At 39.4% G+C, this 111,067-nt stretch overlaps 3 protein-coding genes and 2 long non-coding RNA genes across 8 annotated transcripts in view; 2 read left to right on the top strand and 3 right to left on the bottom strand.

The window, feature by feature from the left end:
• Nucleotides 1–13,713: 13,713 nt before the first annotated feature.
• On the top strand, nucleotides 13,714–74,561 carry LOC146491485 (prolactin receptor-like). 3 transcript variants are annotated; one of them, XM_085152473.1, is made up of 10 exons: nucleotides 35,613–41,321; nucleotides 41,567–43,241; nucleotides 43,319–43,428; nucleotides 59,762–59,903; nucleotides 61,285–61,454; nucleotides 64,898–65,076; nucleotides 65,726–65,879; nucleotides 67,531–67,618; nucleotides 68,888–68,957; nucleotides 69,405–74,561. In XM_085152473.1, exons 3-10 carry the CDS (start codon nucleotides 43,338–43,340, stop codon nucleotides 70,080–70,082), a joined length of 1,572 nt encoding a protein of 523 aa, XP_085008599.1. In that variant the 5' UTR covers nucleotides 35,613–41,321; nucleotides 41,567–43,241; nucleotides 43,319–43,337; the 3' UTR covers nucleotides 70,083–74,561. The 3 variants fall into 3 exon arrangements, with proteins under 3 accessions (XP_085008597.1, XP_085008599.1, XP_085008598.1); XM_085152471.1 differs by lacking the exons at nucleotides 35,613–41,321; nucleotides 41,567–43,241 and adding an exon at nucleotides 13,714–14,060; XM_085152472.1 differs by having other exon boundaries at nucleotides 35,613–43,241.
• LOC146491486 (uncharacterized) lies at nucleotides 30,338–34,769 on the bottom strand. Its single transcript, XR_014872468.1, has 2 exons — nucleotides 34,379–34,769; nucleotides 30,338–32,093 (listed from the first exon to the last, which is right to left on the bottom strand). It is a non-coding gene; the product is annotated as an uncharacterized LOC146491486 (long non-coding RNA).
• Nucleotides 74,562–76,553: 1,992 nt separating the features above from the next.
• LOC146491484 (uncharacterized) lies at nucleotides 76,554–82,010 on the bottom strand. Of its 2 annotated transcripts, XM_085152477.1 has the most exons (6): nucleotides 81,761–82,010; nucleotides 80,809–80,868; nucleotides 80,645–80,693; nucleotides 79,132–79,287; nucleotides 78,836–78,928; nucleotides 76,554–77,556 (listed from the first exon to the last, which is right to left on the bottom strand). In XM_085152477.1, exons 4-6 carry the CDS (start codon nucleotides 79,201–79,203, stop codon nucleotides 77,242–77,244), a joined length of 480 nt encoding a protein of 159 aa, XP_085008603.1. In that variant the 5' UTR covers nucleotides 79,204–79,287; nucleotides 80,645–80,693; nucleotides 80,809–80,868; nucleotides 81,761–82,010; the 3' UTR covers nucleotides 76,554–77,241. The 2 variants fall into 2 exon arrangements, with proteins under 2 accessions (XP_085008603.1, XP_085008602.1); XM_085152476.1 differs by having other exon boundaries at nucleotides 79,132–80,693.
• A 608-nt stretch (nucleotides 82,011–82,618) lies between these two features.
• Nucleotides 82,619–105,338, top strand: styxl2 (serine/threonine/tyrosine interacting like 2). Its single transcript, XM_085152460.1, has 6 exons — nucleotides 82,619–82,700; nucleotides 84,870–85,040; nucleotides 87,949–88,067; nucleotides 91,316–91,547; nucleotides 92,350–92,567; nucleotides 102,173–105,338. Exons 2-6 carry the CDS (start codon nucleotides 84,919–84,921, stop codon nucleotides 104,881–104,883), a joined length of 3,402 nt encoding a protein of 1,133 aa, XP_085008586.1. The 5' UTR covers nucleotides 82,619–82,700; nucleotides 84,870–84,918; the 3' UTR covers nucleotides 104,884–105,338.
• A 5,628-nt stretch (nucleotides 105,339–110,966) lies between these two features.
• LOC146491482 (uncharacterized) overlaps nucleotides 110,967–111,067 on the bottom strand; it is a 2,682-nt gene continuing 2,581 nt past the window's right edge. Inside the window, exon 2 of the long non-coding RNA XR_014872528.1 lies at nucleotides 110,967–111,067. This exon is cut by the window's right edge and continues 957 nt beyond it. This is a non-coding gene — a long non-coding RNA (uncharacterized LOC146491482).

The following is a 111,067-nucleotide window of genomic DNA, read 5'->3' as shown; positions in this document are numbered from 1 at the left end:
AAGAAGTCCTATTCGGCCTTTTTTAAGGGCCAAACATGACCAAAGATGCAAAAGCTCAGACTTTAAACTGCTTTAAATACTCAGTTGCACCTACTTATTTTCTACTCTTGAGTCTGTTACATGTCAATGCAAGTGGATATCCTTAAATGTTCATTTTAAGCACACAGAACTGCCACCCACCTGCAGGTCAAATCGGAATGAAGTTGAGGGCTCGGAGCTAATAAGCTTATTTGATTATTTATGTTTAATAAATAACAAAGAATTTCCAGAAACACTTGCCCAATTTTAGGATCCCTTTGCTTTAACCATTTTGAGACACAACCTAGTGGTCCCTGAAATCAAGTTAAGGCGCACAAGGGACAACTGGAAACCTTCTTGAATAGAACATGATCATTTTTAAAGTCTGGTTTATGGTCATAGCACTGGTCTTAATGTGGAGGGGTGTGTGTGTGCGTGTGTGTGCGTGTGTGTGTGGGGGGGTGGGGGTGTGAAGCCTGACATTCAGATAAGAAATGACACTCTTACCAACATGAGCTGTGAGGATGGGTATTCTGATAGCAGCAGTCGAGTCCAAGGTATGTTGACACTCGAGGGGTAGATGACTGTTTAGGAGGAACTAGGTACTTGATGGCGACATTGTAAATTTTTGTCAGAGGAAGTGGCAGTTTTCTAAACATGAAGTAAAACAGAAGGTGAATTTCCACACGCTTCCTATTTCAAACTAGACTGCAGCAAGGGAAACACATGAACCGAACATTAACTTTGATTTACACTCGAAGAGTACAACAGAAGAGAAAAAGCCAAACATATTAGCACTTTTGAATCAAACACAGAGCAAAGGAAAGATGCTTTATTTGACACTAATAACTGGAGCTTTTTGTGTTTTTTAAAATTAGAAAGAAGCTTAGCTGCAGTGTGTGATTCTGAGTGAAAGAAAAAAAGCAGTGAGTTATTATCTTTTCCACTGATGACAATGAAAAGATCTAGGGGTCCTTAAGGATTGTAACGAACTACACGAGGGTTGCAGAGTTTCTTAGATAAGTCAAGAGTCTTTTGATGGAGGCTCAAATAGTTTTTTTTTTATGAGGTAGAGTTAAGGATTAACTCTGGGGACACATCACAGAATGGGTATACTTGTTTCTTTTTTGAGAGTTTCCTCATGAGTCACTCTAAAGCTTTTTCCTTGCTAAAAAGTGGTTGCAGAGAACTTAGAGAGGTTACAGAGGCTTTGAGACAAGTCATGGAGTCCCAAAGGTCCAGCAGGTGGTTCCAGGGGTATATGAGTTAGAGTTCATCGAAGGATTTCTGTTGCATTCAGTGTTCATTAGTAAGTTTCATGGGCTTTTTTATGTCAAAGTTTTGTCTTATCTGGGGTTCTTGGTAAGGTTTGGTATGTTTAAGGGGATTTTGATGGTCATACCATCCTTAAGTTGATTTCAGTGGGCTAGAGGGGTCTTGATAGGGTTAAAGGCATACAAATAATTAGATTGAGATTTAGAGGTCTTGATGTTCAATTTGGGGGCTCATGGGACTCATCACTTGACATTTTTCCACTGAGTTTTGTGGTGGCGCTAAATGGCCTCTTGTTGCTTAGGAACATTTTAAGGACTTTTGGAAGTATCTGTGGCACCTTGGGACTCAGGAGTTGATGGGATTCCAAACTCAAATAGTATTGAAAGTGTTCCTGGGGGTTCCTGGAATATCTGACCTTCTAGAAAATGCCTATAATGTAATTTTTTTAGTAGTCTCCATTATGTGGATGGTACCTAAAGCTAAGGGTTATTTGATGGAACTGTTCACTTGGATATATTTGATAGGAACATCTTGATAATCCCTGCATTAGAAGACATGTTTTTGTTTGTCTTTTATCCCTTTTTAGTGAAACTAAAACCAGCTCTCTTTCCTTGAAAAATAAACTTTCCAAGAACAATAACATGTTCTGGATAAAAACCTGTGGGAAGGATAAAATAAAATCAAAAGCATTTAAAAATGATATCAAGGTCATAGTTTTTAAGTTTTATCTGGATTTAAGACCTCCATCACTTTAAGCTGGTGCTTTTAGCACAATTGCATGGATGGAAATCCAACTTTCACTTGGGATTATTGTCAATCAGATCACTGCTGATTGTGTTGAGGGATTTAACATTGCCGATTACATCACACCAATAGTAGTTAAGCCTTAAAATGGCGTCCCTCGTGTATGCTGGAAATGAGTGTAAAGTTCCCCTTGAGTGTCATCTTTTCCTTGTTAAATATCTGACTGTTGCTCAGTAAATGCCAGGGCTTACAAATCTGTAGTTCCATGAAACATGATTTAAACAGCGCACAGGTTTGTGTGCATGCAATAAATCACCAACATGCAAATGCAGAAACAATGTTGGCGCTTTACTGCCACCTACCAGGAAATACTACACAGTGTAAAACATGACTGATAACAGACAGTGAATACATGAATGTAGAAGGTAGAAAAAATACCACATGTATAATATTGACTATTCATAGTAATTAAAATCTTAAACTTTATGTAGCAGTTTAATTCTTTTATTCTTTTATCATAAAATAGACTAAAAAGCATACTATCATTGTACTATAAATGCCAGAAACTTCTTTAAACAAGAAAACTGTCAGTGCATTCCTGCTATTATAAACTTGCTGCAAAAACCCCCAACTTGCTGCATTCTTCTCAGGTCACCGACGCGTAATCTAGACAAAAGATGTTTAAATTTAGCTAAAAAGTGAAAGGACTTCCTCTCCAACATCTCTAATGAGTCCTCAGCTGACCAGATGATTTAAAACCCAGACCCTTCTTAGGGGTTCTGAAGAGGCATTGTTTGCCACAGCATCACCATTCATAATGGCTGTATCCCAATTCAGGGTCTGCAGCCTGCTTAAAGTACGCAGCCTTAACGGTCCTCAAGGGCCGCGTATTCAAAGACCGCTAAGGCCGGAAGTGTGAGGCTTCTGAAATGGGACGGTCTAGCCTCCGTCACGCTGCCCAGGTTGCCTAGCAACCACGATACTAACAGCTGGAAACGTTTCATTTAGCTTTGTTTGACAGAAATGAAGGAGAAAATATTTTGTTCATTTGTTTGTTTGTTTTCACATGAGCTTTGTTTGATTTGTTGAGTATCTGAGGCTGAGACCACGGGACTGTAAAACATGATTGTTGGGCTTCATTTCTGTACTGAAGAGTCATTTTAAGATTAGCTAGCTATCTGTATGTTAACAGACCGTCAGATATCGTAGTTAAATATGCTTCTTTAAAATGATATCAACATTTTGGAGCATGATTTGGTATTTAATTGTTTTGTATGACCATAAAAACTGTGTTATCATCTTTACTAGAAATTCACTAATAATAATGGGAATTCCATTTCTCTTCACTTCTTTATCATTGGCAGGAACATACAGGAACAAAAACAAAGTGTTAAAGCCCTCAAAACTGAACTGTATTCACAAAAAAAATGGTTCCCAGAAGAATATTGTGGGTATGCAGTCACCTACAAAAACATGCAACAGGCAACAGATGTGTTCAGCCTTGGATGGCTTATTTATTACTAGAAATTGTCTACATTTTGCAGTAAATGAAGATTTTTTTTTTAAGCTGTTGAATTGCTAGAGTGTAGTCTGGTATTACTGCATACATTTTTTTAATGATATTTTTATTCCATGTAGACCAGTCAGTCTTCTGTAAGAGCTGTCATTTCCAGTGATGGGAATAACAAGTAACGGCGTTACAAACGGCGTTAACTTTTTCAGTAACGAGTAATCTAACTAATTACTACTTCTATTGTTACAACGCCGTTACCGTTACTAACAAGAAAATGCCATGTGGTTGCGTTACTATTTTTCAACAACCAGATGGTTGAAGCTGTCTTCAGCTTACCGCACCTTACCGCATCAGTTGTACAGAAGTAGCTGTCTATGTAAGTAATCTGGGCGCTACAGCTTTAAGCAGCTGCGCGCGCTCCCGCGGACAGCAATCACTTTCTAGCAGACAATCACTTTTTGGCACTTTTTTGCAGCTAGGGGGGCAAAACAATTGCATGAGTGCTGCTGTTTGACTGAGGAAGAATAAAGTAGTCGTGGTAAGCCAATCACATGACTCCTTCAAGATGACAAAGCAACAAGGTGATATTTACCAGTTTTTAAATTGTGTTGATAGGCCACATAAAACCAGAGTCATGATAAACAATATATATGCGGCGTTTTGTCCTGATTAGTTTCGTCACGTTTACTGTCTAAGGACAACGCTAGCAAGCACTCTCTGCTTATGACCAAAAAAATACCCCAAAACAACCCCCCCCCCCCCCCAAAAAAAAAAAAAAAACCCACCCCTTTCGTGTTGGTGGAAAAATGCACCATGTTAACCAATCAAAAAATATATGACAACATGACATTTGGATGTTTAGGAAGAGGGGGGAGTTTTAGGAGTGAGAGAGAGAGAGAGAGCAGAAAGAGAGAGAGAGAGACAGCAGAAAAAGAGAGAGAGCGAGTTTTGAGATGTGAGAGATTTGTGATGTTTAGCGTGTTTGGAGTGTGTAATTAATGTGTTGTCTTGTGTAGTTAGTGTGTAGTGTTGTGGATAGTTTTGTGCGGTGTGTCAAAACAATGAGGCGACTGCTGTCTCCAGGTAAAAAACAGAAGTGATGCACCTGCTGCTGTCAGAGCTGCAGGTATCAGGCTGTGATGTTCTCCTTTATAGTGGACAGAAATATTTGGAGTGGCACAAATACTTTGTGTGGCATCTTATTGAATGCAGAACAGCTGATTGTTATGCAAATAGTTTAAAATGGTTATTTAAATAAAAGGTCAAAGGTAAATGGATGCAAATAACTTTGTTTGCAAAATAAAATTGACAATTTATATTTGCATTTAAAGTTATGAACATGATTCATTAAACATGTTTGTGGTTGTTACAGTAAAAAAAAATATCCATTTTCTACTCTGATTTTACGTTTTTTTTTGTCTGATTATAGATCAATTGTGTTAATACAGTATGTCAAAATGAAAACATAACTGTAAATTCAGACATGTGAGGTTGTGCTGAAAAGAATGATACCAAACAAGGCAAAGTGAATAGTTTTTAAAGGTGAAATATAGAGGAAACATCAAAAGTAGTTAAAAATGGCCAATAATACCCTGGAAAAAATGTTAAACTTTTTTTTTTAAAGTAACGCAATAGTTACTTTTCAAGTAATTAATTACTTTTAGAATCTTGTAACTCAGTTACTAACTCAGTTACTTTTTTGAAGAAGTAACTAGTAACTATAATGAATTACCTTTTCAAAGTAACTTGCCCAGCACTGGTCATTTCTATCTTCAGCTGTAATGTGCCATTATTTAGAGACTGAAATAGATCAGACCACTGAGATAATTTAAACACATCCGTGTGTCCATGTTGCATGCTGGTTTGCATTTGTGCACTGGAATAACGTGTGTGTGCGTGTTTTGTTAGGTTTTGTATGTCAGTTTTGAGTGTCGAACAAGCAGACAGATGGTTGTTGAAGAGAATGGGGGATATGTATTATTCAGATCGAATGAGACTGAAGTTTAATGGCAGAGTGACACACATTAGATGTGACAGAATGAGTCCAATACCACACACATGCACAGACACAAACACAGAGTGCAGGTGTATCTTCTTTTTATTGCTGAAACATGTTGGAGTTGTTTGACACAGTTGTGAAGATCACATCGAGCTGTCTGTCACAGCCAAACTTTCATGAGTCGATCAAGACCAGCTGAGGATCATTTGGCTCAATTTTGCAAAATGTAAACACTTCTGTCCAGTACTGATGAAAATATTTGTAATAGATTAAAGCTATGTGCTGAGCCCAAAACTTCAGATTACAAGGTAGAGTCTAAATATTGATGCTGGTCCCCTGGTACTCCAGTACAGGTGTCCATCTCAACGCTAACGTTAAAGTGGTGTGACAGGGCCATGTGAGATTATATAGTTTTACTGGCTCACAATGAAGCAAATTTAATTAATTCATATACTACTGGTTAAATACTGTAGACATACACTGGACCCCCTTTTACCACCAAAGCAGCTGCACATCCAAAATGAATATCTCATTACATCACATGCCAAGGGTGCTCTATTGGCTTAAGATCTGGTGACTGTGGAGGCCATTTGAGTACAGCGAACTCATTGTCATGTTCAAGAAACCTTTTTGAGATGACTGTGACACAGTGTGTTATCCTGCTGGAAGCAGCCATCAGAAGACAAGAACAATGTGGAGATAAAGGGATGGACATGAGGCCCAGTATAATACTAACGTGACCAGAGGGTGTCAAAAAATATCATTTACACCATTACACCACCAACAGCCTGAAGAACTGATAAAAGGCAGGACTGAGCCATGCTTTCATGTTGTTTACTCCAAATTCTGACCCTATCATGTCAGTGTCGAAGAAGAAATCAAGACTCATCAGACCACACAAGCTTTCTCCTATGTTATCCAATTTTAGTGGGCCCATGTAAACGTGGCACTAAATGTGGTCTTCTGCTGTATTCAGAGATGCTTTTCTGCATACTTTGGTTGTAACAAGTTAGTTATTAGTTAGTGGTTTATTTGCTGTTGTCCATTTCAACAAGGCATTTCGCCCAGAGAACTCTCTTTTTCAGACCATTCTGTAAACTCTTGCAAGGAAAATGTAGTAAAAAATTGATAGCTAAATGACAAGAAATGCCATGCCTCCTTTAGACTTATATGCTTATGAAGGAGATTTGCCCAGCTGCGTTAGCACCTCTCTTGGCCAATCCAAGAATACAGATGAAAACATTAGTTTTGGAGAGTCCATCAACAGGAGTTTTTGTCAATGGACCTTACTTGACTTTATTACAACAAACTGGCAAAAATAGAGGCTAATAAGAGGCTTGATGTCATGTACCAGGAAAACATTATTCCTATCTGAAAGTATCATTCTTTCACCATCTTCGTAAAACACACATTCTGGAGAGGTTGCTAGCACGTTAAGAAAACCTCTGCTGCTGTGCCATGTACACCTTTGTGATTATTTTCATTTACCACATATTTGATGTAAACCCTCAGCTCTCCACATTATAGGTGCTTTATTTTATTTATTTGTTTTTTCCTTGGGATAAAATCCAGCTTGTGTTTGTCACTTTGCCTCCTGTGCCAAACAATCCAAATGAATTATGCAAGTTCTCCAAGTGCACAAAGTCATCCAGTCAAACCTACAGTAATTGTTGTCTCTATTACACTACTATTAGTTAACTATCAGTTAGCCTGTTGGTTTTAGTTAGGGTTTGGTGTCGTTTACACCCTAAACAGTCTTTGGATATCTTCCAATTAAGAAGCTCAGCCTGGTTAAAATGACTTGTCCACGTTGGTGCAGTTCCTCACTTCTCGCAATGCCTCAGTTAAGCATAATGAATAATTATGATTCTCCATCTGAAATGTGCTTGGTTTGAAGGGAGAATGTTTATGGCTGAAATCCTGCGAAATGAATAATTTATTCACTCGTCATTCCGCAGCTTCGCACTGTATTTCTATGTCAGCCGTGAGCAGTATAGCCTACAAAAGAGGTCAAAAGTTAGTCCAGGGTGGAGCGTCACAGCATATGGTAAACCTGCTATAGAAGATGGAGGTTAAACAAATGCTCACATGGTGTGTAATTTAGACAAAAGACCTTCTAGTGATTTTTCTTTCTAATCTGGGGAAAGGGGATTAGATTAAATCTGTTGCATGCCGACTGTGACATCACCGCTGGCCCATTTCACAATCACAAAGAGCTGCAGGCACTGCAGCTGAGACCTTTGAGCTGCCAAACCAGAACCAGGGCTCGAACGTTTGTCGACCAGGATTCACATTCACCACTAAAAACGCATAAAGGCTTCTCTCAAGGCCTTAGAAAAGAGGGTGAGGGGAGGGGGTTCCTAATGGAGTTTGTTTCCATTAGGGCTGCCCACTGAGACTCAGTCCTCTGTTTTCAGTGCCCTGACCTTCATGAAATGCACTGTGGACCACATGACATAAAAATGAACTATTGTACTCACAGTGCCAACATGAAGTGATACAAGCAGAGGTAGACCGCACACACACAACCACTGTCATGGACAACTAGTGCTTGTATTTTTTATCCTCACCTGAAAATTTTCACCCTGTGTTCTTTTCTCTCTGGAAGCAAAATGAAGCCAGCATGGAAAACTGCAGTTCCTCTAATGTCCACTTGAGGCTGGCCCCCAAACTAAGCCGATTCTTATAGATTCCCATATTAAAATGTCCAGTATTGTAGCAGAATTAAAAAGGTTTACAGCCTGTTTTCCAATAACTCAGCTAGGAAGGCTTAAAGTACTTTGACAGATGGATGCTGACAGAGGGAGCTGACTAACAGGGTTGCTGCCTTTGTAAACATTTTCAATAGAATCACCAGGTAAATATCATGGCTCGCTGTTTTTATAGCAGTTAAAAAATGAATTTAAACACAACCAAAAACAAAGCAGTTCAGTTGATTATTATACAGCTCAATAACAAAGTGAAATCTAATGTGAAATCGAAAATAATCCCACTAAAGTAAAATAAGCATACATTCAAATGCTTGCATAAGAAGGTTAAATTTCTCAAATTTAAGATGCCAACATAAAACAGAATTAAAAATAGCTGTGTATAGTAAAAAAGAATATGGTAAAAAAAACAAAACAGATTAAATCACAGTCTATCGGACAATGCACTGCAGTATTAAGTATTGTGACAGTGCATCCTTGATATATTAACATGACAATATTGAATATCTCACAACCATTTTCAAATATTTCAGTTTTATTGTGTTTGATCTCATCTATAATAATTGGCGCCCAATATGCCTAATTAATATTTTATGCATTTACAAATCCCCATCGGGAGGTTGGAGGGGTTCAGCACTCACACTGACTCAAGGTCTTACACAGCAGAGACACTTTTCATTGGAAACAACATAGTGAAGTTAATGAAATATAAACTGCTTGACTAAGCTAGGAAATATAGTTTGGGTTATATATAATGGCTTCAGCTTTTTGTTGTTGTTGCCATGGTAACTATTCACTTCTAAAGAGTCTGGAAAACAAAAATACTACCTGCAGCTATTACAGTTTATGGATGTAGCTGGTAATAAAAACTAACAATACATACGCCAGCTCAGTCAGGCTGCTGAGTGGTGGAATTTGTTTCTTAAAGGCCTTTTTAAGGTGTAGGTAGGTGCTTAGGATGTTGAGAAAAAGCTAACTAAATGTTTTCACTCATCACACTTTATTAGTGTAGAAAATAGAAAAGGAAAAGAAAAAAGCGGTATGACGGCTGCAAACATCCAAACTATGGATATTCATGTGAAGTCCTACATCCAAAATTGAGAGATCTCAGTTTCAAAGGAACTTCATGAGTGCAAGGTTAAGCTGCTTCAGCCGTGTTAGCATCTGAGAGAGAAAATGGAATCAAGCTGTAATGACGAGCAGAGATGGGCAGTAACGCGTTACTTGTAACGTGTTACTGTAATCCGATTACTTTTTTTAAGTAACGGGTAAAGTAAGGGATTACTATTGCAAAAACGGTAATTAGATTACCGTTACTTTCCCGTAGGAACGCTGCGTTACTGTGTTACTAAAACCGTGATTTTTTTTGCGAGAATGTCTCATGACAGTGACGTAAGCGAGTGCCACGTTCGTGACAACAGCTGTGTGCAGATCAACAATGGATAATATATCAAGTGCGGGAGTGAGTATGAGCGTGCAACGTTTAAAGCATGTAAGTACTGACCTTACTTTAAGTTTGATTCCATAAAAAGTGACAAAAACATTAGCATCCGTTGTGCGTGGAAAGAAAACTTCTTTTTACAGCGAAAAAAACTCCCTAAACTTCCAAGCAAGCTCCGAGTGTGCTACGACGTAATGGGAAATTCACAGAGAAACTCACGGATTCTTCCACTGACCGCTGCGGCACACCTGCACCAGGGTAAACCTCCGCCTACCCAACTCCTGCTTTACAGGTGAAAATAGAGCAAAAGGACCGCTGAGTCTTTGACTTTATTTATTTTCTGCTGTGTTTTACTTGCATCTATTTGAAAGACTGAGTGTAAACACACACAAAAAAAAAATATTATGTGCTGGAATGTGCAGAAAATAGTTTTAAATATTAAACAAATTTCTTCCAGTCAGAGAATGTTGCATATAATTTACAGTAATTTTTGCTTGATGCATAAAGTTAAAAGATTAAAACTAATAAAACAAGTTTTAAAAAGGGACTTTTCCATTTGATTACATTTCGTATGATGGATTATGTAGAAAAAGTAGAATTGGGCTGAAAGATCTATCACTTTATCACCTATTCAGGTTGTAAATTGGGTTTTTAAAAAGTAACTAAGTAACTAATTACTTTTGAAAATAAGTAATCAGTAAAGTATCAGGATTACTTTTTGGGGGAAGTAATCAGTAATTAGTTACTGATTACTTTTTTCAAGTAACTTGACCAACACTGATGACAAGTCAAGAAAAGGGGGATGAAGTAATTTCCCTCAAAATGAAGAAAAAAGCAAAAAAGCAAGCACTTGTGAAAACCTCATAGCCCACCAAAACATCGTCCGAGATTTAAAGCGTCTACTTCAAAATTGTCGCAGTCATGGGCTGGAGACTGAAGAGTACGCTGAGGAGTTATTTTGGCTACAACAACAGGTGAAGGAAATGCAGGAAAATGCCACCTGCAGAGTGAGTCCGGAGGCTGCTCAAAACAAGGCCTTAACTTTCCAGCTGAAGGAGACTCTAAAAGTTGTTAGTTGAGTTGTTAATTCAAAATTAAAAACATCCCGCAATTAAATCAAAGGTACTCAAAACTTAAAACAAGCCTGAACGCAGCAGGTTCCTTTGGTGCTGCAAGCACTTCAAGCAATGTTTCAGTTCAGGTACAGTTGACAGCGGGTACAGTTTAGCTTCACAGTGAAACACAATGACTCAGTTGTCCATCTTCAAAAAAGGTGTCCAAAGGTAATTTCTCTTTCCTTATTGCTAGTGTCCTTGTCACTACTGGCAGAATCAGATGGTGCCTGCAACTCATTCAAGTTAATAGGTAGACCAATTCCAAGAATGGACGGTCATGTTTGCTGCAACAGGAATCTTTGCTAGGTCTCCCAGCACAGAATGTAGAGGTGACACAAGGGAATGGATATGCAAAAGAAGAGCTGGACAAAATTGTAGAAGGGCATCAACTCCACGGCAGGGCTAATTATAGACACTAAAAGCTGCTTGGAAGAATTCCAGTCAGTAAAAATCTACAAGTTTGTGCTGCAGTTGAGAATCTGTCCCTGTAAAAACAGTAATCTTTGGAATTGAAAACTGAAAGCACTATTCAAACCTCAACCTAAATTAAATAACAGATTTATAAAACAAAGTTTATGTTGGCTAATGTCTTCAGCTCTATCATATGTGACATATCCGTGTCCCATCTGGTAGAAAAATATTCCACTACCACAACCCCACCTCACATCAGCTTTCATTTATCCAGGCAGTCGCCTCAGTCACTGTGTCTCTGGATCTGGGATCTCTTTGATGAATCATTCAAAGGACGATGCACTCTAACTAATTTGAGTCATGCCTCCTGGCTTTGGGGAGCAGTCATGCTCTTCTCATTGGTTAAACATCGGCAGCGACACAGTGAACAAACAGAGCAACATACAGTGGAGGCCTTGCAGCACAAGGGCCCTGAATCAAACAAGCTGCTCCTGAGAATAATCTGATTATTTTTGTCTCCGTGGGGCAGAGCTAATACTGATCCAGGATGACTGCTCTTTCACACGTTGTGTGGTACTGTCAGCGCTGCTGCAGGATCAAGATTTTTTTCCCCAAAAGCTGTCAGTGTTATTTTATGCTTCTCCCTCGCCACATTTTAAAGTGAATAATTGTACTTTTTACTGCAAAACGTGTATCTGACAGACGCAGTTATGTCTCCAATTAATATTTTATATACTAAAAAACAGATGACGTCTTTAGAAATTGTGCACTAGTATGATTAAACAAGTGGTTTCCAACCATTTGGTTTGTAGACTCATTCCTTAACCTTTGTAGGTAGCTTTATCTAAACCTCTTTTTTAAAATCAAGATGAAGAAAAGTCTATAAAATTCACATATTTGTGAACATATATATATATATATATATATATCGCTCAGATGTATAATGTGGCCCCACTAAAGTCTGGAAATCTGAAATAAATGAAATAGTGACTTTTATTTTGATGGTATTTCCTTTTATTTTGTAATGTTGTGGGATTAGTATTTTTATTCTTTCATCATTTGGGCGAGGCTTGTAACAAACATCCCAAGACATCATTGCTTTGGTTGTGTCAGATGAGCCTGGTTCTGCTGGAAGTTTCTTCCTGTTAAAAGGGAGTTCTTCCTTCCCACTGTCACCTAATGCTTGCTCACAGAGGGGCTGTCTGATTTTAGGTGTCTTCTCCTTAATTCTACAGCGTGTAGCTGGGATTTGGTGTTATACAAATAAACTAGAATTGAATTAAATTTGTAATGTCATTTGACTTTTTATTAATTATTAATAATAGAGATTTTATTTATTTTCATTTATTTGTTTCATTGTAATTCATGGATTTCTTTTTAATGCACCAGAAGTCATCTGGAACCAAGTAGTGGGAAGACCTTTACCTTTTTCTTCAGTTTCACAACTCAGTTGTTTCTGACCATAATCACTTAAATCACAACAATCTGCTTGTCCCGTGAACATTATGTTCATAAATGCTGATAAAATAACACAAATAAACAAAAAAAAACCAACACATTTTGTTTTGCTTTTTTATCAATACAGTATCAAAAATTTAACATAGTTTACATCCTTCAGTTTTTCGTTCATTTTCTCCTGCTAATTAATCCAGGTTTACCATATAAGAATTTACGACAGGACATCCTCACTTATTGGTGCCCATTTCCAAACAGGATGTTACATTTGAGTACTTTGTTAAACCTATGAGGTAGCCTGACATGCAGCTTCCCAGAAAGATATGTACACATTGTGGTAACATAGACAGTAATATGAGGTATAACCAGAATATACTGATTAATAGGGAGATCCAAAAGTCCAAAGAGAGACCATAGAAAGTGAAAGACATTCTGAAAGTACTGCGAAATAAGCACCAGCAATGGGAAGTGGGTGGGAACCAAGAGAAACGTGTCCCTGCTTCCAGGAGAGCCACTGAAGTGACTGCCAGTGAAATTGAAGAATGGAGCTGACTGAGCTGGTAGTAAATACATTAGAGCGGTGGTGACTATATATATATATACATATATATATATATATATATATATATATATATATATATATATATATATATATACACAGTGGCATGAATCAATTTTATTGGAATTTCACATGAAATGAATGAGAGACCATACAATACAATACAATACAAAGTGGTGTACACATGAGAGGTGGAATGAAAGTCATACATGATTCCAAACATTTTTTACAAATAAATAACTGCAAAGTGGAGTTAGTGCAAAAAACAAAACAAAAACCCCCAACACTATTTAGTCATTTATAAATTTCCTTTCTCTTAAAACTGGGACTTCTTCATATGAACAAACTGGCTCTAATTTAGAATTTATTTAAGAATGTTACCTTTTTTTGTTTCTGTTTAAATTGCTTCATTTAGCGCACACGTTGTATTTCTATTTTGGCACTAACTGTCTTCCACACATTGCTCCTCGGAGCAGAGCGCAATGGAGACGAGGAGGTGGTTCAGTAAAGATGGGTGGGGGAGTCCAGAGCTCCAGCTGGTGTTTGGCTAATGACGCGGGATCAGGTGGAGGAAAAGCTCCTTATAGAGGGGAGGGGGACAGAAATATTGTGACAGAGTGGTGAAAGGCGCATTCGCTCCGCGGACAGCGCATCAGCACCGAGCAACAGCAGCAGCAGCTGTTAGGACAGCTCCCGACTCTTCGTACGGACTTCATCCCCACTATCTGCTCAATCGACGGGCCACCGGCCGGTTCCTGCTCCCCGCGTGGGTTTGTGTTTGAGGAATCGCGCCACAGGAGGCGTTAAAGAGGCTTACTCCAGGTAAGACGGATTCCTGCTTTTTAATCTGCAGGTTAAGTGCGCCAGTTTCTAAGGTTAACAAGAAGATCCCAGTTTACAAACTTCATGTAAAGCGGAAAGAAAATGCGTGAACTGTCTGAAGAATCACACAACTGTTTATTACTGCTTATTTATTTTATGCAAAACCCCAATAGGAGAGCTTTTACCATAGTTTGCTTACTGACCCCCCCCCCCCCCCCCCCACACACACACACACACACAAACACACACACACACACCTTGAATCCATCGAAAATATAGTAACTATTGTAAATTACCTTTAAAACTGATGCTATTCTGTGTGTTGGAGTGAACATGTTTATCTACTGACATTTGATATAAATATGTTTCTTTTTAAAATTTCTTTACACCTGACAGTGAAACTGCTGCCTGAGGAGCACATGTACACCTTTCAGTATGTCTGTACACCTGCTCCTGTGTGTTTTGTAAGTCCCTTTTTGAGAAGACAAATGGTCAAATTTAAGTTTTTCCCCAAAAAATAATCGATGCAGAAGCAGATGTAGGACAAGAAAAGAAAAGAAAAAGATTCGTGAAGTTTCTTAAGCACTTATCGAGTTCAGGATATTGAGGATGGCATTCAGTTTACTTTAGTTATTATTGTAATTCACTTTTAATACAGGTTACTTTAATTAAGTGCTCTGACTTAAAATTGTTGTTTTCTGCCCATTTTAAATATCTCTCAGTATGGTTTGAAGTTTGACCTTTTGTGATACCACACAGTTCAAATATCATGTCTGCTTCTTGATCAAAAAACCATCCAAAAATATGAGAGATATCAATGAAAACCATTGTCAATGTACAGCAGGAGTGTCAAACCTGTGTCCAATCTGGGTCACTGGGTAACCTCACAAAGTGTGAAAATTGCAGTGGAGTCATTAATTACAGACATTATCGATACGACACAACACCTGCTGTGGTGATGCAGCGGTGCTTCATCACAGTGAAAACATCTGGAAAGTTAAAATTATTTCTAGGATGATGTAAGTTGCTTCAAATAAAAGATGTGAAATACTTCTGTTTAGTTTCAACAAAGCAATGGCTGTGTATCTTTCCTCTTTGATCTGTAATCGTGTGGTGCATGTAATGACAGCTGTGTCACTGAATGTGGAAAGACGTTGACACATCATTGAAAAACGCACTTATTTTTTTTAAAGATGTCAGGATGTTCCACCGTTTTATGAATAATTTAATGAGAAATCTAACCTTCTTGTGATCAAATTGGGCCCTATGTGACCTAGGAAGTGCCCATGTTTATGTGCTATTGAAGAGTAAGGTTTCAGGCAGAGGTAAAGGAAAATAAGCAGCGCTGTAATAAAATTAAATCTGTAAGCATTTAATTCAAGTTGGGGTTCATTTACTCAAGATTTATAGACATTTTGTACACAAATACTTCAGGAATAATAGGAAAACCCCCAAATATTTCTGTTAAATAAAATAAGACAAACTCATTGCCTTCAGTAGATGCCGGTCAGCTGTGCTGGTGCAACACGTTCTCACTCCCAAAGCGTAACATTTTACGTTAGGTGACAAATCGTCAACATATTACGTTTTGGGCTACCCACCACGTTCCTGAATGACGACCTCGGAAAAATGAGGAAATATGAGAACCGTATGGACTCAATCTACACATGTTCGCTCTTTTTCTTCAAATCGCTTAGAAACACGCTATTTAACATCATTAAAGTCTTGGTTAAGGTCAGGAAAAAGGTTATGGTTAGGGCTAGGGATAAGGTTCGGTTTAGGGCTGGAATACAGGGCTGGAACGTCTATTACCGCGGGAGCGTCATTGCACTGGATTTCAGCCATAACCCGCCGCGTACCATAAGAACGCCGAAGGCCTCCTTTCGCGTTCCTCAGGAACGCCGCGGGACGTGACAAAACGTCGGCATGTTACGCCTCGGGAGTGAGAACGGGCTGGCTGGTGTCACCAACAAGCAGCTATTCAGGGCTCAGGAAAATCCCTGAATTTTAGCTGAAAGAGTCGATTAATGTAACCTAAAATCATCTGATCATCATTCCAGATTTTAAAATGTGGCACTTTGTTGCTTTACTGTTTGTTTGTTTGTTTGTTTTAGTCTAATGAACTGAACATTTGGCTTTCTTAGTGTATTAATGCTGTATTAATTCTTAGATAACCATTAACTGTGACTTGGACCTTGGAAAGATGTAAAAGTTAAAGTCAGATCCTGGAGCAGGATAGAAAACAAGAGTGACATTTCAGAACGTGAAATCGATGCTTTTTAAGATTTTTCTGCAGACACCCAGCTCTGTGTGAGCTCATCTCTGCCCAGTAAACCCCTCCGCCCTCATGACCCCATGTGTTATAACAGATAAGAATGGCAGCAAGCATACATTCAGCCACTTCCGCAACAATGAGCCATAAACAAGATGTTTTCTGAGGCTTGTTCAAGATCAGTTCAGTTCCTTACATTAAGAGACGACTGTGCACAGGGATTTGCAAGGACGAAATTCTGGGTGCAGTTTTGTGAACACTTCTGTTCTTTTCTTCTTTGTCGTCGTTGCAAATGTTTAATCACATTGCCACCTTCTTCTTCTCTGAAAACTTTTGTCTGCATGAACTGGGCTTTTAAAGTCAGGAGAAAGTAGATCTTGTCATCTTCTCTAACTGAAACTTCTAAATGCAGCTCAAGTATGGGAACAGAGGGCATTTACAGCATTTATAAAGTCAGTAAAACACACAGATTGAGCATTTCTATTTTTGTTTAATCCTTACATTGTTGCCTTTCAGACGTGTCTGCACTCTAACTAACTGATTTGTAGTCACTGGGTACCATCTGCACATACCTGGAAATGCTTTCTAATGATATTGTGAACAAGAAACATAACATGAAAGATATCGAAGCTACTACAAAAAACTGTGGAGCTCCATAGCTAATATTGAGGAAGACTTTATAAGAACAGTTTGGAATCTGTTAGATTAATATGATTCAGACCAGAGCATCCAAGTTATTTTCTGTGAGCCCAGCTGAAGTCAGAGAGAGGGTGACAATCATTAACCCTATTTAATGATTATTTCCTCTGTTTCTCTATCTTCCGTTTGCTCATCACTTCAGAAACACTGAGCATATAAAACCACTAATAAAAAAAACACAAGTTGAGCATTTCATGTTGCATTTGAGGTTGACATTGCTGCAGACCTAACTGTAAATTGAAGACTGTAGATGCTTTTCTTTTCATTTTCTTTCATTTACTGTATTTTTAGTCACAACAGCAGTTGTCTCAGTCTGACACAGTAAGATAAGATGCTACAATGCTGGAGAGAGAACCATAACAATCAGATCATCACATTTGAGCAGGACTGTGTTTTGGAAGTCCCCCAGCAGCTTGAGCCTATAGCAGTTTAACTAAAGGATGTCTCACGGTCACCTGATCCAGCCCTAACTGTAATCTTTATCAAGAAGGAAAGTTGTAAGTCTAATCTTCAATGCAGAAATAGTGTCACTCTCCCAAATCCAAACTTGAAGTCTGAGAGCCAAGTGCTCTGTTGGGATAATAGACCACTTGGTCTCAAAGAAGCAAAATAGATTAACTAGTTTTTCAACATCACTCTGAGACAGGATGTTTAACAATACTGCACTAATGGAAAGAGCAAGGTCTACAGATTTGGTTAATTTGTGAGTTAAAGACACGTCTTGGTCAGAAGTGACTCCAAGTTGTTGCTGAATCCCAATCTGCTGCGGACAGCAAAGGCAATGATGGAATAGATTTTCAGGTTTTCAAAGTTTTGGGAGATCTAATCAAGTGTGCAGCTTTTTTCCCGTAGTTTTTGCGCCATCTACATTTGGGTCAGTGTTGTCCTGTACCTGTTTTTATTCAGAAATTGCTTTTCTCCACAGTGAAATCCTCCATTTGATTTCCATGCTTGAATGCTTTCAAGAGAATGAAAAGGTCACGGCGACACCAATACATGAATGTATTAAAATGGACACCAGATAAAAATCAGTATCGATTTAAGCAGAGCTGAACTCTGACAAAATAACGGAAACATCCCATAGTGTCTGACCAAGTTATCTTGTTGATCCCAGGTGGAATGATTTGCTAGGCTGCTATCTGCATAATCAAACTCAATGACTTTCCTCTGCTGTGATAGGTGAAAATACATGATCCACTAACTGGACTTTGGGCCGTGCTGCTGATATTTTATCCATCCATCCATTTCTTTCCACTTCCTCTGGTTTTTATGCACTAGGTGACCTGAAACCTGTTAGGGGCAGAGTTAGAGTTAGCACCTTAAACTATTTGGCAAATCGGCTAAAATTCACTTAGGATACAAGAATGGCATCCACCTACCTTAATATTAATTTGTTTAAATTATAATCATGAAGGCATTTTAGTTTTGTGCAGGAAAATGTTAGGAGGTCAGGCACAGCAAGTGACCCATGCCTATTAATGACTATTCATGAGACCTGCCACCACACAAGCTTTGACTGAAATTCATAAATACCACTGTAGTCACTATAATTGTTGTTACTGACATCAAAACAGCTACATATAATAAAATGCACTTTACTACACCATAAGGAAATGATAGTCTAGAATTGCAAGGACACTGAATTGGGGTGCTGGATGGTGGTAATGTTTCTGTTTATAAAAATAGAGTTTCCGTTTATCTGAAAATAAATTGAATGTAAAAGAAAAAAATGACAAAATAAAACTAGCGAAAGAAAGTTTCAGAAGATATTATGAGCTGTTCCAAAACCAGGTCTACTTGAAATAAAGTGTGTGGTGTAAGTAAACAATGTTAATAATCACATATAATGATGACAAATGTGCTGGGTAATGTAGCTTCAAAATGATGTCACAATATTACGAGGAAGTTTGCAATAGTGATACTTCTGATGGTAGTGAAAAACGATACCAGCATTAATTAGCGGAAACAAAATGAGGGGCTTTTTATTTTCCAAAATAAAGTAACTTAACCGTGTTACCTTGCATGCAAGCACTAATTAAAGCTCTGCTTTTCCACCATGTGACCATGTCAGTAATTTCCATCCAGTATTTACTCTCATGGTCATATAGAGTACAGCTAGCGAGTGCTCTGGCGCAACTCTCCTTAGTAATTCGTTTACATTTGGGTAGCAGATCACCAGCTGCTAGCGTCTCGTTTTTTGTGGCCTGGTTCTGCTCGTTGATGGCTATTTGCTTGTGAAGTGGTGAAACAGGTTTGTTGTTTCCACCTTTAGTGGGAGCAGTTTTCTGCTCAAGTATTGAGTTTTATTCGAGATTGTTTTAATAGTTCCCTTTTTTTCCTACTGAACCGTCAATGGTGGCTCACACGTGGCTCTCACTCTTATCCATGACTGAGCTTGTTGTTATGTATGCTAGGGAAGCTACAGACTTGGTGTTGCCATATTACTGATCTTAAAATGTGACACGTTTGTACCATGTAAGAATTTATACTGGTATATAAGAGGATGGTATTATTTGGCAAAGCCCTAATTGTAATGATTACCAGGCTTATGATACTGTGTGGTATATTACCATATTTTTCGGACCATAAGGCGCACTGGATTATAAGGTGCATTAAGTGAAACAAAACAGTCAGATACGTCAAGCTTTAGTCAGCTTATTCTTCTTTCTTCCTCCACTTCCGTACCATTGATTCATTAATGTTGAATTCTCTTGCAGTTGCTCTATTCTCATGTTGTTGTAGTATATTAATGACTAACCTCGTATTGTGGATGGATTATCTTAGTTGTTCTCCTGACTGAAGTTTGGTCCATTTACAGTATCCTGCCATGTGATTGCATTTGTCTCTAACCATCAGGAACCCTCATGTTAATTTTTATCAAGTGGAAAAAGGTTAACGTTCATCCTCCAGCTTCACTGTGTTTATGTTATGCTAACATAGCTGTGTCGCTAGCGATCACATAGCACATCATTATATACCAGCTAGCCCAACTTCAGTAACCCTACAAAATTCACTGCTGTTTGGTTTTGGTTGTCTTCATTTATGCTGGAAGTGATAGCAGAGCTGTAAGTTGTTTTTTTTTTCAGAAATCTCTCAGTCAGAACATGATATATCATGTTTAGGTGGAAACTAGCGAGCTAACTTCCTGCTAACTTCTAAGTTGGTTATGTTTTCATGGATGCTTGAATATTAAACTTCATTGTTACACCTGGTAAAGCAGCAACACTTATCATTTTATTAAAGATGAAAAAATTTAGACAGTTTTTAACTCTCAGTGAGTTCGTTTGACTTTGGGACCTGAAGGGACGGAGTTTTGGACCCAGGTTACTCCGAGTCCGCGAGGCTCCTTACTACGGTAGCCATAATGCTCCGACAATCCATCAAGCGGTGTAACTTACCAAAGTTGTACCAAAATCTTCTTGCAAAATCTGTCAAAAAACATTTTTTGACAGATTTTTGAGCGCTGTGTACCACATAAAATCGGTTAGAGGTCAGTAAGCACAACCAGAATTCATACATACGGCGCTCAGGATTATAAGGCGCACTGTCGATTTTTCTCACAGCACAAAGGGTATATTTTTTAGAAAGTAAATTGATGCATTTTATTTAAAATAATTTTTTTAGCAAGTGGCTAAAAGGCAATGTGGATTTTAAGAGTTTAAGAGCCTTGATCTGTCCTAACAATGACTCCACCAGTTAGCTTTTTTCTTTGATCGTTGCTCTAATCACCTTTTACACTGTTTAATCATCCATACATTAAGATGGACATATAAAGCTGAACCACAGACTTACCTGAACTGCAAGGTTATTCTCCCAACTGGCAACCATAGCCTGACAAAGGGCACCTATTCTGTTCCTTTCCACCTCTAAATATATTATTGATGGACCCTACTGAAGTAGCTATGTGTTATTTGCAGTTTGAAAATGAAATATTGAAAAAAACCAAACTCTTTTCCACAATAGATCCCAACCAGCCTCAAGAAGAAGGGAGAAAGATTTAATTTTGAGCATCTAAAGAACCTGAAAGTATACCAGATCTGTCGTCCAAACTCAGATGCTGTCTTCCGCTCATTCTCTGTCTGAAACAACCTGTTTTAGCTCTTTCCTCTTTGAGGCACTTCTTCTGATTGGCTGACACTATTAAAGTGAAAGTTTGACCAGCAGGCAGTTCTGATATGGCAAAAGATGGCCATCTTTTGCCATATCAGAACTGCCTGCTGGGATACCCACTCTCTGTGACATTAGAAAAAAAGACAAAGAAAGAAACAGCATCCTAAACCCTGAGCATTTGGCTCACGGGGATTAATTGTACAGTCACTGACCTCGTTATTTAAAAGCAACGCAGGTTCACTTTAAAAGTATTTTAGAGGACTGTTCTGCTTCCAGAAAACTGAACTGTGCCCGACTTTCAGTGCCCTGAAATCTATAGTAGAGTCATGAAGTATTCAGATTTGTTGATTTAAGTTGTGTTATTACCTTTTTCAGTTATTAACTTTACCTAAATACGTTTAAGGCCTCTTAAACAACAAAATCACGAGAGCACACACTGTGTTTAAGGCTCTCAGCTCAGATTCAAGCTGTTTCAAGCAGACTCCAATTTTCTGGCTGTGTTCATCAAAGATGGCTGTGGGATTGGGTCAACATGGACATGCAGGATTATATAACGCTGAACACCAAACATAACATGTGAGTTCCTGTGGATCGAACACCCCTGTCCATTCAGATCTATATTTCCTTTGTGCGTTGCCCAAGGCACTGTGATGGTTTGGTGGAAAATGGAAACCACAGAGCAGCATACATCCTCCAGATAAGACTTATCACTACACATGACAGTTAGAACCGTGGTCACAGAGTGACAGAAACATGTTCTTGTACTTTACAGGAATGTGAACACAAGTTAATTCCTGGAAGGATTTTCAGGTCTCGTCTTTGGCTGTTAAAGGGTTGGCATTAGTGCTTGAGCAGCTGTCATTTGCAGGCTGTTCAGCCTCTGGTGTCTGTTCACTCCAGCATGGTCTGCAGATCAGCGAGCAGAAAAGTGACAACATTAAAGCCAGACGTTTTCATTGTGGCCTGTGTGCTTTTCTTTTGAAGAATTTACACTGGATTGTCGGAGCGGGTCAGTGAATTGAGGATTTTCTGTCTCGGTCTGAGTTCAACATAGGGCAGCCAGCTAATCCCATACGCTGCGGAAAAAAAGCTGTTTAGAAAAAAATAAATAAGACAAAGCACTCGCAGGCTGACCTTTGGACTCTTAAGTAAAGCTTGTATCGCTTACACACACAAACACACTCACAACACACACACATACACATGTCAGGCTGGAAAGAAACAAGTCATGCTGCTCTGATTAAGCTGTAAATGAAATGTACATGAATCCAGAACTGAAAAATAAATATATAAGGCAGCAGCTCTCAAAAGGGTGAAAAATATGGAGCGCAATTAAAGTCTTTCTGGAACAAACTCTCAGCGCTTGGCAACCATCTTGGTAACACCTCTTGGCAATTACTTTGAAGCCTCTATATCAGTGGTTCCCAATCTTTTTTTGCTAGCCCCCCTTGATTTACGAGAAAATCTTCATGATGTTGCAATGCTTCAACCTCTGCATTTGTGACGGGAGCCCTGTCAAAAAACCTGTCCATTATGCTAGCAGTGTTGTTAACTTGTACACAACTTTGGTGACAGTGTAGGATCAAGTGAAGAAGGCCCTGGTCACACAGGCCTACAGACTGGTCCAGGATCAACTCATAATCATGGTTGCTAGGTAAAGTGTCATTCCTGGGCCGGTTAGCAAGAAACTCCTTGAGATTTCTGATCAGCTGAAACACAAACTGGAAATACAGACTTCAAAGTAAAAGCTGAGTCTTTTGAAACGTGTTTGATAAAACATTCATTATGGGCGTTCTCTGTTTCCAGTTTCCTACTGCTACTTTTTGAGTTTTACTACTGCTTGATGATTAGTAAGCAGTAAGTAAGTGTTTGCACACAAATTGGCATCTTCCTTGTAAATTACTGGCAAACTCAGCACCTCTTTGCAAGACGATTTTACCTAACGACAGGCAGCAGCCTTCAGCAAACACCCACCGACTGATTGGGAAAGACACATTTTTCCTTCGTCACCATTGGTTGTATAGCACCCAATATGGAAGATTTTTTCCTAAAAGTCTCAGCTTTTTAAGCTGTTGCAGGATTTTCCTCTCTTTAATTAGAGGGATATATCAGAGCTTCTGTGTGGATATATCACTGAAACAGTGAAGAGCAACCTGACTTTGAACTTATTATGCACTTGTTATAAAAATCAAGAGATGCACGATTGGCTGAAAACACACCAAAATGTGGTTTGTGCCAGGGGATGTGATGTCACTTGTGGCGTGAACCACCGACCACGAGGGCAACAGCAGCGGGTAGGACGAAGGCTTTACTTTCTCTGCGGTTTTAACTAAAACCATCACCAACAGGGGGCAGAATTTCACCAGTGTGTGGTCGATAGATGCCCGCCTACTACAGCCCCCCCTACCACCCACCTCCTTTGTTGGGCTTTTGTTGCTCTTTAAAAGTCATCAAGCTTTTGTGCCTTCGTCAGGTTTGATAAACTGGATGGTACAGTGATACATAAACTTGTACTCCCTTCGTTAAAGTCACTACACGTCTGTTCAGCCCGTATTTTCCTGCTTGTGTGTTTGGATGTAATTAGAAACTTAATTTTTAAAGGTCAGCGCCTCGCCTGTGGGGAGCGCAGCGCCGTGACGAAGCAGCAGCAGATGCAGTAGCCCTATTCTTTTAAAGTAGGAGATAAGGTTTATTTTAATGGCTTTTTGAATGTCTGCTGCAGCCCCTGACCACTTTTATAAGCTCACAATCACAGGTTTGCACAGACACAGCAGCATGGAAACATTTAATTGTTTTTTTGTGTTCTTTTGTGTCTCACTGGCTGCATACCTGCATGTCATCAGAATGAAAGGATGAGAAACACATAGCAACTTGCCACGCAAGGAGAGTTATCTTTTTCAGTCTTCATGACAATGCCAGGTCAGGGTCAGGTGACCGTGGAGTCAGCACTCCTTTGATCTTCAAAGCTTTGAGGCGTGTTTGGGCTCATTATCCCATTGCATTTTGAATCCTTCTTCACAGAGATGCAAACCAGAGGAATAACAGAGTCTATTCGACTTTAATCTTCCCACCGGCATGTTTCACTCTGCATTTGATCCCCTTAAGACTGGGTGAGTAATCGGGTCTTTAATTTCACTAACGATTTCCCCTTCTAATGAAACTGAAAGCGAGATAATCAGGATTAAAAAAATATATTCTTTTTTTAACCACAAAGCTCTCAAAATGATCAAAATTAGCCTGCCAAAGACTCCAATCTTTCCCACTGGACAGCTTTGGAAAATGTGACAAAAGACATAAATTTTAGACTTTTAACTGTATTTTGATACAAATTACAGCTTGTTCTGCTCACCCACAGTCATTCATACTACAGTAATAAAAGTAAGAGACAAACAAGCAAGCGACAGGAAAGTTCTGATTTATTATAACAGGGATGTCTAGGCAATGAGCTACAACAAGTCTTTCAATAATTTTTCACATTTATGTCTTACAATTTAAGCCCAAAGAGCCACGCTGACACATTTATTTAATTTACTACAGCAGCTTTTCATGATCAGATCCTAAAACTGAGGCATACTGTTGAAATTGCACTTGTTTTTCAACTGCCAAGATATCTCAGGGATTGCAGTTTAACTACTTTACACTGACAGAAAGGGGAGTTTCACCAGTTAGGATCAAAGTGCGCTGCATATGGTTCCCAATGTAAAATGAGTTTTACATCCCTGATCTACAAGAAAGTTTCTGTATGCAAACCTGTTACATACGGTTCTCCGTGAGTGGAGCATTGCCATAGGTGATGGTTGTCAACTTTTCACGGTGCTCCCTTTGTTTCTCCTGCTGCTACCTGAGTCTCTAGTTTGCTGCCGCTGCAAGCGCCCTACAGTAAAGGCCCCTTCAGAGTCAAAAACACCTGTTAGCCTGACCTTTTTATCCCCATCCACATTCGTTTTTCTTTAATTCATCATTCAAATTATACCTGAATTTCATGCAAATTCCCAGAAAGGATGTGTTTTTAAATGCATCAACCTTATTAAATTAAATAATTATTATGCCAAATTAAATGATAAAAATGTTCAGATAATTATAATTATGATCTTTACGATAAGCCAGCAGACCTGTTGTGTTATTATTCTCTTTCTCTTTATTGCCTCTGACTGGGATTTAGTCAAGTACAGTGAATAATAGTTGAGTGAATTATGTTAAAAGATTTTTTTTTTCTCCATAATTCACTGTGAAATGCCGGTTCGTGACATTTAGCCTTGTTTTCCCTTATGGGAAAACTTTCAGAGAAGCCCCTCGTCCTCGGAATCTGCTAATAGGTGCTCACTTTTTACTATTCACTGTTCTCTCTCTATTTATTTCCATCTTTATTAAGGTATGACAAAAAATAACTAAAGAAAGCAAATGATACCTGACTTCAGTGTGTATACATACACACACATGCGGAGCGTATATCCTTCTACACATCCCTGTAACACGTACAACCAGAGCAACAGATGAAGCAGTTTCATCCTACAAATTGAGCATAAATTCAGAATGTCAACAGAGTGACGCTCAACCTTAATCCTCTTCAGATCAGCTGATCTCAGTGCCTGCCCACATCAGCTGATTTCTCGTCAACACATCCCATTGGTAAATCTCACACAGGGAATATTATTCAAGCTGCTTTTGTCACAGTCCCATGGTTCTGTGCTGTTTGTCACTTTTAAATTCCCTTTTTGTTTTCAGTAGTGCTTTGGACGTTACATTTCAGTTTTTTTGTAGTATTTAGAGAAATTCTGATTCAGTGTTTAATTAATACAATAATAAATAAAAGCTTATTAAATGATCTACAGCTGGGCTCTAACATCTTTGCCTGAGACAAATTGGGTATTAGGAAGAATTCAATGATGAGTGGACCAGCAGCTCCTTTAGTTTTTAGCACCTGCAGCCCGAGGGAATGACTGCTTTCACTGCCTGGGATCTCACCGCTCAATATGTGTGAGTGCAAACAAGCAAAGTTACTTTAGAGGGCTGACTCACAGCTCTGCTCTGAGCTGGTTTCCTGTTTCCTGCATGTGTATCACTGCAGTTGTTTGTGCAGTATGAAGATTGCAGTGTTTGGAAATGGAAATATCAAGTTCGATTTGATAAGAAAGCAAAGACGGAGAGGAAGACATGGCACATGCTCTTCTCTGATTTCCACTTCCTATTTTGCTGCCATGCTGCTGATCACCTGTTTGCATATCGGTGCCTGCTCCACCTGCATTTACACCTGATGGTCTTAAATGACAGACTCTCAAGCTTTGTTCTTTACCTTGAAATGAGGCTTTACTCTGTAGGTATTTAGGGGTAGTTTAGGGGGGAAATGAATGCAGGTTTAGGGTTATAATAGTTAACCTTCAGATTTCAGAAGTCACACTTATCTGCTTATCTTTCTGTGTCTGTAGCCCTGGTCCAGAGGAGAGAATATGTAGAAGTGCATAGAGGTGAACATGAATATGTCTCATTTAAGGTCATCTTTTCCTGTTCTTGTTGGCCGAGCTTCATGAAATTTGGCATAATGTGTCCTTAAAAATGTAGGTGAGTGGAGAACAAAAGAAGAATTATATACAGCAGATGGGCAGTATCTGAAAGTAGGGCCGCTCAATTAATTGAACTGGGCTTTCAACGATCATTAAAAATGACTGAGCCGATTATTAGCAGCTCCCTCATGCTTTACTCTCGCGCTGCTCCGTGTGGCAAATCGAGCGCACATCTCTGCATTTCGAACACGCGTCACAACAATTAAGAGGACCCGAGGGAAGCTCGGAAAGCTAAGCAGAAGTTATTTGGAGAGGAGAGTGACTGCCATTGGTTGAAAAGAGAGGTAAAAAAAAAAACTTCAGTGGTGTGGAAACATTATGGGTTCGCGGAGTCAGACGTGGATCAAGTAGACACAGTGTGTAAACTTTGCTACGGTGTAGTAGCTGCACCACAGAGCAACACTGCAAAGTTCACTAAACATAGATGTTTACATTTTTCATTTATTGCAAACATTTGCACTGTTATCAGTATTTGCACACTATTTTATATTATTTTTTAAAGTCATTATTCAATACATTATTATTGTTAACCCTTTAAAGCCGGTCAGAGCAGCACGCTCGTTTTGTGTAACTATTTTACAGAACCTGAACCATGTAAGCTAGCGCAATAATTTTTTTTGCATATAAAACTTACATCTTATGCCATCAGCTTGTTGTCATTTTCGCGGAAAATGTAGTTTTTTACTTGTAGGCCTTAAAAGCCTATACTGGTGTTTTTATAAGTCATGTTTGACTTTTCTGAATAGTTTCTGGGATGCTTAGAACTCGAATTGCACTGCTGGAAATAGTTTATTTTGATGCACATGCTGTTTTCTTTGCAAACTTTTTTGTATTTAAAGTTTTGAGGGATAAACCTCTTAAATTTCTCCAAGTAGAAATATATGTAAAAAAAACAAAAACGATTTTCAATTTTTTTGTAGTTTATTGCACTTTTTTGCAATTAATGTAATTACTATGGACTTAATGCATACAGTGGGGCAAAAAAGTATTTAGTCAGCCACCGATTGTGCAAGTTCCCCCACTTAAAATGATGACAGAGGTCAGTAATTTGCACCAGAGGTACACTTCAACTGTGAGAGACAGAATGTGAAAAAAAATCCATGAATTCACATGGTAGGATTTGTAAAGAATTTATTCGTAAATCAGGGTGGAAAATAAGTATTTGGTCACCTCAAACAAGGAAAATCCCTGGCTTTCACAGACCTGTAACATCTTCTGTAAGAAGCTTTTCTGTCCCCCACTCGTTACCTGTATGAATGGCACCTGTTTGACCTCATCATCTGTATAAAAGACACCTGTCCACAGCCTCAACCAGTCAGACTCCAAACTCCGCCATGGCCAAGACCAAAGAGCTTTCGAAGGACACCAGGAAAAGAATTGTAGACCTGCACCAGACTGGGAAGAGTGAATCTACAATAGGCAAGCAGCTTGGTGTGAAAAAATCAACTGTGGGAGCAATCATCAGAAAATGGAAGACATACAAGACCACTGATAATCTCCCTCAATCTGGGGCTCCACGCAAGATCTCATCCCGTGGGGTCAAAATGATCATGAGAACGGTGAGCAAAGATCCCAGAACCACACGGGGGGACCTGGTGAATGACCTGCAGAGAGCTGGGACCAAAGTAACAAAGGTCACCATCAGTAACACACTACAACGGCAGGGAATCAAATCCCGCAGTGCCAGACGTGTTCCGCTGCTGAAGCCAGTGCATGTCCAGGCCCGTCTGAAGTTTGCCAGAGAGCACATGGATGATACAGCAGAGGATTGGGAGAATGTCATGTGGTCAGATGAAACCAAAGTAGAACTTTTTGGTATAAACTCAACTCGTCGTGTTTGGAGGAAGAAGAATACTGAGTTGCATCCCAAGAACACCATACCTACTGTGAAGCATGGGGGTGGAAACATCATGCTATGGGGCTGTTTTTCTGCCAAGGGGACAGGACGACTGATCCGTGTTAAGGACAGAATGAATGGGGCCAAGTATCGTGAGATTTTGAGCCAAAACCTCCTTCCATCAGTGAGAACTTTGAAGATGAAACGAGGCTGGGTCTTCCAACATGACAATGATCCAAAACACACCGCCCGGGAAACAAAGGAGTGGCTCCGTAAGAAGCATTTGAAAGTCCTGGAGTGGCCTAGCCAGTCTCCAGACCTCAACCCCATAGAAAATCTGTGGCGGGAGTTGAAAGTCCGTGTTGCTCGGCGACAGCCCCAAAACATCACTGCTCTTGAGAAGATCTGCATGGAGGAATGGGCCAAAATACCAGCTACTGTGTGTGCAAACCTGGTAAAGACCTATAGTAAACGTTTGACCTCTGTTATTGCCAACAAAGGTTATGTTACAAAGTATTGAGTTGTATTTTTGTTATTTTGTTATTGATACTTATTTTCCACCCTGATTTACGAATAAATTCTTTACAAATCCTACCATGTGAATTCATGGATTTTTTTTTCACATTCTGTCTCTCACAGTTGAAGTGTACCTCTGGTGCAAATTACTGACCTCTGTCATCATTTTAAGTGGGGGAACTTGCACAATCGGTGGCTGACTAAATACTTTTTTGCCCCACTGTACATATTATTAAAATATGGGCTATAACAGTTGTATTGATGTATAGCCACTTGAAATGCTCCCACAAATGGCACTACAACATGTAAAAAAATAATATAAGCTCTGGCGGACTTGGTTCTATGGTAGGTCTTAAAGGGTTAAATAAATATCGTCAAATAATTGAGATCTCAATTTCAGTGAAAATAATCGTGATTATCATTTTTGCCATAATCGAGCAGCCCTATCTGAAAGTCATGTCCTCAAAAAACAGGAAAAAATCCAGCAAAGACCTAACGCAGGACCTGAGAGATGCATCTGGGTCTTCAGTTGATCATCTAGTATTCATTGAAGCCTTATCTGAAATGGTCTCAGTGGAAGAGTGGCTGTCAAGAAGACATTCTTAATGAAGGGAGACAGGGAGAAAAGGCTGAGGTATTAAAGTTGAACAAGAACTGCACTGTAAATCAGTGGCAACAGGTCTGATGAAGTGATGAATTCAGATTTGAAGTTTTTTGGCGTAAATCATTGTCAGTATGTAGGGAGAAGTTCAGGAAAGAAGTACAGTGAGTGTCTACAGCCATCAGTAAAACACGGTGGAGGCTCTGTCATGGTTCGTGGTTAAACAAATGATTGAATTAAGAACACAGAGACGTACCATCACATCTTGATTCACCATGAAAAACCATCTGATTAGGAATGGCTTCATTTTTTACCATGACATTGATCCCAAACACTGCCAATGCAGTAAAATCATGCCTGGATAGAAAAAGTCAAACTCTGTTTTGATTTTATATACATTATTTCCATGTATGCATGTATGTTTCGGTAAATCACAGGATCCATTTTTCTTGCTCAAGACTTTTTGCACAGCGTCGTACTATATATATTGACATCACCATGGGAGTCTATAGAACCTAGAGTTTCACAGACTTCCATATTAAAATGTTCCACTTTTCAGGTAAATTGAACATGTTTACAGTCTGTTTTTTGTTTTTCTTGTTTTTACAACAAATGTGAAATTCTTTTCAACAAATTTACAGGTTTTGTACTTTTATAAAAATCAATAGTTTTCTATAACTCGGGGCACTTCAAATAGCAGGTTCAGTGCAGGTTCAGTTCGATAGCCATCCACTGGGTTTTGTCTCTGCTAATTGGCATCACTTAACTTATCTTCTCAACCATGTCTGTGCTGTTGGTTCCTTTTGGACCATGTTAACAATTAATATGGCTTGCTCTGTGCTTGATTGAGGTTAATTATACTAACAGAGAATCCAAGAAGCTTTTGCTCCATTATAGCTGTTGCACGCATTCGAAAGGACTTTACTTTCGAATTGACTTTACTCACCACACATTGTTGACCACAATTTGTTTTGATGCTTCCTTTGAATTACTGCAAAAATATTTCACTTACTGATGTAGAATTTCACTCCTTTATTGTCTAGCACAAATTTCTAGCTGCTGGTGCATTTGGAACAGTCTAAAAGTACAAAGGTTCAGAATTCAAATAGTGTGACCCATGTTATGAAACAAGCATTCCAGCAACAACACCTCCTGTTTGGCACTAACTTGTCGAACCACTATAATCAGGTTTTGCACCACCAGACATCTCTCACTTGCAGCTGCCCAGTTGTGATCTCATCACATCTGTTGAGATGTATGTTAATGTCAGAGGGTGAGCTAACGACTTAACTTCCTAAATTGATAAATAGTGTTTTGGTGTCTATTTTTTACAACAGAACCAAGATAATCTGATTTCAATTCCCCCTGTCCAGAAAACTTTTTAAATGTATAACTGGATCATAACTACCACATGAGTGGTCATTAAACCAATCATGCACAGAGCCTCCTCATGCTCTTTCGCTGAATTCTTCAGAAACATAATTAGATTTCATATTTTATGGTCAACAGCATGTTCTGGGGAAAATACACAATTATTTGTTTCCTTAAATATGATAACAGTGGTCATATTATGCACTCGACTCCACAGTCCATGAGTTTGTCTCGTGTTGCAGAGTCTTTCTCTCAACTTACGAATAGTAAATGAACTATTAGATGTAGAGTGATTTCCTTCTCTCAGAGGCACGTGTTTGTTTGTTTTACTACAATCCACATTCACAGCGTCTTACTCTCTAACTTTTAAGCCCTGTATCTATCATGCAGGGCGACTAACTCTGCCTCGTCTCCGCTAATTGGCATTACTTAACTTATCTTCTCAATCGTGTTTGTGCCATTGGTGCCTTTTGGAGCATTTTAATGCAATTACCCAACAATTAATATTGCCGGAGGAGCTGCAGATCAAACCACAAAGCTCCTGATTAGCCAAGGCCTAGAGATGGGAGCCTTAGCCATGCATTTTACAATTGTGATTTAAAAAAACCCAACAAAAAAACCCAACACATTTAACCACCTGTGGCATTGATTTCCATTAAATAAGGCATACATGAAATACAGACAAAGCAATAATTTTTCATTTTCAGCAATGCTGTACTCTACAACATGCTACATAAAGTTCATAAAAAACTTTATGTAGCATCAAACCTTAGCTGATTTAAATTTGGCCAATCCCCAGGTCAAGGACCTCATCAGGTTACTTCTGCCCAAAGTAACCTGATGCTTATAACCAGGGCCGTGCAGAGAGGTTTAAAGGGGCGGGTGCTCAAGGTTAAAAAGGGGCACATTGAACCAGGCTGAATAACAACAACACACATTCATCAAGAATCTAATATGGGCAACAAGGCAAAGCCAACGTAGCCGATGTTTTACCTGATGGGTACAATGTTGCTGTTGAGGGGTTGCTGTGGATAGTGCTGGAGGGCAGGGCTGTGTTGATCTGAGACTATAGACATTAAAAAGTCCATAGGAGAGATGGTAGCTGATTAAACAAGTGTCATGAGATAATAACAAAATGCAAAGATTGGTGACAGCACTTGGAACCATAAGGCAACAAAAAACTGTGAGAAATAATTTAGGCTCTGCCTGTGAATCACTCTTTGCTTCTCTTCTTCCTTCCATCTAGGGCTGGGCGATATGACCCAAAATTCATATCTCGATATTTTTTACCTGGACGGCGATATAAGATATATATCTTGATTTTTTTATTTTTTTTTTAAAGCCATAAAGTAAGAACAAAAAGAGAGTTCTTAGTCAAAGCTGTGTCCCAGATGTCACACAGGCACTTTTATTAACATAGAGCATAGATGTACATAAAATTTACTCAAAAATAAATTATGAGCATTTATTAAATAATAATGCTCCATAAATAAAAGAAAAGAATGTTGTTTTTGTGCATAACAAAAAGCTCACAATTGTGCAGTCAAAATGTAAACTAACAGACGCTGAGCATAGTAACAAAGACAGATTTCACAGCTGCTCTGTTCCCAACGTCTACTGCGTGACTGACAGCCTGGAGTTTGAAATCCTCTTCGTAACCACGTCTCTTAACAGGTGCCATTTATGGTTCTTATACACAGTAGGGTAATATTACGTTGAAGCACAGTACGTATCACTCCGCGAGGCTCCGCGGTAGCCGTAATGTTCCGACAATCCATCAAGCGGTGCAGCTCCGTAGCTTACCGAAGTCGTACTAAAACATTTTTTGACAGATTGCTGAGCGCTGTGTACCACATAAAATCGGTTCGCGGCCATCAAGCACAACCAGAATTCATACATAAGGCGCACTGTCAACTTTTGAGAAAATGAAAGGATTTTAGGCTGTGCAGCGCCTCTGGGCTGCATGGCGTTAGCTCGTTAGCGTGGTTAGCTAGCTAACACGTTGACGGCGTCCAGCCCCACGCACGGGGCGATGTGCAGTAACTCGTTAACGGAGATTTGCCGTGTCCATCTTGTCGCTTCCTGCAGGTGAAGCGATGGGGGAGGAGGGGGAGTTGTGTTCAGTGAAGGAGAGGCGAGGCCGAGTAACGTTGCATAAAGACAAAAGTGGACGAAACAGAGGCAAACTTGCGGCTCCACAAGTATAGTTATAACGTAACATAGACTATATCGATATAAAGGATATTGTCACATCTTATATCTCGTATAAAAATATATCGATGTTTTTTAAAAACTCGATATATCGCCCAGCTCTACTTCCATCCCATCATTTCATATATCACTCTCCACTTGCTGTCTATCTGAGAACAAGGCACAACTTGCTATTGCAATAAACTATAATTTAAAAATCCACACCTAACAACTCTTGCACTTAATCTATAACAAAATGATGAGAGAAAAATGTTATAGCTGGTACAACTGGTACATGTGCTCTTTGTAATCCAGCTGCTGAGGGATCCACTGCCTTTAGTAGTCTCACACAGCTCCTACTGTTTCCTCCTCATGTCCTTACCAGGCATGTCTGGACAATGTTATATCATGAGTAATATTTTTTTTAAAAAATCCATATACATAAAACACACACATGCACGCACACACAGTGACATTTTAGACCTTCTTCAGAATACTGTATATTCTATGGGCATCACGGTGCTGATCCAGAATCCTTACATTATTATTTATTACTAGAGCTACAATAATAAAGCAATGAGGAGGGGGAAGTAATAAATATGAAATAATGTATTTATGATGATTCCATTTGTTTCATTATCCACTCTGTGCCGGGGCAAAGCTTATTACATTTTTAAACTGTAGAGATACAATAATTTTACTGCTGTAAAATCCAAATTTTGTCTTATTTAAAATATAAATCTAATATAATCTGCTTCTTAATGTATGTTCTTTAAAATACAGCGTGTGTTTTTTAATATATTATAATTATAATAATGCATAATTATGTGGACATGCATATTAGATCATTTTTTAGTGAAATATAATCCCTCCAGAAAGGCAGGAAAAGCCCAGAAACTTACTTTAAAACTAAATATGTTCCCTAAAACGGTGGACAGAACTACAGACCCATGACAGCCTTACACAGGCAGCCAGCAGCTATGACCAGCACTACTTGTGCAGTTAATAAAAGGACAGGTAATGTTTGTCACGCTGTTGCACACGCAGCACGCTCGTTTGTTTCAGTTCGTCAGTTGGAACAAGACAGCTTACCAACGTGTACGTAATAAGCTAATACTCCTGTGTGCTATACACTACAGTGTACGCTGTACACCTACTTACTGGTTTTGTCGCATCAGTCTGTGTCTCTGAGTTAATTTATGTTTCTCCTACAACTCCGGACCGCAAAAAATGCGCGTGCTCTTTGTGAGCTCGTTCCCGGCTCGTAACCAGCGCGTTCTGCCGTCAAGGGCGATCATTGGTTAAATGTGATCATGTGACTGATGCAAGCCAGACCCTTTTATTTAGCAAAATTGTGATTAATAGTTAAATATTATTGTTGAGGGGCACAGACAGGACTCCACACGCACACACACATTAAAAAAAAGAATTAATAATATTTTTTTTAAAAAGTTGCCTCAACAAAAGGGCACTTTGGGCACCCATCAGGAAAGGGGCGGGTGCTCAAGCCCCTCTAGCCCCCCCACCTGCACGTGCCTGCTTATAACAGAGATAGCACCTTTTATAGATGAACTTTAGCTATAACTGATTACGTGTTGCAACTGCAGTCTCCCATCAACAACTTAATTAATGTTTCCTACATAAGGCTGCTGAGTAGAAAATTAATTTTCCACTTATTGATGGTACTGAAAAGAAGAGACAGCGTAGTGACTGACATTGATTTTACCCAACAACAGCAGCTGAGTGACAGCTTTGCCAGGGATACAGCAAGACCACTTGGACAAACCTGCATTAGAGCCAGTGGGGAACTGCCTTAGAACTGTACTGTTGAACTGTATTGTTTCTAACAGCCAGCAAAGGGGGAATTACCTGGTTTCAAAAAGAAGTCATTGTGCAGAAGTTTCTCATAATTTATGCCTTATTTCGGGGGCGATTCTAGGATCAGAGCTTTTGGGGGTGCTGAGCACCCAGAGAGCTGCCCAGCCAGGCAAGATAAACCTGTTTCTGTCAGTCCCTGCATCCTTAAATGTTGTCCTGAGTTCTCTCTGACTGTCACTTTGGTGCATTTAAACCCCGTTCCTCCCTGTCCTCATTGTCTGTTGTCTTCGTCTGCGTTATCAGTCATCATAATTTTACCATCTCCGTGCAAGTCTGCAAATTTCTTTATTAAATCATGAGATTCTTAAATTCATCAAGTCTCTCTGTGCCTGGATCCTCGTCACAAAACATGACATCACTATTTTGTGCATTTTAACACAATTTAATCCCCACATTTGTGAAAGAAAAGCAAAACACTTTTTTGAAAAGTCTGTAACAAAACCATCAAATCTTTTTTTTTTTTTTTTTTTTTTTTTTTTCAAAACCATCAAATAAATAAATAATAATAAATATCTAATAAATGCTGCAAAAGAAGAATGGATTAGAAAAAAATACATATCCTAACCTTCTTAAACGATGATTTGATTTATTAAGGGAGGAAAAAAAGCAATCTTAAAGTATCTGTTTAAGGTCATGCCAAAGTCTCTCAATTGGATTTAAGTCCAGACCCGCTCATGTGTTTTGGGTCATTGTGCTGCTGCATAACCCAACTGCACTGATGGTCAGATGTAAACTCTCCTTCAGGATTTTCTGATAGAAAGCAGAATTCACCGGTCAATCAATTACAGCAAGTCACCCTGAAGCAGCAAAGCAGCCCCAGACCATCACACTACCACCACCATGTTTGACTGTTGCAATGATGTTCTTTTTATGAAATGCTGCTAGCTTTATGCAGATGTAACAGGACTCAAACCTTCCAAAAACTTCAGATTTTGTTTCATCGCTCCACAGAATATTTTCCCAAACGTCTCGGGGATCATCAAGATTTTAGTGGCAAATGTGAGATGAGCCTTTGTGATAATTTACTGACTGATGTTTACTGGGTAGGGTCGTCTCCATATCTTTGAAAAACATCAGGTTTTGCAGTGAATTTAGGTCCCAGATATCCAAGTTCTGTAATAGAGTTGGATATTCTTTCTCTAAGGGCACATTAGCAGTCAATGGCACATTGTAACTTGTAATAATTTATGTTCACTTGAAACTGGTGTCTACTTTGAAGCACAAAGCAGCAGCATCAAAGAGCTTTTCTGTAGTTTGGGAGCATGAATGAAGAGCAGTGGACATTCCTCAGTTTGTGCAGGACCTCTAAGGCTAAACTGCAAACAGTGAGCCAGAAAAAGACCAGTTCAGAGAGTCACATGCATTGAGCTCATTTGGCATGTTTCCCTCAGGCTTTTAGATATTTTCTGCGTGACAGGAAGCTGTAAGTTAGCTAATTGCTCAGCAGTAATATGATGAAGATCGAAAGAAATCTGCTTTAGTCATAAAAAAAAAAGATCCATGTGACTGATTAGCTCACAGTGGACGTGAGGATTCTCTTTGCCGTCACGTTTTTTCATTGAAACTGAAATGATGCTTGTTTTTCAGTTGTAATTATAGTTCACTAGTGTGTAGTGGCAGACAGGGCAGAGATGCTGAGTCAAAAGATGTAATATTTTTTGGAAAGTCTCAGAGCTCATCTAGCAGCTATAAATCGACGCTCAAAAGAAAACCAAGCACCGAACAAAAAGATACAAGATGATCACAGAGAGAAGTGATATAAACTCACCACAACAAGATAAAACAATTTCACAGAAACATAAAAGAACCACAAATAGTTGTTAGAGGACACTAAGAAATGCAAAGAACTAGGCAGGAAATGACCACAAATGAATTGAAAAACACACAAAGAGGCTTCAGAAAAATGTGAAATAAACACAAGTGGACAATGGAAGGAGACCACAGAGACACCAAATTACTCTAGAGGGATACATATCAGGCAAAAGGCGCAAAGGAGCTACAGAGAGACTCCCAGTGATATCAACTGACCACAACATGAGAATAAGATTCAAAAAGACACTGAATAGACATAAAATGATAGCACTGAAATACAAAATGACTATAAAAATGCCAAAGACACAGAGATACAAAAGAAAATTCAGTGATATATAAAACAACCACAATTAAATGGCAAAAGACCACAAAGAGTAAAAATTAAAGCAAACCAGCCACACAAAGTTGCAAAAGAGACACAAAATAACGGCAGAGAGACTTAAAGTGATATAAACTGACACAGCAATGCAAAAAATATTCTAGATTTTTAAAAAAGACACACAAGAGACACAAATAACTGCACAAAAATGCAAAACGATCACAAAACCCATTAAGAAAAATGTTAACTGAAGTTCTAACGAGGTGGTGTTTTTAAACCCTAGCCTGCAAACCAACTGAACTGCCTCAAAATAAAAACACAAAGAGCTTATTTTATCTCAAGCGTTAGCCCTTTAAATCCCTAAATACAGAGCATGGGGTATGATAAACATAAACATAAAATCTGAAGTGCAGAGAAGTGTTTGGCTTGTTTTGTAGGTCAGATGTTTGGTGAGGGATGCCGAGGGATTAGAAACCGAGACTTTTTTGTGCTTTTTGAGGCGGTCGTGTTGCGCCTTGTGGCGTGTCAGGGTGAGCCGAGGCTGCCAGATAAAAACCAACAAGGCCTCGCAGTAATCCTGTGAGATCAAGGCGGGAATTATTTGCTGTGATTGTTGTCTTAGAGCTGGAGGATGGAGCTGAGCTGCTGCTACTGTTGCTGTTTGCATGTCAGTTCTGTCATCTTTGCCTTCATAAGACCAGACTTTAAAGGCCCTAAGCCCCCGTGTGGCTTCATTAATGTCACACAGGCTTCACGCAGTCATGATGAGGGAGGCTGACAGATTTATTTATACTGTTTCCTCCTGTTGTTTCATGTCTCGTGTTGCTAATGGAGGTTCATGCCCATACAGTTGTCAGCAACAGGACGGCCCAGAAATTCAGTCCAAGCTTAAAGCATTAATCAGCTATATGTAAGGGTCAGCTATGAGCAGTAAAAGAAAGGCAGAGGGAGGTGGATAACATGGAAAGAAGGAAGGCAAGCTTGAACGTGACAGGTAAAAGGATTTAAACAAAGTACTAAAAAGAAATAAGGAGATGGGGTGAAAGCAAATGAAGTAAAAGTACATAAGGGCAGATGAACAGGAGAAGTAAACAGTGTAAACAATATAGGTGTAAGAAGGAAGGTAAGAAAAAAAAACACTGAGAAAAGAAATGGATCCAAAAGATCAGAAAAAAATTAGGGACACAAGGAAAAAGCAAAGAACAAACTAAGATTAAAATATGGATATATGGTATGAAGGAAAAGTAGAAAGTAGGCATTAATGAAAAGGAGACATGGAGTGGAAATCTGGAGCGTGTTAGGAAAATGAAGAAGAAAAACATGACAAAGAAAAAAAAACTAAAGACAGAAAAGTTAAAATGGATGAAAGACAAACAAGTGGTGGTAGAAGTAGTAGAGGTGATGGAACCTCAGACTCCTGGGTGAAAGCCTCATGTAGGCCTAATGCCACTGCATCCACCTGCTGAGGGGAACTTCGTGGTTTTTTCTACAATTTGCAAAGAGAAATAAACTTCACAGTCAGTGCAGGTAATCAGAAATGAGGCTTGTAGTTGTTTGACAGGTAACTGTCACTTCTGAAATATTGTCGGCGGCCAGGCCAGAAACCACATTTAGACCCTGCAAAGTTGCCGAGCTCCTGGAAAAATCTGTTTATGGTCACTTTAGCTGATTCTAGGAAGCTGCAGCTGAGTAGTCCTCAATAGTTCCTGAGTGCCAAGAAAATCCAGCATTCAACCAGCTTATTAGTGACTTTAGACTACAAGTCTTTGTTTTTCCTACTGAAGACCCTCATTCTCAATAGAAAGACATAGATATGACAGAAAATGTTTATCTTCTTTTTGCCCCTCGATCACAGGACGTCTTGAGAATGACTTATGTTTTTACCTCTGCAGAGAAAACCACCAAAACATATCAATAAATCCACTCTCCTGATCCTTCAGCAGTGTGTGTAAATGTGCATCTATGACTTCTCGCACATGCTCAGTAGGTTCTGAGGAAACAGTTCAGTGGAGTAAGCTGATTAAAGTAATGCGCTTTGAGCAGACCCTCTAATATCTGATATCGTTGATGTTATCGAACACAGCAACCTAAAGGTCAGTGTCACGGCAACGATATGTTTTGATTAAAAAAATCATGTTTTGTGAGGGGACAAGTCGAAATACTGCAGCACTTTATTTCTAGAAACATCAAAGTCTCTCCAACAGTGTTTTAATCTTTTCATCCAGATGGTTTGACTAGTCTCTGAGGATTCTGGTGACAGTAAGTACTATTAAACCACTTTGTGGGTCATGCAAACATTGCAGGGTAATTCACTTTTCGAAAGATAAATAAGATCTGATGTAAGCTGGAGCGAATGAGCATCAGCAGTTGTTAGAGTTACAGAGGAGAACAAAAGACAGCAACTTGGAAATCATCCAGAATTTGAAAGTGAATTTACACCAAGTTTTTCTTTTTTTAGTGTTCAGAAGATGTGTTTGTAATGCATATTTAACTATTTGGAGTCATATTTAAGCCTAAGTTAAGAAGTCCGCTGACTTTAAGTCATGTAATATCGGCTGTGGGAAAATGAACCCATCAGACTGAGCCGTAAAAGAAGAAATTGTCAGTATCTTACCTTACACATGGGCAAAAATCCCTCAAATTTCAAAACAGTGCCAATATTTTAGACTTAATATCCAAAAACATGTCCAATATCTGTTCTGTCAAGGTTGTTTTGTCAGTTTAGTGGGTAGTCCAGCTTTCAATTGCTAATTTGAAACAACCAATTTTGGATTTTACAGACCAAGGTCTAGTGCCCAGACTTTGACTTTATTTCTCTAAAAAATAAGTACAGCTTCAGCAAGTCTTTCTGGCTTACAAACAAAGTTACTAAGTCACCACTAACTAGTTCAGAGATCTGCAGTTTCTTGCTGGTTTTCACAGACAGCATAGTATCAATCGGCATACATTTTCATTGCTATGCAGACGATACCCATCTTAACACACAAAAATTAGTTATTAAACTACAGGAATGTCTTAAAGACATAAGACTTGGAAGACTTCTAATTTTCTGTTTCTAAATTCAGGCAGATTTGAAGTTTTTATACTCAGCCCTAAAATCTTAGAAATATGGTATCCAACCAGATGCCTACTCTGGCTCCCAGTAACACTGTGAAGAATCTTAGAGTCATTTTTGACCAGAATATGTCCTTCACCTTTCATATTAAACAAATATGCACACTGAAGGATATACTCTTGCTTTCCATGATGCACTGGCCATTTCTTCTTCGCTAAACTCTTTTCATTCTCTACGTTGTGTACACCACTCTGCAACTATTAGTTATTAGTAAACTTTGGGCCTCTCTCCTCTAGTTTGCTTTTCTCCAATCTCTCTTTGCTCACTTTCCTTTCCTCTCACCATATGGCTGCCCTTCTCTGAGCCTGCTTCTGCTGGGGCTTTATTCATTTTAAAAGGCAGTTCTTCTCTCATCGTAGCCAAGTGGTTGGTTGTAGGAGGTTGTGTGATTTGGGGATATATTTCTAGAGTATTTACCTGACAATATAAAGTACTTTGAGGTGAATTGTTGTGAATTGGCACTATAGAAATGAAAATGAATTCAACTGATTTGAATTACCAATTCCTCTTGTTTTCTGCCCTCTGGCTCCATGTACATGTTAGCACTGGGTCTGGGTCTGTCAGAAATGTTGATTCCATAAAAGTTAGTTCACAGCCTCAGATCCTTCGGTAGGTCCTTCAAAATGTCACAATGCAGTCATGGGAAAAAACTACGTGCCATGCTTAAGTAGCTTAGGAGCTTAGAAGTCAAAATAAAATTATAGTAACATAGTAGTACAAGGACTATAATAATAGCTGGCAGATTCCTCTCTGCCAGGTCACACAGGTATAATCCAATTAGAGTTGGTGATAACATATGGCCTGTTAGAGAAGGTGCTTCACTCCTAACCACTATCTGCAGTAAGTGGTGCAGAGGGTGGTCAGGATTATCCACGGCAGATAACAGTTTGGTCAGTGACCTCTCCACCTCAACTTCAAAAGTTTTCAGTCTTCAATCAATCACAGAGCCAGCCATCGTAATCAGTTTATTCAGTCCGTATGTGTCACCAGCTCCAATGCTGCTTCTCCAGCAGATCACAACAAAGTACATTGAGCTCACCACAGCTGAGTGATAGAAAGTCTCCAGCATTTTGCTGCACACATATAAGGATCTCCAGAGGATACGGAGCTTTACAGCCTCATTTTGTATACATTTTGGTCCAACTGTTCAGCCTTATGTTAACATGCATGCCACAGTACTTGCACTCCTCTACCACATTAACATCCTGATCACATTTATAAGCAGATGATTCCTCCTCGACCACTTCATGGTGCTCTCTTTCTCCTGCCCATTACTAATACGTCCAACTAATGCAGAATAGTCAGACTATTTCTGTAGGTAGTATGACCCAGTTATACAAAGTGAACAGGAATGCAGACAGCATCACCTGTACTGCACATGACCAAATCAGAGTGAATTGTTTTCTGTATGACTTTAACAGTATCTCACTTTATTGTTGTCTGTATGTAATTTTTTATGCACAGCTTGCTTAAAGTTGCACCAGAAGAATCAGGTCCGGCTGAAGTATGGACTTTGGTTGAGCTATTACAACACCTCGATTCATTTTTTTTCAGCCATTCTGTTGGAGATTTGCTGCTGTTCTTGGGTTTATTGTCCTGTTCCATGACCAAGTTTTCAAGCTTTAGCTGGTGGTCCTTACAGATGTCCTTACATTTGACTCTAAAATAGTTTGGTATATAGAGGAGTTTATGGTCAGTTCACTGACTGCAAGGTGTCCTGTGTTTGGTTTTCTCCAAAAGCGGTGCTGTGTGAACAAACATCTCCATTTTGGTCTTGTCTCTCCAAAATATATTGCTAAAGAAGTGTTGTGGTTTGTTCAGATGCAACTTTGTGAACCTAAACCATGCTACCCTGTTCCTTTTAGATAGAAGAGGTTTTATCCTGAAAACTCTTCCAAACAAGTGATGCTTGTTTAGTCTTTTTTTAATTGTTCTGTCATCGACTTGAACATTTCCCATCCCAGCTGAGGCCTGTAGAGTCTGAGTTGGGTTTTTGGCTTTTCTCTGTGCATTTCACATTCGGATATTGGGCTTAATGTGCTGGCATGTCTTCTCCTGGGAATCTTGTGGCATTGTGTTACCAAACAGCTAAATGCTACACATTAGCAAATGGCTAAAGCATCTGCTTTTACAGTTAGTCACTGCATAGAATGCTAAAAAGTAAAGAGTAAAGGCAATTACTTGCATTTATAATGATTAAAAAGGGACAATTTCTTTTATAAATTCCATTTAAAAATGTGGATAAAAAGTTAATTCTATGATTACTGAGTATTTTGTGTGCTGTGTTACATCTCATTCAGTTAAATGGTCAAAAAAAATAGATGAGGACATCCTTTTTGGATAATTTAATGAGCAAAACCTGTCTGTTTGCTATTTAGTTTTTTATTACAAGTCCATTTCAGTTAAATAAATTTAATTATTATCACATTCCAGTTTGGGCATTCATGGACTTCCATACCAATGAACAGTGTTTTTCTCTGTTGTTTTATTGTTGTGTAACATGCACCAAGGCAGATTTTGTTTTCTGCTCCTTCTGCAAACGCGTGGAAGACTGTCAACACTGGGAGGTAAACAGATAAATCTAAATGAGTTTTTTCTCCCATACGTTTATTAATTCATTGGAAGAAGTTGTAATTTTAGGAATGCATGAAGTTTTTAATGGGAATCTGGTGAGGCGGCAGTGTTGTTCAGGACTGATTTGATGGGAGAAAGGAGGAAGTGAGGGGGGGTTCATCCCTTGTGATGTGTCTCATGACTGGAGGAGGCAAAGCTGTTGTGTTTGGACTTGAGGAGCTGCAGGGTGAACTCACTGATGCCCCTTAAAATTGAACATGTGACTCTTAGACAAGTGGACTTAGATAGACTTCACTGTTATCAGATGGAAACTAAACTTTCTCGCAGTAAGTGCATTAGGAGCATTAGGTGTTTAGTAGGTCTTTTCCCCAGCTCATATTTGAATGTTTATTTGTGTTGATAGGTTAACAGAGGGCTCTGAGATGTTGTGGCTGCTGCTCTGTCTGCTTCCTCCCATGAGTTACGGCAGGATCGTCGCCCAGAACAACGCTCACACCGAAAGGCACAACCATGGTGAGTCTGAGAGCAAATGATTTACAAATGATTTACAAAATATTTATTTAATGCCCAGGTTTTCTTTTTTTTTTTCAAAACTGTTTGCTCACCTGTGCTGATGTCACACCAGATGGTCCCTCTCCTCTTTAGCCTGGAGGCCACAGGATACATGAGCTTCAAAAAGTGTCTCAGACTCTGATTGGTCAGACCCGCACCACTTGGCCTCAGGCCATCTTAAACAAGCTCAGACGCATTGAAGAAGATGTTTTTGGGTCCATTTTTTTCCTTACACGGTAGAGTTTTAACTTAATGAGCTGTGTTTACTGCTGACAGTTTTGCCTTTAGAGGTGTTCCTGAGTTCATGCAGCAATCTCCACCACAGAATCAGTTTTTAAGGCAGTGCTGCGGGTGGCGCCTGAACTGCACCAACATTTAATGATGGTCTGCTGGCTCGTGTTTTCTTTACAGAGATTTTACAGACTCTCTGAATCTTTTAATTACATTATCCTTCCTTATATTTACTTTTGAAAAGCACTGTCATTATTATGGGAGGCATTTTGTTCTACTGTCTTGTCTGTTAGCAGTCAGAGAGCACAGCTATCCCTAAAGGGCAATGGCTGTACTAAAGCTTTGATCTTTATTATGTTTTTGGTTTTTTTTACAGTATGATGATGCCAGCCTCTTATTGCATCATTGTGACATTGCAGGGAATCATATTGAAAAAATACAAAGTGTGTCGTACAGTTCTCTTTATGTCCTTTCATATGATATATTACTTAATATGGTTTCTTGAAATTTTTTTTCAAGGTCATCTTTGATCTTGAGCGCTAACGATGAAGGACAAGGTGAAATACTTAACCAACCTAGCTTCTCGTGTCGGCAAAGGTCTATTATGCTGTTGTTTGAAGTTTGAAGATGATCGGTAAAAAATTGTGGGTAATATAAACGTTTTACAGATTTTCATGATTGGTGTGACCTTGATCCAGTTTTCACCTAAATGAGATCAGTTCAAGCTGTTATTGGTACCTACCATCACACAATTTGAATATGATATCTTGAAAACTGTGGAGCCTGTGAAAACTGTGGTAGCAAGCAGACAACCACATAGAACCGATAACCTACTCCCTCCCTTTGGCGAGGGAATAACTGTTAACAGAGCAGTCCATCAGCTTTGTTCAAGATTACTGAGTTCATGTCTTTAAACAATTTAAATCGCACAGAGAGTCCCGTAATGGGCACTTTCAATCAGCTTGATAAGTTTCCAGTTAATTTTTTGCGGTAACCTTCACATCGGAGTCAGTGTGAACATTTAAAAATAAACTCAGAACAGCAGCAGCTTTGTCTGACGGGATCAGCCTCAGACGGCTGCCAGCTGAGTTTGACAATTTCTTTCCGCTCAGATGGACATGTCGGCAGCTCATCGATACCTCAGCTGGAGAGGCAGGATGACTCACAAACCTGATGGCTGCTCATGTTTCAGAGCATCACACGGGTTTATCTCTAGGCCTGCACAAACACGCTTTGTCTGTGTCTTTCTGATCTGATTTTTGAGTGATGTTTAGGTGAGAATTCATGATTGTGTTTGAAGATACACACAGCACAATAAGAGATTATCTCATGGCCACAATTTGAGTTACAAAATTGTGCTTCAGCTTTTATAATGTGTTGAATAACTTACTTTTCATTGAGGAAGAAGAGATATCTTTCCAAGGCTACACTGAGTGAATAATTCAACACTGCAATTCAAGTATGTATGCTCTGGTGTATTTATCGAAAACAAAATGCCTTAGGAGACAAAAGACGGCAGCAAACGAAAACTTCAGTTCTGTGGAACAAACCAGCTCTGCTCAAATAATTACATTTCCATCTTTTGGCTTTTTCTTTATTGGCTTTTTGGAGGGAGAAGTGTTCATATATGGATGAGAGGGTGCAGTGTTATCAGCAGCAAAACAGTTTTTAGCCATGCGTGTAACCGGTCTCAGTTACACAAGCCTAGAGACCAGTCAGCGATCCCTCAGGAACCATCAACTGCAGTCTCTCACAGTTTTACAACCAGTTGGTGAGTAGCTTGCAGGTGTTTGCAGACAAATCTGCAACTTTCATGCAAACCACAAGCAACCCTGGCAATCTGCTACCAACCAAAGCAACTACAAAAGCAGTATTTTCTAATTCGCAGGAATGAGAGTTGTTTGTCTACTGCTTCCTCGGTTAGTTAGTTAATGTCTTTCTTTGACTTTGGTGTTTTGATGGGTTAGTTTGCATCTGAACTAATTTGAAGAAATGCCCAAGGCACACACAGTATGGAGGTACAGCTACATGAATAATCAAATTTAGCTTCCCACGATAACCGATAATGATAATTTAATGATCAACTTATTTTGAAAATGCCTGCTTGGCCAAGGGAACAGAAAGCAATAGCAAATCAAGCACTTGCTGAATCACCACCTGATTGCATTTGCCAATCACAGCTGTTTCCAAAGGCACTTGACAGCAGTGATGTACTGCAGATAACGTAACCCATAGGTCATGACGTGTCACTGTTATGCCCTGTGGGTAACCTTTATAGTTGAGGCTTGGGTTTTCATTGACTACTTAGTCTTCAACCCTTGAGTTCTCATTTATCTTCAGCACAAGTTTCTGTGTGTGTTTTTATGACATTAATTATTCTCATTAATTAATCGCATCCTTCAGTTTAAAGTTCATTCTTGTCCCTGTTTAGTTGTTCCCTGACTTCCTGTTTTCTTCGTGGTGTTGTTTTACTTCTCTCCTCTTCTCTGATTGTCCTGATTATGTTCAGCTGCATCTTGTCAACCTTTACCTGATTACCCTGTGTGTCTATAAATAATGCTGGCTTCCCTTTGTCCTCCCTTGTGCTTTTGAAGCTTTTGGATTCTGCTTGCCTCTTCAAGCTATTATAATTTTTGTTTGGATCCATTAAAAGGTCTATTAAAATTGTCAATTTGTTTCATGAGTCTGCATTTGGGTCCTCAGTCTCTGAGTCATGATAGTCAATCAGTTACCTAGGCAACTGGAATGTCCACTAGTGACCAACTGTCTACGAGGGGATGTTTACAGAAGAAACCACACAGCGCTGTCTTCTTCCATGCTTCTCTTTTGATATTGTGTGCATAGATTTAAAAAAAAAAAGCCCTACACTGCACACTTGCTGGATGGACTCCCCGTACCAGCACAGCAAGACACATTATTTGTTAGATAATTCTACTTAAAATGCTCCAAAAAGCACTAATAGCACCAACACAATCCAAAGGTCCAGTTCAATAAATGCAATTACTCCAATTACTCCACTCCCGTCCCACACACACACTGTTTTTATGAATGTGGAAATTATCCATATGGAGAGCAAAGCCTTATATTTTTTATATCGCGCTGTAAACAAGTTCATTTTTGCTGTAAAGCTGGTCAATTTAATGTGCGAGTCTTTGGGGATTGAGTCACTTCTGGAGCCAGCCTCGAGTGACCATTAAGCACAGGTTTCACTTTTCAGTCCTGCACACTGGTGCTTGGTGACAACAGCTAATTTGCAGCCTTTATCTTAAGTCCCCTGCAGAGATTTTCTCTTGCTCCCTCTCAGTGACTGTACCTGCTCTGAACCGCAGACTTGGTCATTTTCAGTAACAGGAGTGGCTTGCTTCAATCAGAATCAAGAAATATGGCAAGTTGCGAACTTTAAGTTTAATTTTGAACTCTTGCTGTATGACTCACATGCTTTCTCTTGTCATTTAGCTCACTGATAACTGACTAATATCCAGACATTTTCCTTCAGAAATCACAGGCTTAATTGACTGACTCCTGGCTCAGAAACAGCAGTATAGGTTCACGCAGGAAGTGTTTATAGACATTTTGTTTTCTGCACAACTAATATCCCAGGAAGCTTACGAGTAAACCTTTTTATATTCTTTCTTATTTATGACATATGGCTGTAATCTCATTCTCCCTTTCAAACTTTAGCTGTGAAGCACTTCTGACCCTGCAGTGTTATCAGCCTTCTGTGATTTGTCTGGCTTTGTTCTACTCGGATGACTGTTTGTGCATTTGACAACGAAAACGGTTTTGACAAATGTCAGAACAAATTAGTTTGATGTCTTCAGTGTGTGTGTGTGTGTGTGTGTGTGTGTGTGTGTAACTGGCATTCAATAAATCAGTGTGGCTGGACATGGTATTTGCTTTATTTCATATCCAGATGTCTGCTTTTGTTTTGACATTTACAGGAGGCTCAGCCAAATGCTAAAAAGCTGCGACTACCTGTGCCAGACTGCAGGACCTGCTTGTGATCAACAGCAGGAGCATCTTTTTATGGTTATGTTTTGCATCATTTCACCAAGAATTACAATCTAGAAAAAATAGATGGTTTTTATATATATCCGTTTCTAAAATTTTAAAAGTCATATGGCACAGAGAGAAAAAACACACACACACACACACACACACACACACACACACATATATATATATATATATATACACACACATATATATTAGGGGTGCAACGATACACAAAATTCACGGTTCGGTTCGGTTCGATACTTTGGTGTCACGGTTCGATATTTTTTCGATACAAAAAAAATGTTCATGCCTTTTTATTAATTTGTCATTTATTAAATTTTCACGCCACATTCTGCACCACATCTCTGTGCGTTCATCATTTGTTTGAAGCCAGCTCACCTCCTGCAACCACTTTTCCGAGAATACGCGCTTCTTTTGTGGTTCGGACTCCTTCTGACATTTCTTTGGAGGTGGAGGAACACCACAGTAATTGCTTAAAGGAGCTTCTTCGACATCTTTAAGAGTTCTAAACAAATGTCTGTCCTCCTCCTGAAAATCTTATGTATGCAAACACGCGTTGCAACTTCTTATCTTGTGCGGGTTTTTATTTTGACAGCGAATGCGCACCTGCGGACCACTTATGTGCAGCCCTGGTTATTTAGCTCGTCATATTGCAGCCACAGAAATTTTTTTGTCCATGAAACCATAAAGCTGCACTTTCTTTTTGCCTTATAGTCTGATTTGTCATAACTTTTCCGTTTTGTCACTTCTTCACCCTGACCTGTCTTATTTGGCTCAGCAGAACTAAAATATATATCCTGCTGCTTTTACACACGCACTAACATAACGCTCAGCGATTCTCTGCGCGATCAACCTCTCACATGTTTAAGCTGCGGGAGATTTCACTTGTCATGTTTGCATAGTAAGCTAACGATTGATAAGACGATGTCAGAGGAATTGGTGCGCAAATTATCATCACTCACCAATCAGTACTGTCGCTCTCTATACACAGTTCACGTTGCAAACTGAAAGCAAAAAACAAGCGCAAATTCAAACGCGATTTCAGTATGTCACATATTGACAGTGGCCGATGCCAATGACATAATTACCCAGCTACATTTCCGAAAGAATGCAAAAGCATTGACATATATTTTTCCTTCCTACGATAGGCCGACGGGCAGGGCAGAGATAGATTTTGGTAGCCCGACTGGAAAAAAGCCCCAGGACGTCGGGCTAGCGATTTTGCGAGCCCTGTATCTGATTGAGGAATCACTCATCTTTGGAAAAGAGAGTTTATTATGGAGAAATGTCTCTTTCCAAAATAAAAGCTATACTATACGCTTCTTCTGGGCTATATTCTCAGCAGCATATTAAACATATCAGGTCCCCATAAGGAGAATCATGTGCTAACGGCTGTCTAAATGACTCGGGTAAAGCTTGTAGCATGCGTGCTTGTTTTTGTCTGCTTCCACTTGTCTTTGCACTAGGATGATGTCGGAGTAAATGTGCAGTCATATTGGTTGTGTTCCCACTAGTGCTGTCAGCGTTAATCTGAAATGACGTTAACGTCACAACACGGCAAATCTCCGTTAACGAGCTACCGCGGATCGCCTCATGAGTGGGGCTGGAAGACGTCAACACATTAACGAGCTAACTGCGCTAACACACTAGTTCCCACCAATTGAGCATTGCTGGCACATCCAACATACTGTTTTACTTTTGTCCATGACACGCTTACCTTCAGGGTCATACGTCACATGAAAACCAAAATAGTTCCAAACGCCAGATCTGAATGAGGGTGGGGGAGGTTCAATTTGCCATGTTGCAACTAGCCTAGCTTCTGTCTGCTAGCTTGCCCTGTGCTCAGTGAATCTGTGTTCGACTACTCCGCCTAGGCTGCACTGTCGAGCGCAGATCCACTGAGCACTCAACACAGACAGCATTGTCAGAAGGAAAGTTGATAAAATAAATTAAAAATGTTGTATTGTTCGATACATATGCGTACCGAACCGAAAGCACTGTATCGAACGGTTCGATATCGATACGAGTATCGTTGCACCCCTAATATATATATATATACACACATATATATACACATATATATATGTATATATATATGTATATGCGGGCAATCCACTGGTTGCCAGTTTGAGTCCCAGTTCAGATGCTGTTGTGTCCTGTAAAAATAAGCACTATGAGCAGTACTGTGCAAAAGCCTTGACCAATAATTTCTTTATAAATTGCTAGGGAAATGGAGTATTTGAGATCATTGTATGAACCATCAGGAAAAGAAAATTCATTGAATAATTTATATTTCTTTCAACCCTCCTACACTCCGTGCACAGATGTCTGAGGGATCTTCTAGAAATGGCCATGCTATTTTTGCAGGGAAGTAATCGGTCAACAGGAGGTGATTTTCTACCTGTTGATCTCTAATCTGGAGCATAACCTCCTCCAGAGCAGATCAGGTCTGCAGCATAAGTTACCATGGAGATGCACCCAGTAAGGTGTGAACTGCCTTTGTAATGCTGAAAACCCAGGATTAACCCTGAAGTTCCCTGGATAAACCCAAATCCTGCTTCGTAGCGCAGACCTCAGGTCATCACGTCTCTGATGCACTTTGCTTCGAATCATTTCAGGAGAGAATTTAGTCTGTTCTGTTATTTTGAAAATTGACTTGATGCTCTCTGGTAATACTTTGTCTGACTTCCTGACCTCCTTCTCTGCTCTGTGCAGATTGAGAGGGCTTGAAGGTTTCCATCAAAAATAAATTTAGCACTTGTTTTTAACAACACTGGTGGAGAGCCAATTCTGGTACACTTCAATAATCATACTATATTCCGGTTGTATCATGTAAATGCGAGGCTGGTCCTTTGAAATCTCTTCATATCTTCATATATTAAACTAGGTCGCTCTAAGAATCGCCTTCTTTCTTTTCTCTTGTTCTGTTGGTGCAATTAAAGCCGGATATAATGTTTTGTGAAAAATTTAATTGTAAGCACTGCTGTGCATCTGCAGGTAGAAATTTGTCCAGCATTATTGGTGCCCAGCGTGCGTTCCTTAGCTGATTTATTTCTGAGAACTGTTGGTTTTTCATGAGAAAGTCCCTGCAGCGTGGCTCCCTGAGCTTCTTACAGCAAACACAAGGCCTTTGTTTCCCTGCTGCTCGCAGACTGAAGCGCCACGAATTCTCAGATGAGATTACTGCTCGCCTCCCACTGCGTCATCTCAACGGGCAAGCAGTGTTTCATTACATTAATCACCACACCGAGGCCCTGCTTTAACATGATAACACAGACATGAGGTGTGCCTGATTTTGCTGCTCTGAAGCAGTTGGTAATGGATAACTGTTCAAGATTCACACGTCGGGTACACAGTAACAATTGCTGACTTGTTTATGCAGCGTCTGTCTGGATACAGGTGAAGCTTAAAAGTTAGGGGTGTGGTCGCAGTGTTTCAGAGGTGGATGGAGGCACAGGTGGCTGTAGCTGCTCTGTCTGCAAGAATCAAATTCAGTAACTGAAGTGTTTGTGCTGTTGCCTAGAGGGAGCCCCTGTAGTGCCCCCCACCAATGTCATTGGAACAGAGTACTATTAATCTTATATTGCTCAACACCAGAGCAGTTGGAGTGTAACTGAGTACATTTACTCGAGTACTAGTTTGATGTACTTGTATTTAATTTACATATTTTTTTGTTATGCTGCTTAACACTCCTTTGCTTTTACTCCATTATATTTTCACAAATTTCTAGCACCTATCATTAATTCAGGTGTGCAGAGCTTTCTAAATTTTTTGTTTGATACAAATATTTTCTTAAAAATGATTAAGCATCAGCATCTTATTATTCTGAAGATTAATTTTACTGTCATAGATCAAGGTGGAACATTAAAGAGATGTGTACACATCAATAAATGAATAATAATAATTATAGCTTAATAAATGTATATATATTATGTATATAATATTCTGATAATGGTCATTTTACATAAGTAGAATGCTCTGTATAGCTAGCTCGATACATAGACATTTATTTTAATCTCACAAGACAAATTACTTTGATTCTCCAGCTTGTTTACTTTTAAGCTATTTAAGTAGGATTATAACTTTTACACAAGTAAAAAGTCTAAATATGTTTTTTCCACTTTGCAAAAGATTTGCCCAACACAAAATTATATTTAAAGTCTTGTGCAGCTCCACGTTTCATGTAATAAATCTTTAACAGGACACAGCAGTTACTCGTTAGCAGGTATCTCAGTCTGTGTGTTGCACTCATACATTTTATACATTAGCTGATAACTGAGTACTTCATCTCTCTCATCCATCAGAGAAGTTACTTTTCTTCTAGTTACAAACTTCAATCTGCTGTTTGCGTGCATCCGTTACTATCAGAGCTTTGATTATTATTTAACAGCACTGTGATTGCAGAAACCTTTCATACACAACCTCTAATCCTGTATTAAAGAATCTGTGCAGTACACTTTGAATTTTTGCAATTATAAAACTGTGATGTACTTGGGTTATTTGGAGGCAGGGGATTTCTGCCTCACTGCTTCATTAAACAAAAAGTAGGTGCCTAAAATAAAAAAGCTATAAACTCGGTTAATTCCTAGAGTGCTCAGAGCTCAGTGCCACCTCATCGCCTGGATGATGCCGTTGATCTTTTCTTTTTTTCAAAATTTATAACAAACAGCATGCTGTCTGTGCGGACTGGACCACTCTCCCTCTGCTTTCAGACACCAATCAATTTTCGAGCGCTGCTTTAAATCACAGTCATGGGACTAACAGTCTATCAGATAGAGATGGGCTGGATAATTGTGTGTATGTGTGTTTGAGGTAGAAACTGATGAAATTAGAGAATGGATTTTGTCGAGGTGAAGCAGAGGAGAGATGACAGCTGGATAATTGATTTTCCTCCCTGTTGTTTCCCACTTTATTTATGTGGGGTGTGTGTGAGTGTGAGATCTAGCAGTCTGACTGGATAGCCATTTTGTTACCTTTCCATTATCCAGTCAGTCACAGCTTTTTCATTAGATGCTTTCATGTGTTTACTGGGACGAAAGATTTGATTTTCTCTCCAGCAGTTCGCACGTGTTGGCACCGAAGCTGCTTCAGCCGGTTAGTTTCAGCAATGCGAGTTTGCCAAAAACGGCTCAGGAGATAAGGCAAGGCAAGTTTATTTGTATAGCACAATTCAACAACAAGGTGATTCAAAGTGCTTTACAGAGACATTAGAAACAAAAACAAATAAAAAGCATGATTTAAAATTGATTAAAACAAGCAAACAAACAAACAAACTAATTAACAAACAAACAAACAAAACAGTATATAAAATCAAAACAGATAAAATCAGTAGTAAAAATGTAAGTTTTGAAATTTAAGCTTAAGTGCGGATTTGGTGCTTTATTCAAATGCAGCTGAGAATAAGTGAGTCTTCAACCTGGATTTAAATAAACTGAGCGTTTCAGCTGATCTGGGGCTTTCTGGGAGTTTGTTCCAGATATAAGGAGCATAAAAGCTGAATGCAGCTTCTCCGTGTCTGGTTCTGACTCTGGGAACTGATAAAAGACCGGATCCAGATGACCTGAGGGATATGGAAGGTTTATACTGGGTCAGGAGGTCACTGATGTATTTTGGTCCTAAACCATTCAGAGCTTTATAGACCAGCATCAGAACTTTAAAGTCTATCCTCTGACGGACAGGCAGCCAGTGTAAAGACCTCAGAGCTGGACTGATGTGGTCCACTTTTTTGGTCTTAGTGAGGACTCAAGCAGCAGAGTTCTGAATGAGCTGTAGTTGTTTGACTTATTTTTTAGGTAGACCTGTAAAGATGCTGTTACAGTAATCAAGCCTACTAAAGATGAATGCATGGACTAGTTTTTCCAGGTCCTGTTGAGACATCAGATCTTTTATCCTTGAAATATTCTTGAGGTGATAGTAAGCTGATTTTGTTATTGTCTTAATGTGTTTTTCTAAGTTTAGGTCTGCATCCATCACTACACCCAAATTTCTCGCCTGGTTTGTGGTTTTTAGGTGTATAGACTGAAGTTCTCTGGTGACCTGTAATTGTTTTTCTTTGGCGCCAAAGACTATTACCTCAGTTTTGTTTTTGTTTAGCTGGAGAAAATTGTGGCACAACCAGTCATTCATTTCCTCAATGCATTTACCAAGAGCCTGTACAGGGCCTCGGTCTCCTGGTGACATTGTGATATATATTTGTGTGTCATCTGCATAGCTATGGTAGTTTATTGTGTTGTTCTTTATAATCTGTGCCAGTGGGAGCATGTAAATGTTAAACAGAAGGGGTCCCAAGATGGAACCTTGGGGAACTCCACATGTGATACTTGTCTGCTCAGATGTGAAGTTACCTATTGATACAAAGTATTTCCTGTTTTCTAAGTATATTTTGAACCAGTTTAGTACAGTTCCTGAAAGACCTGCCCAGTTCTCCAGTCGTTTGAGTAATATGTTGTGGTCAACTGTATCAAATGCTGCACTGAGATCCAAAGATACCGAAAACAAAGAGGTGAACAATTTTTTAGCAAGTTTTCCTTCTTGTGTAGATTTTGATAAGAAACGTGGGGTTTAATTTCCATCTTTTATTAGATGCAAAATGTCTTAAGGTGCAGAAATAATAGCTGGGACGTTTACCCACAGCATGTGGCAGAGATACAGAGACCCTGCAGGTATTGTTTAATGATTTAACATGATTTAATAGTTTGTGTGTAATAAAGGCAAAGTTGACACACTGCTGTGCTCCCACAGTGTTTTATTAATAACTACCATGCTGTTTTGTCATATATAATATGTTTACAATACATTAGGTTTTTGTCCTAAGTCACCACCTCACTAGTCTCCCTCTCCTTGTTGCTGTTCTTAAGCTGGGCTGAGACAGTATAAATAAACACAAGAATAGAAAGGAAATGAATAGATGTGACCCAACATAGAAAGGTTTACACAAGTGATCAGATCAAATTAGCTTTAAAAGGTTCACTTGTCCCACACTTAGATTAAATTAAAGCAAGCAAACAATACATTTTTCATTTATAAGATTCTTTTATTCTGTTATTATTATTATTTTTAAATAGAAAAGGAAAAATGTCTTTATATACACATTGATGGACAGAAGTTTCATGGAATGTCATAGTAATTTTTGAGTTTTAATGATTTCTTTGGGTGGAATGATTGCACGCATACATCTTTAATGAATTTAAAAAAAAAACAAGCACTGGGTGCTCAAGTCTGAACTTATTTTAGATTTTCTTTCTAATCCACACAGGGTCAAAAGCCTTCTGGCTGGATATTTGACCCCTCTTCTTGGCAGAATTGGTAGCATTAGCTTAAATTGGTTGGTTTTCTGGCACAGACCTGGGTTTAAAGCACGGTACACAAAATGTCAATATAGATGGTGTTGAGGATTTGGGAAGTTCATTCCAGAAGGTTAATCTTAGCCTGCTTCATCCACTCAAAAAACAGATTTTATCTGGTTTTCTTTTGTTTTGTTTTTGGTCAATGGTCAATGGTAACTTTATTGTCCCCAGTGGGAAATTGATTTGCAGTCTTTTCATACAGACAGACAAAAACAAACAAACACAACACAAAGCCCAGAGAAAACAGCCCAAATTTTTCATAAAAAAATGGAAATGTGCAATGGCAACAACCCTTATGGTTTAGTATTATTAGCCGTGATTATAGCAGCAGGTACAAAAGGCACGCTATGTCTCTTTGTCTTCACTGGAGGCACTTTATACCCATGACCGGTAGGAAGCAGCTGAAAATCATTAAAGAGAGGATGGTCTGAGCATAACATGACAGAGGTTGCCTTCCTCAGCACCTGCCTGTTATAAAAGTCCACAAGTTGGACCTGAGACCTCCCTGAAATCTGACCAGCCACTTTAACCAGATTGCTAAGTCTGGCCTTATTGTTAAAAGACATATTACCATACCAAGCAATGATTCAGAATAAATAAAACAGATTCAATAAAACTTTTATTTAAAAAAAGGGTCATCATTTCAGAAGAAACATTAAAACCCAATCTCCTTAAAAAGTAGTCTTTGTTGAACCTTTTTCACTGTAGCAGCAAGATGTGGCTCAAAGGACAGAGTCTTATCAAGAACAACCAATACTTATAACTGTCCACCAGTTCAATGGCTGCACCATTTACCACTGTTAGTGCAGGATGGGGGGGGTGACTTCCTGAAGTCAATAACCATGTCCTTGGTTTTCAAGGTATTAATCATTAAAAATGACTGATCACACCAAGAAGCAAACTCATCCACAACAGGCCCATGGGAATCCTCTTCACCATGAAGGAGGCTTACCATGACTGTGTCATCGGCATCTGTAATGAGATGCCTGTTAGCCTGTGTACTGCGACATTCATTACTGTATATATAGTAAAGTGGAGAGGCAGCAACCCTGTGGTGAAGCAGTAGAAGAGTTCAGCTGTTTGGAAAAACAGCCATTTACTCTCACACACTGAGATCTGTCAGCTAAAAAGTCTAAAATCCAGCCAACAAGATTAAAATCAAGTTTAGACTGGTTAAGAAGTTCATCAGCTAAGCTATGTGGCTGGATAGTATTAAAAGCTGAAGAAAAAACAATAAATGAGAGCTGAGCATGATGCTTTGGCACCATCGGGATGGCAATATAGGAAATTTAACAGAGTGACCATTGCATCATCAACACCCCTACAAGGCCTGTATGCAAATTGTAGTGGGCCGATAATTAAATTATAATTAAATTATAATTAAATTATAATCCTGATAATTTATTCAAAAGACTTCATCACTAAAGATGTTAAAGTGACAGGCCTAAAATCATTTAATGATGTAGGTTTTGTGGTCTTAACGAATGGAGAAATAATTGATTTTTTCCATACCTCGGGAAACCTTTTGTTGCTGAAGTGATAAAAGAAAGATATAAGAAAAAACACTGCATAGTTGCTCAGCACATGTTTTAAGCACCTGGCCACACATTTGTTTTTGTTTTGTTTTTTTCTAAATCATTGTTCTGCTTGAGACGTTTTGACAATCTAGCTGTTGATTTGAGGTGAAGCTGAAGAATTTGGAGGTAGTCCTCCTTTTTGATTTTTCCATCCAGTTTATGTAATATGCTAGTACAACTGTCAGCAAAACAGCGCCATAGCATGATGCTACCATACTTGCCAGATGGTACAGTGTTTACATACCTCTATCTACCAATATACCTCTTGTCTTTGTGGCCAGGCGGCTCAAACTTTCTCTTGTTTGACCACAAAACTTTTCTCCAGAAGGCATTTGGCTTGTCCATGTGGACAGCTGCAAATTTCAGTCAAACTTTAAGGTGTTGCAAAAAAGTTACAGATACAAATTCCTGAAATGTTGAACTGATCATCTTGGAATTTCCAGTTGTTTACAAAATGGCTCCAAGAGACATTCCTAACCTGTGTAAATCTGCAAATCTTAATCTAAGTTCCTTGAATTTTCCCATTGTTCTGAGTATTAGTCAGTCCAGTGATTGCTGTTAATTAGTGCTGTTGTGCTGAACAATGAAGCAACCACATGTAGTCAATAATGATCGCTAATAAGAAGTTAATACACCTTAAAAAGTTAAAAGACTCTGCAGAACCCTCAGCATCACTGAAAGATTTAAGTGAGTATATATTTGAGTCTGTATGTATAACTCTGTGGATTAGAGAATTCAAAATAAATTCAAAATTGTGAACTCTCATGTTTTTAAAGTCATTAAATGCTGTACAATCGTGCCACCCTGGAAACAGATCAGTTTAAAGAAATTATTACAAACCCAAACCGCCCAATAAAGTTCACGTCCATGATGAGCGGACACAAACTACAACGGGTTTTTTTTTTTTTTTTTTCAGAAATATAAATGAATCCATAAATATTTATATATCATTCAACTGATATGTTCATTCATTTATTTTAATTATTTCTGAACATTTATTTATTTATCAATACATTTTTTCCTGCCTCCTTTTTGGTGCAGGGTGTTTTTTGACACTCGCCAACTGTTCACATGTGGTTGATGAGTGCTTGATTGATTTGTCTGCCCCTGTTTTCAGCCAGTTGTTTTTCTGCTTGTGCAAGAGTGTCATGCTTTAATTCAATTCAATTCAATTTTATTTATATAGCGCCAAATCACAACAAATGTCGCCTCAAGGCGCTTCATAGATACAGAGAAAAGCCCAACAATCATATGACCCCCTATGAGCAAGCACTTTGGCGACAGTGGGAAGGAAAAACTCCCTTTTAACAGGAAGAAACCTCCGGCAGAACCAGGCTCAGGGAGGGGCGGCCATCTGCTGCGACCGGTTGGGGTGAGAGAAGGAAGACAGGATAAAAGACATGCTGTGGAAGAGAGACAGAGATTAATAACAGATACGATTCAATACAGAGAGGTCTGTTAATACATAGTGAGTGAGAAAGGTGACTGGAAAGGAAAAACTCAATGCATCATGGGAATCCCCCGGCAGCCTACATCTATTGCAGCATAACTAAGGGAGGATTCAGGGTCACCTGGTCCAGCCCTAACTATATGCTTTAGCAAAAAGGAAGGTTTTAAGCCTAATCTTAAAAGTAGAGATAGTGTCTGTCTCCTGAATCCAAACTGGAAGCTGGTTCCACAGAAGAGGGGCCTGAAAACTGAAGGCTCTCCCTCCCATTCTACTTTTAAATACTCTAGGAACAACAAGTAGGCCTGCAGAGCAAGAGCGAAGTGCTCTAATAGGGTGATATGGTACTACAAGGTCATTAAGATAAGATGGGGCCTGATTATTTAAGACCTTGTATGTGAGGAGCAGGATTTTGAATTCAATTCTGGATTTAACAGGAAGCCAATGAAGGGAAGCCAAAACAGGAGAAATATGCTCTCTCTTTCTAGTCCCTGTCAGTACTCTTGCTGCAGCATTTTGGATTAACTGAAGGCTTTTCAGTGAGTTTTTTGGACATCCTGATAATAATGAATTGCAGTAGTCCAGCCTGGAAGTAATAAATGCATGAACTAGTTTTTCAGCGTCACTCTGAGACAGGATATTTCTAATTTTAGAGATGTTGCGCAAATGGAAGAACGCAGTCTTACATATTTGTTTAATATGTGCGTTGAAGGACATATCCTGGTCAAAAATGACTCCAAGGTTCCTCACAGTGTTACTGGAGGCCAAGGTAATGCCATCCAGAGTAAGAATCTGGTTAGATACCATATTTCTAAGCTTTTCAGCGCCGAGTACAATGACCTCAGTTTTATCTGAGTTAAGAAGCAAGAAGCTTTAGAGAGCACTGTGTTTGTATTCACAGTGTGAGTCTCCAAAATCCCTGCTGTGCCTGAAGAAGAGCCGATTGATCAAAGAGTTACTGTGGAGCGCAGCTGTATGCCCGCTTTGTCTCTGTCTTTTATATTTAATTTGACAGGAGTTGAATTATCATCAGTCTGCTCTCAATAAATCATAAAAAAGAGAGGACGTGTTTTTAGAAATGATTGCAATAGTTTTCAGTTTGCTGCAGTCATGTGGGCCATGTTTGCTTCAGTTGTCCTACTTCTTGATTAACATACTTTAAAAAGACAAAAGCATCACTTAAATCTACAAAACAAAAAGTAAAAGCTTCCTGAGTTCTTTATGAATCTTGTGCACATTTCATTTCTACAAATGTTTCTTTAACCTGTTTCTTAACCTGGATGATAGTTAGCATAATCATCAATGATTTTTGCACCACAGCTGCTATTTCTTATTGTGTGTCATACATACAAGTTTAAAACAATGAAGGTCACTGTATAAACAGGTCTTCATTGTGAGCAAAATTTCAGGTTTCAGACACTCAGGTTCAGTTTTTTTCTACTCTTGGCCGTGTATGATATCACAGGCACAAATGTGGTCAAATATTTCAAACTGACAGACAGACAGTCAAATGAATGTTAGGTCAAAGGGAGGATGACCTTAAAGAGGAAGTAGCTAAAATGGCTTGTAACAGACAGAATGAATTAAACTGAGGGGCTTGAGGAAGAAAGATGTGGTGAGCAGACTATAACTTCATCATATACTTCCTCTAACTCCACCCATGTGTGACTCCACAGAGGCGGCTGGTGGCGCCACGACAAGGCCTCACATCTACTTCTGCCGCTCGCCCAACATGGAGGACTTCACCTGCTGGTGGCATCCACTCAGCAACCTGACAGACGGAGAGGAAGTCACCCACATCCTCACCTACTCCAAAGAGTATGAACTCCACATCTCACAGTTAACTAGGACTAAAATAAACAGTAGAAGTAGGTGTTGACTGGTGGCCTTAGTGCATATGTTTGAGACTGAGTTGTTGATACAAGAGGGACTAAAAGGCTTTAAAAATGGTTATCAAATTATTTCAAATTTCATGAATGCTTTACACTAACCCACATTAGTGGGTGTTAGTGTAAACATATTGCGTTATAAAACCTTGTAAAACAGCCACCCTAACAAACAATAAGAGCCTTGCTTTAGCCTTGTGAAACTATAAAAGAAGCCCCAGATCAGCAGCACACTGGGTCAGTTCCTGGGTCAGGTGAGTTTGTGCAGTTTGATTTCTCGTGCTTCGCGTCACCGGGAAGCTTTTAAGAAGGTCAATATTTCCAAGCTGCTCTGAAATCCTGAACGCAGACTCACGTGGCCTCAGACAGATGCCAGCTGGCCCAGATGGCAGCCACAGCAAAGAAAACGCTGCCACTAATCAGGACAAATTGGATTGTGCTTTTGACCTCCATGTGGCTTCAGAGCTCCTACTGATTGTTGTTTCATCTCCTGCTGCACTTTGTATGTTTGTTTGGGAAAACAAATGTAGATCAGGGATTATCTGATAAAAATAAAAAAAAGACAAAACCTTACTAAACACCAAAGCAGCTAGGAATAAAGTCACAGCTCAGAGAGGGAGATTGCACTCTGCAGCCACACCTCAGTGGTGTTTGTGTTTTAATATATTAAACTGCCATTACACACTTTTTATTTACATGAAATACCCTCACTATGACTGAAAACAAACATGCTAATAAGGTTAAACATAAGCTTGTGATTATCCTCCATATAGAAAAGTTTCAAAACTTAAAGACAAGTTCCTTAAAATATTACAGTTAAGATCAATTTGAGGCATTAGCCTAACATTGAACCTGATTTGGGGCTTTGATTTGGCCATTTCTTTATGATGGTTTTAACCTGGTTTTAAGCTGGTTTCAGATGTTGGGACTACTAGGTCAGGACTGGATTCAGTCTTGGTTTGGGGTTTGATCGAGAACTTGTCCCAGAATGTGTGTGTCTCTCTCTGTAATCTCCATGTGTTAACCTCAGGTCCTCAGGAGTGAGACCATCTGTTGTGGGATACCTTGTTTTTCTTTTGGCTGAAAACAGTTCTTCAGCCCTCTGGTTGGATGTTTGGCTTCATGATGGCTACAACAAGTGTGATAAATTATTGCAAACCTGCTTGGAAATTAGACTAAATTAGACTGTTAAAAAGGCCAAAAAGAAAAGAAAGTCCAAGTATTGTTTAAAAAGATGTCCAGTGTTAATTTACTGATTTCCTTTTTGTTTGTTAGTGCTTATCTAAATGTGTTTTTTCTTTGATTTTGTGAAGGAAGGAAGCCAAACTGGAATGTCCAGACTATGTGACTGGTGGCCCCAACAGCTGCCACTTTGACAGCAGCCACACATCTATATGGACGGTGTACTGTTTGACTGTGACCGCCATAACCACCCACAGAAACTACACCTCCAAGCAGCACTGCCTGGACGTGGCGGAAATAGGTAAGGGGTCGGATCTGGGTTAAAAATACTGATTCAAACTAATTATATGACTCCATTACACAGAAGTTCAGTTTTTTGTTTCTTTTTGTTTTGGTTTGGTTCGTTTGTTATTCGGCCAACAACAAAACTGTTCTGTTAAATGGAATTTGATTCCATTGGAAATGGATTTTGGTGCAGATTTCTCCTTGTGACCTCTCATTTACTGACTAACATTGAGAACAAAGTGATACAAGAAAACAGACGAAAACAGAGCGAGTTTCAAGGCTTCAAAATTCATGTCTGAGTATTGATAAACCCATTTTTTTAAAAAAGAAATCTTCATGCTCAGACAGCCAGCTGTGCCACCTGTCGTCAAAGCAGCAGCGAAATAAAGGGCAAAAGTGAGATGACTTTATTGTCTGCAGGCTTTAATTCATTTTACCTCCTGGAAAACTTAAAAGATTGCATAAACAAGATAATTCACAGCAAGTTCACAGGAAGGAGAACTTGTTCTAATCTCAAACTCGATATAAACCAGAAACAGAAAAACATTTGTACATGAAGAGCCAAAAGACTTTGGACTGGAAATCAGTAGGTTTTTAACTTTTCCTCACTGTCATCATAATTGAGCTGTAATTTTATGTGTATCTGGTAAAAAGCAACCAAATGTGTTATTAGTACAAGCAGCTCAATATGACCTTTTTTCACTATGTAAATAACAGGTTTTGTCCTTGCTCAAAATTAGCCCTAACTAAGTACAGCTGTAAATTTTACCTCTTTATCATTACATCATTCCATTCATTAAAAAAATTAACACTCAAGGACAGAGGAGGATCTTTAGGCTTGTCTTCAAGTTCATAAAAAGACAAAGAGCACTTGACAGTTGACAGAGCTGCCAGTTTGCCGAGAACTAGGAGTTAATAAAAACTGTAATAGTCACTGTGATGGCGTGAATAATTACCCACCTACTTCATCTGGATTGGATTAATCCTGAACCTAAATAGAGGATTATAGGGGGATTTGAGGTGTGCGCTATGAAGGGAATTAAAGGAAGCGTTGTGGCTATCTGGCTGAATCACCATGATACTTACCCTCAACACATAACGTCGTCTGGACAGGTCGTGTTTAGAGTTTTGATTTAAAATTGTCTTTAAGTGCAACAAGTACCGTCTGCTGAGGGAATACCTTTTACACATAAACTGTATATAACAGATGGACACAGCCACAGTGATGTCACACATTGGTTTGTATGTAAGTGTTTTGGCTATGCTTTTTTTTGTAACCTAGAGGGACCATGTTTGGATGACAGGTCAGAATGCTGTGTTGTCAACATTTGGCTCTTTTGGCACTTTCTATTTGTACTTTTGCAGCACACACTGTCTGCTGTCTCCTCACAACTTCCATGCATTTAAATTCCTGAATCAGAAAATACATTACCAATTGGCTTGGCTCTTAACTCCATTTTTAGCTGGAATGGCAACAAATCAAGCAGATTAGAAAGCTGTTCAGTCTATTACATAGCCTATTCAATTTGGGAAAACAAATTTTACTTTGCTTTCGTCCAAAGCTAAAGTGATTTCCTCGTCTCCTTCATTATGGCACAGTGCCATACCTGAATGATCTTCTTCAGCTCTATTTAAATGGATCTAGTTTAACATTTAACATCTTTAATGAGCAGCTGTCAGTTTGGAAAGAAACAGCAGCATTGAGAGCAGATTGAGTGGCAAAATAAATGTTTTCACTTATGAATTCACAAGATTAATGGTTTTCTCCCAGCACTGCTCTCTTGACTTATTTTCAGAGCCTGTTGCTTTCTGCCAGAATATGTTTTAAGGCTTAATAACCTCTACTCACATCCTGTTGCCCTGTTCCACTGACTCACCGTCCCGAGTGACATGATTGCTGACTTCTTGGCTAAATTGGATTTATTCTCCACCGATGTTAATGGCAGTAAAAAGTAACACTTAAGCACAAGTCTGCAAAGCAAATGGAAATCTAGTTGTGTGAAAAAAGGAGAATGTAATTATATGTCTCCACATGAGGTAGATAAATCAGGGTTCCCATGCATTCTTAAGAAGTTTTAAAAAGTATGAAATTTGATTTCACATAAAATGTCTTTACTTGTGAAAGGTCTTTTTAGTTTTTAAAAGGTATTTATGACAGAAACAAATCATAATACTTAATCAAATATACAGTCATGGTAAAATAAAATTTCACCGTTTTTAAATTCAAATATTTTACATTTCATCAGCAAGTGTGAGCACCTCTATAAAAGTTTTGGGAGTTTGCTAGTCAGGAACATTCAGATGTGCGGTAACTCAATGCCAAGAAGGAAAGACATCAGCAATGGTCTTAGAGAAGCAACCTGCCTATCGCTTACTGAAGCGTTGTAAGATAATACATAACAACAATAATAATAATATAAGATAATAATAAAGTTAAAAAATAAATAATAAATAGTTATTATTTATTAATAAATAAAGTTAATAATAAAGTTAAAACCAGCCTCAGAATCTCTCAGTATGCTCAGTCTGAACTGAAGTAATTTAGCTGTGGAGCATTTCAAGGTTAACCATGTGAGTGAGCTCCTGATGTAATTAGAATCTTGTTTCACTTCATATTGAGTCTATAAGCAGCCATTCATTCTTACTTAAATATAAGATTCACAAGGTCATTCCTTAATTGAGGGAAGTTTTTTAAAGGCCTCAGACCCTGCTTATATTGAGATTCTGCGTGTAACGACCACGAGGCTTCTGCCAGCTGCTAATCTCATTTATTGGGGACTGAGTGTCTGTTATTATCCAGATGCTGCACATTTGGACCAGAGCAGTCCACTTCCTGAGCTGGTTTTGAGGGGTTGCAGATTGGAGGTCTGCTTGGCATCATTATCATTGAACACGTGCGTGAAGCAGCATCGTGTGACCAGCAGTGTAGTGCTCTTTTTTTGTGTGCCTCAGATGTCAGGGGAGGTCAGAGACGTCGCTCTTATCACAGCCATGCAGGAGATTCAGCTAACAGCTGCAGATAGGCGGTTTCACTGGAATGGAAGTTAAAGGTTACAGTTTCAGTGTTAGAAACGAATTATTCTCATGACTCATTACTCAAATGTTGCACACCTAAGAAGAAGCAAACACACCTTAGATGAATCAGTCAGAGGGTGAATTTCCCTCTGACAAATACCCTTTGATGTCGAATTTCAATTAGAGTTTTACTGAGAACACTCCAATACATTTTCACGACTCACTACATAGTGAGTTTGACATTTTTTAATGTCAAAATATATAGAGTGTAGTGTTTATATTACATCCCTGTATAGTACTCTCAAAGCCTCCCAATATGCTTTGTGATAAGTAGGGTACTAATAGTTCCTACCCAAGTCTAAGAGAAAAGAGAACCCAGAATTTTGACAATTCTGATACACTATTATTTACCATGTTCTGGATCCTTTTTTTTTTTGTTCACAGTTCAGACGGAAACACCAGTTAACCTGACCCACAACCTGACAGACGTTGGTGGTGATGAAATGGGCCACAATGCGCTGATCTCCTGGACCTACCCAGTGCCTGCCCATGTGCAGTACGGTTGGATCACGCTGGTCTATGAGCTGCAGTACAGACGTATTACCGAGCCAGACAACTGGAAGGTAAAGAGAGAAGTAATAATGAACTACAGATGAGTTCTTGGGGGAAGATCTTTACATTTACAGTTCTGGGTATTTATTTAGGAAAGAAAAGAAATCTTTACATCACTGAGGTGTGTTTCTGAATTAAATTGGTGATATTTGCCTTTATTTTATTTTATTTTACTTTTAAAAATAATTTAAGCGCAGACAACTGATTCAAATGTGAGATTACAGTCATTTGTTTTAATCGAGTTTTGGTTTCAGGTGAATGAGAACTTATAGTAATTCACTGAAACTAGCTTGTGGCTGTGAGGAAGATGTTGGGTACATCATCTACATAGAAGACGATATTTTGAATCTTGTACAGCATTTAATTAATAGACATTAGAGAAAACAAGCTCAAACAAAAATGTGATGAGGATGGCAAACTTCAACAAAATGTCAGGAAAAAAGAGGAGAGACCCTAAATTGAGCACACAGAATCTCAAGATACAAAACAAACAAACCAAGAACTTTAAAAAAAAATTGCTAACAAAATTCTGTGTAAAACAATGTGGCAGAAAATGTTATACACGTTACAGTGAGTTCATTACTCTTCTTTAGACAGAGTTTTACGTATAAAGTAGTTCATTATGGTCTGCATGTCATAGAACATGTTGTCTGTTTGCAGGTGAAGTATCCTCTGCGTGAGCCTCAGGTGGAGCTGCTTGGACTCCCGGTGGATGACTATGTGGTCCGAGTTCGTTGCCGTGCGCAGCACTCCAAGCTGTGGAGTGACTGGAGCGCCGCGCTGTTGATGAGCATCCCCCCGAGGCAGTCTGCAGGTACATCAGCAGCCAGACAGAGTAACGGTGCTGATTTACATGCTTCTGGTTTTGACTTTCAAGTGTTTCTTATTTTTACATTTATTGTTGTTTTAATTGCAGTGAACACAGTATGTTTCTGCATTTTTAAATTATATTTTGTGGGTTTCTCGTGAGATTCATTTTGAACAAATGTTATTGCAAGTACAAAAAAGTTAAGCACCTATTTTTATTGTAGATCCTAACTAAAGCTTTATAATGCAGACATAAAATCACATTGCATTTAGTACAGGCAATGACAAGACATCACACCATCCAGTTAAAAGCTCTCAACACAGACTCAGTAGTGCTGTGGCACAGGAGGAAGGATTCATCTACAGCTTGACACTAGACATTAATCCTGCAGACACATGCTAAGCTTTTTTAAGCACATTAAGCATATTTCTTTTACATGCAATGTTGTTTTAAAAATCAAATTAAAAAAACAAACAAAAAAAGACAGTTTTTCAGACATAGAAACAGCATTTCTTTCAGTGCAGTGTCAGGATTCTGAATTTGGACAGAATGGATCAGATCTATTTGAGCTGAGGATTCACATTACAGAAGTTAATGTTTTTAATGCTACCACTTCTATTTATTACAAGCAGGTGCATGTGCCTGTATCAATCAAGGAAGCAGTACCCAATCAATCACTGTTATTTTTGCTGTACATTAGAAATACTAATATAAGCCAGTTCACAAGCTGTGGGCAGTGACTGAAAGAGGCTCTCCCTCAGTGATCGGGTGAGAACTTCAGTCATTTGGGAGGGATTCAGATTAGATGCGCTACTACTCCATAGATGATGGATGGCTAGACACTGAAATCCAACTGAAATTAAATAAATCCTGTCTTATTTGAATTATTTCCATCATATAGGCTAGATCACAGTAAAAGAGAGCTGAAGAAAGAAACTGTTTGATAAGCTACATTGACTCTCATCAATCGAGAGGCTCACTGTATTTAAATTCATTAACTTCTCACAATAGAAACTGCCTCTGCTTTCAAAGAGAACAATACGCAGAAATTTTCAGCTCTGTGTAGTTCTACTGTGAAAAAAAGCTACTGTGTAAAATACATGTGACCTATTTATTAACAATCTCAGGGAAAATTAGTTTTTTCCCCTAAGGCTAGTGTAAATATGTTTTAAACAGCAGGAGAGAGCCATGCTGCTTCAATAAGCATCATGCCATGTCACAAGATATGGCATCCACAGCAGTATGCAATGCAAAAGAAAAGAAATTAAAGAATTTAATGATTCTCTGCTGAATGACTCCTGCTTGCTTAACATGCATCAGCTCGTGTGAAATGGCCTGTTCTGATTGGTGTGAATGATAAATTAATGAATGTTATCTTCAAAGATTGGAAAATGATAGTCTTTTTTCATTTTTTATTTTTAATTGTATTTGTTATAATCATTTAACATGAAATCGAGGAAAATCTCTCTCACAGGCATTCCTGATGGGCTCTTTGTTAAATTGGTGGGTCCAAGCCCCTTAGGCCCACCCACAACACCACAAAAGATTTCCTCTGTTAAAAAAAATCCCTTTTCCCAATTAAATGTGTCACTGAATGAGTAAAGCTGCAGGGGAGGAGGAGAGGGACGGTGACTCAAGGTGTGTTTTACCTGTGCAGGTAAATTGCTGGTGCTGATTCTGGTGACTGGAGTTGGCGTTGTGGCTCTGCTTGTTATCACCTTCAGTATTGTTCTACAAAGCAAGAGGTGAGAAAAAATACACATCTGTTTCTATCTTTGTCTTGCCACATATACACATGCGCGCGCGGACACACAAACACACACACGCATCGTTTGATTAAATAAATTTTATGGCTGGAACACCGACTTCGTTCAATGTGTGTGTGCTAGCTTAGTGCTGCCGTGAAGCTGCCTATTTTATGTGTGTCAATTAAAGGCAAGTACACCCTTTTTCAAGGTTTTACATATCACTACATATTAAAAATAATCTAGTCCCACCAGAGCATTTCAATCAGGTTAAAGTCTGGACTTTGACTGAGCCACAGTCAGTCTGCTGTAGATTCTCTACTGTGCTTGGGATCATTGTCCTGTTTAATGACACGGTTTGGGCCAAGCTTTAGTTGTTGGACAGATGGTATCAAATTTGACTCTAGAATACTTGGGTATACAGAGCACCTCATGGTCGACTCATTGACTTGTGGCTGCAAAACAAGCCTAACTCATGATCCCTCCACCACCATGCTGTAAGCTGGTATGAATTGTTTGTGCTGATACACTGTGTTTGTTTTGTGCATTGTGATCAAACATCTTTACTTTGGTCTCTTCCGCCCAAAGGATGTCTTCTGGTTTGTTCAGATGTATCACTGCAAAATTAAGCTGTGTTGCAATGTTCCTTTTAGAGAGAAGTTGTTTTCTCTTTTTTGAATAATCCTTTTCACAAGAGAAATTATGGACATAGCTTGAAAATGGCCTAAAAACATTTTCAGGTTAATGGGCCACAACAAATGCATCTCCGAGGTCATTGCCCTTGTCTTTCCTCCTTGGCATTGTGTTAATATACACCTGAATGCTTCAGACCACCAAACTTCCAAAAGAGTCTACAGTGTAGACTGTGTAGTCACAAAATAGAGGAGGTGTGGCTTATGAGCTATACTACATGCAGCCACCAGGAGATGATCAGGATATTTTGGCTTCACTTCTGAATCATGTGTTTGAGCTTCTCTTCCCTATAATTTATCATATCTGCACTGCCCCATAATACACACCAACAGTTCCTATTTAAAGCAGAAAGTGGTTCAGAATAATATTTTCCATGAGAACTTTTCAGAGGCTCCACAGAAACACACTGTGAAAAATAAAGATTAGCTTCACTCCTCAGTGTGGACAAATGAGCGAACGGCGATAGGTTTTGTCTCTTCTCAGGGTCAAACTGTTACAGCGTGGGAGGATGAATGTGTTGTTTTTGTTTGCATACTGACATGTTCAAACCTCCTCTCTGTCTACGTTCACCTTCAGAATAAAAGAGTACTTCCTGCCACCCATTCCAAAGCCACGGATCATCGGGATTGACCCATTGCTGCTGAAGGTAAGATGCGTGCATGCATCCCTGCTTTCAGGGTCGTGTTTTAGCCATTTGTCCTGACCTTGTACTTCTGCTCCTTTATTGCCTTCTCTCCATTTGTTTGCTTTTATCTCCCCTCCCCCTCTTTTTCTTATCCTCTGTATCCTCATGTTTCTCCTTCTTTTGCTGTTTTCACTGAAAATTGCCCTCATGTTCTTTTTCTTTTTTCTATCACTTTCCTCATTTCCCATTTACATTTTGATTCTATTTTTCCTCATCTCTTTTCTTAATTTTTATTTCTCATGCTTTTGCTTTCCTGATCCTCTTCCTCTTAATTTCTTAATTTGCCTTACTATTATTTCCTTTATCATTCTTCTTCTTTTCCCATTTTCTTCTACATCTTAATTTCTCATTGGTTCATTATTTTTTTCTTTATTTATTTATTCCTCCCATCCCCACCTCCATCCTCAGAAGGGGAACTTGGACGAAATCAACCGCCACTTCAGTAACTTCCACAGCTACAGGCCTCCAAGCTACTGTGAGGAAGTCTGGGACCACGTCAACGCTGATGACGTCTATCTCACCACACCGAAGCACAGCAGCGGCGCACATAACCCTTTGGAATCAGAGAGGGACACCTTAATAGTTCCCTGCAACCCGGCGCCCTCAGAAGTGTCCGCCCGCCATCAGCTCACAGCTCTAAACCCAAACTCGTACATGCAGAGTGTGCCACCTTACTGCTCTTTACCCACTGAAGCCTTCACCCCACCTCTGAGTATTCCTTCCCCGTGGCCGATGCCAGAGATCGTATCACTGCCCCGGACGGACTACAGCATGATGGAACATCCCAGCCTTTCCAACACCATTCCCACTCCAGACCTCACTTTCAGCACCAGCCCCTCACCGCAGGACTTCTACACCTGTGTCCAGCTCTTAAATGAAAGTGGTGAGGTGCATCTAGTGCCATGCTTGCCGCCGCCATACTGCAGGGAGTTCCCACCTCTCCCAAGGGCCAATTTAGATACTGCAGAGAAGAAGGAGAAAAAGAAGACAACCAACCACCAAACTAGGAAGAATGATGGTGGCAACTCTGAGAAGAGTGAGGCGGCTGTCCCTCTGCTGCCTGTTGCTGTTGACAACAGTGGCTGAGTCACAGGAAGGAGATCCATAAACTTTGAGAAATGCGTCTAACGCAGAGACTTTTAAAATGTGCAAAGTAAAATCTCCTGTAACCTGCTGGTTTGACTGGAAAGTGATACTGTTCTGTTCCACACCATTCAAGCTTCAAAGAAGAAGAGCACCTGGTTGACTTAACAACAGGAAGTAAATCTCCAGGCTCAAAGAGCCTTTTTTTTAGCTTGCTAAAATCCTGATCTAGTATTGGAAACCATTTAAAAGACTATGGACCAACAATACTGATGCAATAAAGAACATTATGTTTTGATGACCAGCATTTGGTCCCTCACAGTATTGAAACTGATCATTTCAAAGACACTTGGCTAAATTTTAGCTTCACGTGCACTGTCCTAGAGCTAAAATCAAAGAAATCAATAGTTAAGAGGAAAAAAAATCAAGACTAAATTAATACAAGCAAGCACATCATCCACAGAAGCTGGATTTCCAGATGAGATTAACACTGAGCTCTATTTATGGGTAATGGAGTTCATCAAACTTGAGGAAGCGTAACTGTAAATAAAATAATATAAATGTCACATTACCACTCGCTGCTTTTCCCCAAAGCTTCTCATTCAGGGTTGTATGTCTTCTCAGGAAAAAGTGCAATCTGATGTTGAAGGGTGTTCGATTTACGGGGTATGTTTAACTTTCAACCCACTGTTTTCTCTTTCAGTGTCATTAAAGCAACATCTGGTGCATATTACACATATATGTTACAAAGCTGTAAATATGGCAATCTTCATGTCCAGGATATCAACCTATTCCATTGTGTTGTACTTACATGTGCCAGCCTTGTAGGGGAATATTTGCATCACACTCTGCATCACTTTCAGAATGTGAGTCTGGCACATTTCAGGGGGTGTCCCAGACTGGGGAGAAAAAGAAAACAAAAACAAAATTCTTTTTAAAAAAAAAAAATATATATATATATATATATATATATATATATATATATATATGTGGGTGACGGAAAGGCTTGGCCCCAAAGTTAAACTCACACTGATGGTACGACATGAAGCTGGCTGCTGCCAAGAAGTCGGACTTGGCAGATGAGAACACCTGTTTCTCTTCAGCGGAGGAACCTTTTACATTTTCAGTCCAGAGTCCCAAAAGATTTATTTAGAGATTTTTTCCAGAAATATAAGGAATCAAGGAAAAGTAACTCCACTCCCTCAGGAAGACAGAAACTGTGAATTTCTTTTCATTGTACTCAGTATGTTTAACTCTATGAGGTCTCAGTCAGGACCCTATATTTTGGAGAGAAGCAAAAGGAATTCTGATTGCTGTAACTTTTGGGAATTGGGATAATAACAAAATGACTTTGTAATCGCTAAGCATCAGTATAATCACTGAGACCTCACAGGATTAACAAACTTCTACCTCTGGCCACATCTCTTTAGTTTCCAGAGAATATTCAATAAGGTAAAGCCCTCCCCCTCTGGACTATTACACAATAATATATATTTTAATAACAGATGGTTTTTGTCAGGATTAAAAAATAACACTATTACAAAAAGTGTTATATATATTTTTTGAAATGATGAAAGACCACCCTCAGGTAGTGTGTTCTTTATTTTCTTGGATCGAAGTGACATATTTTGGAAATCAGAGCAAAGAGAACCAGTGCATGCATTTAAATTGCAGTATTACATTTTGTATTTAGGCCAAGGAATTCAAAGAGTATTCACTGAGTCTGAGGACTCGTCAGGGGTTAAATACAAAGAGTTGGTTGAAAAAGAAGGATATTTTTAAGAGCAAATCCAATCTGTCCATCTGCTGCTGGCTGATCTTTGGTGCCAGTTGATCTTACTCTATTTCCAGATTGTAATGACAGCTAAAATTAGAAAGCTGTTCTAGCCCTATTCTTCAGACCAATGGGATACCTGTTGTGTGTCTAAGACATAAGGCCTCTTGATGTACCAGTCTTACTTCTGAATGTCCAAACTCTTCCATAATTTATATCCTAGACACCCTGAGAAGGATTTGACCAGTCAGCATCCTGAAATTCAAGCCCAACAATATCATGAAATCATTTGGCTGTTTTAGAATGTCTTAAAACGTTTCCAGCATCAGAGTGCCAAACATGCCACCAAAGAAAAGCCAGTAGCATTTTACCAGCTGGATACACTGGGTAATTTTTGATTCCTTAAGCCTCAGAGAAATGCTGTAACCACTGTGTTGAGGTGGGTTCTGTAGCTTACTAATAATTTCTACCTTGTTATTGTCAAAGTGGCTGCCATTGTTGTCCCACTAGCTGTTTCAGGACACAGAAATACATGAAATGACCACAAAATCATACTTTAGCAGTGGAAAGCAATGAGTTCCTATCCTGTTGCCATGGTTACCAGAGAGTTTTTACATGTATTTACTGGTTAATTCCATTAAAAAGTCTTTTTCCAACATGATGATGATATCTTGACAGTGCAGTGCCAGGAGATCACCGGAGATCAGCTGCAGGTGCGTGGGCCAAGGGCGGGAGCCCAATCAGAGCTCCGCCCAGGCAGACAGGTAGAAGAGAGAGAGAGAGCAAGGCGAGGGGAGCAGAGAGAGAGTATAACAACAAACACTTGTGGCCACACTGGGCTGGCCGGGGAGGCACAGGGACCATGACACACCGCTGCCCTGTTAGCTCTGACACTGAGAAGTGTGCCGTCACTGTGGGTTTTTTTTCTTGTGGATGTTGCAGTTAGACGTCGTGCTGTTACCTCTTCTTGTGCCCGTACGTGCCTTTTCTCACAGAGTACTATTTGTTTGCTATTCCTCTGTCGTGTTGAACTCTCAAGCAGCCAACATGCCACTCCTACACGCCTGGAAATCTTTTAATGTGAGCATAAATGGCTGATGGGTGAACACCTACAGTGTCTGCACATGTGTGCTGTGTGGAGCATGTACAAAACCTACTCAGTGTTAGTTACAGTTTCACCTTTTATTGTGTCTAGACAAAAGCACTTTCGATTACTCTTCAATAAAATAAAGAGTTTAAAAGCTTCTAAAAGTTTGTGGGCTTCATCATTCTTAATGCACACACCTTTAAATCAAAACTGTTTGAGATGGTTGATAAAACGGAGTGTTTCGTGATTGCTCCAAGAATAATCGTAAGTTTTATTTTGTAACAGGCCTAAAGGAACCAAAAGAAGCTAAAAAGCCCTCTTAAAGTCCCTCGGCAGCATTTCAATCAGGTTGACATTTGGACTTTGACTGGGCCTCTATCTTTTTCTTTTTCAGCCATTCTGTTGTACATTTTCTGCTGTGCTTGGCATCCAGTTTGGTCCAAGCTTTACCTGTTAGACAGAAGTCCTCACATTTGACTCTAGAATACGTTGGTATACAGAAGAGTTCATGGTCAGCTCAGTGACAGCTCCACTTTGGGCTCATATGTTCAAAGGATATTATTCTATAAGTATTCAAGTATTCAAGCTGCCATGTTCTTTTTAGCGAGAAGAGGCTTATACCGGGAAATCCTTTCAAACAAGTCATACTTGGTCGTTTTTCTGATTATGAGGTCTGTAGCATCTGAGATGTAGCCCATGGGTTTTTTGCAGTTTGAACATTGCATGGGCTTTCTTCTATTTAGCCTCTTAATCAGCATCCTTTCAGCAGATCCAACATAGCATTGCTATGTAAGCTGTAAGCGTTGTATCTCAGCAGCTGTGGTGACTAACTAGATCAAGCACTTCAACTATATATCAGAAGCTTTTTTTAAAGAAAAAAAAGAAAGAAGAAAAAAAAAAGAAATATACAAGGCCCAGGCAAGAGGAGGCAGAGGATGTGTTGTCTTCTGTTGCTGCTACAGCAGACATGGACATTTCCTCAGATACAAACTTAGGAGGGTGAATTTGGACCCACTGTAATCTCACTGTGGCTCAGTGCAATCTGTGACGCACTGAGCCAGACATTCACACACTTTACCAGTGTCCAATTTCTCACTTAGGCCTAATTGAAAAATAAATTCATTACTCACAACAAAGTTATTAAAGGAAACTTCAGAGGCCAGTGAGAAATATCCATGTCTGTCACACTGTCACCATAAAATCATGCCTGCTGCTCAGAGTAATGTCAGTGTTAACAGCAGCACAGTGTCTCTGTTCCTTCTGTTAAACTGTGCACACAGGTATGCAAGAGTGAGTAACCATGGTTACAAAGGGACGCCGTGATCATCATTTCCAGCCGAACACCTCAGGCTATTATGAAATTTTAGCTTTTTTTTTTCTTTTCTCTTTCGTGTTATGAGGCGTTGACAGGAGAGAGGAGTTAAACACAAAAACATGCTGATAGAAAGAGAAAGACGGTTTGGTTTTACTGAATAAATAAATAAAATTGCAATCCAGGTATCCACAGAAGGGTAAACAGTCAGGAGGACAGGTGGGGAGTTGGGACTATAGAAACACTTGGACATGGGTGAAAACCTTACAAAAGAGGGAAAACAAAGAAAGCAAAGCAAGGTTGTTTTTTTTTTTTTAAAAAAAAGGGAAAAAGGGTGAAACCAAGAAAAGAAGAAACAGGAAGAGTCAACCCAGGAAAGGCTGTTTTATACTGACTCAATTATAAAGGGACCAACATTTCCAAAATAAGAGCATGACAGTAAAGCAGAGAGCTCAACCTCACAGTTTATCATCTTATATAGCAGCTTTGTCCCTTCCTGCCATACTACAGCAGAGCTGTATCTCACACCACTTTATACATAGAGATTTAAAAATACTTATGTGTTCTCAGTCACAGCTCCTCTGCCAATCCTCCTCTATCCTATAGCTTCATTTAGGGTTTCCTTCAAGACTGATTTTATGAACACAGGCAGAAAAAAAGGCCCTGTGTCACCCCTGTAATGGACTGGACGTTGTGGTGTGAAGATCAATGCCTGCAAAATCATTAATTTTGTAGCAAATGATAAAGAGTTGGTCTGCAGAAGCAGAAAAATATCATTGTATTAATGCCAATGTTCCTGCTTAAAACAGCTGGATTAGAAATCACCACAGGAAGACTCTGAAATTGTGATTATTACAATATTTTATCCAAGAGCTTTTCCTGGTTTTTATTCAGCAGTTACAGTAAATAAAGTCTTTCCATAATTAGCTCTACATGCATGCAGGAAGACTCGTGTATCTTATTAATCTAATGAGACCAAGTAGAAACACATCACGTGAAGTGGAAATAGACTCTCATGGGAAAAGAGGAGTTTAAATTCAGTTTGATCTGCTGAAACATCCAGTGATTAGAATTCATTTTGTAAGCCTTTAAACTCGAAATAATGAGCTCATAATATCAGTGTGTGTGTGAGTGTGTGTGACTTAAATTAGCATTGGCATTCTCAGACTATAAATAGTCCAGATTATTGTCAGCTGACTGCAGATAAACACAGACACATACAAACACAGACACACACAAACACAGACACAGTTGGGAGACTGTAGTTCCTACCACTGACTGATAAAATCAGCTTTCTACAGGAGGTCGTGTTACAAAAGCAAAAAGAAAAAAAGAAAAATAAACAGTTCTGTGCACTGAAATGGTTAGTCATGTGGTTAAAGGACAGGGAGGCACTTATCACTTGTTTTCTGTGCTGAAGTCCAGTGATACATCAGTGTGGAGTTTTTATTTCTTCCTTTTCCTTTCTTTTAGAAGCTTTGTTTCCTGTGTTTCAAAGCCAGCGTGTTATCATGCCGAGTGACTATAACGCAGAGAGTTTACCTGCTGTCTGAAACCAGAATACAGGAAAAAACACTAAGTGAAGAAAGGGGGAGGGCAGCAGAGGAGTAGAGAGAAAGAGCAAAGAAATAAACTACAGGAGAAAGAAAAGGACTCAATAAAAGGAAAAAACGTCATAAATAAATGAAAAAGAAACTGACCTCCAAACACATTTCATTATGTTTTTGGTGATTATTTGATAAGCTTGCAGCATTGCTGATGATGCAACAACATTGTAACATTGTTACTTTAAAGAAAATGAATACAATGTACTGTACAATGTATCTACAACATAAATGCAATAAAGTTTTCTAATGCAACAATGTACACTCAAAAAAATGTGTTGTTGGATGAACACAATTTAATCATGGCACCCATTTTGCACACGATTTAACCAAGTACAATAAACCATTTTCAATCATGTCAAACCAACACATTTAGCATTTGGCGGTTTAATGTAATCTGATTACGTTGGATCAACATAGTATACTTACATTGATTTGAAGTGATTTATTTAAGTATGTAGAGTGAAATTTGTTTTAATTCATTCTACACACGTTAAAACGTTTAGGAAAACACAATTAAATCTTGTTGTTTCAACAACTACTTTGTTAATCAAGGCAACTACTGCAAGTCTTGCTTAATAAACCAATATGGGGGTTGATGATTTCACTCATTTCAATCGAATTATTTCAATTAGATTTGTTTACATTTGTTACACATTTAGAAACCCACTACTTTACAAAAAAAGTCACAATCAGATAATGATAACATTAACTTTATTAACTGGATTTAGTGGACAATATAAAAGCTTACCATTTTTGTACACCTGCAAGCATTATGCCACTTCAAAAGGTATAACGTTAGAATACTTATTTACATAGGTAATATGTTCGAACCAAAGCTTCCACAACTAAAAACAGATGCAAAATTTGCTAAATATTTCAACTGTATTTTAAAAAATTAAACTAAAAGATAAAAATACATCTCCCACTTGGCAAGTTAAAACATGTGACAAAATAGAATTACTATTGTGTGAATTTGGAAAAAAAAAAAAAAAATTAGAAATAATTTGGGGGCAATACAACAACAACAAAAAATCCATAGGTAAAAAAAAAAAAAATATATAGGGATTAAAAAAAAATTAGGAAGTAAAACTAAAATAGAAACAGAAGGCTTAACATCAAATTAAATGACAGATGACATTTTTTTTCCAAATGCAATTAATTATTTGAAATGAAAATCTATATTTGTTTGGTGTATCTCATTGTAATAATTATTAGTTTGACCAATTTTTATATTTCTGTATTTATCCAGAATCCAAAAACTTAAAAATATTTTTTTAAATAATAGAAAAAAATATAAACAACTCAAATATTAACATTATATATTGGAAATCACCATTGCACCAATGAACCATTCAAGACCTATCAATCATTTTCAAGTGCTCTCACCCCATAAGCTTGTTTTTCAGAAACTGTGCCTTTGAAGAGGGCTTTTGTCCATCAAGATTTAAAAGTATCTTCTGGAGGACTTCAAAGGTGCATTTAAGTTCTGGTGGGTAGCTCAGGTTCAAACAGTATATGAGTCCAAACAACAGAGCCCATGCTTGTGCAATGTTACCCAAATCAGTGTTAGCCTCCACACCCTCAATCAGGACACCAACGTCCTCTGGGTCATCTTCAGGTTCAGCACCCTCCTTCTGGATGACGTACACCCCCATCACAGTTTGCTCCATGCAGCTTTTTGCCTCGCTGTCCGTATCCTACATGAACAAATATAAAACAACAAAGTAAAATTTAAGAGATTGTTTAAACAACTGTTTCTATGCTGTTCATAAAATCCAAGTAGTCAAAGTAATAAACAGAAAATTACACCACTAAAGTAGTTGTTAGTTATTACTCCAATACATAAATTATAAAATACACCTCTCATGTCAAAAGAGGTGGCATAATTGACCTCTCACCAGCCCCTCCCCCAAAAGGGCCATTGTCCAATTACACATTATAGCAACCATTACTGTGTCTGACAAACATTAACCTCAAGCAAGATGGAGAAGCAGTGTGCCCACCGATACCCCGAGAGATTGTGTCTGGAGGAGTTGTGTTCTTTCCATTCACAAAGTCAAAAACAACGTGAATGGATTAAACAGTGTGGATGGCCCCACTCCCAGGTAAATGTACCAAACATTATGAAGCATGTCTGCTCGCACATTTGGGTACCCATTGGTGCGCAGAGGAAACCATTTGTTTGTCGGACATAGCAAGAGTAACTTAGGGGGACAGGACTCGAGAAAAGGCTAACTCAGCTGCTAAAATAAAACAGGTATAGAAGTGTTAGTACTAAACAGCTCATAGACATTTCTATTTACAAATACTGATGACCATAGCAATGAAAAAACAACAAGACTTGTTTTAATCCAAGTGCAGATTCAAAAGCAATATTGTCTTGATGCATGTTAAATGCATTGTATGTTTGTGTATCAAGTTTAACTACGGTATGCATAAATTTATTTCCTTCCAATACCAAATTCCATAAATTCTTTATTGCAACGCTTAATACTGTTTGGTATTCAAGACATCCTTTCCCCAATACCAGGTGTCTTGTTGCTAATCTCAAAATTTTAATTTTAACGATTTGCATTTGAGGCAACGTCACAATTTGTATGGTAAATAAAATGGTAAATGGCCTGCATTTATATAGCACCTTACTAGTCCCTAAGGACCCCAAAGCGCTTTACATATCCAGTCATCCACCCATTCACACACACATTCACACACTGGTGATGGCAGCTACATTGTAGCCACAGCCGCCCTGGGGCGCACTGACAGAGGCGAGGCTGCCGGACACTGGCGCCACCGGGCCCTCTGACCACCACCAGTAGGCAACGGGTGAAGTGTCTTGCCCAAGGACACAACGACCGAGACTGTCCAAGCCGGGGCTCAAACCGGCAACCTTCCGATTACAAGGCAAACTCCCAACACTTCAGCCACGATCGCCCCATATGAGAATGTTACAGTCAACATGCTGTCACAATGACTCACCAAGTACTCCTTTATTAACTTCTCATAGTCTTCGTTTAGGTAGATGCACAAAGACTTCAAGATGCATGCTCGTCTGGTATGGATGTTGTCATGCTGGAGAGGAGGAGGAGATAATATGAGCCAAAACCAGGCTGTTTTTCTTAAAGCTAGGGTAATCAGTTAACTTGCATAATTATTCTTTAGGTTAGAACATGGCATGTACCATTTGTTAAGCCGAAACAAAATTGACAACTTCATCTCCAAATAAAAGTTATTTTTGCTGCCTATGACAAAATCTACTCAATCCTAATACAAACCTTGGAGATGGCAAGCATGAGACCTCTTATTTTCTTTCCAGGTGTCCCTCCTTTGCTCAGAAAGATTTCCATTAAGCGTGGCGCGTATTGGTCAAGCTCAGCAAAGAAAGTAGATAGCAGAGGCTTTCTGGTGATTCGCAGAAACTCCTTGTCAATCTGCAATAGAGAACAAATACATTGATTAAAAACTCAACTGTATATTTCACTCACTTCACATCTAAGCTGACTAAAGCTGCTTTTAGAAGACCATGCAGACATCAGTGCTGTCTGTGTAGAACATGAATCAGTCTGTGTCAGATCCTGAATTTAAAATTTCCACTGAAGTCACAGGTAAGAGGCAAATGGAACCAAGATCTAGGCCATTTGCTTTTTGAAGTTTGCAAAGACTGCTAAATTGTGCCAGTGGTAGTTCACTCTTTGCAACATAGTACGCTGGTCTAAACAGATTTTTCAGGTTTATTTTTAGTATGTTATTTGCAATTGGTGTTTGTTCTGGGAAAGATATTGCAGACTGAGCAATAATGCATTTCTAATGGGGGCCTTTCTTAAATGTACTGGTCCCAGTAACAAAGGCGCTTGTCGACTCAGAAATCGAGGGAAAACCAACAACACAACCGGCAGAACATTATGTTATTTACACGGGTGCACATACGTGGTCCGCATGTGCGCATTCGCTGTCAAAATAAAAGACGCGCACCAGATAAGAAGTTGCAACGCGCATTTGCGTCCATATAAAAGGCACTGTTTTTGTCCGCTAGAGTGGGATTTTCACGGCACATTCTGCACCACATCTCTGTGCGTTCATCATTTGTTTGAAGCCAGCCACCTGCGGACCACTTATGTGCACCCCTGGTTATATAGCTTGTCATATTGCAGCCACAGAAATTCTTTTGTCCATGAAACCATAAAGCTGCACTTTCTTTTTGCCTTATAGTCTGATTTGTCATAATTTTTCCGTTTTGTGGTAAGCTTTTCTTTGGCTGTCACTTCTTCACCCTGACCCGTCTTATTTGGCTTAGCAGAACTAAAATATATATCCTGCTGCTTTTACACACGCACTTACATAACGCTCAGCGATTCTCTGCGCAATCAACCTCTCACATGTTTAAGCTTGCTGCGGGAGATTTCACTTGTCATGTTTGCATAGTAAGCTAACAATTGATAAGACTATGTCAGAGGAATTGGTGCGCAAATTATCATCACTCACCAATCAGTGCTGTCGCTCTCTATACACAGTTCGCGCGATTGCAAAGTGAAAGCAAAAAACAAGCGCAAATTCAAACGCGATTTCAATATGTCACATATTGACAGTGGCTCACCAATGCCAATGACATAATTACCCAGCTACATTTCCGAAAGAATGCAAAAGCATTGACATATATTTTTCCTTCCTATGACAGCCCGACGGGCAGGGCAGAGATAGATTTTGGTGGCCCGACTGGAAAAATCGCTAGCCCCGGGATGTCGGGCTAGCGATTTTGCGAGCCCTGTACAGTGTTTCAATATTTTTTACCTACTACTCTCCCTGATGGAACAACGCTTGCACTGCCACATACAAGTCACTGAAAGAAAAAAAGAGAAGCAGTTTTAAGGATGGTTTTATTGACCACCTTTTTTTTTTTTAACTTTGATTAAATCATAAAACTATCATAAAAATATATGATGGTAAAAACTTACCATGTATTAAAGAGGAGGCACAAACAATCAGAAAAGGGGTCAGCTTTCTTTGTGGTGTTACTATGGTAAAGAAAACAGACAAAAAAATTTATAAAAACTCCACAGTGGATTTTTTTTTACTTTGTTGCAAACGTATAAAAAAATACAAATACATATAAATACCTCTTGCAATATAAAATTCACAGATAAATATCCAATCTGTTGCCAAATGTAATAGCAGTGTTTCACACTATGCAATAAAGATGCTGGTAGTTGCGGTAAAGGTCCGACAGGCAATTTTCATAACTATCCGCCATTGCCTTTTCCTCTGACCTCGTGTTTATGCTCTTTTCCCCATGCACTAGCGTTTAAGTCAATTCAAAGGATGCAGTCCCTGAATTTGGACACAGCTAATATTTAGCAACTCGCGCATGCTAGTTTAACTTGCATTACTGCAAGAGGCCGAATGCTTAAAAAAAAGGAGAGAGAAAGAAAGAAGAAATGCAAATGATAATAAAAAAAAAAAAAAAAAAGCGAAGAAAGACCATGTCTTGCAATAACCGTCATTTAAAACCAAAGTGAATGCTAACAGAGCTAGGTAAAAGTTCAATGAGACAACCATACAACTTTAGCTAACTTCATTTACTTTGAAATTGAATTTCAAACGTGTTAAATATTGAATTAAACACATTAATAACCGCTAAAAACACTATAAGACTAACTGCAAAAACGGGTAACAAAAAAAAGAATGAAATGGAAATGCTAATAATAATATAAATATAGCCGGAGCGGATTAGAAATCAGGTATTAGACGGTACCGATTGGCACCGTCTAATACCCTATTTTCACTGTATTTGCTCCACTCCCGCTGTCTAATGACAAATTACACATTTGGAATTAAAAACATTGTTAAACAATTAACGGACGGAACAACTACGTTTGACTAAGATATTTTCAGTTATTTATTACTTACCTGTATTGTGGAAGATTCCGCAGAGGGAAACGGCAGTTCACTGAACACAAAACTTTCTCCGCGTTCCCGCCTCTTCACTTCTGGGAAGTTTGAGCATGCGCACTAGGCATCGGTTTTAGAGTTGTTGATTTAAAATAATTACATTTAATTGAACTGAAGAATGCAAATCTAGTTCATTAAACTTTTTGTTATTTTATGTTAAACCAACAACTGATAATGATTTAAAAACCTAAACTCAATATGTTCATGTTAAATAGACAAATGTCTATTGAATAAATCAAACAACTGCCTTAGTTGACTTTTTTGAGTGTAACTTTGTTACATATAAGACATACGCTTATCAGATGTAACCTATCTATCTTTTGTTGGTAGGCAATAAACTAAAGAAAAGGAAGGCAACGCAGGAAGAAAGGCAGTGGGAGGGAGATCAGTTTAAAAGATAGGAGGAAATGAACAGGAAGTAAAGAAACAAAGGTGGAAAAGAAGAGGAGAGATGGAAAAGGACTGAGAAAAGAAACCAACGGAATCAAGGAAGAAAGAAGAAGTATGTGAAAAAGGACAAGGGAGGAAAGGTAGTAGGAGGGAAGGAGACATAATCATGTTGTGGATGTAAATCTCAGTGAAATTAGAGAAAGCTGAATCCTCCTGCAATGAATGTTATTCAATAAACATTTCCTTAATTTGCATTTATTTTGCATTTTTATCAGTGTGTGTCTCTCCATCTCAGTTTGGTTGTGTCTTTAAATGAGGCCTTTTTAAGTAAAGGTTGACTGAACTGTACTCGAGTAAGAGTACTCAGTTACTCCACAGCTCTGGTGTCAGGTGTCAGGGCCTCCAGTGGCCAGGCGGTCGAGGGTGGGGGGAGGTGAGAGGGTCTAACTTTAGGAGGCTGTGTCAGAGCGGTCGGAGTCGGCTTCAGAGGAGCACCTTTCAGACAGAGGTAGGAAAACACACTCACTCTCAGACACACACTGACACAGGTAGGAGATGTTTTCTATGCAGCTGAAGTCCTGTTTATTATTTCTGAATTTTCACACATCTGATCTGATCTGAGAGCAGCTCTTCCTCTGCTGCTGTTTAAGGCACAGAGCTGTTAGGTCTCAGCGCTGCTGTGAGGCCTGCAGACTGAGGCAGCTGTCACCGCCTTAAAAATAGACTTGCTGGAAGGCCTCAGCTCACACACACACACTTATAGCAACATGAGGCTCTGTCTGATTGCTTAGTATCTTAGTCATGGCTGCCTGTTGTTGACCCTTACTGACTGTCGATCAATATAACTGAAAGAATATTTGGTGTTTTGATTTATTCCAGCTGTAATCACAGCTGAGAGAAAAACAAGAAGAAAGAATCAGACTTCTTAAATCTTAATCTGACCTCCCTTCAGGCTGATTATTAACCACTGTCACTGACATAAACTCAAGCTACATATGTTGAGCTTAATGAGAGCAGGGCAATTAGAAATCTGAGTTTTCCTTTTCTGTTTAACACCATCAATTCCACTTAGAGCCAATCAGTGTTTATGCAAGTATTAAAACCAAGTATCATTTAGAGTAGTACTGTGCGATGCTGTATATTTTGATATTGATCCAATATTGTCAATACTGCCAATAACTGCACAGATACCGATTTGTAGATATAACTTCATGTAGCTAATGTAGGGGAGAGGAGTGTGTCTGAACACATAATGACCACTGTGATTTTATACTTTTCTCTATAATTAGTTAACACATCAAAACTGTCAGGGTTAGCGCTGGCAAACCGTGGGAACGTGGAAAAAAATGGGACCACAAATGCAGGACTCTTCAATGAAATCAATACATATATTTACAGTGAAGTAAATAATCACACAAAAATAAATCCCTGTGCACCCCAGACTCCCGTGCCGTGTCTTCCTCCCAGTGTCTGTGCTCTGTGTCCTCGCTTCCAAGTGTCCACGCACCCCGTGTTTGCTGCCCTCTCGTTTCCACGTTCCCCGTGAGAAATAACAGAGGCAGACTTTAGACACTTTCAAACTGTGGCTGCCTTACACTCACTGATATGTTGAAAACACTGATGGGTAGTCACACAACGATCCAGCGTCGGAGAGCGCTCCGCCACACTCCTAAGTAGCTCCTCCGACGAGCCTTGATCAGCTGCAGGTGTGTGTGTGGTCATTTCCTCAGGTGTGGCCTGCCACCTTGCAGGGCACACCTGCTAGGCCTGAAGACTCCTGTAAACTGGTGCTCCCAGATTCACCCACATCCACACACACGCAAGCAGTGAGAACGAGGGACAGCAACACCAAATATGTATATGTCCATCAACTATTCTGGAACTAACACGGCTTTCAGCATTTCATGTTCTGGGTTTTTTTTGTGTGTGTTTGTTTTTTGTAGACCTGGAATTAAAATGTGTCTGTCCCTAAAGGACTGTGGGTCTACTTCTGTAGTTTAAATCTGTGATACGGTTGAATTAAAATAGACATGACAGGTCATATTTTTCATAGTGCATGATCGAAGAAATATTTTCAGTGTCCTTTTCTTTGTGCTGTTGTTTTGTCCATCAATAAACTTAAGTTAAAGATTATTAAACAGTGAAATACTGTTCACAAATTCATGCAACTTCATTAGTACAGTCACTGGAGGGATTTTAGCACAGTGCAAATAATTTTTTTGTCCTTTTTGTGATATTTTACTTGCAATCAAATTATTGTGATAGAACAATATCTTTATAATAAATTAGCTTAATTTTGACCAAATATAGTCTAATTTAATGTTAATTAAAGTTTAAATTTATTAAGAAAATAAGTTACAAATTTTGATCTTTTTAAAAAATCATGTTTCTGTTGTGTTTATTTATTTTTTCATTAAACTTTGGCATTAACTCAGATGACAAAGCTGAACTGTTGACAAAATTATAGACTTAGCATCATATCAAATGTCTGGTGTCACACTTTTGTCAAGAAGTTTTAGAGAGAGTGTTATTCATTTATTTAAATTGATCTATAAAATAGTGAAAACATCGAACAAGTTACAGGAAAAAAGTTGAGAGTCAGTGAGGATGAAGCATGCTTTTTTTGTTGATGTCTCTAAAGAGAAAAACAGCACAATTTGTTATTTTCTTCTGTCAGTAGTGCTCCAGGTTCACCAGAAGCAAGGGAAGGAGGCATATTGGTTGCCATGGCGTCGGCCAATGAACATGGAGAGCGAGGTGATCAGATGGTACCTGATGGAAAGGAAGAAGAGGAGGAGAAGAGCGTCCGCGGAGTCCAATCTCATTACCTTCGCTGTCCCTCCCCAAAGTAAGAGGCAAGCTTTAAACACAGAACACCAGACTCAGGTTTACTGACTGGGAAATTAACAGATTCTGTCAAACATAAAAACACTGCACAATTCCTGCTTCAGTGTTGAAAATTTAAATCAAATCTTCCATTTTCACAGATTTTGTATCACTGCAAAACTATTACTGTGTAGTTTCCCAGTTAAATGTTCGCTTTACCCCATTTAAATGCATTTACACTTCCTTGACACGTTATTAGGTACACCTGTTTAATTCAGTTCAATTCCATTTTATTTATACAGCACCAAATCACAACAACAGTTGCTCCAAGTTGCCTGTAAGGTGAACTACAATAATACATAGAGAGAAAACCCCAACAATCATATAAACCCCTAGCAATCATTGGTGACTGTGGGAAGGAAAAATTCCCTTTTCTCCTCAGAGAGGGGCAGCTGTCTAATGTGACCTGCAGATTTGCTTATTAACACAAATATCTGATCAGCCAACCCCACAAGTGCAACTCCATGCAGCCACGCTCAAGACGACATGCTGAACTTCAAACTGAGCATCAGAATGAGCATGGGGGAGGAGAGGAACTAAGTGATTTTGAAAATAGCACTGCTGATTTACTGGGATTTTTCTACATAACTATCTCAGAGGTTTTTCAGACAGAGCAAAAATGCCTTGTTGATGTCAGAAGTCCGAAGAGAATGATCAAACTGCTTTGAGCTGATAGGAAAGCAACCATAACTTAGATAACCACTTGTTACCACCAAGATATGTGGAGGAGAATTTCTGAATGCACAACATGTCGAACCTTGAAGCAGATCGACTACAGCAGCAGAAGACCACAGAGGACTGGAAAAATGTTGCCTGGTCTGATGAGACTGATTTCTGCCATGACATTCAGATCTCGATCCAACAGAGCACTTTTGGGATGTGGTGGAATGGGAGATTCTCATCATGGTCCAAAGATGTCTTAAGTAATTCGTTACACATGAAAAAATACGAGCTATAAATATGTATGCCATATTTAGCTTGTTTCCTGTTTTACAAATCTCTTTTTAATGCGTGTTTCCTTCTCGTGCAAACAGCTTGGAGCCATGGTTAATGGCTTAAATTGAAGAAGTTACCTATACAATAAAAAAATGTGTGCCTGCTTTATTAGAAGCCTTAAATTATTTAATGTGATTTGTGCATGAAAATTAAGGACGTTAAGCCCACTTTGATGTGAAAAACCTTTCACATTGAATCCTGCTAAAAAAAAAAATACTATAAAACTGAGACCACAAAGTGAAGTGAAGATTTGGCAGTACTGCATTTTAATTCCACCTTCTTGTGCTGTGATATGTGGAGCCCCAATTAAACTGAAAAGCAAATTAGCAATAAACCAGAATAGTAGAGTTTATTTTTGTTCATAATCAAGTGATGAAACTTGTGTTTTTTCATCCTCTGTAAAGAAAAAACAAAGTATGAACGCAGCTGTGGTTTCAGTGAATAACTGTGGTTTGGACAGCTGTTATACCCCCAGTGTGAGGGTGTGAAATCAGTTGTAAACTACAGTTTTTACACGGAAGGTGGTGCTACATAGAACATCTCTCATGAACGCTGCAGTAGATTTAAAACTTGTGAAAGTCAAACCAAACTTTCATGTCTGATTTCAGTTTTTCTTTTGATTGTATTTTAAAGTAAATGTACTTCTGACATTTGCAGCAGGAAGGTCCTCTGTATACCTCGCCTCCAACTCCTTGTTCATCATTTTAGCTCAATCCACCTGCAGTTAAAATAAAGCACCTCTTTGAAGTGTCTCACATTCCACTAGAGGTGAAGTCTGGTTTCCAAGCTCCTGCTTAGCTCTTATGGGACTGTAATGGAATTACACAACGCTTATATCCTTTATCCTTTTTTAGTTTTTATACATTTTGGTGTAAATGAAATGTGGAAGAATTCAAAAACAAGAACTGGGTGGACTAGTTTCAGTTTATTTTGGATTTTCTCTTATCCACACAGGGTCAAAAGCCTCTGGCATAATTCTCACTGTATATTCGACCAGTCTTCAGCCCTAACTACATTTATAAGCTTTGTCAAAATGGAAAGTTTTAAGCCCAATCTTAAAAATTTCATGCTGGCAAAGATAAACTCAGCAGCTGAGTCTAATCAATTAGGTTAATGGGCCTTGGCCTTGTAAAGTAAAAAGACAATGCAGAATTTTTAGCTCTACATTAAAAGATGTAAATATCTGTTTATATTTCAGTCTGTTTATATACTTTTGACTATGTGGATTACAGAAATAAATAAATAATAAATAAATTCAAACTTCTGCACCCGAGTTTTAAAGTCATAAATATGTATGCTGTACAATTGTTAAAATAAACAATTAAAATATCAAAATCACCACCACATTCATAAGTCTATGTGAGCTTCTGATCATGGCTGTGAATAATAGATGTTGAAGATTGTGTCACTGTTCTGCAACCTTGATGGGTGAACTGGAGCTTTTTTCTTGTCTCAGCTAACATATTTCTATCACATTCTTTAGATTCCAGAAAACACATTTAGTTATTTAGTTCAGCATAACCTTAAAATACAAAAGTTGCATTCTTCAAGAAGTACTTCTTCAATGTCTAAATTGACTTCACTGTAGTTGATGGAGGAGCTCTTGATCAGACTGAGAACACTTTATAAAGCCATTTAGATTAAATAAACCAAGTGAACCTTTTCTCATTCAGAAATTACATCAAAGAATTCAAAAGTCAGAAGGTGTACAGGAGTAAAGGAAATACAAAGCTGGAGCCTCAGCCTCATTTTATAAACTCGTGCATTAACTACATTTAACACAATCAACATTTCAGTGCAAGCTGATGCATTAGGCTCTTATTTTCAGTCATGCAGCGCTCATGAATAATAACCTCTCTGTCTGTGCCTCCCAGTTTCTCCATGACCTCAGAGTCCAGGTTTTCCATGATCTCTGGGTCTGATGCTGAGAGCATCTTCATGGAGCCCATCCACCTCTCATCAGCCATCGCTGCCAAGAAGATCATCAACGAGGGTGAGACGACACAGGAAAGAGGCTCAAGCTGCCCTTTACATATTTTATTGAGATTCTAAACAAGCTGCTGTTAATCACATTTTCTTAGAAAAATTCTTCTGCCTTGCTTCAGCATGATGTGTAAGTCTGATCTGGAGACAGACCCATGTAGACCCTTATAAAGGAAACAGGCCTAACAGAGCCCTCAAGTAGAGAAATATCAGAGCTTCTGGGTGGATTTTATATGCACTTGGAACGAGTAAAACACCTGGCCAATGAATCCTGATGTGCAGATATTTATTTTTAAAAAGAGAAGACCAACAGGATAATCAGACTTAATCCAAAATGTAATCCGCAGCAGAATAATGATCATCTGCAGAGGAATGGCTTATTTGAAGAGTTTCAGTCAGGTTTCAGAGCTCATCACAGCACAGAAACAGCTTTAGTGAAGGTTACAAATTCTTCTTATGGCCTCTGACAGTGGACTTATCTCTGTGCTTGTCCTGCTAGACCTTAGTGCAGCATTCGATACTGTTGACCATAATATCCTATTAGAGCGATTAGAACATGCTGTAGGTATTACAGGTACTGTGCTGCAGTGGTTTGTGTCATATCTATCTAATAGACTCCAATTTGTGCATGTAAATGGAGAGTCCTCTTCACACACTGAGGTTAATTATGGAGTTCCACAGGGTTCAGTGCTAGGACCAATTCTGTTTACATTATACATGCTTCCCCTAGGCAGCATCATTAGAAGACATAATATACATTTTCACTGCTATGCTGATGACACCCAACTCTATCTGTCCATGAAGCCAAATAACACACAACAATTAGTTAAACTGCAGGAATGTCTTAAAGACATAAAGACTTGGATGGCCGCTAACTTTCTGCTTCTTAATTCAGATAAAACTGAGGTTATTGTACTCGGCCCTGAAAATCTTAGAAATATGGTATCTAACCAGATTCTTACTCTGGATGGCATTACCTTGGCCTCCAGTAACACTGTGAGGAACCTTGGAGTTATTTTTGACCAGGATATGTCCTTCAACGCACATATTAAACAAATATGTAAGACTGTGTTCTTCCATTTCTCTAAAGTTAGAAATATCCTGTCTCTTAGTGACGCTGAAAAACTAGTTCATGCATTTATTACTTCCAGGCTGGACTACTGCAATTCATTATTATCAGGATGTCCTAAAAACTCCCTGAAAAGCCTTCAGTTAATCCAAAATGCTGCAGCAAGAGTACTGACAGGGACTAGAAAGAGAGCATATTTCTCCTGTTTTGGCTTCTCTTCATTGGCTTCCTGTTAAATCCAGAATTTAATTCAAAATCCTGCTCCTCACATACAAGGTCTTAAATAATCAGGCCCCATCTTATCTTAATGACCTTGTAGTACCATATCACCCTATTAGAGCACTTCGCTCTCGCTCTGCAGAACTACTTGCCTAGTTGTTCCTAGGGTATTTAAAAGTAGAATGGGAGGGAGAGCCTTCAGTTTTCAGGCCCCTCTTCTGTGGAACCAGCTTCCAGTTTGGATTCGGGAGACAGACACTATCTCTACTTTTAAGATTAGGCTTAAAACTTTCCTTTTTGGTAAAGCATATAGTTAGGGCTGGACCAGGTGTCCCTGAATCCTCCCTTAGTTATGCTGCAATAGACGTAGGCTGCCAGGGGATTCCCATGATGCATTGAGTTTTTCCTTTCCAGTCACCTTTCTCACTCACTAAGTGTTAATAGACCTCTCTGCATTGAATCATATCTGTTATTAATCTCTGTCTCTCTTCCAAAGCATGTCTTTTATCCTATCTTCCTTCTCTCACCCCAACCGGTCGCAGCAGATGGCTGCCCCTCCCTGAGCCTGGTTCGGAGGTTTCTTCCTGTTAAAAGGGAGTTTTTCCTTCCCACTGTCGCCAAAGTGCTTGCTCATAGGGGGACATATTTTTAGTTTTTTCTCTGTATCTATGAAGCACCTTGAGGCGACTTTTGTTGTGATTTGGCGCTAGATAAATAAAATTGAATTGAATTGAATTGAATTGAATTGAATTGAATTGAATTGAATTGAATTGAATTGAATTCACACAGAAGCTTCCTTTACTTAATAACAAATAAACAAAAATGGCAAAAAATATAAATATATCATAAACTACTGATGAAAAGTACAGAGCAAACATCAGATGCCTGTTTACAGGCTAAATAAATAAATAAAATAAAATCAGCTTTTATATCATGATTCCTCACCAGCCTTAATCTGAAATTTGATTTGTATTTGCAAAGCTCTGGGGGGATTCGGATTAATAATAAACCACAATCAGATGAATTTCTCAGATGAGCACTGCGCAGGGGTCAGACTCTGTCTCTCTTCACTCCTCATTCATATGCAGTGTGTCGAGCAATGAAGACTAATGTGGCTCAACAGTCTTCAATCACAGCCAATCCACGTTTTGCTCCTTCATCTTGTTACATGGAGATGCCATCCACTGGAATGAGGAAATTAGCTTAATGTGATGCATCCCAGATTCGTGGCTTCATCAAATTCCTCCTCTTAAGTTGGACTGCATTAAAGGCAGCCTAATGATCAAAACGGGTTTCATCTGCAGGGAGGAAGATGACCGCTGATGAGGACAGCTGCAGTGACCTGTTTCTGCATTAATGGCATGCTTCTTTTGAAGCTGCGCACACATTAAACTCCGGTATGTCCTTTAGGAGTGGCATAGCTGTTATGATTTCACAGGGGAGTGGGTCTAAATGCAGGAGCTCTGAACAAAATCTTCTTAATCCTAAACTGATTCATCTTCACAATAAACCATAAAAGGATAAATTCCAGGAAGGTTCAAATACTCCAAACTAAACATGAATCTAAGAAATAAGAGCAGCCAACAGGGGCATGGGGGAAACACGTAGGACAAGAAACCATCAGAGAAATCACATGCAGCAGAGCAGAAATATAAAAGAAAGTAAAGAGAACTAAACTGCAGGAAATAAAACAACCAAAGGCAAATTACCAAAATAGGGCGGGAAGCAGCAACAGAGACAATCTAGGAAGACGCAAAACAAATTACCAAACATAACAGTTGGAGTAATTTTACTCAAAATCTTTGATCCTAAATACTTGGTTTTGTTCTGTAGCATACCTGAAGATGTTCATCTCGCATCCTCCTCATCCTGTCTTCTGTGTCACACAGACTTCTTACATTAATTTCTTAATATAATACAACAAAATCAATCAAGAATCCATCATGTTTATTACTATCTTACCTCCTCAGAGTTGCCACCTCGAGGCGTGCGGTCCGAGTCCATCCCAGAGTCCATGTTGGAAACTGCTGAGCAGCTGATGGTGGAAGATCTCTACAACCGTGTCAGGGACATGATCGATGACCGCAGCCCCTACAACACCCCCTGTGTGCTGGACATCCAGAGAGCCATGGTGCAGGACCGCCTAGAGGCTCCCATCAATCCCGTGGATGAGGTGTGGCCCAACATCTTCATTGCCGAAAAGTGAGTCGGTGCATTCTCGTTTTGTTTAAATTATTTTTCCACAAGTCATCATAGAGGATTATTCTTAGTTCCGGACCATAGGCACAGATCTCAAAAATCTGTGCTGGAAGATGAACTTCAGTTCAACTTCAGATTTCAGTAAGGGTTCACAGAAAATTCTGTTACATTTTTATGGATTTTGAATGGTTTTGCAAATTTTCTTGCTTTCATGGCAAGTACCCATCAGACGCAATGGCACAAGATTCAAAAATGTATAAAAATTATATAATTTCCTTTCTTTAATCTTATAGTGGATAGCTGGAAATGAATAACTAGAGAAATCCTTCCAAATATGAGAGAAATTCCACCTCATCATTCACTTAAAACAAACTTTCCTCTTCTAATTGATTTTATCAATCCCATTTTCTGATCTGCGATAAACAAGTAATCAGCCCAAACAGTCCTAACTTGTCTACTTGACAGCTTGTTCCAGAGGTTTTGTGTAAATCAAGCTGTCTTTATTGGTGAATTTATCCAACCATTTTTTTGGTCTATTAAAAATCCACAAATTGCTCAGATAAATGTTCCGTGTTAACTGAAACAACCTTGGTAGCTGATAAATATTGTGTGATGTGGTTGAAAGCTCCAGAACAGGGTGATAGATGGCTGATTCCAAAGTTTATTTCCCTGCTCTTCTCCAGAGTGTGATGTTCCTCAGGTGTCATTTTCTGCAGAGGCTTTTTAGTAACGCTGTTTGCTTGAAAGTTTGGATGGGTCATTTTACACACAGTAAGACAGATCCCCCCCACCCCCTTCCCTTCAGGTCTGTTGCAGTGAATAAGGCCCGTCTGAAGCGAATAGGCATCACACACATCCTGAACACAGCTCACGGTACAGGAGTCTACACCAACGAGTCATTTTACGCCGGCATGAACATTAAGTACATGGGCATTGAAGTAGACGACTTCCCTGATGCTGACATCTCGGTGCACTTTAGACCCACCGCCGAATTCTTGGACGATGCTCTGCTGACGCACAAAGGTAGGCAGGATTTGTTTCATCTGTCCTCTGAAATCTTTGTTTGCTGTTGTGGTGAAGAGTTCAGAGTACATCACTGAACACTAATCAACTCTGCTGGTAAGATTTATTGACAAAATTAGAAGTAAATAATACACAGAGGAGAATTTGGTATGCATCTCTCCCCTCTATTATTTTTGTTTCATATGTAAAGTAAATATACTGAAAAACTAATAGCCGTCACACATAATTATAAATAATTATGTATAATAACACACAATACGGCATTAAGCCACATTGTAAGCCTCTTGCATACTTCTTTGTTAGTAACCCCCTAAGGCCCAAAGAGGTTAATCCAATATCTAAATATTTAACTACAAAGAGAATCTTCACACCTCTTGCCAAAAAACCACACTGAGTAAATCATGTTGAAAGGCTGACTGGTGATGTTAGCACAACTGGAAACCCACAGGGGTGATGCCTTTTCATAGTTGGAAAGTCTGTTTCTATTTTTTCATGAATGAGAAGAATAACAACAAAGAAAACAAGCAATCCATAGCAACATCCATAATAATAATAATAATAATAATAATAATAATAAATTTTATTTATGAGTGCCTTTCAAGTCACCCAAGGACACTTTACAATAGGATAAAACACTTAGTAAAACAATGGCAGAATAAGAACAATAAAATAAAAGCACAAGATAAAATTAACAAACAGTGGATTCACAGTGAATATGCAGATTTGAACAGATGAGTTTTGAGTTGGGATTTAAACTGTGGGAAAGAGACATAAAATTGTCTCCAGAGGAAAATAAGAGACCAAGCAGAACAAACAGAACTGAGAATAAAACAAAAACTGCATGGTTCACAAAACTTTTTTTGTTTGGAGTTTTTCCTCCTGACTGTCGCCAAAATGTTTTCTCATTGGGGAGCATATGATTCTTGTGGTTTTCTCTGAATTATTGTAGTTTTTTACAATATAAAGCACCTAGAAGTCGCTGTCACTGTTATATAAATAAAATAGAATTAATTGAAAAGAATATATATATAATCTATCAATCTTCCACCAATCTATTGAGTGTCTACTTAAAATTGAGCCTCTTTCCCGATAGGCTTTTCTGTTTTTGTCCACATGATATATATCTGTTGAACTGAAGGCATCACCCTCAACATTATTTTTATCTCCGAACTTCAGTTTATGACGTAGGAAACGGAAACTTTGGCAATGGTTTTGTGTCTGTCTTCATCAATAGAGTGTTTATTTTGTGATCTCAGGTTCCCACAGACCTTTAATCATTCATTTATTTTATCATTTAGCTCACAGACATGATACACAATGCACTTATTTTACCAAGGTTTGCTAAAAGCACTTTTTCAATACTTGTCCTGGAGTGGAGGTCAACAGTGACGCATTAACAGATCCCAAACATCTGATCAGTAATCTTTTCAACATCCCAGTTTCTGAGAAGAATTTCTTGTGCTGACAGAGAACACAGAGTATTCCTGGAAGTAAATGGCATAGTCACAGTGTTGTTGACTGTGCTTCATACTTAACACAGCCTAAAATGTTGCTGGAAGACTATGGCAAGAGCATCTTAATAATATCTTGTCTTCTCCCTGGAGACTGTGGAGCAAATTTGGACATTTTTATTAACTGATTAATGATTTTATCTTTCTTATTGTCCTACCTACAGAGCAAGGAAATTAAATAATATTAGATATTAGATATATCAGATACCCCAACTTCTGCCAGGTTTTATGTTATGAAGACCATTGTAGTGATGAAGAAAGACCCCGAACAAATAATCTTCCATGTCAAGATATTTAAGAGTCATTTAATGTCAAAACAAGCAAAACATTTAAGAAAACATTATGCTGTTAATTAACAAACTGTTTTTTGTATTTATTTATAGCAGTTTACAAGCATAATGCTCAGATCAATTAAAACTAATAATAATTTTTAAAAAGCTTAAATATTTACATTTCTTTCTTAATTTTGTTAAACTGATTAAATTAATTATTTTTAATAGTTTTTCAATGGATTGACTGAGAACCACATAAGAGTACATCAGTATTTAGTCATGATATGAATGCTGTGCTATAGTTGCAGTTGTCAATATTGTAAACTGTTGGGGAGCACAAATGGTGTAGAGAGGGATGATGTTGTGAAAAAAGAAAATTAGCAGAATTGCAAACTTGCATAGCTGCCATATATTTTTTTTTAAAATTCCCATCACAGCCCTGCGGGTGGTCTATCCTTCAAGCTCGGGTCCTCTACCAGAGGCCCGGGGAGCTTGGGGGCCTTTCGCAGTATCTTAGCTATTCCTAGGACTGCGTTCTTCTGGACAGAGATCTCCAATGTTGTTCCTGGGATCTCCTGGAGCCACTCGCCTAGCTTGGGAGTCACTGCACCTAGTGCTCCGATTACCACTGGGACCACTGTTACCTTCACCCACCACATCTTCTTGAGCTCTTGAGCATCTTCCGGGTAAGATGGCCCTCCTCAGAGGGCAACATCGCAGAGTCAAGTTACTTTTTACTTTCTTTTTCCTTATTACTCTCTTGCGAAAACTGCAAGAGCACAGTAATTTTGGACTTGTTGACCCAAACCTGCTGGAATCCTACCCAGAGCTAACACGCTATGCTGACCTGATGCTAGGCTGGCCTGAGGCAGGGGCCTCTCCTGAGAACAACAAGCCGAAGTGGAGGCATGGCAGATGGGGAACGGCTGACTGAAGGTTCTGGCACATGATTAGCAAAGGAAGGCTAATACTGCTTGCAAACTTTCAGTCTCTGGAAAAAAAAAGGTCGAACTCCATGCTCGGATTTTCATTCAAAAAGAAATTCAGGAGTGCTCCATACTGTGTTTCTGTGAAACCTGGCTGGCGGAGAGGACACCCGATAAAGCAATAACACCAGAGGGCTACATGATTTTCAGAGTAGACCGAAGAACTACGGACAGCGGCAAGATACGCGGTGGAGGACTCGTCAAGCAATCATTGTGTACTGACTGTAAGATCATGTCAAAATCCTACTCTGAAAATGTGGAATTTCTGACTCTAACGTTAAGGCCATTTTATTTGCCCAGAAAACTGCAGTGCATTATTGTGAGTGTCATGTACATCCCCCCGTCCGCTAAGGAGGAGGCTGCACTGAAGGAGCTGCGCGACATGATCAACAAGCACGAAAATAAACACCCAAACGCTGCTGTAATTGTTCTGGTAGACTTTAATCACTGCAATCTCCGGAAAAATATGCCTAAACTGCATCAGTTTGTAACCAAACAGGGGAAATAAAATACTGGATCACTGTTATAGCAACATCAGAAATACCTTCTCAGCTGAACCAAAACCGAATTTTGGAAAGTCTGATCACCTAGCAATCTGGCTAAAACCCATCTACAACAAAACCCAGTCCCAGTTAGTACTATTAACACCTGGACTGATGGTACAAAAGCCAGCCTGCAGGGCTGCTTAGAGGCTACAGACTGGAGCATCTTCAAAGGAACAGCTAACGACATCCATGAATACACAGAGACTGTTAGCGACTACATAAACTAGTGTTTAACAGGACTGTGCGTAGATTCCCCAACCAAAAACCCCAGTTTAATGGAGACATTAAAAAGAAAATCAGGCAGAGGAGGGAGACCTTCAAGGCAGGAGATCAGGTGGAGTATAAGAGAGCCGCCCGCTATGAACTGCAGAAGTCCATCAGCGCAGCAAAGAGGGGCCACTCAGAAAAATTTGAAGGCTACTACCTGAACAACAACACACGCAGCATGTGGCAGGGAATTCAAGCTGTCACAAACTACAGGGGAACCACAACAACCACAGACCCCCGAGACACCACCCTACCAGACAGCCTCAACACCTTCTATTCCAGGTTTGACAGGCTGAACACACAGACTCCCTCAAAGGCCCCCAGTGACCCCACGGAGACCATCCTCCAGTTGACACACACACAGGTCCTGAAAGCTCTGAAAAAAGTGAACCCCCACAAGGCTGTGGGACCTGATGAAGTTCCTCCCAGAGTACTGAAGGCCTGTGGGGAACGGAGAGCAATCCGATTACTTTTTTCAAGTAACGAGTAAAGTAAGGGATTACTATTGCAAAAACGGTAATTAGATTACCGTTACTTTCCCGTAGGAACGCTGCATTACTGCGTTACTAAAACCGTGATTTTTTTGCGAGAATGTCTCTTGACAGTGACGTAAGCGAGTGCAACGTTCGTGACAACAGCTGTGTGCAGATCAAGAATGGATAAAATATCGAGTGTGGGAGAGAGTATGAGCGTGCAGCGTTTAAAGTGTGGAAGTACTGACCTTACTTTGAGTTTGATTCCATAAAAAATTACAAAAACATTAGTGTCTGTTGTGCGAGGGAAGAAAACTTCTTTTTACAGCGAAAAAAACCCCTAAACTTCCAAGCAAGCTCCGAGTGCACTACGACGTAATGGGAAATTCACAGAGAAACTCGCGGATTCTTCAACTGACCGCTGCGGCACACCTGCACCAGTCCTGGACCTGGTCAAATACGGGACTTCCAGGCCCGTATTTGATGTTTCTGTATACTATGCCAGACACTTGCTTATGGAGTTCCATATATGCCCTGCTTGCTAGCATCTTGCACCCTGCTGTTATGTGCTGGATTGTGCTGGATTTATATCTTGATGTCAGTGGCTTCTATCTCCTCCTTTGGCCAACTTATTATCCCATCCAGGTACCTGATCACAGGCAGGGCATAGATATTGATCTTGTTCTTACAGTTCACCTGACTCCTCAGGACTTGCCAACACTCTGCAGGTACTTGGTGGTTCCAGCTTTCCCAGTGGCCTCTTCATGATTCCCATTTGCCTGTAGGATCCCCAGGTACTTGTAGCTCTCCTCTACGTCTGCAGTGTTGCCTTCTGGTAGTTGGATCCCCTCAGTTATGACTACCTTCCCTCTCTTTTTTATCATCCAACTACATTTCTGCAGTCCGAACAACATTCTGATGTCACTGTTGTATATCCTGGTGGTGTGGATCAGTGAATCGATGTCTCATTCACTCTTGGCATACAGCTTGATGTCATCCATGTACAGGAGATGGCTGACAACTGCTCCATTCAGTAGTCGGTATCCATAGCCAGTCTTGTTGATGATCTTACTGTGGGGGTTCAGGCCTATGGAGAAGAGCAATGGGGACAGAGCACCTCCTTGGTAGATCCCACACTTGATGGTGAATTGTGCTATGGGCTTGAAGATTGCCTCTAGTGTTGTCCGCCACATCCTCATTGAATTCCTGATGAAGGCTATTGTATAGGTCAGGCCTTGGCCAGTTCTAGACAGGCATATATGAGGGGCCAGACAGAAATGTAAAGGGGGCACATGGTGGCAGTGGAGGCGGGAAAGGTGTGGGGGTTGGGTGGGGTGCTCTGGATTAGGGCTGCCACAAACAATTATTTTCATAGTCGACTAGTCACCGATTATTTTTGCAATTAGTCGACTAATCAGAAAAACGTAAAGCATACATCTTATTGTACCTGCATGCATCTACTCTTATATAACTATCATTTGCTTACAGCTTGAAGTGTTTAAGGTATGTGGTAACTAAAAATGAAGACAAAATGATAACTTTTAATAAAATTTGCAGATTGTATTTCCTTGCTATCGAAAATATAACAGGACACTGGAGTAAACAATAACATTTTTAAGTTATCTAAGTGATTTATATATCATGTTTAACCTGAGTAGCGAGGGACCGCAGGGGGTTAGAAAATGATGTGCCCAGAGTTCGCTGTTCTTGCCAGCTCTAATGAGCCTTGTACCTCCAGCTAGCTATTGAGCTGGTGGGTAACAGACGTCTCCGAAAACATCAGAGCACTTTTGCAAATATGTGATGTCTTGATAAATCAAGGAGATATTTAAAAGTTTACACAGCTACATTCTCGCCTGAAAATATCTTAAAAGTTTCTTTTGTGACCCAGAAAGAGTAATATTAAAACTAAGTAGCTACCACCATTGCTGAAAACTGGAAGCCAAATGAGCAAAAGTACATTCTTCGTAGCTACGCTTCATCTCAGAGGCAGGTTAATGGTTCTTTATAAACTTGAGTCCAACTTGAAGGCGGTGGCAAGATGCGTCGCATTGATGTATAGCTGGGTGTAGGGTGTGGTGTCAGTTCTCTGCCGAGTCCTGTGTGAGCCTGCACAGACAGCGTACGGAGGTAAAGAGCAAACGAGATGTGAAACCTATCATCTCATTTGTGCCTTTTCCAGCGGATTTTTCAGCTACTGTAGTAAATCTTGTCCATATTCAGTTTGTGGGTAATCTATTATTTTCTTTCTCAAGTTCTAAAAATTAGACTTAAGGGGGCAGGACGTTTGTTTAAGGGGGCATTGCCCCCTCTTGCCCCAGCATATAGCCGGCCCTGGGTCAGGCATTTCAGGATCCAGATGTGGGGCATTGAGTCATAGGCCTTCTTGTAATCAATCCAGGCAGTGCAGAGGTTGGTCAGCTTAGTCTTGCAGTCTTGGCTGACTGCTCGGCCTAACAGTAGCTGTTGTTTTGCACCTCTGGTATTTTTGCCAATCCCTTTCGGTGCCCCGCTCATGTATTGACCCACGTGCTTGTTCCTCTTAGCTGCTATGATGCCTAACAGGAGCTTCCATGTGGCACTGAGGCAGGTTATAGGCCAGTAGTGGGATGGGGCCGGTCCCATCTGGGGGTCCATGAGGGTCAGGACCGTCTGGCCTTCAGTTAGCCATCCAAGTGTCTCTTGTCAATGATCAATCAGCTGGTTCATTTGTGCTGCCAGAAGCTCATGGAGTGCAGTCAGTTTCTTTAGCCAGTAGGTGTGAACCATGTCGGGGCCTGGTGCTGTCCAACTCTTCATACTGGAGACCCTTTCTTGTATGTCTGCCACTGTGATGGTTACTGGTCCCTGTTCAGGGAGGTTGCTGTGGTCTGCTCTCAGATCCACTAACCACTGAGCATTGCTGTTATGGGTTGCATCCATCTCCCATATGCTCTTCCAGTATTGTTTCGTTTCCGATGTGAAAGACTGGTAAAGACATATAGAAAATGATTGCTTTTTAAGTTGTTACTGCTAAAAAACAAAACTGTGAACACTGAAATAGTTTAATATGTAAAGTGTTGTTGTTTAAATTAGGTTATATTTACCTCATTTTAAGATTTTGTAAGGACAAGACATTTTTTAATTATGTCTCAATCAGTAAAACCTTACTTGACAGAGAGGGTACTCCAGAACGTGATATCACCATGGGTAAAACCACTCAAAATCAAATAAAAGTTCATATTTAAAGTATTTATAATCAATTAGTTCAAAAGTTCATATTTAAAGTATTTATAATCAATTAGTTCAATATTCAATCAATCAATTCCATCTACTTACTGGTGAGCCTATAGCCCTGATTGTCATTGCGCTGTATGTCCACTTTATAATGAACGTCTTATTCATTTCTTGACCTGAAGGCATCCTCTTCATATGATGTTAGAAATGGAAGTTGGGAAACCTTGAGACTTTTTTTTTGGTCTGTTTTCATCAATGCTGCATTTTCTGGTCTCTGGTTCCCACAGTCATGAGCTACAATGCACGTATTTTTCCAGATTTATAATACATATCTCCAGTTGAAGGTCAACAGTGATACAATGAAATATTCCAAACAACTGATCTGTAATTTCTCATCATCACAGCTTCTGAGAAGAATTTTATGTGTCGACTGAGAACATGCGTGTTCCTGGAAAGGCTGACACAGTCACTGTGCTGTTGACTGTGTTTCTTAATTAACATGCCCTAAAATATTGCCTGAAAACTTCATAAACAACAGCTTAATAATACAGTTACACCAAAAATTTGATGGACAAAGAAACAGTTTTTGTAGTTTGGCCTTCGTATACCACATTTTAAACCAGTCGGTAAGATGTGATTAAAGTGCCCTCTACCAATTTTACTTCAAGATGTATTGTGTTAACTGTTATGGATATATTTTTTTCAGAGGGTTAACAGTTCTTGTAAAAACTAAAAGTCAGTGATATCCTGAAGTCTCAAATCCATTGAAATCACCAAATGTTGCATTTCCTTCATTGAGATGCTCTACCAGGCCTTTACTGCAGCAACCTTCAGCTTCTGCTTGTTTGTGGGTCTCTCTGCATCACGTTTTAGCTATAATAACTGAAAAGCTGCCCTACTGGGTTGCAATCAGGTGACTGATGTGGTCATCTGAGAAACTCTTGGGTTTTATTTTTATTATGCCTCGGGGATGGACAGCAGTCACATCGTCAGTAGACACTAGACGCCTGTTTCCACTGGCAGCCATACATGCCCATTCCATAACACTGCCTCTACCAAATCATGTGGTATCCCTTAGATCATGAGTTGTCTTCTTCTCTATCCCATTCTCTTCCCATCATTCTGGTACATTATCCTTGGTTTCAACTCTTTCTCCTCTTCTCTGGTCTAATCTGTCTCTCCTTTTCTTGAGTGTCTTGAGTAGTTGTACATTGTCTCTGTATTTACATTCATGAAGCTGTCACCTGATTATAGACTTTAAAAGTGATATATCCACCTCCTCAAGAGTGTTCTTAAAATGATTAAATCGTGTGAACTTGTTTTTCTTAACCATGGAAATAATACTATCATTATGATTTTTACTCATCTTCCTTCAGGCCTTTTGATGTTGCTGAACTAGTCATTATAGTCACTGCTTTTAAAAATGTATCTGACTGTTAATTTGGCTGCTCCTAACATTTTTTGTTATTTCTCTAAGATTTCATCAGGTTTATTCAACCTGATGATGACCTGTTTGATATGCAGTGACTTTCATCTGGGCCTCATATTTAAAATTATGGAGAAAAGCAATAAAATAAAAAAATCAACTCTGAATTAACTTCAGATATCATGTCTACTCCATTTGTCATTAAGTAAAGGGACAGTCCTAACCTGGCCATGAAAGTGGATGTCAGCCTGTTATGAGCCTGAAAATGGGTGTATAAACATGTGTGTAAATAATAGGTGTTGAAGAAAGGAAACTCTTTACTTTACAGTGAGTTTCAGTTAAGCTGCGTGGCTGTGACACACTTATAACCTTGAATTTGTCCACAGCATGCTGCTGGTTCTAAAAGAAAAAGCTCTTAAAAGCCTTTCCTTCCTGACCTGTTTATCTAAAACCAGCAGGCAGTCACACACAAATATATACTGGTGAATACAGTGGAGCATTTAGGTAAATAAATAGATAGACATTTCCTCTAAAGAGTGTGAAGACAAAGACTAAAGATTGGTCATAAATAAAATAAAATATTGGTCATAAAAAAATCGTTTTTCTTCATAAACATTATAGAAAGGGATTCAGCACACTTAAGTTAAAACATATAAAATCTAAAATGTAATAAGTTATTGCTTTGTCAACGGTTTTGCTGCCCTCATCTGATCATAGGCCATTATTGCAAGTTTAACTAGATTAACTACATTAATCTATTGCAGACATCAAAACTGATGTATACTGTGGACTATTTCATGTAGAATTTGTATACATACATAATATACTTCATTTACTTTGGGTGTAGCTGAGTAATGGTATTTGCCTCAACTCTTCAGTATTGGTAATCATTGTTCCCTTTACTTGCAGGAAAGGTTCTTGTTGTTTCTATGATGGGCATCAGTCGTTCTGCTATCCTGGTGGCTTGCTACCTGATGATCTTCCAGAACATGACCATCATGGAGGCTCTGACCTCAATCAGGAAAAAACGTGCCATCAACCCCAACGAAGGCTTCCTGAAGCAGCTGAGAGAGTTCAATGAGACCCTCATGGAGGAGCGAGATGATGACGACGAAACACTAAGCCAGTGCTCTGTGATTGATGCTCGAGCGCGTACTCGCATCTTTGGGGAAGAGGATGATGAGGATACGGACACAGAGGAAGAGCAGAGTATGATTGAGGTGAAAGCGAACTCCATTATGATGGAGGAGGAGGAGGATGGAGAAAGTGTGATGAGCAGCATTGCCTCCTCTGCAGCTGCTGCAGCACTTAAAAATGGTTTGACTGGAGCACAGAATGGGTTCAACAACCAGGTATCCAATGGTGTCCCAAATAAGTTTGTTCTATCTGAACAGGGGGGCAAGGAAGATGGGGATGATGATGATGATGGTCTGGACAGCATGATTCAGGAGTGGCAGAGGAGGAATGAAAAATACCAGAATGATGAGTGGTGGGAGGCACAGCTGAACACTGATGGGGAGGATGAGGAGTCTCTTCCCGGGGTTTTTACAAAGAAGACAAAAGAAGTTGGAGACACTGATGTGGAGAGCGTAACCAGTGAGGACATACGAACTGTGAAAGAGCGGCTGAAGCGTCGCAACAGACGCCCACCCTCTGACACAATGTCCACCTCCAGCTGCATGACTTACTCTGATCTTTGGAAGCAGCGGCTTAAGGAGATTGAAGAGCAAGCAGCTGCTCGGTACCGCAAGAAAGAAGATGATGAAGGCAGTGAGAGCACTGCCACTGAAGACGAAGGAGTGAAGAAGACGATTGATGATGAAGTAGATAGCATCCTCTCTGACACCAGCTCCATGTTTAACTTCTGTCAGAAGAATAAGGAGAAGATGTCACCATTGGAACGTTGGCGAATCAAGAGAATCCAGTTTGGGTGGAACAAGAAAGATCGTGAGGATGGAGAGAAAAGTTCTGTTGGTGACGGTGAGGAAGAAGCCAAGACACCATCTCTGCAAGACGTCAATCTGACAGCGTATCAGGCATGGAAGCTGAGGCAGCAGAAGCGTCTCGGGGAAGAGAACACAGATGAGATTCTGGAGCTGAGCAGAGGCGAGGACTTAGCAACAATCAGAAGAAGACAACGACGTGAAGAGATTCTGGAGCGTTCAAAGAAAACTTTAGAAGAAAGCCAGTCTGTATGTGGCTGGGAAACAGAAAGTTGCGTTAGTGGTGGTACGATACCTCTATCAGCCTTCTGGGCTGGAGCTGGTGTTACAGGGCCGCCAAGTGTTGCCAATGATGACAATATGTCCATGCTCAGTGGTAGATCTTCCATAATTTCTTCAGTTTCCCAGGCTCGCAGCACAAGATCCTCACAGTTTGGAATCCCAGTAAATCCTGTGCCACCAGTACCGCCGATCCTCCCAGTTCCAACTGTGCAGGGCCCCGGAGGTGAACCAATGGTCAATCTGGCTAGCATCCAAAACTGGATTGCTAATGTTGTTTCAGAAACGATCAAACAGAAGCAGAGTGAAATGAGCCTTCCTCCTCCATCACGTGCCGGGTCTGAATTGAGCTTTGGTGCTTCATCAAACGTGATTTCAAGGCGCAGTGTCGATGATGACAAAGCATCCTTGCTGAGTGGTGCTTTCTACTCCAGCTCTCTGTCACAAGATCGAGGCAGGGCAGCATCAGTCCTCTCCAGTGGCGGTTCAAGCAGCATCTCAGGTCTCAGTGGTAGAGGCTCAGCATTAGGCTCTAACCTTGGCTCCACCCTGGGCTCAAAGAAAAACAAGATTACCACTACCAGTGTTCCTCTCTTCAGCCTCTTCCAGGACCAAGTTAACCTGGATAAACTGGATGCCATGGACAAGGAGATCAAGTCAGAGATGAGGGACAAGATGTCTACCTATGAAAAGAAGAAGATCCTGGAAGACAACAAACGCAGTACTCTGTTTAAGAAAAAGAAGCCAAAGGAGGATGAAGATGAGGAAGAGGAAAGGAAGAAGAAAGAGGAGGAGTTTCTTGAGGAGACAAAGAAAAAGGAGAAACCAAAGAGGAGTTTCGGTCTATCGGGGTGCCTGAATCTAAACCCAGCACTGGAGAAAGATAAAAACACCAACATTGATGACTGGCTGAAAAGTGTCAGGCCTCCCCCGAGAAAACTAGCTTCAGGAACTGAAGCTGGTCCATCAGAGGACCCCTATGATGATCTTGACGCCTCAGCTTCTGAATTTGACTTCTCAAGCAGAAGAGCCTCTTATGCTGCTGACGAAGATGATGATGAGGAAACGTATGGCATTACTTCCAAATACCGAGCCAGGTTACATGAAGATCTATCAAGTGAAGACACAGAATATTCCTGCAATGGCTTCACACAATCCCACAGCTACAGCCAACCGGGAAGACCGTACGGCGCTGTTCATCATTCACGATACGAAAGCAATGAGACAGAAGGGAGAAGGACTAGGAGACAGGAAGCCACAGAAGAGGAGGAGGATGACATCTCCACCTTCATTGCCCAAACCAGGCAGAGGATTAGGGCTCGAGCTGCCGCGGAGGCTGAAGACGACGAGGTTCTCGCTGCTTGGAGAGCTCAGCAGGAGGCAAAGCGAGAGAAGTAAAACTTAGAAAATACTACTGATGAAGGCAGGTTTTAGAAAATGTAAAAGAGCCAATTCTGTGCTGCTGCTGCTGCTGCTGCTAGCTCACACAAAGCTCTTTTTCTTTTTGGTCGAGGAGTGAAAACAAAGGATGTACAAATTGCAATAATTCTAATGCACAAAAAGCACTAGCATTCACATCCATAGAAAAAATATGCACCTTGACCTTTTAATATTATATCAGCACTGCAAAAAAATTAAGGATTTGAGCCTGTTTTACTATTAAAATGGAATAAATACACAATACAGTTCTCAGTTAAGGTTTTGCTTGTACCACAATTGAATGTAAAACACAATGAATGCAAATTTTCATAGAAAAGATGATGTGAAACTTCTGAAAAAAAAAAGGAAAAGTCCCTCCAATTTGTACTCTTGCACAATTTTACTATTGTAATAAATTTTCTGATGAATGATGATTTGGGCTTTTTATTTGGTTTAATGGCTCCTAATAAAGCTGCATCATAAAGGTTGTTTTCATCTTTTGTGATGAAAAACAATTTGAAAACCTCCATAACCTACAACAAAAAAACAAAAAATTAAATGGTAAAAATAAACAGAAACACAAACAAGTTGTATTTATAAAATATTTGTGCCGGTGACAAAGCAATCACTTGCAGGAAGTGGGACTGATGGCTTTTTATGCAGACAAAAAGATGCTTTTTTTTACTTAATAATTTGATAATGTTTTGATGTTAATAACTTGTTTTGTTGCTTAACAAAAACCACAATATGCTTCACAAAAACAGCAGCTCATTTCAAAAGCTTAAGCAAGGTTTAAAGTGTGAAAAAGGACATAGTGAGGGGGGAATGAAGAGCTGAAACTAGACATTCACCCACTAAGGTTTAGACAGTTAGGCATGTAACACACACACCATGCAAACAGTTAAAATACAGGAAGGGGATTGGAGATGGGTGTAACACTGTTTCATTTTTGTAAACACACAGCATGTGGTCATGAGCATGGCATTTCTCATGTTATACTGCCACATCTTGGACACTAAATGCAATTGCTTTTGAGATTTATACAATTTCTAAATTATGCAAAATGTGAAGATAACTTCATTTACAAAATACCATAATATTTCTTTAACTGTAGTGGTATAGATGTGGTTTCAGTGAGATAACAACTATGTGCTGTGTAGTGGATGGGAAATATGGAAATAATTCCACTACATGTGAAACTGTAACATACTTTAAAGCTTATAATGCTTTACATAGCACAGTGGGATAAACCGCAGCAGGAATGCTGATCTTCAAGCTCTTATATGTACATTTAAAGTCAGATAAAAGGCTCAGCCAAGGAGTCTGTACTGCTGTGTAATTACAGGATTTTGGTTGTATGCTCTGGCTTTAGAACCTTTGCTTTTACTGCACATTTCAAAATTATTTATTATCATAATGTTATAGAACACACCTGGGATCATTTTATACCCTGGCATGTTTAATAATTTGTGGAGTTTTTCTACTTTATTTTTATATAAATTTTAAATACAAAAACATGGTGAGCAGTTTGCATGAAGAAAAACCTAAAAATGTATTATTTAGAGGGGAAACTATTAAAAGGAAATCAATGCAAGCTGTTACACTTTCAGAACATTTTGTTCTTTTCAACTCATGTACTTGACTGTTTACTCTCTCACTGGAGCATTTTTCAAAACGCTCCTGTTATCTGCTGGTTACACATGCTCTTAGAGAGGACCAGTTGTACTTTTCATCATTTTCTGTCTCATATATCCTGTTCAAGTAGTGCATTTTCAATATAAGCATGACCTAGTTGTCAAACATAAGTACAGGTGATCCTGTAGCCAAAAGCTTCAGACTACTGTCAACACTCAGTTTCTAATAGTTTTTCTTACTCTTGGCTCTGTTTTATCTCAATTAGAGGTCGTGTCTTTTCATGGTGATGCCAGGTACAGGCAACCAGCCAATTAGAATGAAGTTGTTTTAAAGACAGAGAAACAATAGAGCATGAGGGGATGGACTGAGAGGGAGTCTAATATCCACAGACAATTTGGACCACCTCCTTTCAGAACTGTCTTAATTCTTTGTGGCATACGTTTTAGTCCATGTTGAGATGACAGCATCACACACTTGTTGCAGATTTGTCTGCAGTTTCATCACATCACAAAAGAGCTCTACTGGGTTGTAATCTGGTGATTTGGGGTCTCTCTCTGTACAGTAAACTCACTGTCATGTTCAAGAAACCAGTTTTAGATGATTTGAACTTCGGTGAGTTATCCTGCTGGAAGCAGCCATCAGAAGATAGATACACTGTGATTCATAACGGCATGAACAGGGTCATCAACAATACTCAGGTTGGCTGTGCTTAAGAAGTGATGCTGAACCACTGACATAAAGCAAGATAGATCCATGCTTCCAAGTTCTGACCCTACCATTCAGACTTATCAGACCAGGCAACTTTTTTCCACTCTTCTACGGTCCAATTTTGGTAAGCCATGTGAACTGTAGGCTCAGTTTCCAGTCCTTAGCTGACAAGAGCGACATGCGTGGTTCAGTGTATGGTGCATTCAGATGCTCTTGACACACTTCTGTTGTAACAAGCGGTTAGTTGAGTTACTGTTGTCAGCTCAAAGCAGTCATTTTCCTTTGACTTCAACGAGGCATTTTCTTCCCGAGAACTACCGCTCACTGGTTATTTTCTGTTTTTCAGATCATTCTCTGTAAACGTTAGAGATGGTTGTGTGGGAAAATCCTAGCAGACCAGCAGTATCTGAAATATTTAGACTAACAACCATGCCAAGCCACTTAAATCAACGCTCTTCTCCGTTCTGATGCGTTCTTAAAGTCCTTAATGAAATTTGCATTAAGGACTTTACTCTTTAGTTTCTTTACTTCAGTCTGGATTCTTTGGTAGGAGTCTGTGCCACAGTTAAAGAGAAGTAAAACCTTGTGGAGGACTCAGTGTACTTGAGCGCAAGCTCATACCTGATTGATTAAAGTATTACAAGTCCACTCACGCACATGAAGCATGAGGCTGAAAATGTGTCCGCCAGGTCACCATACTGAATTGAGAAACGACACGTGCTGCTAGAAAGCATTAACAAAATCCAAAAGGATGAAGGATGTGTAGAGAAAGAAAGGAAAACAGAAAGAGATGGAAGGAGAGGCTGGATGTGAAGGTGAGGAAGAGGAGAAGTGAGGCCACATGGAGAAAGACATGATGAAAATGAGGAAGGTGAAATAGAGGAAGACAGAAAGAAAACCATGAAGTCAAAGAGTGATCGAGAAAAAGAGGGAAATAGAGGAAAAAGGATGGAAGCAACAAAAGAGGGGTGGAGAAAAATGAGTAAGAAGAGTGGTTTAAGTATCAGAAGGAGGAAGATGAGAAAGTAGGAAAAATATGTGAGGATGAAAGTCAGGGTGAGATGAAACAAGTTGTAATAGATGAAAGTGGAGATGAAAGAGCAGGAAGAGGAATGGAAGAAGATGTAGATGTAGAATAGAGCAAGACAGACAGATAACAGGAGGAAATGTCTCTTCGATTCTTCGATCTTATATATGATCAACCTATCTCTAATAATCGGCTATGTACCACAGGCCTTCAAGGTGGCTGCAGTTAAACCTTTACTCAAAAAGCCATCTCTAGACCCAGCAGTCTTAGCTAATTATACGCCAATCTCCAACCTTCCTTTCATATCAAAAATCCTTGAAAGAGTAGTTGTCAAACAGCTAACAGATCATCTGCAGAGGAATGGTTTATTTGAAGAGTTTCAGTCAGGTTTCAGAGTTCATCACAGCACAGAAACAGCTTTATTGAAGGTTACAAATGATCTTCTTATGGCCTCTGACAGTGGACTCATCTCTGTGCTTGTCCTTCTTGACCTTAGTGCAGCATTCGATACTGTTGACCATAATATTCTATTAGAGCGATTAGAACATGCTGTAGGTATTACAGGTATTGCACTGCAGTGGTTTGTATCATATCTATCTAATAGACTCCAATTTGTGCATGTAAATGGAGAGTCCTCTTCACACACTGAGGTTAATTATGGAGTTCCACAGGGTTCGGTGCTAGGACCAATTCTGTTTACATTATACATGCTTCCCCTAGGCAGCATCATTAGAAGACATAGCATACATTTTCACTGCTATGCAGATGACACCCAGCTCTATCTGTCCATGAAGCCAGATAACACACACCAATTAGTTAAACTGCAGGAATGTCTTAAAGACATAAAGACTTGGATGGCCACTAACTTTCTGCTTCTTAACTCAGATAAAACTGAGGTCATTGTACTCGGCGCTGAAAAGCTTAGAAATATGGTATCTAACCAGATTCTTACTCTGGATGGCATTACCTTGGCCTCCAGTAACACTGTGAGGAACCTTGGAGTCATTTTTGACCAGGATATGTCCTTCAACGCACATATTAAACAAATATGTAAGACTGCGTTCTTCCATTTGCGCAACATCTCTAAAATTAGAAATATCCTGTCTCAGAGTGACGCTGAAAAACTAGTTCATGCATTTATTACTTCCAGGCTGGACTACTGCAATTCATTATTATCAGGATGTCCAAAAAACTCACTGAAAAGCCTTCAGTTAATCCAAAATGCTGCAGCAAGAGTACTGACAGGGACTAGAAAGAGAGCATATTTCTCCTGTTTTGGCTTCCCTTCATTGGCTTCCTGTTAAATCCAGAATTGAATTCAAAATCCTGCTCCTCACATACAAGGTCTTAAATAATCAGGCCCCATCTTATCTTAATGACCTTGTAGTACCATATCACCCTATTAGAGCACTTCGCTCTTGCTCTGCAGGCCTACTTGTTGTTCCTAGAGTATTTAAAAGTAGAATGGGAGGGAGAGCCTTCAGTTTTCAGGCCCCTCTTCTGTGGAACCAGCTTCCAGTTTGGATTCAGGAGACAGACACTATCTCTACTTTTAAGATTAGGCTTAAAACCTTCCTTTTTGCTAAAGCATATAGTTAGGGCTGGACCAGGTGACCCTGAATCCTCCCTTAGTTATGCTGCAATAGATGTAGGCTGCCGGGGGATTCCCATGATGCATTGAGTTTTTCCTTTCCAGTCACCTTTCTCACTCACTATGTATTAACAGACCTCTCTGTATTGAATCGTATCTGTTATTAATCTCTGTCTCTCTTCCACAGCATGTCTTTTATCCTGTCTTCCTTCTCTCACCCCAACCGGTCGCAGCAGATGGCCGCCCCTCCCTGAGCCTGGTTCTGCCGGAGGTTTCTTCCTGTTAAAAGGGAGTTTTTCCTTCCCACTGTCGCCAAAGTGCTTGCTCATAGGGGGTCATATGATTGTTGGGCTTTTCTCTGTATCTATGAAGCGCCTTGAGGCGACATTTGTTGTGATTTGGCGCTATATAAATAAAATTGAATTGAATTGAATTGAATTGAATTGAAATGTAGAAGGAGTCAAAGTGGAGAAGCTGAGAGAGCATCATGCTGAAAACAAAAAGGAGGTAAACAAAGAAAAGGAAGAACAAGTTGATGTAAAAGAAGAAGAAACTGAAGAATGGGTTGAGGAGCCAGGAAAGAGGCCTGATCAGGTCTGTCCCTCTGTCACCTCTGCAGGACCCAGAATCTGCTGAAACTCTGCATCATGGCACAGAAAACAAAGCTCCCAGAGTCCTCACAGACGGAGAGAAAGGGGCTGTCACTGCCAAAACCCACAGCAGGGACATTTATCCCACATCGCCGAGCAGTGACAAGGAGGCTTTTCTGAGCAGCACAGACGCTTCACACCAAACTGCTGCTGCACACAGTGTGACAGACACAAACGTTCCCTGTGCTGACGCCCATCTGAATCTAAGTGAACAAACAGACGTCGCAGCGCAGTTTACAGGAGCGGCATCCAGGTGAAAGAGCTGGAGTAGAAGAAGCAGGCAACTCCAGAAATACTCCACCTGTATTGCACACAGGTAACCAGAGAATTCACTGGAAAGATTTCCGTCCTGGCTGGTTTGGTGACACCTGTGGTCACAGGTAGGAACTGCACACATTAAATCAGACACTTATCAGGTAGAATAAGCTTGGCTTTAGATGCACTTCCAGAATGTTTTGTGGGTTTTTTTTGTTTTTTTAAATGGAGTCTCACACAGGAGAGCAAGAAAAAGGCAGATCCACGGTATATCAGATTTACGAGGAAAACAGACTG

The sequence above is a fragment of the Neolamprologus multifasciatus genome, chromosome 23 (genome assembly GCF_963576455.1).
Source record: "Neolamprologus multifasciatus chromosome 23, fNeoMul1.2, whole genome shotgun sequence".
In the NCBI taxonomy this organism is placed as follows: Eukaryota; Metazoa; Chordata; class Actinopteri; order Cichliformes; family Cichlidae; genus Neolamprologus; species Neolamprologus multifasciatus.
This window is presented reverse-complemented; position numbering and strand designations above follow the sequence as displayed.

What these genes read in the sequence shown, in the direction of transcription:
- LOC146491485 (XM_085152471.1), top strand. Translation starts at nt 43,338, where the DNA reads ATGTTGTGGCTGCTGCTCTGTCTGCTTCCTCCCATGAGTTACGGCAGG. An exon ending in CACCGAAAGGCACAACCATG is followed by an intron (nt 43,429 to 59,761) that starts GTGAGTCTGAGA and finishes GTGACTCCACAG; the next exon opens with AGGCGGCTGGTGGCGCCACG. An exon ending in ATCCTCACCTACTCCAAAGA is followed by an intron (nt 59,904 to 61,284) that starts GTATGAACTCCA and finishes GATTTTGTGAAG; the next exon opens with GAAGGAAGCCAAACTGGAAT.
- LOC146491484 (XM_085152476.1), bottom strand. Translation starts at nt 79,203, where the DNA reads ATGGAAATCTTTCTGAGCAAAGGAGGGACACCTGGAAAGAAAATAAGA. An exon ending in TCATGCTTGCCATCTCCAAG is followed by an intron (nt 78,929 to 79,131) that starts GTTTGTATTAGG and finishes CCTCCTCTCCAG; the next exon opens with CATGACAACATCCATACCAG. An exon ending in AGTTAATAAAGGAGTACTTG is followed by an intron (nt 77,557 to 78,835) that starts GTGAGTCATTGT and finishes TTGTTCATGTAG; the next exon opens with GATACGGACAGCGAGGCAAA.
- styxl2 (XM_085152460.1), top strand. Translation starts at nt 84,919, where the DNA reads ATGGCGTCGGCCAATGAACATGGAGAGCGAGGTGATCAGATGGTACCT. An exon ending in CTTCGCTGTCCCTCCCCAAA is followed by an intron (nt 85,041 to 87,948) that starts GTAAGAGGCAAG and finishes TGTGCCTCCCAG; the next exon opens with TTTCTCCATGACCTCAGAGT. An exon ending in TGCTCTGCTGACGCACAAAG is followed by an intron (nt 92,568 to 102,172) that starts GTAGGCAGGATT and finishes CTTTACTTGCAG; the next exon opens with GAAAGGTTCTTGTTGTTTCT.